Source organism: Furipterus horrens, unplaced genomic scaffold (assembly GCF_987537825.1).
Source record: "Furipterus horrens unplaced genomic scaffold, mFurHor1.1.pri manual_scaffold_13, whole genome shotgun sequence".
Lineage (NCBI taxonomy): Eukaryota > Metazoa > Chordata > Mammalia > Chiroptera > Furipteridae > Furipterus > Furipterus horrens.
The window spans coordinates 57,810,464-57,931,433 of record NW_028327183.1 but is presented as its reverse complement, the minus strand read 5'-3'; the positions used below and the strand labels follow the sequence as shown (position 1 = coordinate 57,931,433).

Below are 120,970 nucleotides of genomic sequence, written 5' to 3'. Positions count from 1 at the left end.
CAATATTATAAGAGAAAAAGTGAATTTAGTCCAGCTTGGGCTATCTTTGTCTAAACAGCAATGCAATCACAACTTTAATTTTTACTTCATTTAAAAGGAGGCCATGAAGGCACAGAGGCCCTGGAAGTGGCTGACCCCAGTGTGGCCTCAGATCTGTGCCTGCAGAACCTGAGGTGGCAGATGTTTCTGCTTTCTCCTCCATCCAAGCTTTATGACATTCCCTCTGTACTTTGTTTCTTAAGGAGAAAGAAGGATTTCCTATCCGAGGTTGGTAAGTGTGGGAGCTCAGGAATTCAGATGCCTGACAGTCGACTTGGGTGTTTCACTTAAAGTCTCTGAACCTGTTTCCCCGTCTGCATATTGAGGCCGGTGAGGGTCCCTACCTCAGTTACTGGGCGGCCTATAACGTGCCCAGAGCCATGCCCTGAGCACCCCATACACGCCCTCAACAACCCACCCCGTCAGCATGGGGCGGGGTCTCTGACCTCTTTCTCAGCCCCGCCCCTTGCGACCACCCACGCCCCCCCCCCCCACGGCCAGGTGAGGCTCTGAGGGCAGGAAGCAGGTGGGCTCGGGCCGGCAGGCGGGCAGCTCCGCCAGGCCCCCTGTGCAGGAGGGCAGCCTTCCCCACGCTCTCGGGAGGGCCCCCCACACGCACCGCACACACGGCAGCCACCCCCGCAGACAGAGGCGCAGAGGCACACGCGGGGGGAGCCTCGGACAGGACAGACGCACCCGCACGTACAGACACACTCACCCCCAGACGCGCAGACAGGCGCCGAGGAGGAGACCAGACACGGCGGACGCCTGGATGGGGCCTCAGGCTCAGTCCCCGTGGACGGACAGGACGGCGGACGCGCTCACAGAGGGACCCGGAGAGACCAGAGGAAGCGACCACACGGACAGACAGACAGACACACACACACACAGCCACGGCAGCACCTCCACGCGCACGACCCCCGGGGATTCGCAGCCTCCACTACCGCGGCCGCCTGGTGCGCAGCCGGAGTCACAGCGCGGCTCCCTCCGGGAAATGACCGGCTCCCTCAGAGCGCACGGGCCGCCCTTCGCGGCTGGAGGAGCAGGAACGCTTCCCAGAATGCCGTGCGCCGCCTCCCCTCAGAGCGAGCGCGGCCTAAGGTCCCGGAACCACAGCAGGGGCGGGAGCGGGCGCCTGTCCCAGAAGCCCCCGCGCCAAGGCTACTGGGGTTCGTTAGGGATCTCAGGGGAACGTTGCGGAGGGAAGCGGGGTGCGGACAGGAGACTACAGAGCGGGAGGGAGCCAGGCGGGAGAGGTTGGTCGGACACCTCGCACTGAGGAGAGCGGTGCAGGGAGAAGGGGAGGGGCCGTGGAGCAGAGCGAGGGGGAGGGGTCGGAGGGGAGGGGAATCCCAGAGCGGCGGGTAAAGACGCGGCAGCCCCTCAGCAGACGTCCTGCGTCGCACTCGGGACCCCTATGGTCGTGCTGCCTTGCAGGGAGTTTGTAAAGCCTGAGAGACGCTAGAAAACCGATGATCGTGACCTTAAAAGAATCAGTCCTTCCCGTTAGGTGCCAGCTCTAGCTCCGAGCGTGTTATTGTTACAGAACTAAAGTCGGGGATCCGCTGCCCACCGTCCCCAACAAGGAAGCTCTAGAGGAAGAGGCCGGTGGGAAAGGAAAGAGGGTTTTCTCTGAGATGCTCCTGCGTCGGGGATGATGGCAGACTCCTCTCAGAGCCCCCCGCTACGGAAACCCGAGGAAAAACCCAGCCAGGCCATAAGTCAGTGTGCAGATCCCCCGCTCCCGTATAAAGTGCTGTCCTCTGGGAGCCGCAGGCGGCCGCGGGGCAGTCACCCAGGCAGCTCAGCTCGCTCCCCGCAACTGGCCGCTTTCAGGCTCCCGCCTGGGACGCGCACGCTGAGGCGTCAGCCCCGCCGCTTCCAGGGCCACAAGGTCCAGCGAACTCACCGGGTAGTATGATCGCCGAGTGGGCAGGAGTGTCCCTTCCTTATTCTGGCTTTAGATTAGTTTCAGGTGTGGGATAGGCTGAATGCCCAATTAATGTAACAAACGTTGCCAGTGCCACCAGCGGCCAATCAATCTTTTTCCCAGTGAAGACTGGCAGGCCAGTATGTGACAACTCCGCACCACTCCATCCCCTTACCCTGCATTCTGACCTCTGAGGTGCAGGTGTTGGAGTGCAGGGTCCTCAAGGAGAAGACAGGAGCTTTAACCATAGAATGACGACGTAAAGCTTATGGGGTTTTTACAAGTGGCTGCATTCAGTCACCCTACCCACTGTGTCAGAGGAAGCAGTCAGGGACTGAAAAATAAGGCAGCAGGCATTTCGGGTGGAAGAGGGCCATGTGGCTTCGAAAGGGAAGGAAGAAAAGTGGTTTACAGGGAGGCTGGGAACTCCACCTGGCTCTGAATTCAGAGCTGGAGAACAGGGCCTGACACAGGAAAAACCTCCCCAATCAGGCTCGAACGATTGGGAGCTGCTGGAAAAGCTAAACTGTGGCCAGAAGTAGGAAAACTGTATCTCTGACTTTTATAAAACTACCCTGGTTTGGCAGGGGTAGGCAGAACAATGTGTTTGTGGGTGTTTTAAAGAAAATAAGACTTAATGGCAGGAATCTGCCAATAATCTAAATCTGTATAACCTTTAAATAAACAATTCTTTTTCTTTTTCACTGAACTCTCGTATTGAGGGTTATGCTTCTGGTGGCAGTCAATCGGGCCCCTCATTACTGAACAACCCGTGGGTTCTGTTACACAGGTGCCAGATTTCCTTGATCCTACCCCCTATCATATCAGGTACTATCCAATCATCTTGACAGTGCAATCCTTCCTATTAACACCATTTTGCCCAGCAGGGAAATCTGCCTGCAGGGTAGGACGCTCCACAGACAGGGCAGAGCTCAGTTACCCAGGTTATGTGGTCCTGCCCCTCTGCCTGCTTGAGTGGACCGGCCAGTAAATGATCGCACTGATCAAAGCACAGAGCTGGGGTTTGAATAAGACAGATGTGGCGACACAGCTCCTGCTCCTAACCTGTTCCTATCAGTCACCTGTTGGCTACTCATTTTGTCAGTGCCTCTGGGAGATTCCTTCCTCCCCTTAATCGCCTCTTCTTCTTTCTACACACCCTGTCTCTTTCCTCCTTGGCTTCTTCCCCTCCTGCTCTGTACCCTGCATCTGTCTCCACCCACCAGGACCAAGCAATGGGAGGTGGGTGTGGCCTCTGGCCACACAAGCACACACAACTCTCCCCAGAGAAGGCGGTTGAGCCCCTTCCACCTTGCATCCTCCAGTGAGTCCCTTCGGCTGATTCACTGTTCCCAGACATTTGCTCATGCAGAGCATGAGGGGATCTCTGCCTTGGTTTTCTCAGCAGAAATCCAGAAATAATAGGGCTCTGAGTAGTAATTAATTACCCATTTATTAACAAACACTTTAGGTATTTTGTTAACAGAGCACCATTCATATATTACTTGCTATTTAGTAGTAATAACAATTGCTTTCATCATCAATAATAAAATAGTAACTGCACCATAAGAAAGGTTGAGGGTCAGGAACAGATTGGATAATGCGTCCGCCAACTGAAGGTACTTTATTTTCAAAAGAATTCCAGGTGGCATGAGGCTGGTGAAGGATACACCTTGATTTGAGAACAAGATTGTTCTCTTGTAACTGAAAAAGCCCTGTGGGGAGGGGACCGCTGTGCAGTTTCTGCAGGGGATGCCCTTCCTCCATCTCTGAGGCTGAGGTCTGGGCCCAGCCTTGTGGTTTGACCATTCCCAAGCCAGCAATCCAGGGCTGGGAGGGGCAGGTGGCATCATACCTGGGGGAGGATTCCTGGGTTTCTGCAGTTGTGAAACCACTGCCCCAAAACATTAACAGTCATTTTTACAGGATAGTAGCTACCTGTGTCTTTTGCACTTGACAACTGTTTAACACTTTAAGTGCCCTGTCAGTCACCAATGACTGACACTATACTTTCTGAAAGACAAAACAGGCTTGGTACTTAACGTGTTAAAATATAAAATAACATGGGTGTCTATTATTAAGATTTATTTAAACAAAATATAACACTTCACTGTGAGAAACTTTGGCATGTGAAGCCATCAGTGTTACTTCCTAACAGTGAATAAAAATTTTTCCTTCATGGCCAACTTGGCAGCCATGGGCTGGATGTGGGGAAAAGAAGGAAACCAACAAATGGCCACAAACTGACCTCTTAACTAGATTTAGCCCTGTGTGAGAAAAGTAGAATGTCCCCATGGAGCCCACCTTCCCTTCTTGCTTTCTCCTCCCCCTCCTCCTATTTACTATCCAGGACGTGGAGGCCAAGAGACACCTAATGCGTTGTCCAAGCTTAGAACAGTTTACTAATGTCAGTCTGAAGTCACAGGGCTCTGGCCATGTCCCCAGACACTAGACATGTTGGGGACCTTGCTCATGCAGCCTTCCGGATGCCCTGGAAACAGCTCGTGTGCATGGTGCATGGCGTGGCCTCTCCTTAGTGCTCATGTTCCCGAGACCTGCCTGGGCAGGACTTCTTTAAAGTCCTACTTTTGGACTTCAACATCAACTCAAGCACTGGTGCACAGGCTCAGGAAAAACACCTTAGTCGTGGATTCTGTGATGGAATGAACCCACTGCTACATGTGCATCCTCCTCTAGTGCTCATAATGTTAATGTTCCGGCTGACTGTTTTCTCGCAGTTGCCAAACACGTACGGCTTTTCTCCCATGTGGATCCTGTGGTTGAGGGTATGTGAGAAGTGACTAACAAAGGTTTGCTCACGCTTGTATCTTGTTGAGGTTGTGTCACGGACAAGCGCCTCGTAAAGTGCATCACGCAGATGGAGCCGTCCTAAGACTTCTCCAGGTTGGCACGCGCCCATGGATAGTGAGGGTCAACTGCCAGATGACCTGTTTTCCGTCTATGTGCATAAGAAGAGCTTCTTCCTGGTGTGTCCTCCATTGCAGGATGAAGTGCGCCTTCTGGCTGAAGTCCTTTCCTCAGTCCCCGCACACATATGGCTTGTCCTAGGTGTGCATGCACTGGTGGGTGGATGGTGAGGCACAAAGGTCAGGTGAACTGCTCCCCGCACACAGCAGGAGGGATGAACTTCTACCTGGAGTGCATCCTTAGAGCTTCTTTAGGGACAAGTTGCATCCTTTAAGCACTCCACACAGGCACGTGACTTCTCCATATGTGCGTCCTCTGGAGGAGTATGAAGTTCGTGTTCTGACTGAAGACATTGCTGCACTCTCTGCACACCAATGATGACTCCCCCATGTGCATGTTCGTAGATGAGGAGTTTTGAAGGCAGGGCAAACTGATTACAAAACGTGTGGCACAAGTAGAGCTTCTCCACAGAGTGAGTTAGTTGGTGGTTCTTAAGGGATGAGTTACACTTGAAAGCCTTGCCACAGTTCTCGAACGTGTAAGGCTTCTCCCCTGTGTGCACGTGCTGGTCAATGGTGAGGGTGAACTGGAGGGTGAACGGTTTCCCGCACATGGTGCCCAAGAAAGGCGTCTTCCTGGTGTGCGTCCTCTGGTGCAGGACGAGGTTGCCTTTCTAGTTGAAGCCCTTTCCACATTCCCTGTACATGACGGTTTCTACCTGGTATGCAGCCTCTGGTGCAGGATAAGTCTGACTATCTGGCTGAAGCCCTTTCACAATCCCCGCACATATTCAGTTTCTCCCCAGTGTGTATCCTCTGGTGTATAATGACATACCTCTTCGGTGTAAAGCCCTTTCCACAGTTGCCACATGCATAAGGTTTCTTCCCGGTGTGTATCCTCTGGTGTGCAATGAGGTGATTATTCCGGGCAAATGCCTTGCCACAGTCCCTACACATGTACAGCTTCTTCCTGGAGTGCGTCATCTGGTGGCTGATGAGGATCTTATTCTCTGTGAATGCCTTTCCACAGTCCCCGCACACATACAGTTTCTCTCTGCTGTGTGTCCTCTTGTGTATAATTGTTACGGCTACATAGGCGAGATTGAACACTCTGAAACAGTGTATAAAGTAAGCAAAGGATTTTTAATGAGCTGACAAATCGGGCAGACCCTGAGCTGGTCTCTTAACACGCTCCAACCTACAATGGAGTCTAAACGCTGGGTTTTTATACTGGTGGAGTCCCTTTCTTTCTTCTTTGGCGGGAAACAGCCTTAGGAAGAGGAGGGACTGGGCAGGACTGTAGGAAATGTCTTGGCAGTAACAGGAACAGAAATTCGCAAGGCTATAAGGTTATCTCCTGCGGCAGCATAGCTCTCCAATCAGGGATGAATTCTTTGCGAAGCAATTTATTTTCAAAGGGCTAGATATCCTGTAAAGTGTAACTTTCACAAATGTATAAACAAGACACAAGCAAGCAAATGGAAGGTGATAGAGGCTGAGATACTTTTAGCTTGTAAATCACTGATTGCTATACCACTTCTCCCTACATTCCTCTTTCCAACGCCTTTTAGCAAGTCCTTGCTACTTCTTACAAAGAACATTTAAAGCCCTTACATAATTACATATTTAGAAAACCTCTGTGACCTTTTACGAAGAATATTTGGTGCCCAAAAAGTAAGGCTCTGTTTCTGTGTTTATCCCTTTCCACAGACCCGACACATGTATGGCATCTCGCCACTGTGTGTCCCCTGGTACAAGATGAGGGTACTGTTCTGGCTAAAGGTCTAGCCTCAGTCCTCGCATGTGAACGGCTTCTCCTCGCTGTGCGTCCTCTGGTGCAGGATGAGGTTGTTTCCTCCTAAAGACCTTTGCACAGTTCTCACATGTGTATGGCTTCTCCCTAGTGTGAGTCCTCTGGTGAACAATGAGGTTTCCATGCTGGCTGAAGGCCTTGCCACAGTCCCCGCATGTGTATGGCTTCTCACCAGTGTGAGTTCTCTGGTGAACAATTAGGTTTCCGTTCTGGCTGAAGGCCTTGCCACAGTCCCCACATGTGTATGGCTTTTCCCCAGTATGCATCCTGTGGTGCAGGATGAGACTCGCACTCTGCCGGAAGGCCTTACCACAGTCCCCACAAATGTATGGCTTTTCCCCAGTGTGCAACCTCTGGTGCACGATGAGACTCCCACTATGCCTGAAAGCCTTGCCACAGTCCCCACATGTGTACGGTTTTTCCCCGGTGTGCACGCGATGGTGGGCTGTGAGGCCCCACAGTGAGGGGAATTTCTTTGGAGAGGTGGTGCATGAAAAGGACTTCTCCCTGCTGTGTGTCCTCTGGTGCAGGATGAGATTCCCATTCCGCCGGAAGGCCTTGCCACAGTCCTCACATGTGTACGGCTTCTCCCTAGTGTGGGTCCTCAGGTGCGGGGTGAGGTTCTCCTTCCGGCTGAAGGACTTGCCACATTCCTCGCATGTGTAGGGCTTCTCCCCGGTGTGTATCCTGTGGTGCAGGATGAGTGCCTGCTTCCGGCTGAAGGCCTTGCCACAGTCCTCGCATGTGTACGGCTTCTCCCCAGTGTGCGTCATCTGGTGCCGGATGAGGTTCTGCTTCCTGCTGAAGGCCTTGCCACAGTCCTCACAAGTGTACGGCTTCTCCCCGGTGTGCATCCTCTGGTGCAGGATGAGGTTCTCCTTCTTGCGGAAGGCCTTGCCACAGTCCCCGCATGTGTACAGCTTCTCCACACTGTACCTCCGATAGTGCAGCATGAGGTTCTGCTTCTTGCTGAAGGCCATGCCACAGTCCTCACATGTGTACAGCTTCCCGCCAGTGTGAGTCCTCTGGTGAACAATGAGGTTCCCGTTCTGCCTGAAGGCCTTACCACAGTCCCCACAAGTGTATGGCTTTTCCCCAGTGTGCGTCCTCTGGTGTACGATGAGACCCCAACTATGCCGGAAGGCCTTGCCACAGTCCTCACATGTGTATGGCTTCTCCCCAGTGTGAATCATCTGGTGAACAATGAGGTTACCGTTCTGCCTGAAGGCCTTGCCACAGTCCCCGCATGTGTATGGCTTCTCACCAGTGTGAGTTCTCTGGTGAACAATTAGGTTTCCGTTCTGGCTGAAGGCCTTGCCACAGTCCCCACATGTGTATGGCTTTTCCCCAGTGTGCATCCTCTGGTGCAGGATGAGACTCGCACTATGCCTGAAGACCTTGCCACAGTCCCTGCATGTGTACGGCTTTTCCCCGGTGTGCACGCGATGGTGGGCTGTGAGTCCCCACAGTGAGGGGAATTTCTTTGAAGAGCTGGTGCATGAAAAGGACTTCTCCCTGCTTTGAAGTCTTTGGTGGATCCTCAGGAATGAGTTATAGCCAAAAGCCTTGCCGCAGTCCCCACACACAAAGGGCTTCGTCACTGTGAGGGCTTTGGAAGAGGAACTGAAGCTTGAAGCACGTTGAGTTCTTCCTAGGCATGGCGGATGGGTGCGTCCCTGCTCCTCTCCATCCGTCAGATCTAGGTGGGGTCAACAAGGGGAGTTGCTGGACAAATACTTTAAACTTACGACTTAAAGGCGCTAATGCTTGGGACATATTCAAACTCCACAGAGAGCTCCCTGGGCTCCCCTTTCGCCATCCCACCCAGTCACCCTGTGTCCCCGCTCCTTCAGAGGCACAACCTCAGGTACAATCGCTTGTGGCTCCTTCAGCCACCACTGCAACAGAGGGTCTGTCTTCCCAAACGTCGTCCTGTGGGTCCGATTCTTTCAGGTCAGGTCTAGTCTCTAAGTCTGAGGGGTTGGAGCGGGAAGATAGGATGGTATATGTGCATTTAACAACGCTGACAGATGACAAGGCACAGCCTGAGAGCAGGGAATAACCTGTCATGGGGACACAGGGAGAAGGGAAGCACTGAGCTGAAACAGTGAGGCTGAGGGAGGTGAGCAGAGAGCAAGAACGGAGCCCTTGGGAGTGGGTGCAAAGGTAGCCAGTGGAGCTCAGAGATGGGAATAGAGATATGTGGAGAGAAAGAGGAGGAAGGCGGGCTTGGAGGAGCGGATGCAAGGGTCCCGCTAACCCAGAGTGTTCACCGCACCCGGCTCCTCACTTGCACGCCTCATCCTAACTCTCCTATCTAGCTGTGCTTCTCAAACCACCCGCTTTTATTAAAAAGGATAAAATAACACCCGACTCACAAGTGGATGTGTTAATAGTCGTGTCTCCCCAACCAACATCTCCACAACCTATGCTGCTCAGGAGCGGCCTGGCCTTGGCTGCGGACTCCTCATGTTCCTCTTTGCACACTCGTCCCTCACTACTGACCACAGCAGATCCAGTCCCCTCCTGTGTGTGTCCCGTGGGGTTCTCAATTTCTGTTTCCAGTTTGGGGCTGTCCTGAGTTCTGTACATGGACCTCACAGTTCTACCCAATGTTTGAAAATTGTGAAATCTTACACAATAATCTCATTGAAACAGTGAAGGTCCTGTCATATGGAGCCCTCCTTCCTAGGAGACAGCCTAGAAAGCGGGAATGGGGAGCAGCGGTCACTTTCTCACACTGAACACCATACTAGCCCCACTACACTCGGGTTAGAGACTGTCCCCCGAGTCACGGGAGTCTGGAATTCAGTCTCATCTCTATGCTGACACCGCCTAAAAGGATTCCGAACGGGACCTCCTGTCTGAGCTCCCGTGAGGCTCCCGTCTTGGGTATCACAAAGCAAATGCATGGTATGCAAGACATGTGCATTTGGAACCTTCGCTCCCAAATAACAGAGAGGCCAACCAGAGAGCCGTAGAAAAATGAGTCAGACACCCAATGACTGACACCATATGTTTCCACTCATATGAGGTAACTGGAATCATCAAATTGATAGAGATAGAAAATAGGACCTCGGTGCAGGGATTTGCATAGGGCAATGGGGATCTGCCACTTAGAGGGGATACATTGTCAGTGGGGGAGGATTATGAGTTCTGGAAGTGTATGGCGGTGACAGTTGAACTTAATGTGAATATACTTCATGCCACAGAATTGCACTCATAGAAGTAGTTCAACCCTGAGTGGTGTGGCTCCGTGGATTAAGAGTGAGCCAGTGAATCAGAAGGTCACTCGTTTGATTCCCATTCTGTGCACATGCCTGGGTTGTCAGTCATTTCCCCATTTGGGGATGCGTGAGAGGAAACGCATCAATGTTTCTCTCCTCTATCTCCTTCCCTTCCCCTCTCTCTAAAATAAAATATTAAAAAGAAAAAAAGTTCAGTGATCAATTTTATGATAGGTATAGTTTGCTACCATTAAGAAAATGAAAAATTTAACAGGTATTTTTAAAAATTAATTTATTTGTTTGCTTATTTATTTTTATTTTTAGAGAGAGGGGAAAGGAGAAAGAGAGGGGGAAAGAAACATCACTGTGTCGTTGTCTCTCACTCATGCCCCCAACTAGGGACCTAACGTGCAAGCTAGTCATGTGCCCTGACTGGGAATCGAACAAGCAACAAACACTTGGTTCGCAGGCCAACACACTCAATCCACTGAGCCACAGCAGCCACGGCTTAAAAAAAATGAAAATTTTAGGGGACTTCCGGCCAAGATGCAGGCTTAGACTGACACTCTCAGTGTCCCTCTACAACTAAAAAGGGATACAACTACCTCAAAACAAAAGATAGCTAGAAATTCCAGAAAATAAAACTACATGGAAGCCCAATGTATGAAGTTATAAACCAGCGATGCTGGTCTGGACGGGTAGGAGGGGCGAGAAAATGCAGTGCTGTCTGTGGTAGCAGCGGGCATAGCAGCAGGACGGCAAGAAGCGCCAGGGGAGCAATCCTGAGTGCAATCGAGAACCCGCAGCTCGCAATTCAACGCTGAGAAGGGCAGCTCCCCCATTGCCTCAGATGGTGAGGCCCAGAGGGTCGGGGGACGGATCCCAGTCTCTTAGTGGAGAATAATGGCAGGAATTCATCTTGGACCACTGCCCCCTCCAAATAAAGCGCCACAGTGTGACGAAAAAGTTTGCAGATTGCTGCGGGTCAAGGGACAGTGACGAGTGCACAGGGCTCTGCCCCCTACAGCCTGCCCAGGAAGCAAAGGTAAACACAAGTCTGTTAGAATGAAGCAGACAATGATTGAAATCCTGGTGACGCAGCTTACCAGGCAGCAGATGCGAGACCTGACAGATGAACAAATAAAAAACCTTTCTGAGGCTCAGTTCAGAGCTATAGTTATAAGGAGGCTCACAGAATTAACAAAAGATTTGGAACAAGACAGGGAAGAAAAGAAAACCACTCATACTGAAACGAACGAAAACACATACGAGACAAGTGGGGAGGAAATAAAATCCAGAGATCAAATCAACAACCCGGAGCGTAGGGAAGGAACAAACAGTCAACCAATGCAGAAAGAGGAAACAAAAAGTAAGGAAAACTAGGAGAGGCTCAGAAACCTCTGGGACAGCTATAAGAGAATGAACATTCGGATTAAAGGATTGCCAGAGGGCGAAGAAGAACTAGAAATTGAAAAATTATGTGAAAAAATAATGAAGCGGAACTTCCCGAACTTGGGGAAGGAAATACACTTACAGGTCCAGGAAGCACAGAGAGTACCAGAAAAACTGGACCCAGGGAGAACCACTCCAAGATACATTATAATCAAATTGTCAAAAATTAAAGATAAAGAAAAAATCTTAAAAGCAGCAGGAGAGAAGAAAAGAATCATGTACAAAGGGGTCCCAATTAGACTATCAGCTGATTTCTCAAAGGACACTCTGCAGGCAAGAAGGGACTGGCAAGAAATATTCAAAGGAATGAAAATCAAAAACCTACAGCCACGAATACTCTATCCAGCGAAGCTGTCATTCAGAATAGAAGGGCAGAGAAAGTGCTTCCAGGACAAAGTAAAACTGAAGGAGTTCATTAGATCCAAGCCACTATTATATGAGATGTTAAAGGGACTTGTTTAGAAGAAGGAGGATCAAAACTATGAACATTAAAATGAAAACTGCATTACAAGAACCAACAACAGAAGCTAGGGAATCAAAACAATGGTAAACTAAATAGGCAACGAGAGTGGAAAAAGAACTACAGGTATGGGGAACGTATTGAGGGGAGGTCAGCAGGGAGGGGGAAGGGGGAAAGGGAGGGAGATGGTACAGGAATTAAGAAGCATAGAAGGAGGGAGTGGAGTAGACAGGAAGAGGTTGAGAAGAACTATATGCACAACCAATGGGCATGGACTAAAAGGGGGGGACAACTGGAGGGAGGGGATCACCGGGTGGAGGGGAGCAGAGGGAAGGGAAATTGGGATAACTGTAACAGCATAATCAATAAAGGATATTAAAAAAAAAAGTATGAAAAATTTAAATTAAAAAGGAAGAAAAGATTTAGTAGTCATCCTCGACTCACCCCTTCCCACTCACCATCAGACAGTTAACAAATGCCGTCTGATATGAAAACATGAACTGAACCAGACCTACCCATCACTCCTTGTGCCGAAACAGAGCGCCAGACCCACTCTTACAACGCACGGTCCGCTCCATGGGAAGAAAGTCTCAGGCGTCATATCAAACCCACCAGCACTTTCTCAGTGCATGGTGATCACAGGCAATGTCTTCCTCTCCCCTGATTGCTTTCTGCCATCAACTGCCACTGTTCTTTGTTTCCCTCTGATGTCCTTGTCCAGGCCCAGTGCTTCCAGACTCAGGGCCTTTGCACTGCTGTTCCCCTGGCCTTCCCATGAGCGCTCATCCTGAGTCCTCAGAGGGCCATTCTCCCGACAGGGAGGCCTTCTCTGTCCACCTTTGCAGTGGAAGTGAAGCTCATGCCTGCCATTCTCTCCCCTGCTACACTGTGAGCGCTCGTTAACTGTGCACTTTACTGATCTGCATACTGCCAGCTCCCCAAGTGGAAAACTGTCAGAAGAAAGCAGAGTAACTCTTCATGGCCTTCGGTTTCAGCAATGGCCCCAGCAATTTCACATCGAAAGCACAAGCAACAACGAAATAAATAAACTTGACCACATAAAACTTAAAACAATTGTGTTTCAAATGATGGCATCAAGGAAAAGTCTCCCAATAAAATGGGACAAACAATTGCTGAACATACATCTGTGAAAAGACTTGTACCAAGAATTAACAAAAATAGAATACATAAAGAATTTTCCATCTTGAAGGATATGGAAGCAACAACCCCCATAAATAAACAGGCAAAAGATTTAACCAGACACTTCACTAAAGAGAAGAGACCGATGGCAAATAACAACCTGGAAGGTCCTCAGCACCAGCTGTCATCTGGGCCTTTGCAACACCGCTCACCAACAAGAGTGGCTGCAGTGAGAAAGACTGAGTGTATTAAGTTCTGACAAGCACATGGAGCAGTGCAATGCCCAGCGCCTGCTGGTGGAAGCAAAAATGAGACAAGTGCTTTGGGAAAATGTGGGCTTTCTGAAAAAATTATATATGCACCATTGTATGACCCAACCGTGGACAACAGAAAGGACATCACGTGTCTACAGAAAAATATCCAGAACTGGAAATAACCCATATATTTACCAAGTGAATGAATAAACACATGGTTGTCTCTCCATAAAGTAGAAGCTAAGTATTGACCTCGCTGGGTGACTAAGTTGGTTGTTTGGACGGTCATCATGTGCACCAAAGGTTGTGTGTTTGATCCCCAATCAGGACTCGGATGGGAGGCAATTGATAAATGATCTCTCTCGCTCTGTCTCAAATCAATAAAAATATTCTCAGGTAAGGATTTAAAATTTTAAAAAAGGAGAGAAATGAATGTAACTATTGATACATATGGACAAAGTGTTGAACGTCAAAAAAAGTGAAGCCAAGGGTAAGAAGTGAAAGAAAGAAAAAACAAAAAGGAGTACGGGCTACATAATCCCATATATATCACCATCTAGAAGAGGCACACTAAACAGCCGTGACATAAAGCAGAGCACTGGTCACTGGGGGAGTGAAGTTGGGAAACTGAAAAGAGAAAGTCTTTGGGTTACTGGACGACTCTGCTGTATCACTATGATTACTTCCCAGGTGAACATCAACTGTGCCATGTCCGGCCAGGAATGTTCTTCTTTTTCATGTCTGTGTACCTCAGGGGTGAGAATTGTATTTCTGTGACTACATTAGTACTTCCATGATTAGTAGTGTTTTAAAAATCTTTATGAACTGTAACTGTGCACTTCTATCTATATGAATAGTATACTCATCGGCTTGGTCCACCTCTATCATTCACAAGTCTTTTTTGGAAAAAAGATGCTCTTTACATATTTACAAGCCTATGAATGTTTATGCATGCGGTAAATACTCTTCCCCACTTCCTCAGCTATGTAGTTTATTTTTAGCCTCGAGTAGCCTGGGCACTACCTACACCGATCTGTCCATCTTTTCTGTATCTGTGTCATCCTGAGTGACAGGCAGGCGGTGAGTTATGCAGCAAAGCTGCCCCTTACCCAGCGAGACCAGGTTCCAGTAGATCTCCATCATCACGTCTCTGTACAGGTCCTTCTGCGCAGGCTTCAGCTGCTGCCACTCCTCCTGGGTGAAGTCCACCAACACGTCACTGAACACCACCAAGCCCTGTGAGAGGAAGCGCAAACCACTAACCGCAGGGCCTTCCTTACAGGGGTCGGGAGGTGGGGCCAAAAGGGCTGAGAGGATCACGAAGGAACACAGGATGAATGTGACATGGTGTCTGCAAGGTGCAGAGCTCTGAAGGGTCTGACCACTCCGTGTCCTTGGTGCCTAAGTACATTGGATGGTCCTCGGACTGACAAATAAAATATGGCCTGTTCACCAGGAACAAAATGAACCCCATTAAACAATGGGCAAAGGGCCTGAATAGACACTTCTCCAAGAGGACATACACATGGACAACAGACTTATGGAAAATACTCAACATCAGTAATCATGAGATGGCTGCAAGTTGAAACTCAATGAAATATCACCTCATACTTGTCAGACAAAAACCAGTGTACAGTACTCACGACCTGCTCAATGCCGTCGTGACTAGTGCATTAACTTTGGCATCTCAAGGAGTTTCCGGGAAGTTGGAAGGTGTTGTCTGTGGCGGGGGACTTGGAGGGACATTACAGGTAGGGACAGGTGGGTCAAGACCTGAGGCTTAAACAGCAGTGACAAGCACTGAGGATGTACACACCATGACTCTGTGCCTGAAATGAAAGTGGCCCAGGATTCTGTGGACAAAGACATGACGACAATGATGTCACCACACCAGTAACGACACCTGTCACTCAATATGCAGTTGCTGTTTAGGGTTTTAGTGTAAGCCATGTTGCTGGTTGAGTGCTAACCTCTAATGTCTCAGGATGGGACCTAATTTGGAAACAAGGTCATTGCAGATGTACAGAGTGAAAATGAGGTCACATCGGAGAATTGTGGGACCTAAGGCAACAGGACTAATGTCCTTATAAAAGGGTGAAATTTGTGCACAGACACAGTCATGCAGGTATATGCCACATGAAGATGGGAGTTACGGTGCCAGCAGCCATAGAACAAGCAGAGTCTGGGTCACACGGCTGGAACAGACCCTTCCCAGGTTCCTCAGAGGTGGCAGTGCCCTGCTGACACCTTAAGTTCCAACTTCCAGATCCCAGAACTGTGGCAAATTGATTCCCGTAGTTCAGGCCTCCCCGTCTGTGGCGCCAGAACGGAGGAACATATCTGTCCTTGACCATGAACCACGCATAGCTCACCTTCCTGGAGAGGAGGCCTCACTTCCAGGCCATCCCTCTGGGTTCTGAGTACCTGCCACGGACTTGGGACTCACACTGGCCTCCTCTGTCTTAGGGCCTCCACAACATAATGATGGTGCAGTCCAGGGCAGTCAGTGATTATTATCTGTTCTTGAGAGTCTGTAATGAATGGCTGGCTCTGCTCTCAAGTCCTGGCTGTTACCTCAGACAACTGACAACCTTTCTGATCTTGTTTGATCAATCAACCTCCTAGTAACAACGTCCCCCAGGGAGCTGTTACGAGGGTGAATGAGGTCATACATGTGCAATTCCAGAGTGTTGTATGGCTCTTGGAAGCTCCCAGTAATGGCAGCTACTGCTCTTCTTATCCTATTAACTAGACATTTCATACACATTTATAGGCTTTTAATCCTTAATACTAATTTCATATTATTATTTGATGCTATGCCCACTGAACCTTTGGGAAAGCCCAGCTAATAATTTCTTTCATTTTTAATTCTGTTACAAAGATATAATAGTCCCTCTCTATATTACGGTACATTTATTGTGGCCTCACTATATCATGGGATTTTTAAAAATATTATATTTAAGGCCCTGGCTGCTGTGGCTCAGTGGATTGAGTGTCGGCCTGCAAGCCAAGTGTTGCTGGTTTGATTCCCAGCTAGAGCACATTACTAGGTTGCACGTCAGGTCCCCAGTTGGGGGCACGAGTGAGAGGCAACTACACAGAGATGTTTCTCTCCCTCTCTGTCTCCTTTCTGCTCTCTCTAAAAATAAAAAATAAGTAAACAAACAAATTACTAAAACTATATATATCCAAAGTTTAAAATATATATATATACAGTTAAAATATTATATTTAATTATTTATTATGGATTTTATGCTATATCGTACGATTTTGCAGTACTGTAGAATAAATACTAAAATAAATGTAAGGTTCCTACTTTGACGATTTTCACCTATTGCAAGGGGGTCTAGAATGTAATTCCTGTAATAAGTGAGGGAGCTCTGTATATTAATTGATTTTAGAGAGAGGAGGAAGCAGAGAAACATCAATCAACTACCTCCCAAACACACACCGAGCCGGGATTTAAACCGACAACCTTTTGTTATATAAGATAATACTGCTAAAACGACCTAGAAATCCAGAAAGGGAAGGTGTATTTTTAGAAAAATGAGAAAGTAATTACACTAAAAGAGATTAGGATAAAGAAATGGAACCTTTAAATCCCAACCACATGAAAATAACAAGCATTGGAAAATCCTAAGCAATGTTGGCAAAGCACGAAACCAAAGCAACCATTATGCAGAAGGTAAAAGTGAAGACATCATGGTGCATCCGCCTTGGAAAACAGTTGGATCCCTTTTTTTTTTTTTTAAGTATGCTTTAATTATTATGTTGTTAGAGAAGATCCAATTTTTTCCCCTTTGCTCCCCTTTGCCCAGTATTCCCCCCACCCCTCGAGGAATCCCAGCCCCCTTAATTCAGGTCCAGGGGTCATGCATAGAAGTTCTTTGGCTTCACCATTTCCTAGATTATTCTTAACTTCCCCCTATTTTGTACCAACTGATTATGCTTCCTAGTCCCTGAACCATTTCCCCATTTCTCTCCCTCCCCCCTCCAAGATGATAACCCTCTAAATGATCCCCATACCTATGATTCTGTTCCTATTCTGGTTTGCTTTGTTGGGTTTTGTTTTTATTTTTTAGATTCAGTTGTTAATAGTTGTGATTTTGTTGTCATTTTAGTGTTCATAGTTTTGACGTGTTACTTACGTAAGTTCCTTTGACATTTCATATAAGGGCTTGGTGATGATGAACTCCTTCAGCTTCACCTTCTCTGGGAAGCACTTCATCTGCCCTTACATTTCAAATGATAGCTTTGCTGGGTAGAGTAAACTTGGTTGTAGGTTGCTTTTCATCACATTGAATACTGCTTGCCAGTCTCTTCCTGCCTGCAAAATGTCCTCTGAGAAACGAGGTGATATTCCTATAGGCACCCCCCGGTAGGCAATTCTCGGCCTCTCTTTATCTTTAACCTTTGGCATCTCAATCATGATGAGTCCTGGTGTGGTCCCCTCTAGGTCCAGCTTACCCAGGAACCTCCGTGCTTCCCGGACTTGTACATCCATCTTCTTTGCAAAAATTAGTAAGTTTTCCTCAGTTTTTCCAATTCTTGCTTCATCATTCTGCACTGGTTGACTGTTTTTTTCTTCTTTATGTTCCAAATCATTGATTTGAACCCTGGTTTCCTTCCCTTCACCATTGGTTTTGTATGTATTTGCCTTTGTTTCACTTGGCATAGCCTTCACTTCTTCTCTTACACGTTTGCCGAACTCAAGCATATCTGAAAAGCCTGTGAGCATCTTTATCACCCGTGTTTTGAATTCTTCATCTGTTAGGTTGGCTATCTCTTTGTCGCTTAGCTCTCCCAATGGAACCTTGATCCGTTTCCCCTTTTGGGCCATACGTCTCTGTCTCCTCATTCTGACAGGCTCCTGTGTGTGTTTGCCTCTGTGTCCCAGGTAGAACTGTTCCTCCTGTTACGTTGTAAGGGGCGGAGCCTTAGGAATTTGTCAGTACAGGATGACCTATTTCACCACGTTGTGTTTCTCTATGTGGAGGAAGCATCCAAGAGGGAACAATGTCGCTTGCCTAGCACTCGCCCCTTTTCCAGGCACCTCGCCCACTTCCGGACCGGACTAGCGCCTCTCTAGCTGCTGCCCTGACCGTCGTTCCCCGAGTGGGTGGGTCTGGGAATGTTCTAGGACCATAGGGGCCCTTTAAACAAGCAGATTCTGCCAACCCCAGTAGTTTCTACCTCGACACCAAACCCCACTGGTCAGCACAGTGAGAAGCAATGAGGCTTGATTTTCCCCAGTGCTGGGACCATTGGCTCCAAGTTCTGGGAAGGAGCTGGGAACATTCCTCAGGTGTCCCTCCTGACTTTTTAAAACGTGTGACTGCATTTTTTGGAGGCCTGTTGCCACCGCCGCCGCTGCCAACAGCACGCCAGGTCCTCTCCGTCCCTCCTACCTGTGTGGATGAGTATATCTCCTTTATATCTTTGGTTGCTGGATTTCCAGGTAGTTTTATTTCCTGGAACTTCTGGTTGTTTCTAGTTTTGAGGTAGTTGTGTTTCTTCTTAGCTGTGGAGGGTGACCCAGCCTATCTATCTACGCCTCTATCTTGGCCGGATCTTAGTTTTGAATGGATCACTTCTTGAATGATATGATTAAATATACTGTTATCAAAGAAAACATAATTTCCTCCACTGCACTCAAGAAAAATGAGAAGATCAAACACAAAAGTGTCCATGAATGTTCATAGCAGCATTACTAATAACAAGCAAAAAGTAGTATCAACCCAAATGTACACCACATGGTTTACCTGTACAAAGGAATAGCATAGAGCCATGAAAAGGGACACCTGTTATGACATAGATGTACATCAAAAACATGAAGCTCAGTGAAAACAGCCAGACACAAAGCCAAATGTTGTGTCACTGCATTATTAAGAAATGCAGCCCTGGCCAATTTCCTCACTTTCTTGCAGCACTGTCTGTACAACCTAAGGTTGAAGGTGCAGTCCCAACTGGGGCACGTGAGGGGGGCAACAGATGGATGTTTCTCTCTCTCTCTTTCTCGCTTCCATTCGCTATCAAAAGAAATAAATAAAGTATTAAAAATAATAAAAGCCTTCAAATTACTGTAGACCAGCAAACCATATTATAAATAATTTGCTGTTCAGGACCACTTTGTATGGTTTCAGGAATTGTAGCCCAGCTGCAAGAAAGGTTCACACCTCGCCACTACCAGAGGTGCATAAGACTTGATCGGAAAACCGGGAACGTAGAGGCAGACATGACTCGAAAGCCACCTAGGAGGTTCCCATGGGAACTGGATTTGAAGAATGCATATTATGCTTTAGAGCTTGCCTTGTTTTCTTATCTCTTAGTTAACTATAAACAGTGTGTCGTAAAAATGTATGAAGCCTTGTACCTGATGTCAGTATGGCACCAGGATGTTTAACAGACCCTGACAGAGTGGTCACTGTGTTCTTTACATTGATATCTGTATCAGTAACTGTCAACTGTAACCCAAGCATCTGAAAGCTTATTGATGATTCATAAGTCTTGACCATCTATCTCCAAAATCCCCTCCCCAATCAAAGGGACCAGGAGAAAGCATTCAACGCTCTTCTCAACTACAGAAATTTGCAACCTTTCCTCCTTTCAGACAAAAGACAGTGTCCTGGGTAATTTTGTCCTCATCCATGACCCCGAAACCTTTGCTGGACAGGGAGTGTCCACCAAGCCGGGGCTTTCGAGGCAGAGAGCCTTAATTCACCAGCCTTCAGAATGGGCGAATAAACATTTCCTAAAACTCAAACCTCACAAATACCACAAATGATACTACTGACAAAGAGATCATGTGATATCAGTTTCTCCTACCACAACGTTAGTTTATTCCACTTGTTATTTATATTTGATACATAATAAGAAAGGAACAATGGCCTAAGTGAAAGAGGGGCAGCCTGTTACACAATAGTAAGGATATAAAACTGTTCTAGCCCATAAGTATACAGATTTCTGAAAGGCCTTTAAAATACCTACCCCAGCACAAGTTGGACTGGATCAGTGAAGTGAATTCCATGTGAACCGAAGGGTCACTATTCGATTCCCAGTCAGGGCACAAGCCTGAGTTGCTGGCCAGGCCCCTAGTTGAGGGCATGCAAGAGGCAACCCATTGATGTTTCTCTCATACACTGTTCTGTCTTATCATCTTCTTTCTCCCTCCCTTCCCCTCTCTAAAAAACTAGATAAATCTTTACACAGTTGCTCTGTCTCCCATGATTAAAAACATAAAAAAAAAGAAAAAGGAAAAAAAGAAACCATACAAACTGCAGGGGAAAGTTTATTCCTTCCCCTAGCCAGGAGGCTTAGTTCTTTGGAGCACTGTGCCATACACCAAAAGGTTACTGACTTGATCCAGGGTGGGGGCACACACAAAAGGGAACTGATTCATGTTTCTATTACACATGTGTTTCGCTCCCTTCCTTTCTGGGTAAAACTCAATGAACATATCCTCTGGTGAGGAAAAAAATGAGAACATTTATCCATAGAGAGATGTAATTTAGTGATTTGAGACAGATATATTCTTTCATTTATTGGTGAATTCATTGATTTCTTCTCCTATGTGCTCCGACCAGGGAATAAACCTACAACCATGCTTATCGAGATGATGCTCGAAACTACTGAGAAAGATGTATGTATTTTTATATTAATGGATTTCTTGAATATAAGGAAATTTATAGAAAAATACTACACATAGCCAGCCACTAAAAATTCATAAAACTTCAAGGTGACAGTTGTGGATGTTCACATATCCCTCCCCACATCCATCCTCTGACTGTCTCCTGGGTATTTAGTACTGTCCGCCCATTTCTCAGGGTCCCTCGTCTATCAGGTCTAGTCCAAAGCCTTTTTCACACTAGATGGAATATGCTTAAGATGCCACTTCCAGGTGCTTGCCAATGTCTCCACAGAGCCCCAGCGTAAGACAAGGTCATTTCTGAGCTAACATGTCCCATGTGGTTGAGAGAAGTCAGTTTTAGTACAATAATTGACCACCTTATTGGTGGACACAATTCCTGGAGAATGGGCCTGAGGCCTGTGACCTTGGCTCTGCGTGCGGCTCAGGAGTGGCGGGGAGTCATTCCTGCTCAGAAGACTGACGCTAGGAGTGATCTAGGAAAGGGTGACATGACTCACCTGGGCCTTCTGAGTTAGTAGCTGGATGGCCATCCTTCCAGTGCCCATTGTGACTAGGGGACGGGCAGGCTGTGTAAAGGGAAGAAAGAGTAAGGCACAGGAAGAAATCAGGTCAAAGCCTGCCCCACAATGCAACAGTACAGACAGAAATACCCTTTGAAGACAGGCATTCAGGGGGCCCTGTGGCATCCAAAGCCCTTGACAAATTATCTTATTTAATATTCATGACACTGTACAGGATGGGGGCTATTGCAACTCACCCCATTTCACAGATGAGGAAACTGAGGCCCAAAGACATAAGCCACACAGACAAGACAAAGATGACATTAGGGATGGGCTTAGTTTGTCTGGGTCAGTGGCTCGGTGCACATGTCACAATACAGTGAAACTTTCTCAACACACACACACTCACGCTGACTCTTCCATAGTCTGAAGGAACAGGACCCTGCACCAGTCAGTGGGTCTGACTATTGAACCCAGGCCCCAGAATGCACACTATCACTGCCTCCACCTTGAGTGTCTCCCCCAGATCTCATGGGGTTACTGTGAGGCTCAATCATCAGCAGGGCGCCTGGCACCATGAGGCACACAGTAAGAACTCAGTCCTCCCCTGGTCAGTGGCTCAGTTGGTTGGAGCGTTGTCTGGAACACACAAGAGTCAGGGACGATCCCTGTTTCGAGGCCGGGGCCTGGAGTGCCAGATTCATACCCTAGCCCAGGTCAGGGTGTGAGTGGGAAGGAACTGAATAATGTTTCTCTTTTTCTTCTTCTCTATCTAAAATCAATAAACATATAAACGATGTTCATCTTAGCACTGTATCGCTGAAGCAAATACCAACCAACCAACCAACCAACCAACCAACCAAAGAACAATTCCTGTATAGGACAGAAGGCCAGTCACCCAGCCTGAAATCCCAGATCACCTCCAGGAAACAGGAGCGAAGTTATGTCCCTGGGTGCAGTGAGTTCTTAAACAGAATTTAATTTTGACAAAGAGAGTCATTCTGGACATGTGGCCTCTGACTCCTATCCCTGCACTGGGAGGCTAACAACATGGGCTCCTTTTACTATAGGAGGCCACTAGAGCCGACTTACCCAGGAGGCACAGTGGTCCAAATGCCCTTGGGCCCTATAGGCACCCCTGTAATTATCACCATTAATTTCAAAATTACTAGAGAAAAATGAATTTTAGTCCATCCTGGGCTACAGTTGTCCTTATAGCAGTACAATCACAATTCTAATTTCTACTTCATTTAAAGGAGGCCATAAGTCACAGTGGCCCTGGAAGTGGCATGTGCTTGAGGCTGGTGACAGCTGACCCCAGTGTGGCCTCAGAGCCTGGGGTTCTGGCAGCTCGTGATCCTCCCCCTGTGCCCAAGGTCTCTGACATTTCCTTCCTTCCGTGGTTTCTAAGGAGAAACCAGGATTTGCCACCTGTGAGGTGGATAGTGTAGGGGCTCAGGAACCTGGATCCCTGGGTGTGGAGTTGGGGGATTCACTTAGTCTCTTCCTCAGTTTCCCCATCTGCATATTGAGGCTGGTGAGGGTCCCTACCTCACAGTTACCGGGAGGCCTGTAACATGCCCAGAGCCATGCCCTGAGCACCCCACACACGCCCTGAACAACCCACCCGGTCAGCATGGGGCGGGGTCTCTGACCTCTTTCTCAGCCCCGACCCTTGCGACCACCCACGCCCCGCCCCCCACGGCCAGGTGAGGCTCCGAGGGCAGGAAGCAGGTGGGCTCGGGCCGGCAGGCGGGCAGCTCCGCCAGGCCCCCTGTGCAGGAGGGCAGCCTTCCCCACGCTCTCGGGGGGGCCCCCCACACGCACCGCACACACGGCAGCCACCCCCGCAGACAGAGGCGCAGGTGCACACGCGGGGGGCGCCTCGGACAGGACAGACGCACCCGCACGCGCAGACACACTCACCCCCAGAGGCGCAGACAGACCCCGAGGAGGAGACCAGACACGGTGGACGCCTGGATGGGGCCTCAGGCTCAGTCCCCGCGGACGGACACGACGGCGGACACGCTCACAGACGCGGGCACAGAGGGACCGGGGAGACCAGGCAGGAGCGGAAACACGGTCGCACACACACAGCCACGGCAGCACCTCCACACACACTACCGCGGCCGCCTGGTGCGCAGCCGGAGTCACAGCGCGGCTCCCTCCGGGAAATGACCGGCTCCCTCAGAGCGCACGGGATGCCCTTCGAGGCTGGAGGAGCAGGAACGCTTCCCAGAATGCCGTGCGCCGCCTCCCCTCAGAGCGAGCGCGGCCTAAGGTCCCGGAACCACAGCAGGGGCGGGAGCGGGCGCCTGTCCCAGAAGCCCCTGCGCCATCGTGGCCAAGAAGGTGCCGGACGGAGTTTGTTGGGTATCAGGGGGAACGTTCTGCAAGGAAGCGGGGTGCGGACAGAAGACTAGAGAGCGGGATCGGGGGTCAGGCGGGTTCGCGTCCCATTGAGGAGCAGAGCAGTGCATGGAGACGTGAAGGCGGCCGCGGAACAGAGCGAGGGGAAGGGGACGGAGGGGGAGGGGAATCCCAGAGGAGGCGGGGCCTCGGTGGAGGCGCGAAATTACGCGGCAGCCCCTCAGCAGACATCCGGGCCCTCATCGCCATGCTGACTTGCAGAAAAGTTGTAAAGCGTGAGAGACGCAGGAAAACACTGTCAGCCCGTCCTGTTAGGTGCCAGCCCCTGTTCAGTGCACGTTAGTGTCACAGAACCAAAGTGGGGGATCCGCTTCCCGCGCCCACATTAGGAAGCTCCAGAGACACAGCCGGTGGGAAAGGAAAGAGGGTTTTCGCTGAGATGCTCCTGCGTCGGGGATGATGGCAGACTCCTCTCAGAGCCCCCCGCTACGGAAACCCGAGGAAAAACCCAGCCAGGCCAGAAGTCAGTGTGCAGCTCCCCCGCTCCCGTATGAAGTGTTGTCCCCTGGGAGCCGCAGGCGGCCGCGGAGCAGTCACCCAGGCAGCTCAGCTCGCTCCCCGCAACTGGCCGCTTTCAGGCTCCCGCCTGGGACGTGCAGGCCCCGTCGTCCGCCCGGCCGCTTCCAGGACCACCAGGTCCAGCGCACTCACCGGGTAGTATTTTCGATGGGTGGGCAAGAGGGCGTCGCTTCCGTTTCCTGGGTTTATATTACTTTCAGGTGTGGGCGGGCTGAATGCCCCGTTGATTTCCCAACGTTCCCGGTGCTCCGGGAGGGTCCACCGCGACCAATGGACTTCTTTCCCAGGGAAGGCTGACAGGCTGGTCACCAGCACCTCCCCGCCCCACGCCCACCCCCGCGCCTCCATTATGACTTCTGAGATGCAGATGCCTGATTTCTTTGATACTAACCTATCAGGTATCAGAAGCCCGAAGGAGGACTTTTGCCCGTTCCAATCATCTTGATAGCATAGCAAGTGCTCAGGGCAATAGTTCCTATTGCCACTGCCTTTCCCAGCAGGGAAATCCGCCTCCAGGATACGATGCTCCACCTGCAGGGCAGAGCTCCGTTACCCAGGCAACGCGGTGCCGCCCTCTGCCTCATCAAAGCCAGGAGCTTTCGAGATTTTCTTTGGTGGACCCTCTGGTTCCTCTCCTTGCTTCAGTGGTCCGGCCAGGCATCAGTATCATTAATATGCACAAACTCATTTGATCCTCACAACCAAGCCACTTCCCAGACAGCAGACATTTATATAAAAGAGGGGGTCACATGAGAGGGAAGTGCGGGAGCTGGGATGGGAAAGAGACCTCTAGGCTGGGGTCCTCTTACACCATAAACCACAACGCCAAATGCAAAACCTTTTGAATGTCTCAATGACCACAAGAATGACAACTGCTGCCGCCTTAGGCGGCAAGTAATGACTGTTTTCCTTCTTTTTTAATGCTTAGGATAGGATATGTTCATTGATTTTAGAGAGGAAGAGGAAGAGAATCGATGTGAGAAACATCTGTCGGTTGGTTGCCATAGGCACCCGTTTTGGAATTGAATCTGAAACCTAGGTTATGTGTCTGGACCTGGATTCAAAATGGTAATTTTGGAGCATAGGACGATGCTCCACCATTGAGCCAGCAGGTCAGGGCCAAACCCCTTTCAGATGGACCTGTTCCTGGGAGTGACCTGGGCCGGCTGAGCTGTCCGTGGTACTGAACCCTTTCCCCATAGTCCTGGCTTTGGTGCTGAGTCATACCATCTGTATATATCACAGGAATGTCTGACTCACATCGGCATTGTAATTATGGGAGGGGTAATGTTAACTGTGTTCATTCTATGGAGCAGAACAAGAAGTACCCCCACCACTCCCGGAATTACTGCAAAAAGGCAGGGGGTTGTGAATGGTGCCCAAGGAGACGGTGGCATAGCGTTTTTTGGATTTTTTTTTAAAGATTTTATTTTCAGACAGCAGGGAAGGGAAAAAGAAAGGGAGAGTAACATTACTGTGTTGTTGCCTCTCACACATCCCTGTGCGGGACTGGGAAACTTTCGCTGACTAAAGATGACAGTCGAAAGGTGGTAAGAGACACTGGGGCGCTCACATAAATGGTGAACACTGAGGGACCCACGGGAAAGGCTGAACACTCCCACCCGCTTCCTGAGCACCGGGGATTTTGGGAAAGCTTCTGAAAGTTAAGGCAAGCTCTCACTCGCGCTCTCTCCCTCCAGCTATGTTTGTAGGAACTTGATAAGAAGTTATTCTCTTGCCTTGCATCTTGGTGTAAGCTCTCTCTGGGCTTTGGCACATTCTGGGCCTCTTACGCAGCTCCCCATATGGATCAGAGCACTCATGGGACCAGGAGATGCCGGGACCATCAGGGGCTTAAGACTCCTCATGGATGGAAGCCCACTCCTGCAGACAGGGTTTCATGCTGGGACCTCTGCTTCCCTGGGATCCAGCATCTGGGACACCATCTCATGTAGCACAGCACTTAGTTTCTGAACTCTTATATGGAGCCTGAGAGCACGCACCCCAGATCCTGAGACCTGCTGCCAGATGATGCTGCCTACAAAACCTACAAATGAACATCCCAGACAGGATGGAGATCTATTTACGTGACGTGCTTAAGGGCAGATGAGGAAATGGTAAACTTCTGGGCATGGTTTTACCTTGTACTCCTTTGCGGAGAGCAAGAGAGGTTTGAATCTCGTGTGAGAGTCTCACACCAGGAGTGCTCCCATCCCCTTGAAGTCTGCAACCCTGTTTGTAAATAATTGTTGCCTTCAACACAAACCGTTGGGTCATGGGCATTAAAGGCACCAAGCAGCGGAAACCCAGTTTGCTCAGTTACAGCGGGTACCAGGCCCTGCTATAGGAACCGTATGTGAGTTAGCTCACTGAATCCACACACCACGATTGTATTGCCTTTATCAATCTCCTTACAGAGAAAGATATGATTGTGTGTATTTCCTTTATCAATCTCCTTACAGAGAAAGACCCTAAGGCTCAGGAAATTACCGAACTGGTCAACGCACATAGCAGGGGTTTGAATAAGGCAGATGTGATGCCAGAGTTCCTGCTCCCAACCAGTTCCCATCAGTCACTTGTTATTGATCTTGTCAGCGCATCAGGGAAGTTTCCTTCCTCCCCTTCATCCTCAGAACCCTTTTCTACCCTCCTTTGCTTCTTCCCCTCCTGCTCTGTCCCCTGCATTTGTCCCCGCCCACCAGGACCACGCAAGGGGAGGTATATGTGGCCTCTAAGCCACACAGGTACACACAGCTCTTTTCCCAATGAAGGCCAGTTGAGCCTCTCCCACCCTGCACCCTCCAGTGAGTCCCTTGGGCTGATTCACTGTCCCAGGGTCTTTCCTTATGCAGAGTATTAGGGATCTTCGCTTTTGTATCCTCAGCAGAAATCCAGAAATAATAGGGCTCTGAGTAGTAATTAATTACTCATTTATTAATAAACACTTTAATGTATTTGGTTGTTAACAGATCACCATTTTCATATTAGTTGCTATTTAGTAGTAATAACAATTGTGTTCATTATCAATAATAAAATAGTAACTACACCAAGAGTAAGGTTGAGGGTCAGGCATAGATTGGAAAATGCACCTGCTAGACAAAAGGCACTTTTTATTTTCACAGCAATTGAAGGTGGCATGGGTGAAGGATACACTGTGATCTGAGAGAGGGTTTTTCTCCTGTAACTGAAAGAGCCCTGTGGGGAGGGGGCCGCGGTGCAGTGTTTTGCAGGGGTCCCCTTTCAATATCTCTGAAACTGAGGTCTGGGCCCAGCCTTGAATCTGACCATTCCCACCAGGAATCCAGGGCAGGGAGGGGCAGGTGGCCTCATATCTGGGGCAGCCTTCCTGGGTCCTGCAGCAGTGAAACCCTCCCCCCAAAATGTTGACAGTCATTTTGACAGGACAGCTGCTATGTGTCTCTTTTGCACTTGACAACTGTTTAGAATAACATGGGTGTCTACTTTTAAAAGATGTATTTAAACAAAATATTTCACTGTGAGAAACTTTGGCATCTGAAGCCATCAGTGTTACTTCAAATAGTAAAGGAATAATGTTTTCTTCATGAACAACTTGGCAACTTCTTTTGCAGGGAAACTTAGAGTGGATTTGGGGAAAACCAGGAAACCCAGATGGCCACAATCTGACCTCTGAGAGATTTACGCCTGTGTGACAAAGGGAGAATGTCCCCATGGAGCCCACCTTCCCTTCTTCCTTTCTCCTCCCCACCTCCACTTTACTATCCAAGACTTGGGAGCCAACGGACACCTAATGCGTTGTCCAAGCTCTTAGGACAGTTTACTAATCTAATTCTAAAGCCACAGGGCCTGGACTGTGTTCCCAGACACTAGATGTGTTGGGGGCCTTGCTCTCCATGCAGCCCTGCAGATGCACTGGAAGCAGCTTGTGTGCATGGCACATGGTGTGGCCTCCCTGCACCGCTCACATTGCTGAGACCTGTCTGGGTAGGACTTCTCTACAGTCCTACCTTTGGGCCCCAATATCCAGTCTGGCACTGGCGCATGGGCTCAGGAACAAACCCTGGGCATGGATTCTCAGATGCAATACACCCACTGCTACATATCCATGCTCCTCTAGTGCTCGTAATGTTAATATTCCGGCTGGCTGGTTTTCCGCACTTGCCAAACACGTACGACTTCTCTTCTGTGTGGATCCTGTGGTGGAGGGTAAGTAAGAAGTGCCTAACAAAGGTCTGCCCACGCTTGTACAGTATCTTGTTGAGGTGGTGATGCTGGTGCACCTTCAGGGACGAGCGACTTGTAAAGTGCATTCGGCAGATGGAGCTGTCCTAAGACTTCTCCAGGTTGTGCATGCGCCCCTGGATAGGGAGGGTCAACTGCCAGATGACCTGCTTTAAACATATGTGCACAAGAGGCACTTCTTCCCGGTGTGCGTTCTCTGGCTAAAGTCCTTTTCCTCAGCCCCCACACACATATGGCTTGTCCTAGGCGTGCATGCACTCGTGAATGGATGGTGAGGCAGGGAGGTCAGGTGAACTGCTCTCCGCACACAGCGTGTGGGATGAACTTCTACCTGGAGTGCATCCTTAGAGCATCTTCAAGGACAAGTTACAGCCTTGAAGCACTCCATGTAGGCACATAGCTTCTTCCCCTGTGCTTCATCTGGTGCAGTATGAAGTTCGTGTTATGGCTAAAGACCTTGCCGCATTCTCTGCACTTGAATGGCTTCTTCCCGGTATGCACACGCTGGTGGATAGCGAGTTTCGAAGGCCGGGCAAACTGGTTCCCACACGTGTCACACAAGAAGGGCTTCTCCCCGGAGTGAATTAGTCGGTGGTTCTTAAGGGAATAGTTACAACTGAAAGCCTTGCCGCAGTCCTCACATGTTAAGGCTTTTCCCTTGTGTGCACGTGCTGGTGGATGGTTAGGCTCAACTGATGGGTGAATTGTTTCCCGCACGTGGCACACAAGAAAGGCTTCTCCCCAGTGTGCGTCCTCTGGTGCAGGAAGAGTTTGCCTTTCTGACTGAAGCTCTTTCTGCAGTCACCGCACACATATGGCTTTTCCCTCGTGTGTATTCTCTGGTGTACACCGAGGTTCTCATTCCGTGAGAAGGCCTTCCCACAGTCCCCACATGCATAAGGCTTCTCCCCAGTGTGTATCCTCTGGTGTGCGATGAGGTACTCATTCCGGACAAAGGCCTTGCTACAGGCCACACATATGAATGGCTTCTCCCCAGTGTGCGTCCTCTGATGAATAATTAAGGATCCCTTCTGGCTGAAGGCCTTTCCACAGTCCTTGCATGTGTATGGCTTCTCCCTAGTGTGCATTCTCTCGTGCTCAGTGAGGTGCTTCTTCTGTCTGAAGGCCTTGCCACAGTCCCCACATGCATAAGGTCTCTCCCCAGTGTGTATCCTCTGGTGTTCAAGGAGGTATTGGTTCCGTACGAAGGCCTTTCCACAGTCCCCACATGTGTATGGTTTCTCTCTGGTGTGTGTCCTCTGGTGCATGATGACACTCTGGTTCCGTGTGAAGGCCTTGCCACAGTCCCCACATGCATAAGGTTTCTCCCCAGTGTGTATCCTCTGGTGTTCAAGGAGGTATTGGTTCCGGACGAAAGCCTTTCCACAGTCCCCACACACATACGGCTTCTCGCCAGTGTGCTTGCGTTGGTGGATGCTGAGCCACGATGGCCAGGTGAACTTCTTCCCGCACGTAGAGCAGGAGAAGAGCTTCTCCCCAGTGCTGATTTTTTGGTGATTCTTCAGGGATGAGTTAGAAGTGAAAGCCTTGCCACATTCTTCACATGTGTAAGGCTTCTCCCCTGTGTGCACACGCTGGTGGCTGATAAGGCTCTGCCGACGGGAGAACTTCTTTCTGTACATGGCACACGAGAAAGGCTTCTCCCTGCTGTGGGTTATTCGGTGGGTCCTCAGGGATGAATTACGGCTGAAAGCCTTGCCACAGTCCCTGCATATGAAGGGCTTCTCTGCGTGCAATTTGCAGGAGGAACTGAGGCTTGAAGCACCTGAGTTCTTCCCATACATAGTAAATAGGTGCGACCCTTCTCCTCTAAACCCTTCATATCTCGGTGGGACAGGCATAGGACTTTGGTGGGCAAATGACTTCAATTCACGACATTCTGGGGTTATTACTTGGAACCTGTCCCACTTCCCCGGACAGGTCCCTGGACTTTCTTGTAGCTGCCCTACCCAGTGATTCTGTGTACCTGCTCCTTCACAGGTGTAACTCCGGGCACTGTTCTTCATGGGTCTTTCTGCTTCCACCGCAAGAGATGGTCTGCCTTTCCAAACGTCCTCCTGTGGGTCTGATTCTTTCAGATAAGGTATAGTCTCCAAGTCTGAGGGGAGGGGGAAAGAGAGGACGACACACATGTAGTTAACGCAGGGAGGGAGGATCTTCCAAAAATACAAGGCATAGCCTGTCATGGGGACACAGGGAGAAGGGAAGCAGTGAGCTGAGACATGAGGTTGAGGGAGATGAGCAGAGAGCAGAAAGGTCCCCTTGGGAGTGGGTGCAAAGGTGGGAAGCAGAGCTCAGAGCTGGGCGGAGAGATATATCCTTGGAGAGAAGGCAGAAGGCCGGGTTGGAGAAACGGATCTATGGCTCATACAAACCCAGTTAGTGTTCGCCGCACTGTGCTCCTCACTTGGAGGCCTCTTCCTATTCTCCCTCAGCCAGGTGTGTTTCTCAAACCACCGACTTTTATTACAAATTTTAAAATAACTCCTGACACACGTGGGTGTGTTCATTGTCCTCTGTCTACCCAACAGCCAAACAAGATCCCCACAACCTAAACTGCACAAAAGCGGCCCAGCATGGGTTGCTCACTCCTCACCCTTCTTTTTGCACATTTGTCCCGCCCTGCTGACCATAGCCTCTAAGTCCCCTCCTGTGTGTGTCTTGTGGGTTTCGCAAACTCTGTTTCCAGTCTGGGGGGACGTCCAGAATTTTGAAGTCTGCACATGAACCTCACGGTTCAACCCAACATTTGAAAACTGTGAACTCTTTAACAATAATCGCATTAAAACTAAGGACCCTGCCATATGGAGCCCTCCTTCCTAGGAGGCAGCCGAAAAAGCGGGAATGGGGAGCAGCTCTAGCCCTTCCCCCTTTGAACGCCACACTAGCCCCACAACACCCAAGTTTGAGACCTGTCTCCCAAGTCATGGGAGCCTGGAATTCAGTTTCTTCTCTATGCTGACACCACCTAAATGGATTCCCCATGAGGACCTCCTGTCTGTCCTTTGCTGAGGAATAATCCAAGGACCGTGAGGCTCCCGTCTTGGATATCGCAAAGCTAATGCACTGGATGCAAGACATGTGCATTTGAAACCTTCGCTCCCAAATAACACAGAGGCCCATCAGAGACTTAGAAAAGTAAATCAGCCACACAATGACCAACACCATATGATTCCATTCATACGAGGCAAGTAGAATCATCAAACTGATAAGAGACTGAAACTAGGACCTGGGTCCTGGGGCTCAAGGGAGGGGGATGGGGAGCTGCTGTTTAGAGGGGAAAAGACAGTTTGTCCTTGGGGGGAGAATTATGAGTTCTGGAGGTGTATGGCGGTGATGTGAATGTACTTCATGCCACAGAATTGTACTCATAAAAATAGTTCAATGGTCAATTTTATGTTATGTGCATTTTGTGACCATTAAGAAAATGAAAAAAAATTTTTTTTAAATGTTTTATTGATTACGCTGTTAGAGTTGTCACAATTTCCCTTCCCTTTGCTCCCCTCCACCCGGTGGCCCCACTCCCTCCAGTTGTCCCCCCCTCCTTTTAGTTCATGTCCATTGGTTGTGCATATAGTTCTTCTCAACCTCTTCCTGTCTATTCCATTCCCTCCTACTATGCTTCTTAATTCCTGTACCATCTCCTTCCCTTTCCCCCTTCCTCCTCCCTGCTGACTTCCCCCCAGTATGTTCCCCATACCTATAGTTCTTTTTCCATTCTCGTTGCCTAGTTTGCCTTTATTTTGATTCCCTAGCTTCCATTGTTGGTTCTTGTGATGAAGTTTTCATTTTAATGTTCATAGTTTTGATTCTCCTCCTTCTAAACCAGTTCCTTTAACATCTCATATAACAGTGGTTTGGATCTGATGAACTCCTTCAGTTTTATTTTGTCCTGGAAGCACTTTCTCTGCCCTTCTATTCTGAATGACAGCTTCGCTGGATAGAGTATTCGTGGCTGTAGGTTTTTGATTTTCATTCCTTTGAATATTTCTTGCCAGTCCCTTCTTGCCTGCAGAGTGTCCTTTGAGAAATCAGCTGATAGTCTAATTGGGACCCCTTTGTACATGATTCTTTTCTTCTCTCCTGCTGCTTTTAAGATTTTTTCTTTATCTTTAATTTTTGACAATTTGATTACAATGTATGTTGGAGTGGTTCTCCCTGGGTCCAGTTTTTCTGGAACTCTCTGTGCTTCCTGGACCTGTAAGTGTATTTCCTTCCCCAAGTTCGGGAAGTTCCGCTTCATTATTTTTTCACATAATTTTTCAATTTCTAGTTCTTCTTCGCCCTCTGGCAATCCTTTAATCCGAATGTTCATTCTCTTATAGCTGTCCCAGAGGTTTCTGAGCCTCTCCTAGTTTTCCTTACTTTTTGTTTCCTCTTTCTGCATTGGTTGACTGTTTGTTCCTTCCCTACGCCCCGGGTTGTTGTTTTGATCTCTGGATTTTATTTCCTCCCCACTTGTCTCTTATGTGTTTTCGTTCGTTTCAGTATGAGTGGTTTTCTTTCCTTCCCTGTCTTGTTCCAAATCTTTTGTTAATTCTGTGAGCCACCTTATAACAGTAGCTCTGAACTGAGCCTCTGAGAGCTTTCCTATTTGTTCGTCTGTCAGGTTTCTCATCTGCTGCCTGGTGAGCGGTGTCACCGGGATTTCAATCGTTGTCTGCTTCATTTTGACAGATTTGTGTTTTGCTTTGCTTCCTGGGCATGCTGTAGGGGGCGGAGCCCCACGTACTCATCACTACCCACTGACTGGATGCCACCAGCAACCTTTTTCGCCACACTGAGGCACTTTATATGGAGGCGGGGGATCCAAGATGGATTCCTGATGTTATTCTCCGCTGGGAGACCAGGATCCATCCTCCCGCCCTCTGGGCCTCACTGTCTGAGGCAATTGGGGTCTGCCTTTCCCAGCGTTGGGGTCGTGAGCTGCCAGGGCTCGAATGCAGCCAGGATTTCTCTCCCTGCCGCTATCCCTACTGCTACTGCAAACAGCACCGCCTGACCATTCCGGTTCCAATTACGAACCTCCTACCCGTCCGGACAAGCACCGCTGGTTTATAACTTCATACGTTGGGCTTCTATGTAGTTTTATTTTCTGGAATTTCTAGTTATCTTTTGTTTTGAGGTAGTTGTATTCCTTTCTAGTTGTAGAGGGAGACCGAGCATATCAGTCTAAGCCTCCATCTTGGCCAGAAGTCGAAATTTTTTAATTAAGAAGAAGTAGAAGATTTAGCAGTCATCCTTGACTCACCCTTCTCCTCCCACCATCCAGACAGTTAATAAATGCCAATGCACATGAGAACAGCTGGAACCACACCTGACTGACACATCACCACTGTTGCTGATGCAGCCTGCCACCTCCACTCTGCACAACCCAATGTCCACTCCGTGGAAAGAGGACCTCTAGAGTGAGACCAAACCCTCAAGCACCTTCCCAGTACATGGGGGTCAGAGGCAACGTCTTCCCACTCCCCAACTCCTCTGCACCATCCAGCCCCTCTCATCTTTGATTCCCTTTCATTTCCTTGTCCAGACCCAGTGCTTCTAGCCTCAGGATCTCTGCACCTGCCCACAGCCTCCCCATGGGCATTCACCATAGAGCCTCAGTGAGCCTTTTTCCCCCATGGGGAGGCCTTCTTTGTACGTCACTGTGAATGCTCATTACAATGCTCTTTCCCAATTTGCACACTGCCAGCTCCGGCAGTGGCAGATGAGCTCTGTGAAGGCAAGGGCTTAACTAGTCCCAGCTCCCGCACAGTGTCTGGCACACAGAAGGCAACTTTGATAAACCTTCACCAAGCATTGTCCACAAACTGACCACAGAGTAAGTGCTGGAAAGATTACAGCCATTTTACAGATGGAGGAACTGAGGCTCTGAGAATGAAGCCACACCCTCAAAGTTACACAGCAATTCCATCATGAGATCCTACTGAAGTCACTATCTGGCTTGTGTCAATGTCTCATCCCCAAAGAATGGATCTGACAAGTACATTCCGTAGTAGAATAATCCTGATATTGTGACCTTGAGGTGAGGAGTTGATGTCAGATGTCAGGGCAATTGTGGCCAGGAACATGAATGTTGAGGGAATCTTTCCATTAGGAAAAGGTAAGGAGGGTGAGAGTGGGTTTAGATTGAGGCCCATGGGTCTGAGACCCGCTGGGGACATAACAAGCCCCAGGCTGCAGGGATTGAAGAGAAGGGTCTGGGTTGTGCATATGGTCCGAAACTGGACTTCATCAAGTTGCAAACTTCTGCTCATCAATAATTGTGCCTGGACACCTTGATATGCACATTCAAAACAGTGACAATATATGGTGATTGAAGGAGATGTGACTTTGGGTAGCAGGCACACAATGTAATATACAGATCATTTATCATAGAAATGTGCACTTGAAATGTAAATGATCCTATTAACCAATGTAACACAAATGTATTTAATTATACATTTTTAAAAATTCAGACCTGGATGATGTGGCTCAGTGGATTGAGTACTGGCCTGAGAACCAAAGGGTTGCTGGTTTGATCGCTAGTCAGGGCACATGCCTAGGGTGCAGGCTGGGTCCCCATTTGGGACAACCACACATCGAGGCTTCTCTCTCTCACTCTCATTTTACCTTTCTTCCACTCTAAAAATAAATTTAAAAAAATTTTAAAACAAAAAAATTTATGTTAGACCCATTTTATATCATTCCCAACAATAAACTCAAAATGGACCAAAGACCTAAACAAAGAACTAAAACTGGCTCTGGCTGGTGTGGCTCAGTGGATTAGGTGCCAGTCTGTCAACCAAAAGGTCGCTGGTCGATTCCCAGTCAGGGCACATGCCTGAATGGCAGGACATGCCCCCAGTTGGTGGTGTATAAAGGACTGATTGATGGATCTCTCGCACATCCATGTTTCTCCGACTCTCTATAAAAATAAGTATATATAACATTTTAAGAAAAAACTAAAGCTGTAACTGTGAGAAAAAACAAGAATATATCTGTTCATGCCTTTGGTTAGACAATGGTCCCTCAGATATGACACTGAAGGCACAAGCAAAAAGAAAATAAATAAACTGGACCCCATCAAAATTAAAAACACTTTTGTGCCAAATGATGCTCTCAAGGAAGTCTCCGAACAGAATGGGGCAAATAGCTGCCACACACAAATCTGTTCATAAAGTTGTGCCAAGAATTAATGAAAACAGAATACATAAAAAACTTTCCAAATTCAATAATAAGGAAGCCAACAAACCAACTAAATAAACAGGAGAAAGACTTGAACCAGACACTTCACTGAAGAGAACAGACTGACAACAAATAACAACCTGGAAGGTCCTCGGCACCAGCTGCCAGCTGGGCCGTGGTAAGACCGCTCACCGACCAGAGTGGCTGCAGTGAGAAAGGCTGAGCATATTCAGTTCTGACAAGCACACGGAGCAATGCAATGCCCAGCGCCTGCTGGTGGAAGCAAAAATGAGACAAGTGCTTTGGAAAAATTTGTCATCTCTGAAAAAGTGAAATATGCACCATTGTATGACCCAACTATGCTCAACAGAAAGGACATCTTGTGTCTACAGAAAAATGTCCATAACTGGAAACAACCCATATGTTTATCATCACATCAAGTGAATGGATAAACAAATGTTGTCTCTCCATAAAGTAGATCATTACTCAGAAATAAAAAGAAGTTAACTATTGACCTGGCTGGGTAGCTAAGTTGGTTGGAGCATTGTCCTATGCAACAAAAGGTTGTGGGTTTGATCCCTAATCAGGACTCATATGGGAGGCAAATGATCAATGATCTCTCTCGCTCTCTCTCATATCAGAAAAATATCCTCAGGTGAGGATTTTAAAAATTTTTTTAAAAAGAGAAAAAAATGAAGGAAACTATTGTTACATATGGACAATGTGTTTAACCTCACAAAAAGGATGCCAACTATAAGAAGTAAAATTAAAAAAATTTTAAAAATAATAAAAAAGTACAGGCTACATTATTCCATATATATAAAATCCAGAATAGGCAAACTAAACAACAGTGACATAATGCAGACCACTGATTGTTGGGGAAATGAAGCTGGATGAAAGGAAAGTTTTGGGGTTATGTATTTGCTGCATCTCATGGGTGAAGAGAAATGTCAAAATGTACCAAACTGTTCAAACTAGCCCTGGCTGGTGTGGCTCAGTGGATTGACTGCCGGCCTTCCAACTAAAAGGTCACTGGTTCAATTCCCAGTTAAGGAACATGCATGGATTGTGGGCCAGATCCCCAGTTGGGGGAGTGGGAGAGGCAACAGATTGATGTTTGTCTAGCACATGGATGTTCTCTCCCTCTCTTTTGTCCTCCCTTCTCCTCTCTAAAATTAAATAAAATCTTCAAAAAAAATTGTTCAAATTAACTATGTGCAGTTAACTACAGGTCATTTAAATCTCCTGAAGCACTGTCAAAGAAATGGGCCCATACTCTTACTTCTGAAAGTTAAGTGTTTTTCCTGAAAAATCTTGTTCAGGGACATCCTTTTGTGTCGGTGACCACAAAGAGTGCTCATCTTTGAAGAGCTTCGTGATTTCCACCATATTGATATACCCTGATATGTTTGGTCAGTCTGGTAGGTGAGCATTTAGGACATATCTCTTGATTTTTCTTCCTATGAAAAAGTCTGCATACTTATAGAAAAAATTTTCATGGACAAATTCCAGAAATGGAATCATTTATATGTGGTTGATAACACCAAACTCTCTTCCTAAAGAGTTGCCCAACTTCATGCTCATATAATGAAGACTCGCTTTCCCTACAACATCATGCTACAGAAGGCTGTTCCTTTTTTTTTTTTTAATTTTAATGCTTCACCAAAAACATGCTTAGAGATGGAGGAAAGGGATGAGGAGGGAGGGCGGGAGAGGGAGAGAGGGACAGAGAGAAACATTGATTGATTGCCTCCCATATGTGCCCTGCATGAGGATCAAACTCACAACCTGGGTATGTGCCCTGAAAGGGAATTTAACCCACAACATCTTGGTGTACAAGATGGAGCTACAACCAGCTGAGCCACATACGGCCAGGGACGTTGTTCTTTTTCATCTCTGTACCTCATGGGCAAGAACTGTATTTCTGTTACTCAGTTGGTACCTCTTTGATTGTTAGTATGGTTTAAAAATCTTTTGTAAAGTGTAACTCCATACATTTCTCATCTATGAACTGCATACTCATAACCTTGGTCCATCTTTCTATTATTCATTCGGTCTTTTCCTCATTTATTCCTAGGAGCTCTTTACATATCTACAACCCTCTGACTGTTATACATGTGGTAAATATAAATACTCTTACCTACTTCATCACCTATCCAGTTTATTTTCAGCTTCAACTAACTGGAACACTCTACCTAAACAAATCTGCATATATTTTTTCTCTCCATGTCATCCTAAAGTGACAGGCAGGTGGTGAGTAACATGGCGAAGCTGCCCCTTACCCAGTGAGACCAGGTTCCAGTAGATCTCCATCATCACATCTCTGTACAGGTCCTTCTGCGCAGGCTTCAGCTGCTGCCACTCGTCCTGAGTGAAGTCCACCATCACATCCCTGAACGTCACTGAGCCCTAGGAGAGAAAGCACACACCACTAACTGCAGAGCCCTCCTCACAGGGGTCAGGAGACAGGGTCACAGGCCTGAAACAATCAGGAAGGCACATAGGATGCATGTGATGTGGTGTCAACAAGGTGCAGAGCTCTGAAGGAGCTGACCAATCCGTGTCCTTGGTGCCTAAGTACAGTGGATGGTCCTTGGGTGGACAAATAAACTATGGGGCCATTCACCAGGAACACAAACAACCCACTTAAAAATGGGCAAAGGGCCTCAATAGATACTTCTCCAAAGAGGACATACACATGGCCAATAGACATTTAAAAATTACTCAATGTCACTAATCATGAGAAAGCTACAGTTTAAAATCACGAGATATCACCTCATGCCTGTCAGATGGAAACACTGTAATGGACTCAAAATCTAGTCAATGTCATCGTTACAGGTGCCTGAGAAGTCGCAGCTTAAGGGGGTGAACAGGAAGCTGAAAGATGCCGTCTATGGAGGAGTCCTTGTGGAGAGATTTCAGATGGGGGTAGGTGGGTCAAGACCTGAGGCTTAGTCCCAGCTGGTCTGGTTCAGTGGATTGAGTGCCAGCCTGTGAACCAAAGCTTCACTGGTTTGATTCCCAATCAGGGCACATGCCTGGGTTGTAGGCCAGATCCCCAGTTAGGGGCTTGCGGGAGACAGCCAATATTTCTCTCACAGATCTGTTTCTTTTCCTCCATTCCTTTCTCTTTAAAATAAATACATACAGTATTTTTTAAAAATTAAATAAAAGCAAGGACGCCACTTCCAAGTGCCAGCCAGTATCTCTAGAGCCCCCAGGGTAGGACAGGTCACTCTTGAGCTATCCTTTATGATGCAGTTGGCAAAAGCCATGATCAGTACAGTACTCTCTCTCCTTATGGTGGACACAATCCCAGTAGAATGGGCTGGGGGCTTGGGCCCTGAGTGGGGTCATGTGGGCAGAGGGTCATTCCTGCCTGGAAGACTGACCCTAGGAAGGAGGTGCATGAGGGTGGCATGACTTACCAGTGCCTTCCTGGTCAGCTGGTCGGTGGCCATCCTTCCAGTGCCCATGGTGACTGGGGGACAGGCAGGCTCTGAGCAGGGTGAATAAGAGAAAGGCACAGTGAGAGACCAGGTTGAGGCCCACTCCACAATGCACAATACAGACAGACACACCCACTAGGAGAGAGGCAGACACATACACACTTTAATAGTGATCGCATGGCCCTGGCTGCTGTGGCCCAGTGGATTGAGCGTCAGCCTGCGAGCAAAGTGTCGCTGGTTCGATTCCCAGTCAGGGCACATAACTAGGTTGCACATCAGGTCCCCAGTTGGGGGCACGAGTGAGAGGCAACCACACAGTGATGTAGCTCGCTCTCTTTCTCCTTTCCCCTCTCTCTAAAAAATAAAATTAACAGACAAATGAATGAATAAATTATTTTTTAAAAAGTGATCGCATGTAGCAGGGGGCCTATGGCACCTCTGATTTACTACTCATGACACCCTACAGGATGGGGGGCTATTTCTACTCACCCCATTTCACTGATAAGGAAACTGAGGCCCAAAGACAAAAGCCACACACACAAGACAGAGCTGGGATTAGGGCTGGGCTGAGTACATTTGCGTCCCATTGCTTGGTGCACACATCACACTCACATAGTGACACTTCCCCAACACACACACACATGCGCACACTGCCAGTCCCATTACCTGAAGGAACAGGACCATATGCCAGACCCTAGCCCCAGAAGACACCCTAGTACCACCTCTACCTTGAGGGTCTACCCCAGATCTCATGGGGTTACTGTGAGGCTCAATCATCAGCAGTGCGCCTGGCACCATGAGGCACACAGTAAGAACTCAGTCCACCCCTGGTCAGTGGATCAGTTGGTAGGAGCGTCGTCTGGAACACAAGAGTCAGGGACAATCCCTGGTTCATGACCAGGGCCTAGGCTGCCAGATTCATACCCCAAGCCCAGGTAGGGGTGCGAATAGGAAGCAACTGATTAATGTTTCTCTTTTTCTTCTTCTCTATCTAAAATCAATTAACACATAAACCATGTTTATCTTAGCACTGTATCGCTGAAACAGGTAACAACCAACAAAACACAAATCCTGGACAGGATAGAGAGCTGGGCGTCCAATGTGAAAACGCAGGTCGTCTCCTGGAAACAAGACTAATTTCCCTGGGTGCAGTGAGGTCATGATTTTTTAAACAGAATTTAATTTTTACAAAGGTAGATCATTCCAGACCCACGGTTTCTGACTCCTATTCCTGCACCATGATGTCAACAACATGCGCTCCTTTTACCAGACAAGGGGCCATGAGAGCAAACATAACCAGGAAGCACAGTGCACCGCGGGCGCATGACACCTGTAGGGGCCCTAAAAAACATAGCCTTTCTTACGTATTATAAGAGAAAAAACGGAATCTAACCCATCCTGGACTACGTTTGTCGTTACAGCAATGCAGGCACAACTTTAATTTTTACTCTATTATATAAAGGAGGCCATGAAGGCACAGTGGCCCTGGAAGTCGCGTGTGCACGGGGTTGGTGACGGCTGACCCCAGTGTGGTCGTAGGTCTGTGGCTGCCAGGCACACAGACGCGGACACACACACACACGAGCAAAGGGAGACCCAGCAGGCCCCCGGGACACGCGTGGGGTCAAGCACCGAGACACAGCCACAGGCCGCACTTTCACCCACAGGACCCTCCCAGGACGGAACCCCCTCCCGAGTCCTCACAGCCGTTCCCCGGACTCGCAATGTCTGCACTACCGCCGCCCGGCTCCCTCAGAGCGCACTCGCCGCGCTTGGCGGCTGGAGGAGCAGGCACGCTTCCCAGAATGCCGTGCGCCGCCTGCCCTCAGAGCGCGCGCGCCGCCCACGGCACATGAAGCAGAGAGCGGGGCGGGAGCGGCTGCTGTCCCAGAAGCCCCCGCGTCCAAGGAGGCGGGCGGGGCTCGCTGGGGATGCGCGGGACGGTCGCGCAGGGAATTGGGGTACGGGAGGACGAGTGAAGAGTGGCGTGGGGGCCAGGAGGGAGCGCGCGGGCCGCAGGTGTGCGGCGCAGTGAGGGGAAGAGGTGCAGGCTTGAAGGGGAGGGGCCGGGGGCAGAGCGAGGGGGAGGGGCACTCCCGAGGAGGCGGGGAAAGACGCGGCAGACGTCCCCGTGCAGCCTTGCAGGGCGTTTGTGAAGCGTGAGGGACGCAAGAGAGCCGGTGGTCGTGACCAGAAAAGGAGTGTCAGCCGACCCGTTAGGTGCCGCCCCTGTTCTGGGCGTGTTATCCTTACAGAACCAAAGTGGGGGTGCCGCTGCCCGCCGCCCCCTACAGGGCAGCTCCAGAGACAGGCCGGTGGGAAAGTTAAAGAGGTTTTTCACTGGACTGCTGCTGCGTCGGGGAGAATGGCAGACTCTTCTCCAAGCCCATTCCCTACAGAAACCCGAAGAAAAAGCCAGCGTCCTCAGCCAGTCCGGGATAGAAGGCGGTGTCCAGAGCAGTGTCCCATATAAAATACTGTCCTCTGGGAGCCGCAGGTGGCCGCCGAGCATCACCCAGGCAGCTCGGCTCCGCCCCGGAACCCACAGGCGCCGCCCTCCGCCAGGCCGCATCCAGGCCCACAAGGTCCGCGGAACTCACCGGGTAATGCGGTCGCCAGGTGGGAAAGAGAGCTTCCTTCCCTTCCCTTGGCTTTATATTAGTTTCAGGTGTGGGGCGGGCGGAATGCCCAATTGATTTCCCAAAATTCCCGGTGCTGCAGGAGGGTCCACCGCGACCAATCGCGTCCTTTCCCAGGCAAGACTGACAGGCTGGTCACCAGCACCTTCCCCCATCCCCCCGCCTCCATTCTGACCTCTGAGATGCAGGTACCTGATTTCCCTGATCCTACCCCCTATCATTTCCCTGGCTGGTTTGGCTCAGTGGATTGAGCGTCGGCCTGCGAGCTAAGTGTCGCTGGTTCGATCTTCCAGTCAGGGCACATCAGAGAAGGAAAACTCTGACTCCAAAAAACCTCCGCTGCCTTGCGGCATACCTCTTCAGGGGAAACGCTGAGGGAGTAAACCGCGACAGAAAATCCGGAGCCGGAGTCCCTAAGGCGGTTTGACGTTGTAGTCGACACCGGCAACTCCTGCGGCGCACCTGAAGCCAAGCTGTATTGACTCCGTCTTTCCCTTGGACCCTTCAGCTGCGAAGAGAGGGGGGGTCTGCTTCATGGGCAACAGCAGACCCTCCATATCACCCTGCCCAGGCTCTGTAGCTTCAGCTTCACTGGAGAGGACACTCCAGCATCATCGCAAGATGTCGATTCAACATGGGAGGAGACAGATACCGTGTCACTCCCGAGTCGGACTGCACAGCCATTCTCGGCGGTGCAGATAGACTCTTAAGAAGCTACACCATCGTCTCTCGAGACGGACGGCTGCCGCCGCCGCCGCCGCCGCCCTATCAGGTACCAGAAGCCGGTAGGAAGGATTTTCCCCCTCTCCAATCACCTTGATAGGGTAGCACGTGCTCAGGGCAATAGTTCCTATTGCCACTTCCTTTCCCAGCAGGGAAGTCCGCCTCCAGGATACGATGCTCCACCTGCGGCAGAGCTCCGTTACCCAGGCAACTCGGTGCCGCCCTCTGCCTCATCAAAGCCAGGACCATTAGAGATTTCCTCTGGTGGCCCCTCTGGTTCCCGCACTCTGCCAGCTTCAGTGGTCCAGTCACACTATCAGTATCATTAAGATGTACAAACTCATTTGATCCTCACAATCAAGCCACTTCCCAGATGGCAGACAGTGACACAAACGAGTGAAGTCACAGGAGAGCAAGGTGGGGGAGCTGGGGTGGGAAAGAGGCCTCCAGGCTGGGGTCTTCTTGTACCATAAACCACAATGCCAAGCACAAAAGCATTTAGTGAATGTCTCAGTGACCACGAGAATGCCAACTGCAGCTACCTTAGGTGACGATTAATGACCTCTTTCTTTTTTAATCCTCAGCATAGGATATGTTCATTGATTTTAGAGACAGAGGGAGAGAGAGAACATTGGCATGAGAGAGAAATACACATCAGTGGCTTCCCATAGTTAGCCTGCCTTGGATCAAACCTGACACCTAGATATGTGCCTGGACCTGGAATGGAAACCACAATCTTTTGGTGCATATGACGATGCTCCAACCAACTGAGTCACCTGGCCAGGACTGAAGCCCCTTTCAGATAGACCTGTTCCTGGCTTTGACCAGGCTGGTCCATGGTATTGAATCCTTTCTGCATATTCAGACTAGCTGGTGATGTCTGTGATTGAATCTGTAGGCAGATCACACATCTCTGTCCACCTCTGACTTCTTCAAAGAACTGATCTGCCTGGGAAAGAGCCCTGCTGTTGTCTGGAAACACAACTGTCTGGGCTGTGGGGAGTGGGGGATGAAAGCAGATGTGGGTAAAAACTGCACAGTCATTTTTAAGAGGAAACTTTGGCTTTTAGAGTGGTATGGTCTGCCTACAACATGACTGACATTAGTAATGCAGTTTCTAAGACATTTCTATGGCAAAAAAAAAAAAAAAGTACCCCTAGAAAATGAAAAACAAGATAGATGTGGCAGGATTCTGGGTCTTGGTTACCTTGGCTTGCAGAAATTAGGGGAGTGCTATGTAGTTATATGTGAGTTATGGGCAAGGTTCTAGTTTTCACATTGCAAGGTGGAGTCATAGGATATTACTGTGTATTTATAGTACAGCATGGCTAGAGCTGTCTGGTGTGCCTCAATGGACTGAGTGAGAGCCTGCAAACCAAAGGGTTGCCGGTTCAATTCCCAGTAAGGGCATGTGCCTAGGTTGCAGGCCAAGTCCCCAGTTTGGGGCATCCAAGAGGCAACCACAGACTGATGTTTCTCTCCCTCTCTTTCTCCCACCCTTCCCCTCTTTCTAAAGTCTTTGGAATTTCCTAAAAACCCTTACTTTGTAATATAATCAATTATGTATATAGTAAGCCGTGTTTCCTATTTTAATATCACATTACTTGGTGAAGAGACATGCCAATCATCTTGTCTTAGAACAGCCTTGAATTATGCAGGTTTTGAATGGTGCAAGGCCTTTAGAATGAGCTCCAGGCATAAAAATAAAACCACTCTGTAATTGATGAATGAATGGATGGATATGTTTGTTCTTCCCAAAGATCTGGTCGCCAGGGAAGCCATAGCTGCTTCTGTCACTCAGGAGACAGACATTCATAAAATATCCACTATGTGCTGAATATTGCAAGACACCTCATGTGTGTCCCCTTCCCCTAAGACGATAATAATTTCCACACATCTTTTTTTAAAGAGTGGGAAGCTTTCAAACTCATTTGAGCTTTTGACCAGCTAGACCCACTCAACTCTGGCTCTCCCCTACTTTTCTAACATTTCATGGAGTTTTGGCCCAGTGGGTTTTGATATTCCAAATTCTCTAAAGAACCTGGAACTCATTACTTTAAAAGTGCTTACTCTTTATTAGTGTGTAATTTCGTCTCCATGATGGTGGGCACTGTATGTTTCCAATACACCGCTGAATCTGCATCTATTAGGTGATGTTAGCTACATATGAAATATTCCAATGTTTTAATGTGGACAACTCATTAAACTGAAAATAAGGTGAGTTAGCTGAATCAAGTCCATCAGTTGGCTGGGTGCAGCCCATGGTCTGCCCAGCTGAGTCACAACGATCATGGTCTCTGTTGGATAAGACTGTCAGGAGACCACACCATGGGCAGAGATCTGTTGTTCCCTCCTCTAGGCCATCAGCGGTGGCCCAGAATGCAGGGCTGTGTGGCCCCAAGTAAAGACTCCTGTAAGGATCACCCACAAGGAGGAGAATCGGCTTCACTTTTTCATATTTTATTCATTTACCTGACAGTTTTGCTGTTCTGCTTATTTACGCGTTCATTGCGTGATCAAACAAACCAATGAACATGAAAAGACTTAACAATTTAAAAATAAATGGGAATAGCCCTGGCTGGTATGTTCAGTGGATTGAGGGGTTGGGGCGCATGAGAGGCGACTAGTGAATGTTTCTCTCCCTCTCTTTCTCCCTCCCTCCCTTCTCTCTAAAAACAAATTTTTTAAAAATCTTTAAGAAAAAAAGGTCTATACAGATGACCATTTGCAATTCATGTTAGGGAACACACACGCACACACGAATAAATGGGCATTCAGTCTCAATTATGCAACGTGAGCAAGTCCTAGATCCTCTGCTGTGCCACACTGTCCTCTAATTTAGATTCTCTTACTGTACGCCTGGCTCATTTGGTTGGAATGGCTTCCTGTAAACCAAAGGACTGCGGGACGGAATCACAGTCAGGGCATATACCTAGGTTGTGGGTTTGATCCTGAGTCGGGGCATGTGCAACAGGCAAGCGATCAGTGTGTCTCACATCGATTTCTCTCATTCTATCTTCTCTCTCCCTACCTACCTTTCTCTGGTGTCAATAAACATACTGGGTGAGGATGTGATAAAAAACAAAAGGGCAGGGGTAGATCTCATGTTGTGTTTTTGTCCACAAGAAATTAAAATGCATTTTAAAGACAAAACAGTACTTAAAATTTAAGCTTCCTATTTTTCAGTGTTCTGCATCTCTTATGCTTTCGTCTGCTACCATATCACAAATTCTTCTGACGTTTTATTTCTTCCTAAAAATAAAAATACAAATGAGAGTGCATAGTAGATACTGTAGTCCGTTGTTTTTCCATTTCATGCTGTCACTCAGAGCATCTTCTGTTACCGCTGTCTGCAGCTGTTTCTCAGCATTTCTTACCCAGGCGGATCCTAATGGATTTAGCCAACCCGCTAAGGACGGACCCTCGGGTATTACCAATGTCTCCTCTCTTCCACGTACGTCTCCGCTGAGCCCTGGATTGAGAGGACACTATCCTGTCCCCGATATCCATATAGCTGTCTTCTCTTTGCTGACTGGGGCTGTGCTCCAATGTCACCTTTGGAGAGAGGTGCTCCTTCACTGCCAATGCTGAAACAGTCCCTCCCTTCACTTCCTACCCCGTCACCTGTGATCTCACTCAGAAATGAGCAGTGGGGGCTTCGTGAGACAAAGGGCTGTGGTTCCCTCACTGCTGGACTCCCAGCGCCTGGATCAGGGCCTGGCACAGAGGAGGCGCTCAGGTACTTGTTCACTAAGTGACTCACTGTTCGCCTGAAGCCTCTCGTCTCTTGAGATTCCTGTTATCAGAGGACGCAGAAATTCTAGGTGTCCATGGATTAGGCATCCACTGTCTCATGTCTTCAAACAGCCTCTCGGCCACCACTGAGCGGGAAAGAGAACTCAGACTCCTTCTTAACCCAATGCCCTCCCCTGCCTGGCCTCACTCCCCTGTCACATGAACCTCCCTCTAACACACAAATTCAGCAGTGAAAAAATGTCAACTTCACACTTGCCTCTCCTCCCTATCCACTTTTCACCACCTCTCAGCCCTTCTGGGAAGCGGGTGATCACCTGTAAGGAAACATTCCTTCTAGGCAGCTCTTTAAGAAACTTGGACCAAAGGAAAATTCCCCTGATGACATTTCATGCCACGGGGAGTGTTTATTGGGTAAATGAATGTCTATGATAAAGGAGACGGGAAATCTAACAAACCTCCTGGTGCTGCTGGGTGAGTGTGTGTGTGTGTGGTGGGGAGATGGTCAGATTTAAGGGGTGTGGGCACAATAGAATATGCACGTGGTGGTCTGCCTCCTGGGAGCTATGACCTGACTATCCCCATCTTCACGACCCTGTGCCCTTTCCCAGTTTATGATACCCATACCCAAGCCTGTCCTCCTACAGTTAAAAATAGCATGTATGCAAATCAAGAGTCTGCCAGGGTTTAGGCACACAGTTCATGCTCAGTAAACGACAGTGGCCAGAGCTGTTGTGTTCAGTGACAGGGCTTAGTTCACAGATACGTGGCCAGGATTCTAAGGACTAATCCACTCCAAGTACATAGTGGTATTGTTGTTGCTGTGCCTTTTAAGAGGACCCATCAAATTTACAAAACGCAACAACAGAAGCTTTGGGCTATATAGTAAAAGTAGCTAAGGCTTTATTTAAAAAATTTTTTTCCTTCTATTATTTATAGAGAGGGGAAAGAGGGGAGCAAGCAAGGGAGAGAATCATCAATACGAAAAACATTGATCAGTTGCCTATTTACACACACCCCGACTGGGAACCAAATCTGCAGCCTAGGCATGAGCTCTAAATGGGAATTGAACTGGTGACCTTTTATTTTCTGGGAAGACACCCAATCCACTGAGCCACATGGGCCAGGGCAAAAATAGCTAAGGCTTTAGAGCTGCAGGGTCAAATGCAGTAGCCACTAGACAGATATAACTATGCAAACAAATTAATTAAAATTAGACACAGGTCAGGGCACATATAAGAATCAACCAAGGAATGCGTACTTAAGTGAAACAATACATCCCTGTTTCTCCCTCTTTCTAAATAAATTTAAAAAAATTAAACACAGGTAAAATTCATTGCCACGGCCACACTGGCCACATGGTAAGTTCGACTCTCCCATGTAGCCAGTGGCCCCCACGCGGACACCAGACACACAGCTTTCCGTCCCAGCAGTAAATGATGGGGGTAGCACTGCTTAGCGGGCCCCAGCAGCCATCACAGGAACCTTAAATGAATTAGCTCAGAAAACGCACTCAACCCCACAGGGCAGGTCTCCTTACTCAATCTCCTTGGAAAGGAGAAAACCGAGGCTCAGAGAATGACCTCACTTGTCAGAGCAGAGAGCTGCTGTTTGAACCCAGGCAAACCTGGCACCCGTGTTGCTGCTCCGTCACCTGCTTCTCACTGACCTTGTCCGCGTTGCTGGGGAGATTTCCCTTTCTTCTCTTCCCCACCTCCACAGCTTCCTCCTCCTTCCCCTCCTCCTCTCCCCTCTCCAAGCCCCTGCTCCTCCAATTGTTCTGTCCCTGACATCTGAGGTGGGGAGGTAGGCGTGGCCTCCGGGCCACACAAGGAGACAGTGCCCTCCCCAGACAGAACCGAACCAATGGTGGCTTCAGCCCCTCGCCCCACCCCCAGCACAGCCTGATTTGAGTCTGCCCACCTGCCCCTGGGTTCTCTGGCCTGTGCAGGTTTTTGTTTTTTGTTTCTGTTTTTTTACATGCAGAGAATTACAGCTCTAAGCCTTGGTTTCTTCAGAAGAAAACCCAGCATAATAATAGGGCTTGGAGGCATAATTATTTGTAACAGATTCTTATCATCATCAACAATGAAGTAGTAACTACACCATGACTAAGGCTGAGGGCCAGGCAGATTGGATTATGCGCCTGCCAGACTGAAGGCACTCTTCATTTTCACAAGAATTCCAGGAGGCACACGGTAGGTGAAGGATACACTGTGATATGAGAGAGGATTATTCTCCTGCAACTGAAATAGCCCTGAAAGAAGGGGGTCTGCTGTGCAGGGTTCCTGCAGGGGGTGCCCTTCCCCCATCTCTGAGGCTGAGGTCTGGGCCCAGCCTTGTGGTCTGACCATTCCTGCCAGGAATCCAGGGCTGGGAGGGGCAGGATTCCTGGGTCCTGGGGTTCAGGTCGGGTATTCCTACCTCCTACACCCAAGCGTTGACACACAAATGGACTGGAAAGCCGATAACTGTATCTTTTGCACCTAACAACTGTTTAAAATGACATTGGTCTCCCTTAATTAAACATTTCATTTAAACATGTAACAGACAACTATGAGAAACTTTGGCATCTGAAGTTATTACTGCTACTCTGTGACAGTGAAAAGTATTCTCCCCCTCTTGAGCCACTTGGCAACTTCTACTTTTACAGGGAACCTAGGGGCTGGGTGTGGGGAAAACAAGGAAATCTACAGATGGTTAACAACCTGACCTCTGGACTAGATCCAGGCATGTGTGACAGTGTCGATGCTCCCATACAGCCCCCCTCCCCCTCCTCCACTTTACTATCCAGGAGATGGAGACCCAGAGACACTGTGTTGTCCGAGCTCTTAAGACTATTTACTCCAGCTCGGTCTGGAGCCATGGTGCCCTGGCCACGTTCCCACATACTAGACCTGTGGTGGGGCTTGCCTCCACACAGCCCTGCGGAGGCCCCGGAAGCAGCTCGCGTGCACAGCATGGCCTCTACGCAGTGCCCACATTCTGGAGATCCATCTGGGCAGGACTTCTCTCCAGTCCTACCTGTGGGCTCCAATGTCACTTCTAGCACTGGCCCATGAGCTCAGGACCAGGCTGTCACAGTGGATTCAGAGACTCCGGAGCCCCTTGCTACGTGTGCATCCTTCTTCAGTGTCATGTAAGGTGGATGTTATGCCTGAAGGTTTTCCCACACTTGGCACCCTCAAAGGACTTCTCTTCCATGTGGATCCCCTGGTGGAGGGCTGGCGAGAAGTTCCTGACAAAAACTTTGCCGCACTGGCCACACGTGCAGGGTTTCTCATCCATGTGGATGTGCTGGTGCTTGATGAGCGAGGCACCCTGGCTTCTCGATGGTGTGGCTGACTAGGTGCATTGCCAGAGATGAGCACCTTGTAAAATGCATCTGGCACATGGAGCAATCGTGGGCCTTCTCCCTGGTGTGTGTCATCTGGTGCACAATGAGGTGCTTGTTCTGGCTGAAGGCCCTGCTGTAGTCCCCACATGCATATGGCTTTTCCCGGTGTGCGTCCTCTGATGAAGGATGAGGGTCCATTTCTGGCTGAAGGCCTTGCCACAGTCCCCGCACATGAATGGCTTCTCCCCGGTGTGTGTCCTCTGGTGCAGGATGAGGTTCCATTTCTTGCTGAAGGCCTTACCACAGTCCTCACACGTGAATGGCTTCTCCCCAGTGTGTGTCCTCTGGTGTGCTCTAAGGTACTTATTCCGGCTGAAAGCTTTGCCACAGTCCCCGCACGTGAATGGCTTCTCCCCGGTGTGCGTCCTCTGGTGTGCTCTAAGGTACTTATTCCGGCTGAAAGCTTTGCCGCAGTCCCCGCACGTGAATGGCTTCTCTCCGGTGTGCGTCCTCTGGTGTGCTCTAAGGTACTTATTCCGGCTGAAAGCTTTGCCGCAGTCCCCGTACGTGAATGGCTTCTCCCCAGTGTGTGTCCTCTGGTGTGCTCTAAGGTACTTATTCCGGCTGAAAGCTTTGCCGCAGTCCCCGCACGTGAATGGCTTCTCCCCGGTGTGCATCCTCTGGTGTGCTCTAAGGTACTTATTCCAGCTGAAAGCTTTGCCGCAGTCCCCGCACGTGAATGGCTTCTCCCCGGTGTGCGTCCTCTGATGCAGGGTGAGGCTCCTGTTCTGGCTGAAGGCCCTGCCACAGGCACCGCACACATATGGCCTCTCCCCGGTGTGCGTCCTCTGGTGCAGGGTGAGGCTCCTGTTCTGACTGAAGGCCTTGCCACAATCCCTGCAAATGAAAGGCTTCTCCCCAGTATGTGTCCTTTGGTGTGCGCTGAGGTACTCGTTCCGGCTGAAGTCCTTGCCACAGTCCCCACACACGTAAAGCTTCTTCCCAGTGTGTGTCCGCTGATGTATTAAGAGGCTCCTATTCTGGCTGAAGGCCTTGCCACAGTCACTGCACACATACGGCTTCTCCCCGGTGTGTGTCCGCTGGTGCAAAATAAGGTTCCATTTCTGGGTGAAGGCCTTGCCACAGTCCCCACAGGCATATGGCTTCTCCCCAGTGTGCGTCCTCTGGTGCAAAATAAGGTTCCATTTCTGGGTGAAGGTCTTTCCGCAGTCCCAGCACACGTATGGCCTCTCCCCGGTGTGCATCCTCTGGTGCAGGATGAGGTGCTTCTTCTGCCTGAAGGCCTTGCCACAGTCCCTGCATGTGTAGGGCTTCTCCCCGCTGTGCACACGCTGGTGGGTGGTGAGGCACCACTGGAGGGTAAACTGCTTCCCACATGTGGCGCAGGAGAAGGGCTTCTGCCCGGTGTGGATTCGTTGGTGTTTCCACAGAGAGGAGTTATAGCTGAAAGCCTTGCCGCAGTCCCCGCACTCGTAGGGCTTCTTCTCTGCACGGAGTTTGGAAGGAGGCCTGAGGCTTGAAGTACCTGAGATCTTCTCATGCATGGTGAACGGGTGTGACCCCGCTGCTCCTGGCCCTTTGGATCTCTGAGGGGCGGGCATGGGGCTTTGCTGGACGAGAGCCTTAAATTCATGACATTCAGGAACTAATGTTTGGGACATATTCAAGTGCTCCAGACACATCTCTGGGCTCCTCTGTTGCCATCCCACCCAGTCACCCTCTGTTTCTGCTCTTTCACAGGCACAAGCCCGGGAACTATTCTTCGTGGGTCCTTCTGCTACCACAGCAACAGAGGGTCTGTCTTCCCAAACGTCCTCCCGTGGGTCCGATTCTTTCAGGTCAGGTCTGGTCTCCAAGTCTGAGGGGAGGGGGAAGAGATGACGACACACATGTAGTTAACAATGCGGAGAGGGAGGAGCTTCCCAGGACACACGGCACAGCTGAGAGCAGGGCACAGCCACACAATGACTGATATCATATGATTCCACTCATCTGAGGCAACTAGAATTGTCAAGTCGATAGACAGAAAGTAGAACCTAGGTGTTGGGGCTTTGGGAGGCGGATGGGGAGCTGCTGTTTAGAGGGGACAGGTTGTCAGTGGGGGAGGATTATGAGTTCTGGAGGTGGATGGTGGTGATAGTTGAACTTAATGTGAATGTACTTCATGGAACTGTCCTCGTAAAAATAGTTCAATGGTCAATTTTATGTTATGTATATTTTACGACCATTAAGAAAACAAATTTTTTAAATTACAATGACAAAAAAGATTTAGTGGTCCTTCTTGACTCACCCCTTCCCTCCCACCGTCCAGGGAGTGAACAAATGCCACAGCACTGAGAACTGGGGGAACTGGACCAGACTGACGCACCTCCGCTGCTGCTGGTGCAGCCAGCCACCCCCACTCTCTACCGCCCACCATCCACTCCGCGGGAGGAGAATGTCAGGAGTCAGATCATATCCTCCAGCACCTTCCCAGTGCCCTGGGGATTACAAGCAACACGCTCCCACTCTGCTGACACTTCCGCACCATTCAGCACAACTCATCCTCGCTTCCCTTTGATTTCCTTGTCCAGGCCCAGTGCTCCCAGCCTCGGAGCCTCTGCACCTGCCATTCCCACAGCCTCCCCATGGGCACTCATCCTTGAGCCTCAGGGAGCCTTTGTCCCCCACGGGAAGGCCTTCTCTGTCCACCCTCCGGTGGAAAGGAAGCTCCCACCTGCCATTCTCTCGCCTGCCTCATTGTGAGCGCTCGTTACACTGCTCCTCCCCGATCTGCATCCTGGCAGCTCCCGCAGCGGGAGGTGAGCTCCGAGGAGGCAAGGGCCTCGCCCGTCCCAGCACCCACACCGTGTTCAGAACACGGAAGGCACCTGATAAACCTTCACTGATCATTGGCCATGAGCTGGCATGGTACCAAGCAGCCCTCACTGCACGTGAGCAGGTGCTGGACAGATTACTCCCATTTTACAGACAAGGAAAAAGGCTCTGAGAATGGAGCCACACACTCAAGGGCACCCAGCACATTGCATCATGCGGTCCAATCCATAAGTCACTAACTGGCCTGTGTCACTGTCCCATTCCAGAGGAAAAATTTTGACAACACGTAAGGTAGGAAAATGATACTGGTTTTGTGACTCTGAAGACTGGGGGTGATGCCGGATGTCAGAGCAGCTGGATCCTGGGACATGGAGGCTGAGGGTAACTTTCCAGAGGGAAGAGGGAAGAAAGGTAATGGTGGGTGTCTTTGGGGCCCATGGCTGTGAGACACACTGGGGACATAACTGGCCTGTAGCTGTACAGATGGGACAGAGAAGAGCCTGGTTTGTGAATATGGTCTCAAGTGCAATCCCCACAGAAAGTAAAAGAAAAACATTTTGGGTTAATGGACATGTCTGCATCACGACCATGATTTCCCAGGTGAATGCAACTGTCAAAATGCATGAAACTGTTCACTTTAACTATGTGCAGTTAATTGTAGGTAAATTAAACCTCCATCAAAGCTGTTAATGAAATGAGACCATTCACTAATTCTGAGAATTAAAGAGTTTTTCCTGAACAATATTGTCCAGGGACATCTTTTTATGTTGGTACCTACAAAGAGTGCTCATCTCTGAAGTGTTGTGACTTCTACCATATTGATACACCCTGACATGATGGGACAGTCTGGTAGGTGAGCGTGTACGGCATTTCTCCTGATTTTTCTTCCTATGAAAATCTCTGCTCACTTATAGGAAAATTTTTCAAGGACTTATTCTACAAATGGAATCGTTTGAAATTTGATTGATAACACCAAACTGTCTTCTAAAAGACTTATCCCAATATTATGCTCCTAAAATAGAGTCCCTTTCCCTACAACTTCATATAGGATGAATTTCTTTTTTTAAATTAATGTCTCACCAGAGGATATACTTAGAGTGGGAAGAAGGGGGTGGAGAGGGGACAAGATAAAGAGAAAAAATTGATGAGAAAAAAACATTGATTGATTCCCATATGTGCCCTGACAGGGAATCAAACTCACAACCTTTTGGTGTACAGGCAATGCTCCAATCAGCTGAGCCACACCTGTCCAGGCCTGGTATTCCTTTTCATCTCTGTGGACCTCATGGGCGAGAATTATATTTATGTGACTCAACTGGTACTTCTTTGACTATTAGTATGGTTTATAATTTTTATAAGACGCCCAAGAAAGGCGTCTTCCTGGTGTGTGTCCTCTGGTGCAGGACGAAGTTGCCTTTCTAGTTGAAGCCCTTTCCACATTCCCTGTACATGACGGTTTCTACCTGGTATGCAGCCTCTGGTGCAGGATAAGTCTGACTATCTGGCTGAAGCCCTTTCACAATCCCCGCACAAATTCAATTTCTCCCCAGTGTGTATCCTCTGGTGTATAATGACATACCTCTTCCGTGTAAAGCCCTTTCCACAGTTGCCACATGCATAAGGTTTCTTCCCGGTGTGTATCCTCTGGTGTGCAATGAGGTGATTATTCCGGGCAAATGCCTTGCCACAGTCCCTACACATGTACAGCTTCTTCCTGGAGTGCGTCATCTGGTGGCTGATGAGGATCTTATTCTCTGTGAATGCCTTTCCACAGTCCCCGCACACACACAGTTTCTCTCTGCTGTGTGTCCTCTTGTGTATAATTGTTACGGCTACATAGGCGAGATTGAACACTCTGAAACAGTGTATAAAGTAAGCAAAGGATTTTTAATGAGCTGACAAATCAGGCAGACCCTGAGCTGGTCTCTTAACATGCTGCAACCTACAATGGAGTCTAAACGCTGGGTTTTTATACTGGTGGAGTCCCTTTCTTTCTTCTTTGGCAGGAAACAGCCTTAGGAAGAGGAGGGACTGGGCAGGACTGTAGGAAAAGTCTTGACAGTAACAGGAACAGAAATTCGCAAGGCTATAAGGTTATCTCCTGCGGCAGCATAGCTCTCCAATCAGGGATGAATTCTTTGCGAAGCAATTTATTTTCAAAGGGCTAGATATCCTGTAAAGTGTAACTTTCACAAATGTATAAACAAGACACAAGCAAGCAAATGGAAGGTGATAGAGGCTGAGATACTTTTAGCTTGTAAATCACCGATTGCTATACCACTTCTCCCTACATTCCTCTTTCCAACTCCTTTTAGCAAGTCCTTGCTACTTCTTACAAAGAACATTTAAAGCCCTTACATAATTACATATTTAGAAAACCTCTGTGACCTTTTACAAAGAATATTTGGTGCCCAAAAAGTAAGGCTCTGTTTCTGTGTTTATGCCTTTCCACAGACCCGACACATGTATGGCATCTCGCCACTGTGTGTCCCCTGGTACAAGATGAGGGTACTGTTCTGGCTAAAGGCCTAGCCTCAGTCCTCGCATGTGAACGGCTTCTCCTCGCTGTGCATCCTCTGGTGCAGGATGAGGTTGTTTCCTCCTAAAGACCTTTGCACAGTTCTCACATGTGTATGGCTTCTCCCTAGTGTGAGTCCTCTGGTGAACAATGAGGTTTCCATGCTGTCTGAAGGCCTTGCCACAGTCCCCGCATGTGTACGGCTTTTCCCCGGTGTGCACGCGATGGTGGGCTGTGAGGCCCCACACTGAGGGGAATTTCTTTGGAGAGGTGGTGCATGAAAAGGACTTCTCCCCGCTGTGTGTCCTCTGGTGCAGGATGAGATTCCCATTCCGACGGAAGGCCTTGCCACAGTCTTCGCATGTGTACGGCTTCTCCCTAGTGTGGGTCCTCTGGTGCGGGGTGAGGTTCTCCTTCCGGCTGAAGGACTTGCCACATTCCTCGCATGTGTAGGGCTTCTCCCCAGTGTGCATCCTGTGGTGCAGGATGAGGTTCTGCTTCCTGCTGAAGGCCTTGCCATAGTCCTCACAAGTGTACGGCTTCTCCCCGGTGTGCGTCCTCTGGTGTAGGATGAGGTTCTCCTTCTTGCGGAAGGCCTTGCCACAGTCCCCGCATGTGTACAGCTTCTCCACACTGTACCTCCGATGGTGAACAATGAGGTTCCCGTTCTGCCTGAAGGCCTTGCCACAGTCCTCACATGTGTATGGCTTCTCCCCAGTGTGAATCATCTGGTGAACAATGAGGTTCCTGTTCTGCCTGAAGGCCTTGCCACAGTCCCCGCATGTGTATGGCTTCTCACCAGTGTGAGTTCTCTGGTGAACAATTAGGTTTCCGTTCTGGCTGAAGGCCTTGCCACAGTCCCCACATGTGTATGGCTTTTCCCCGGTGTGCACGCGATGGTGGGCTGTGAGGCCCCACAGTGAGGGGAATTTCTTTGGAGAGCTGGTGCATGAAAAGGACTTCTCCCTGCTTTGAAGTCTTTGGTGGATCCTCAGGAATGAGTTATAGCCAAAAGCCTTGCCGCAGTCCCCACACACAAAGGGCTTCGTCACTGTGAGGGCTTTGGAAGAGGAACTGAAGCTTGAAGCACGTTGAGTTCTTCCTAGGCATGGCGGATGGGTGCGTCCCTGCTCCTCTCCATCCGACAGATCTAGGTGGGGTCAACAAGGGGATTTGCTGGACAAATACTTTAAACTTACGACTTAAAGGCGCTAATGCTTGGGACATATTCAAACTCCACAGAGAGCTCCCTGGGCTCCCCTTTCGCCATTCCACCCAGTCACCCTGTGTCCCCGCTCCTTCAGAGGCACAACCTCAGGTACAATCGCTTGTGGCTCCTTCAGCCACCACTGCAACAGAGGGTCTGTCTTCCCAAACGTCGTCCTGTGGGTCCGATTCTTTCAGGTCAGGTCTAGCCTCTAAGTCTGAGGGGTTGGAGCGGGAAGATAGGATGGTATATGTGCATTTAACAACGCTGACAGATGACAAGGCACAGCCTGAGAGCAGGGAATAACCTGTCATGGGGACACAGGGAGAAGGGAAGCACTGAGCTGAAACAGTGAGGCTGAGGGAGGTGAGCAGAGAGCAAGAACGGAGCCCTTGGGAGTGGGTGCAAAGGTAGCCAGTGGAGCTCAGAGATGGGAATAGAGATATGTGGAGAGAAAGAGGAGGAAGGCGGGCTTGGAGGAGCGGATGCAAGGGTCCCGCTAACCCAGAGTGTTCACCGCACCCGGCTCCTCACTTGCACGCCTCATCCTAACTCTCCAGCTACCTTTGCTTCTCAAACCACCCGCTTTTATTAAAAAGGATAAAATAACACCCGACTCACAAGTGGATGTGTTAATAGTCGTGTCTCCCCAACCAACATCTCCACAACCTATGCTGCTCAGGAGCGGCCTGGCCTTGGCTGCGGACTCCTCATGTTCCTCTTTGCACACGCGTCCCTCACTACTGACCACAGCAGCTCCAGTCCCCTCCTGTGTGTGTCCCGTGGGGTTCTCAATTTCTGTTTCCAGTTTGGGGCTGTCCTGAGTTCTGGACATGGACCTCACAGTTCTACCCAATGTTTGAAAATTGTGAAATCTTACACAATAATCTCATTGAAACAGTGAAGGTCCTGCCATATGGAGCCCTCCTTCCTAGGAGACACCCTAGAAAGCGGGAATGGGGAGCAGCAGTCACTTTTCCCCACTGAACGCCACACTAGCCCCACAACACGCCAAGTTTCAGACTATTCCCTGAGTTATGGGAGCCTGGAATTCAGTCTCATCTCTATGCTGACACCGCATAAATATATTCACAACAGGACCTCCTGTCTGAGCTCCCAGAGGCACCCGTCTTGGGTATCACAAAGCAAATGCACGGTATGCAAGACATGTGAATTTGGAACCTTCGCTCCCAAATAACAGAGAGGCCCACCAGAGAGCCGTAGAAAAATGAGTCAGACACCCAATGACTGACACCGTATGTTTCCACTCATATGAGGTAACTGGAATCATCAAATTGATAGAGATAGAAAATAGGACCTGGGTGCAGGGATTTGCGTAGGGCAATGGGGATCTGCCACTTAGAGGGGACAGATTGTCAGTGGGGGAGGATTATGAGTTCTGGAGGTGTATGGCGGTGACACTTGAACTTAATGTGAATGTACTACATGCCACAGAATTGCACTCATAGAAGTAGTTCAACCCTGAGTGGTGTGGCTCCGTGGATTAAGAGCGAGCCAGTGAATCAGAAGGTCACTCGTTTGATTCCCATTCTGTGCACATGCCTGGGTTGTCAGTCATTTCCCCATCTGGGGATGCGTGAGAGGAAACGCATCAATGTTTCTCTCCTCTATCTCCTTCCCTTCCCCTCTCTCAAAAATAAAATATTAAAAAGAAAAAAAGTTCAGTGATCAATTTTATGATAGGTATAGTTTGCTACCATTAAGAAAATGAAAAATTTAACAGGTATTTTTAAAAATTAATTAATTTATTTGTTTGCTTATTTATTTTCATTTTTAGAGAGAGGGGAAAGGAGAAAGAGAGAGAGAAAGAAACATCACTGTGTCGTTGCCTCTCACTCATGCCCCCAACTGGGGACCTAACGTGCAAGTTAGTCATGTGCCCTGACTGGGAATCGAACTAGCAACAAACACTTGATTCGCAGGCCAACACTCAATCCACTGAGCCACAGCAGCCACGGCTTAAAAAAAATGAAAATTTTAGGGGACTTCCGGCCAAGATGCAGGCTTAGACTGACACACTCAGTGTCCCTCTACAACTAAAAAAAGGAATACAACTACCTGAAAACAAAAGATAACTAGAAATTCCAGAAAATAAAACTACATGGAAGCCCAATGTATGAAGTTATAAACCAGCGATGCTGGTCTGGACGGGTAGGAGGGGCGAGAAAATGCAGTGCTGTCTGTGGTAGCGGCGGGCATAGCAGCAGGACGGCAAGAAGCGCCAGGGGAGCAATCCTGAGTGCAATCGAGAACCCGCAGCTCGCAATTCAACGCTGAGAAGGGCAGCCCCCTCACTGCCTCAGATGGTGAGGCCCAGAGGGTCGGGGGACAGATCCCAGTCTCTTAATGGAGAATAATGGCAGGAATTCATCTTGGACCACCGCCCCCAAATAAAGCGCCACAGTGTGGCGAAAAAGTTTGCGGATTGCTGCGGGTCAAGGGACAGTGACGAGTGCACAGGGCTCTACCCCTACAGCCTGCCCAGGAAGCAAAGGTAAACACAAGTCTGTTAGAATGAAGCAGACAATGATTGAAATCCTGGTGACGCAGCTTACCAGGCAGCAGATGCGAGACCTGACAGATGAACAAATAAAAAACCTTTCTGAGGCTCAGTTCAGAGCTATAGTTATAAGGTGGCTCACAGAATTAACAAAAGATTTGGAAAAAGACAGGGAAGAAAAGAAAACCACTCATACTGAAACGAACGAAAACACATACGAGACAAGTGGGGAGGAAATAAAATCCAGAGATCAAATCAACAACCCGGGGCGTAGGGAAGGAACAAACAGTCAACCAATGCAGAAAGAGGAAACAAAAAGTAAGGAAAACTAGGAGAGGCTCAGAAACCTCTGGGACAGCTATAAGAGAATGAACATTCGGATTATAGGATTGCCAGAGGGCGAAGAAGAACTAGAAATTGAAAAATTATGTGAAAAAATAATGAAGCGGAACTTCCCGAACTTGGGGAAGGAAATACACTTACAGGTCCAGGAAGCACAGAGAGTACCAGAAAAACTGGACCCAGGGAGAACCACTCCAAGATACATTATAATCAAATTGTCAAAAATTAAAGATAAAGAAAAAATCTTAAAAGCAGCAGGAGAGAAGAAAAGAATCATGTACAAAGGGGTCCCAATTAGACTATCAGCTGATTTCTCAAAGGACACTCTGCAGGCAAGAAGGGACTGGCAAGAAATATTCAAAGTAATGAAAATCAAAAACCTACAGCCACGAATACTCTATCCAGCGAAGCTGTCACTCATAATAGAAGGGCAGAGAAAGTGCTTCCAGGACAAAGTAAAACTGAAGGAGTTCATCAGATCCAAGCCACTATTATATGAGATGTTAAAGGGACTGGTTTAGAAGAAGGAGGATCAAACTATGAACATTAAAATGAAAACTGCATTACAAGAACCAACAACAGAAGCTAGGGAATCAAAACAATGGTAAACTACATAGGCACCGAGAGTGGAAAAAGAACTACAGGTATGGGGAACGTATTGAGGGGAGGTCAGCAGGGAGGGGGAAGGGGGAAAGGGAGGGAGATGGTACAGGAATTAAGAAGCATAGTAGGAGGGAATGAAATAGACAGAGAGAGGTTCAGAAGAACTATATGCACAACCAATGGACATGAACTAAAAGGGGGGGACAACTGGAGGGAGGGGATCCCCGGGTGGAGGGGAGCACAGGGAAGGAAAATTGGGATAACTGTAACAGCATAATCAATAAAGGATATTAAAAAAAAAGAATATGAAAAATTTAAATTAAAAAGAAAGAAAACATTTAGTAGTCATCCTCGACTCACCCCTTCCCACTCACCATCAGACAGTTAACAAATGCCATCTGGTATGAAACATGAACTGAATCAGACCTACTCATCACCCCTTGTGCCAACACAGAGCGCCAGACCCACTCTTACAACGCACGGTCCGCTCCATGGGAAGAAAGTCTCAGGCGTCAGATCAAACCCACCAGCACCTTCTCAGCGCATGGTGATCACAGGCAATGTCTTCCTCTCCCCTGATTGCTTTCTGCCATCCACTGCCACTCTTCTTTGTTTCTCTCTGATGTCCTTGTCCAGGCCCAGTGTTTCCAGACTCAGGGCCTTTGCACTGCTGTTCCCCCCGGCCTTTCCATGAGCGCTCATCCTGAGGCCTCAGAGGGCCCTTCTCCCCACAGGGAGGCCTTCTCTGTCCACCCTGCAGTGCAAGGGAAGCTCCTGCCTGCCATTCTCTCCCCTGCTACACTGTGAGCGCTTCTTAACTGTGCACTTTACTGATCTGTGTACTGCCAGCTCCCAAAGTGGAAAACTGTCAGAAGAAACCAGAGTAACTCTTCATGACCTTTGGTTCGGCAATGTCCCCAGCAATATGACATCGAAAGCACAAGCAACAACAAAATAAATAAACTTGACCACATAAAACTTAAAACAATTGTGTTTCAAATGATGCCATCAAAAAAAAGTCTCCCAACAGAATGGGACAAACCGTTGCTAAATAGACATTGGTTAAAAGACTTGTACCAAGAATTAACAAAAATAGAATTTGTAACTTTCCATCTTGAAGGATATGGAAGCAACAACCCCCCTGAATAAACAGGCAAAAGACTGAACCATACACTTCACTGAAGAGAACAGACCGCTGACAAATGAGTACCTCGAAGGCCCTCAGAACCAGCTGCCAGCTGGGCCGTTGCAACACCGCTCACCAACAAGAGTGGCTGCAGTGAGAAAGGCTGAGTATATTCAGTTCTGACAAGCACACGGAGCAGTGCAATGCCCAGCGCTGCTGGTGGAAGCAAAAGTGAGACAACTGCTTTGGGAAAATGTGCGCTTTCTGAAAAAATTATATATGCACCATTGTATGACCCAACCGTGGACAACAGAAAGGACATCACGTGTCTACAGAAAAATATCCAGAACTGGAAATAACCCATATATTTACCAAGTGAATGAATAAACACATGGTTGTCTCTCCATAAAGTGGAAGCTAACTATTGACCTCGCTGGGTGACTAAGTTGGTTGTTTGGACCGTCATCATGTGCACCAAAGGTTGTGTGTTTGATCCCCAATCAGGACTCGGATGGGAGGCAATTGATCAATGATCTCTCTCACTCTGTCTCAAATCAATAAAAATATTCTCAGGTAAGGATTTAAAATTTTAAAAAAGGAGAGAAATGAATGTAACTATTGGTACATATGGACAAGGTGTTGAACGTCAAAAAAAGTGAAGCCAAGGGTAAGAAGTGAAAGAAAGAAAAAACGAAAAGGAGTACGGGCTACATAATCCCATATATATCACCATCTAGAAGAGGCACACTAAACAGCAGTGACATAAAGCAGAGCACTGGTCACTGGGGGAGTGAAGTTAGGAAACTGAAAAGAGAAAGTCTTTGGGTTACTGGACGACTCTGCTGTATCACTATGATTACTTCCCAGGTGAACATCAACTGTGCCATGTCCGGCCAGGAATGTTCTTCTTTTTCATGTCTGTGTACCTCAGGGGTGAGAATTGTATTTCTGTGACTACATTAGTACTTCCATGATTAGTGTTTTAAAAATCTTTATGAACTGTAACTGTGCACTTCTATCTATATGAATAGTATACTCATCGGCTTGGTCCACCTCTATCATTCACAAGTCTTTTTTGGAAAAAAGATGCTCTTTACATATTTACAAGCCTATGAATGTTTATGCATGCGGTAAATACTGTTCCCCACTTCCTCAGGTATGTGGTTTATTTTTAGCCTCGAGTAGCCTGGGCACTACCTACACCGATCTGTCCATCTTTTCTGTATCTGTGTCATCCTGAGTGACAGGCAGGCGGTGAGTTATGCAGCAAAGCTGCCCCTTACCCAGCAAGACCAGGTTCCAGTAGATCTCCATCATCACGTCTCTGTACAGGTCCTTCTGCGCAGGCTTCAGCTGCTGCCACTCCTCCTGGGTGAAGTCCACCAACACGTCACTGAACACCACCAAGCCCTGTGAGAGGAAGCGCAAACCACTAACCGCAGGGCCCTCCTTACAGGGGTCGGGAGGTGGGGCCAAAAGGGCTAAGAGGATCATGAAGGAACACAAGATGAATGTGACATTGTGTCTGCAAGGTGCAGAGCTCTGAAGGGTCTGACCACTCCGTGTCCTCGGTGCCTAAGTACATTGGATGGTCCTCGGACTGACAAATAAAATATGGCCTGTTCACCAGGAACAAAATGAACCCCATTAAACAATGGGCAAAGGGCCTGAATAGACACTTCTCCAAGAGGACATACACATGGCCAACAGACTTACGGAAAATACTCAACATCAGTAATCATGAGATGGCTGCAAGTTGAAACTCAATGAAATATCACCTCATACTTCTCAGACAGAAACCAGTGTACGGTACTCACGACCTGCTCAATGCCATCGTGACTAGTGCATTAACTCTGGCATCTCAAGGAGTTTCCGGGAAGTTGGAAGGTGTTGTCTGTGGCGGGGGACTTGGAGGGACATTACAGGTAGGGACAGGTGGGTCAAGACCTGAGGCTTAAACAGCAGTGACAAGCACTGAGGATGTACACACCATGACCCTGTGCCTGAAATGAAAGTGGCCCAGGATTCTGTGGACAAAGACATGATGACAATGATGTCACCACACCAGTAACGACACCTGTCACTCAATATGCAGTTGCTCTGTTCAGGGTTTTAGTGTAAGCCATGTTGCTGGTTGAGACTTGTGTTGACTTCCTGTGTTGAGTGCTAACCTCTAATGTCTCAGGATGGGACCTAATTTGGAAACAAGGTCATTGCAGATGTACAGAGTGAAAATGAGGTCACACCGGAGAATTGTGGGACCTAAGGCAACAGGACTAATGTCCTTATAAAAGGGCGAAATTTGTGCACAGACACAGTCATGCAGGTATATGCCACATGAGGATGGGAGTTACGGTGCCAGCAGCCATAGAACAAGCAGAGTCTGGGTCACACGGCTGGAACAGACCCTTCCCAGGTTCCTCAGAGGTGGCAGTGCCCTGCTGACACCTTAAGTTCCAACTTCCAGATCCCAGAACTGTGGCAAATTGATTCCCGTAGTTCAGGCCTCCCCGTCTGTGGCGCCAGAACGGAGGAACATATCTGTCCTTGACCATGAACCACGCACAGCTCACCTTCCTGGAGAGGAGGCCTCACTTCCTGGCCATCCCTCTGGGTTCTGAGTACCTGCCAGGGACTTAGGACTCACACTGGCCTCCTCTGTCTTAGGGCCTCCACAACATAATGATGGTGCAGTCCAGGGCAGTCAGTGATTATTATCTGTTCTTGAGAGTCTGTAATGAATGGCTGGCTCTGCTCTCCAGTCCTGGCTGTTACCTCAGACAACTGACAACCTTTCTGACCTTGTTTGATCAATCAACCTCCTAGTAACAACGTCCCCCAGGTAGCTGTTACGAGGGTGAATGAGGTCACACATGTGCGATTCCACAGTGTTGTATGGCTCTTGGAAGCTCCCAATAATGGCAGCTACTGCTCTTCTTATCCTATTAACTAGACATTTCATACACATTTATAGGCTTTTAATCCTTAATACTAATTTCATATTATTATTTGATGCTATGCCCACTGAACCTTTGGGAAAGCCCAGCTAATAATTTCTTTCATTTTTAATTCTGTTACAAAGATATAATAGTCCCTCTCTATATTATGGTACATTTATTGCGGCCTCACTATATCATGGGATTTTTAAAAATATTATATTTAAGGCCCTGGCTGCTGTGGCTCAGTGGATTGAGTGTCGGCCTGCAAGCCAAGTGTTGCTGGTTTGATTCCCAGCTAGGGCACATTACTAGGTTGCACGTCAGGTCCCCAGCTGGGGGCACAAATGAGAGGCAACTACACAGAGATGTTTCTCTCCCTCTCTGTCTCCTTTCTGCTCTCTCTAAAAATAAAAAATAAGTAAACAAACAAATTACTAAAACTATATATATCCAAAGTTAAAAAAAAAAAATATATATATATAGTTAAAATATTATATTTAATTATTTATTATGGATTTTATGCTATATCGTGGGATTTTGCAGTACTGTAGAATAAATACTAAAATAAATGTAAGGTTCCTACTTTGACGATTTTCACCTATTGCAAGGGGGTCTAGAATGTAATTCCTGTAATAAGTGAGGGAGCTCTGTATATTAATTGAATTTAGAGAGAGGAGGAAGCAAAGAAACATCAATCAACTACCTCCCAAACACACACCGAGCCGGGATTTGAACCCACAACCTTTTGGTATATAAGACAATACTGCTAAAACGACCTAGAAATCCAGAAAGGGAAGGTGTATTTTTAGAAAAATGAGAAAGTAATTACACTAAAAGAGATTAAGATAAAGAAATGGAACCTGTAAATCCCAACCACATGAAAATAACAAGCATTGGAAAATCCTAAGCAATGTTGGCAAAGCACGAAACCAAAGCAACCATTATGCAGAAGGTAGAAGTGAAGACATCATGGTGCATCCGCCTTGGAAAACAGTTGGATCCCTTTTTTTTTTTAAGTATGTTTTATTTATTATGTTGTTACAGAAGATCCAATTTTTTCCCCTTTGCCCAGTATTCCTCCCATCCCCTGAGGAATCCCAGCCCCCTTAATTCAGGTCCAGGGGTCATGCATAGAAGTTCTTTGGCTTCACCATTTCCTAGATTATTCTTAACTTCCCCCTATTTTGTACCAACTGATTATGCTTCCTAGTCCCTGAACCATTTCCCCATTTCTCCCCCTCCCTCTTCCAAGATGATAACCCTCTAAATGATCCCCATACCTATGATTCTGTTCCTATTCTGGTTTGCTTAGTTGGGTTTTGTTTTTATTTTTTAGATTCAGTTGTTAATAGTTGTGATTTTGTTGTCGTTTTAGTGTTCATAGTTTTGACGTGTTACTTACGTAAGTCCCTTTGACATTTCATATAAGGGCTTGGTGATGATGAACTCCTTCAGCTTCACCTTCTCTGGGAAGCACTTCATCTGCCCTTCCATTTCAAATGATAGCTTTGCTGGGTAGAGTAAACTTGGTTGTAGGTTGCTTTTCATCACATTGCATACTGCTTGCCAGTCTCTTCCTGCCTGCAAAATGTCCTCTGAGAAACGAGGTGATATTCCTATAGGCACCCCCCTGTAGGCAATTCTCGGCCTCTCTTTATCTTTAACCTTTGGCATCTCAATCATGATGTGTCCTGGTGTGGTCCCCTCTGGGTCCAGCTTACCCAGGGCCCTCCGTGCTTCCCGGACTTGTACGTCCATCTTCTTTGCAAAAATTAGTAAGTTTTCCTCAGTTTTTCCAATTCTTGCTTCATCATTCTGCACTGGTTGACTGTTTTTTTCTTCTTTATGTTCCAAATCATTGATTTGAACCCTGGTTTCCTTCCCTTCACCATTGGTTTTGTATGTATTTGCCTTTGTTTCACTTGGCATAGCCTTCACTTCTTCTCTTACACGTTTGCCGAACTCAAGCATATCTGAAAAGCCTGTGAGCATCTTTATCACCCGTGTTTTGAATTCTTCATCTGTTAGGTTGGCTATCTCTTTGTCGCTTAGCTCTCCCAATGGAACCTTGATCCGTTTCCCCTTTTGGGCCATACGTCTCTGTCTCCTCATTCTGACAGGCTCCTGTGTGTGTTTGCCTCCGTGTCCCAGGTAGAACTGTTCCTCCTGTTACGTTGTAAGGGGCGGAGCCTTAGGAATTTGTCAGTACAGGATGACCTATTTCACCACGTTGTGTTTCTCTATGTGGGGGAAGCATCCAAGAGGGAACAATGTCACTTGCCTAGCACTCGCCCCTTTCCCAGGCACCTCGCCCACTTCCGGACAGGACTAGCACCTCTCTAGCTGCTGCCCTGACCGTCGTTCCCCGAGTGGTTGGGTCTGGGAATGTTCTAGGACCATAGGGGCCCTTTAAACAAGCAGACTCTGCCAACCCCGGTAGTTTCTACCTCGACACCAAACCCCACTGGTCAGCACAGTGAGAAGCAATGAGGCTTGATTTTCCCCAGTGCTGGGACCATTGGCTCCGAGTTCTGGGAAGGAGCTGGGAACATTCCTCAGGTGTCCCTCCTGACCTTTTAAAACGTGTGACTGCATTTTTTGGAGGCCTGTTGCCACCGCCGCTGCTGCCAACACCACGCCAGGTCCTCTCCGTCCCTCCTACCTGTGTGGATGAGTATCTCTCCTTTATATCTTTGGTTGCTGGATTTCCAGATAATTTTATTTACTGGGACTTCTGGTTGTTTCTAGTTTTGAGGTAGTTGTGTTCCTTCTTAGCTGTGGAGGGTGACCCAGCCTATCTGTCTATGCCTCTATCTTGGCCGGATCTTAGTTTTGAATGGATCACTTCTTGAATGATTAAATATACTGTTATCAAAGAAAACATAATTTCCTCCACTGCACTCAAGAAAAATGAGAAGATCAAACACAAAAGTGTCCATGAATGTTCATAGCAGCATTACTAATAACAAGCAAAAAGTAGTAACAACCCAAATGTACACCACATGGTTTACCTGTACAAAGGAATAGCATAGAGCCATGAAAAGGGACACCTGTTATGACATAGATGTACATCAAAAACATGAAGCTCAGTGAAAACAGCCAGACACAAAGCCAAATGTTGTGTCACTGCATTATTAAGAAATGCAGCCCTGGCCAATTTCCTCACTTTCTTGCAGCACTGTCTGTACAACCTAAGGTTGAAGGTGCAGTCCCAACTGGGGCACGTGAGGGGGGCAACAGGTGGATGTTTCTCTCTCTGTCTTTCTCGTTTTCATTCGCTATCAAAAGAAATAAATAAAGTATTAAAAATAATAAAAGCCTTCAAATTACTGTAGACCAGCAAACCATATTATAAATAATTTGCTGTTCAGGACCACTTTGTATGGTTTCAGGAATTGTAGCCCAGCTGCAAGAAAGGTTCACACCTCGCCACTCCCAGAGGTGCATAAGACTTGATCGGAAAACCGGGAACGTAGAGGCAGACATGACTCGAAAGCCACCTAGGAGGTTCCCATGGGAACTGGATTTGAAGAATGCATATTATGCTTTAGAGCTTGCCTTGTTTTCTTATCTCTTAGTTAACTATAAACAGTGTGTCGTAAAAATGTATGAAGCCTTGTACCTGATGTCAGTATGGCACCAGGATGTTTAACAGACCCTGACAGAGTGGTCACTGTGTTCTTTACATTGATATCTGTATCAGTAACTGTCAACTGTAACCCAAGCATCTGAAAGCTTATTGATGATTCATAAGTCTTGACCATCTATCTCCAAAATCCCCTCCCCAATCAAAGGGACCAGGAGAAAGCATTCAACGCTCTTCTCAACTACAGAAATTTGCAACCTTTCCTCCTTTCAGACAAAAGACAGTGTCCTGGGTAATTTTGTCCTCATCCATGACCCCGAAACCTTTGCTGGACAGGGAGTGTCCACCAAGCCGGGGCTTTCGAGGCAGAGAGCCTTAATTCACCAGCCTTCAGAATGGGCGAATAAACATTTCCTAAAACTCAAACCTCACAAATACCACAAATGATACTACTGACAAAGAGATCATGTGATATCAGTTTCTCCTACCACAACGTTAGTTTATTCCACTTGTAATTTATATTTGATACATAATAAGAAAGGAACAATGGCCTAAGTGAAAGAGGGGCAGTCCGTTACACAATAGTAAGGAAATAAAACTGTTCCAGCCCATAAGTATACGGATTTCTGAAAGGCCTTTAAAATACCTACCCCAGCACAAGTTGGACTGGATCAGTGAAGTGAATTCCATGTGAACCGAAGGGTCACTATTCGATTCCCAGTCAGGGCACAAGCCTGAGTTGCTGGCCAGGCCCCTAGTTGAGGGCATGCAAGAGGCAACCCATTGATGTTTCTCTCATACATTGTTCTGTCTTATCATCTTCTTTCTCCCTCCCTTCCCCTCTCTAAAAAACTAGATAAATCTTTACACAGTTGCTCTGTCTCCCATGATTAAAAACATAAAAAAAGAAAAAGGAAAAAAAGAAACCATACAAACTGCAGGGGAAAGTTTATTCCTTCCCCTAGCCAGGAGGCTTAGTTCTTTGGAGCACTGTGCCATACACCAAAAGGTTACTGATTTGATCCAGGGTGGGGGCACACACAAAAGGGAACTGATTCATGTTTCTATTACACATGTGTTTCGCTCCCTTCCTTTCTGGGTAAAACTCAATGAACATATCCTCTGGTGAGGAAAAAAATGAGAACATTTATCCATAGAGAGATATAATTTAGTGATTTGAGACAGATATATTCTTTCATTAATTGGTGAATTCATTGATTTCTTCTCCTATGTGCTCCGACCAGGGAATAAACCTACAACCATGCTTATCGAGATGATGCTCGAAACTACTGAGAAAGATGTATGTATTTTTATATTAATGGATTTCTTGAATATAAGGAAATTTATAGAAAAATACTACACATAGCCAGCCACTAAAAATTCATAAAACTTCAAGGTGACAGTTGTGGATGTTCACATATCCCTCCCCACATCCATCCTCTGATTGTCTCCTGGGTATTTAGTACTGTCCGCCCATTTCTCAGGGTCCCTCGTCTATCAGGTCTAGTCCAAAGCCTTTTTCACACTAGATGGAATATGCTTAAGATGCCACTTCCAGGTGCTTGCCAATGTCTCCACAGAGCCCCAGCGTAAGACAAGGTCACTTCTGAGCTAACATGTCCCATGTGGTTGAGAGAAGTCAGTTTCAGTACAATAATCGACCACCTTATGGTGGACACAATTCATGGAGAATGGGCCTGAGGCCTGTGACCTTGGCTCTGCGTGCGGCTCAGGAGTGGCGGGGAGTCATTCCTGCTCAGAAGACTGACGCTAGGAGTGATCTAGGAAAGGGTGACATGACTCACCTGGGCCTTCTGAGTTAGTAGCTGGATGGCCATCCTTCCAGTGCCCATTGTGACTAGGGGACGGGCAGGCTGTGTAAAGGGAAGAAAGAGTAAGGCACAGGAAGAAATCAGGTCAAAGCCTGCCCCACAATGCAACAGTACAGACAGAAATACCCTTTGAAGACAGGCATTCAGGGAAATGTACACAGGTTAACTGTGGACGAATGCAGGGGGCCCTGTGGCATCCAAAGCCCTTGACAAATTATCTTATTTAATATTCATGACACTGTATAGGATGGGGGCTATTGCAACTCACCCCATTTCACAGATGAGGAAACTGAGGCCCAAAGACATAAGCCACACAGACAAGACAAAGATGACATTAGGGATGGGCTTAGTTTGTCTGGGTCAGTGGCTCGGTGCACATGTCACAATACAGTGAAACTTTCTCAACACACACACACTCACGCTGACTCTTCCATAGCCTGAAGGAATAGGACCCTGCGCCAGTCAGTGGGTCTGACTATTGAACCCAGGCCCCAGAATGCACATTATCACTGCCTCCACCTTGAGTGTCTCCCCCAGATCTCATGGGGTTACTGTGAGGCTCAATCATCAGCAGGGCGCCTGGCACCATGAGGCACACAGTAAGAACTCAGTCCTCCCCTGGTCAGTGGCTCAGTTGGTTGGAGCGTTGTCTGGAACACACAAGAGTCAGGGACGATCCCTGTTTCGAGGCCGGGTCCTGGAGTGCCAGATTCATACCCTAGCCCAGGTCAGGGTGTGAGTGGGAAGGAACTGAATAATGTTTCTCTTTCTCTCTTCTTCTCTATCTAAAATCAATAAACATATAAACGATGTTCATCTTAGCACTGTATCGCTGAAGCAAATACCAACCAACCAACCAACCAACCAACCAAAGAACAATTCCTGTATAGGACAGAAGGCCAGTCACCCAGCCTGAAATCCCAGATCACCTCCAGGAAACAGGAGCGAAGTTATGTCCCTGGGTGCAGTGAGTTCTTAAACAGAATTTAATTTTGACAAAGAGAGTCATTCTGGACATGTGGCCTCTGACTCCTATCCCTGCACTGGGAGGCTAACAACATGGGCTCCTTTTACTGTAAGAGGCCACTAGAGCCCACTTACCCAGGAGGCACAGTGGTCCAAATGCCCTTGGGCCCTATAGGCACCCCTGTAATTATCACCATTAATTTCAAAATTACTAGAGAAAAATGAAATTTAGTCCATCCTGGGCTACAGTTGTCCTTATAGCAGTACAATCACAATTCTAATTTCTACTTCATTTAAAGGAGGCCATAAGTCACAGTGGCCCTGGAAGTGGCATGTGCTTGAGGCTGGTGACAGCTGACCCCAGTGTGGTCTCAGAGCCTCGGGTTCTGGCAGCTCGTGATCCTCCTCCTCTGCCCAAGCTCTCTGACATTTCCTTCCTTCCGTGGTTTCTAAGGAGAAACCAGGATTTGCCACCTGTGAGGTGGTTAGTGTAGAGGCTCAGGAACCTGGATGCCTGGGTGAGGAGTTGGGGGATTCACTTAGTCTCTTCCTCAGTTTCCCCACCTGCATATTGAGGCTGGTGAGGGTCCCGACCTCACAGTTACCGGGAGGCCTGTAACATGCCCAGAGCCATGCCCTGAGCACCCCACACACCCCTGAACAACCCACCCCGGCAGCATGGGGCGGGGTCTCTGACCTCTTTCTCAGCCCCGACCCTTGCGACCACCCACGCCCCGCCCCCCCAGGGCCAGGTGAGGCTCTGAGGGCAGGAAGCTCGTGGGCTCCGGCCGGCAGGCGGGCAGCCTTCCCCACGCTCTCGGGAGGGCACCCACACGCACCGCACACACGGCAGCCACCCCCGCAGACAAGAGTCGCAGGTGCACACGCGGGGGGCGCCTCGGACAGGACAGACGCACCCGCACGCGCAGACACACTCACCCCCAGACGCGCAGCCAGGACCCGAGGATCAGACCAGACACGGCGGATGCCTGGATGGGGCCTCAGGCTCAGTCCCCGCGGACGGACACGACGGCGGACGCGCTCACAGACGCGGGCACAGAGGGACCCGGAGAGACCAGACAGGAGCGAACACACGGACAGAGAAAGACAGACAGACAGACACACACACACACACAGCCACGGTAGCACCTCCACTCGCACGACCCCCGAGGATTCGCAGCCTCCACTACCGCGTCTGCGTTGTGCGCAGCCGGAGTCACAGCGCGGCTCCCTCCGGGAAATGACCGGCTCCCTCAGAGCGCACGGGCTGCCCTTCGCGGCTGGAGGAGCAGGAACGCTTCCCAGAATGCCGTGCGCCCCCTCCCCTCAGAGCGAGCGCGGCCTAAGGTCCCGGAAGCAGAGGGGGGGGGGGCGGGAGCGGGCGCCTGTCCCAGAAGCCCCTGCGCCATCATGGCCAAGAAGGTGCCGGACGGAGTTTGTTGGATATCAGGGGGAACGTTGTGCAAGGAAGCGGGGTGCGGACAGAAGACTAGAGAGCGGGATCGGGGGTCAGGCGGATTCGCGTCCCATTGAGGAGCAGAGCGGTGTATGGAGACGTGAAGGCGGCCGCGGAACAGAGCGAGGGGAAGGGGACGGAGGGGGAGGGGAATCCCAGAGGAGGCGGGGCCTCGGTGGATGCGCGAAATGACGCGGCAGCCCCTCATCGCCATGCTGACTTGTAGAAAAGTTGTAAAGCGTGAGAGACGCAGGAAAATACTGTCAGCCCGTCCTGTTAGGTGCCAGCCCCTGTTCAGTGCACGTTATCGTTACAGAACCAAAGTGGGGGATCCGCTTCCCGCGCCCACATTAGGAAGCTCCAGAGACACAGCCGGTGGGAAAGGAAAGAGGGTTTTCGCTGAGATGCTCCTGCGTCGGGGATGATGGCAGACTCCTCTCAGAGCCCTCCGCTACGGAAACCCGAGGAAAAACCCAGCCAGGCCATAAGTCAGTGTGCAGATCCCCCGCTCCCGTGTAAAGTGCTGACCTCTGGGAGCCGCAGGCGGCCGCGGAGCAGTCACCCAGGCAGCTCAGCTCGCTCCCCGCAACTGGCCGCTTTCAGGCTCCCGCCTGGGACGTGCAGGCCCCGTTGTCCGCCCGGCCGCTTCCAGGACCACCAGGTCCAGCGCCCTCACCGGGTAGTATTTTCGATGGGTGGGCAAGAGGGCGTCGCTTCCGTTTCCTGGGTTTATATTTCAGGTGTGGGCGGGCTGAATGCCCCGTTGATTTCCCAACGTTCCCGGTGTTCCGAAAGGGTCCACCGCGACCAATGGACTTCTTTCCCAGGGAAGGCTGACAGGCTGGTCACCAGCACCTCCCCGCCCCACGCCCACCCCCGCGCCTCCATTATGACTTCTGAGATGCAGATGCCTGATTTCTTTGATACTAACCTATCAGGTATCAGAAGCCCGAAGGAGGACTTTTGCCCGTTCCAATCATCTTGATAGCATAGCAAGTGCTCAGGGCAATAGTTCCTATTGCCACTGCCTTTCCCAGCAGGGAAATCCGCCTCCAGGATACGATGCTCCACCTGCAGGGCAGAGCTCCGTTACCCAGGCAACGCGGTGCCGCCCTCTGCCTCATCAAAGCCAGGAGCTTTCGAGATTTTCTTTGGTGGACCCTCTGGTTCCTCTCCTTGCTTCAGTGGTCCGGCCAGGCATCAGTATCATTAATATGCACAAACTCATTTGATCCTCACAACCAAGCCACTTCCCAGACAGCAGACATTTATATAAAAGAGGGGGTCACATGAGAGGGAAGTGCGGGAGCTGGGATGGGAAAGAGACCTCTAGGCTGGGGTCCTCTTACACCATAAACCACAACGCCAAATGCAAAACCTTTTGAATGTCTCAATGACCACAAGAATGACAACTGCTGCCGCCTTAGGCGGCAAGTAATGACTGTTTTCCTTCTTTTTTAATGCTCAGGATAGGATATGTTCATTGATTTTAGAGAGGAAGAGGAAGAGAATCGATGTGAGAAACATCTGTCGGTTGGTTGCCATAGGCACCCGTTTTGGAATTGAATCTGAAACCTAGGTTATGTGCCTGGACCTGGATTCAAAATGGTAATTTTGGAGCATAGGACGATGCTCCACCATTGAGCCAGCAGGTCAGGGCCAAACCCCTTTCAGATGGACCTGTTCCTGGGAGTGACCTGGGCCGGCTGAGCTGTCCGTGGTACTGAACCCTTTCCCCATAGTCCTGGCTTTGGTGCTGAGTCATACCATCTGTATATATCACAGGAATGTCTGACTCACATCGGCATTGTAATTATGGGAGGGGTAGTGTTAACTGTGTTCATTCTATGGAGCAGAACAAGAAGTACCCCCACCACTCCCGGAATTACTGCAAAAAGGCAGGGGGTTGTGAATGGTGCCCAAGGAGACGGTGGCATAGCGTTTTTTGGATTTTTTTTTAAAGATTTTATTTTCAGACAGCAGGGAAGGGAAAAAGAAAGGGAGAGTAACATTACTGTGTTGTTGCCTCTCACACATCCCTGTGCGGGACTGGGAAACTTTCGCTGACTAAAGATGACAGTCGAAAGGTGGTAAGAGACACTGGGGCGCTCACATAAATGGTGAACACTGAGGGACCCGCGGGAAAAGCTGGACACTCCCACCCGCTTCCTGAGCACCGGGGATTTTGGGAAAGCTTCTGAAAGTTAAGGCAAGCTCTCACTCGCGCTCTCTCCCTCCAGCTATGTTTGTAGGAACTTGATAAGAAGTTATTCTCTTGCCTTGCATCTTGGTGTAAGCTCTCTCTGGGCTTTGGCACATTCTGGGCCTCTTACGCAGCTCCCCATATGGATCAGAGCACTCATGGGATCAGGAGATGCCGGGACCATCAGGGGCTTAAGACTCCTCATGGATGGAAGCCCACTCCTGCAGACAGGGTTTCATGCTGGGACCTCTGCTTCCCTGGGATCCAGCATCTGGGACACCATCTCATGTAGCACAGCACTTAGTTTCTGAACTCTTATATGGAGCCTGAGAGCACGCACCCCAGATCCTGAGACCTGCTGCGAGATGATGCTGACTACAAAACCTACAAATAAACATTCCAGACAGGATGGAGATCTATTTACGTGACGTGCTTAAGGGCAGATGAGGAAATGGTAAACTTCTGGGCATGGTTTTACCTTGTACTCCTTTGCGGAGAGCAAGAGAGGTTTGAATCTCGTGTGAGAGAGTCTCACACCAGGAGTGCTCCCATCCCCTTGAAGTCTGCAACCCTGTTTGTAAATAATTGTTGCCTTCAACACAAACCGTTGGGTCATGGGCATTAAAGGCACCAAGCAGCGGAAACCCAGTTTGCTCAGTTACAGCGGGTACCAGGCCCTGCTATAGGAACCGTATGTGAGTTAGCTCACTGAATCCACACACCACATATATCAATCTCCTTACAGAGAAAGATACGATTGTGTGTATTTCCTTTATCAATCTCCTTACAGAGAAAGACCCTAAGGCTCAGGAAATTACCGAACTGGTCAACGCACATAGCAGGGGTTTGAATAAGGCAGATGTGATGCCAGAGTTCCTGCTCCCAACCAGTTCCCATCAGTCACTTGTTATTGATCTTGTCAGCGCATCAGGGAAGTTTCCTTCCTCCCCTTCATCCTCAGAACCCTTTTCTACCCTCCTTTGCTTCTTCCCCTCCTGCTCTGTCCCCTGCATTTGTCCCCGCCCACCAGGACCACGCAAGGGGAGGTATATGTGGCCTCTAAGCCACACAGGTACACACAGCTCTTTTCCCAATGAAGGCCAGTTGAGCCTCTCCCACCCTGCACCCTCCAGTGAGTCCCTTGGGCTGATTCACTGTCCCAGGGTCTTTCCTTATGCAGAGTATTAGGAATCTTCGCTTTTGTATCCTCAGCAGAAATCCAGAAATAATAGGGCTCTGAGTAGTAATTAATTACTCATTTATTAATAAACACTTTAATGTATTTGGTTGTTAACAGATCACCATTTTCATATTAGTTGCTATTTAGTAGTAATAACAATTGTGTTCATTATCAATAATAAAATAGTAACTACACCAAGAGTAAGGTTGAGGGTCAGGCATAGATTGGAAAATGCACCTGCCAGACAAAAGGCACTTTTTATTTTCACAGCAATTGAAGGTGGCATGGGTGAAGGATACACTGTGATCTGAGAGAGGGTTTTTCTCCTGTAACTGAAAGAGCCCTGTGGGGAGGGGGCCGCGGTGCAGTGTTTTGCAGGGGTCCCCTTTCAGTATCTCTGAAACTGAGGTCTGGGCCCAGCCTTGAATCTGACCATTCCCACCAGGAATCCAGGGCAGGGAGGGGCAGGTGGCCTCATATCTGGGGCAGCCTTCCTGGGTCCTGCAGCAGTGAAACCCTCCCCCCAAAATGTTGACAGTCATTTTGACAGGACAGCTGCTATGTGTCTCTTTTGCACTTGACAACTGTTTAGAATAACATGGGTGTCTACTTTTAAAAGATGTATTTAAACAAAATATTTCACTGTGAGAAACTTTGGCATCTGAAGCCATCAGTGTTACTTCAAATAGTAAAGGAATAATGTTTTCTTCATGAACAACTTGGCAACTTCTTTTGCAGGGAAACTTAGAGTGGATTTGGGGAAAACCAGGAAACCCAGATGGCCACAATCTGACCTCTGAGAGATTTACGCCTGTGTGACAAAGGGAGAATGTCCCCATGGAGCCCACCTTCCCTTCTTCCTTTCTCCTCCCCACCTCCACTTTACTATCCAAGACTTGGGAGCCAACGGACACCTAATGCGTTGTCCAAGCTCTTAGGACAGTTTACTAATCTAATTCTAAAGCCACAGGGCCTGGACTGTGTTCCCAGACACTAGATGTGTTGGGGGCCTTGCTCTCCATGCAGCCCTGCAGATGCACTGGAAGCAGCTTGTGTGCATGGCACATGGTGTGGCCTCCCTGCACCGCTCACATTGCTGAGACCTGTCTGGGTAGGACTTCTCTACAGTCCTACCTTTGGGCCCCAATATCCAGTCTGGCACTGGCGCATGGGCTCAGGAACAAACCCTGGGCATGGATTCTCAGATGCAATACACCCACTGCTACATATCCATGCTCCTCTAGTGCTCGTAATGTTAATATTCCGGCTGGCTGGTTTTCCGCACTTGCCAAACACGTACGACTTCTCTTCTGTGTGGATCCTGTGGTGGAGGGTAAGTAAGAAGTGCCTAACAAAGGTCTGCCCACGCTTGTACAGTATCTTGTTGAGGTGGTGATGCTGGTGCACCTTCAGGGACGAGCGACTTGTAAAGTGCATTCGGCAGATGGAGCTGTCCTAAGACTTCTCCAGGTTGTGCATGCGCCCCTGGATAGGGAGGGTCAACTGCCAGATGACCTGCTTTAAACATATGTGCACAAGAGGCACTTCTTCCCGGTGTGCGTTCTCTGGCTAAAGTCCTTTTCCTCAGCCCCCACACACATATGGCTTGTCCTAGGCGTGCATGCACTCGTGAATGGATGGTGAGGCAGGGAGGTCAGGTGAACTGCTCCCCGCACACAGCGTGTGGGATGAACTTCTACCTGGAGTGCATCCTTAGAGCTTCTTCAAGGACAAGTTACAGCCTTGAAGCACTCCATGTAGGCACATAGCTTCTTCCCCTGTGCTTCATCTGGTGCAGTATGAAGTTCGTGTTATGGCTAAAGACCTTGCCGCATTCTCTGCACTTGAATGGCTTCTTCCCGGTATGCACACGCTGGTGGATAGCGAGTTTCGAAGGCCGGGCAAACTGGTTCCCACACGTGTCACACAAGAAGGGCTTCTCCCCGGAGTGAATTAGTCGGTGGTTCTTAAGGGAATAGTTACAACTGAAAGCCTTGCCGCAGTCCTCACATGTTAAGGCTTTTCCCTTGTGTGCACGTGCTGGTGGATGGTTAGGCTCAACTGATGGGTGAATTGTTTCCCGCACGTGGCACACAAGAAAGGCTTCTCCCCAGTGTGCGTCCTCTGGTGTGCGATGAGGTACTCATTCCGGACAAAGGCCTTGCTACAGGCCACACATATGAATGGCTTCTCCCCAGTGTGCGTCCTCTGATGAATAATTAAGGATCTCTTCTGGCTGAAGGCCTTTCCACAGTCCTTGCATGTGTATGGCTTCTCCCTAGTGTGCATTCTCTGGTGCTCAGTGAGGTGCTTCTTCTGTCTGAAGGCCTTGCCACAGTCCCCACATGCATAAGGTCTCTCCCCAGTGTGTATCCTCTGGTGTTCAAGGAGGTATTGGTTCCGGACGAAGGCCTTTCCACAGTCCCCACATGTGTATGGTTTCTCTCTGCTGTGTGTCCTCTGGTGCATGATGACACTCTGGTTCCGTGTGAAGGCCTTGCCACAGTCACCACATGCATAAGGTTTCTCCCCAGTGTGTATCCTCTGGTGTTCAAGGAGGTATTGGTTCCGGACGAAGGCCTTTCCACAGTCCCCACACACATACGGCTTCTCGCCAGTGTGCTTGCGTTGGTGGATGCTGAGCCACGATGGCCAGGTGAACTTCTTCCCGCACGTAGTGCAGGAGAAGAGCTTCTCCCCATTGCCGATTTTTTGGTGATTCTTCAGGGATGAGTTAGAAGTGAAAGCCTTGCCACATTCTTCACATGTGTAAGGCTTCTCCCCTGTGTGCACACGCTGGTGGCTGATAAGGCTCTGCCGACGGGAGAACTTCTTTCTGCACATGGCACACGAGAAAGGCTTCTCCCTGCTGTGGGTTATTTGGTGGGTCCTCAGGGATGAATTACGGCTGAAAGCCTTGCCACAGTCCCTGCATATGAAGGGCTTCTCTGCGTGCAATTTGCAGGAGGAACTGAGGCTTGAAGCACCTGAGTTCTTCCCATACATAGTAAATAGGTGCGACCCTTCTCCTCTAAGCCCTTCATATCTCGGTGGGACAGGCATAGGACTTTGGTGGGCAAATGACTTCAATTCACGACATTCTGGGGTTATTACTTGGAACCTGTCCCACTTCCCCGGACAGGTCCCTGGACTTTCTTGTAGCTGCCCTACCCAGTGATTCTGTGTACCTGCTCCTTCACAGGTGTAACTCCGGGCACTGTTCTTCATGGGTCTTTCTGCTTCCACCGCAAGAGATGGTCTGCCTTTCCAAACGTCCTCCTGTGGGTCTGATTCTTTCAGATAAGGTATAGTCTCCAAGTCTGAGGGGAGGGGGAAAGAGAGGACGACACACATGTAGTTAACGCAGGGAGGGAGGATCTTCCAAAAATACAAGGCATAGCCTGTCATGGGGACACAGGGATAGGGGAAGCAGTGAGCTGAGACATGAGGTTGAGGGAGATGAGCAGAGAGCAGAAAGGTCCCCTTGGGAGTGGGTGCAAAGGTGGGAAGCAGAGCTCAGAGCTGGGCGGAGAGATATATCCTTGGAGAGAAGGCAGAAGGCCGGGTTGGAGAAACGGATCGATGGCTCATACAAACCCAGTTAGTGTTCGCCGCACTGTGCTCCTCACTTGGAGGCCTCTTCCTATTCTCCCTCAGCCAGGTGTGTTTCTCAAACCACCGACTTTTATTACAAATTTTAAAATAACTCCTGACACACGTGGGTGTGTTCATTGTCCTCTGTCTACCCAACAGCCAAACAAGAGCCCCACAACCTAAACTGCACAAAAGCGGCCCAGCATGGGTTGCTTACTCCTCACCCTTCTTTTTGCGCATTTGTCCCGCCCTGCTGACCATAGCCGCTAAGTCCCCTCCTGTGTGTGTCTTGTGGGTTTCGCAAACTCTGTTTCCAGTCTGGGGGGACGTCCAGAATTTTGAAGTCTGCACATGAACCTCACGGTTCTACCCAACATTTGAAAACTGTGAACTCTAAACAATAATCGCATTAAAACTAAGGACCCTGCCATATGGAGCCCTCCTTCCTAGGAGGCAGCCGAAAAAGCGGGAATGGGGAGCAGCTCTAGCCCTTCCCCCTTTGAACGCCACACTAGCCCCACAACACCCAAGTTTGAGACCTGTCTCCCAAGTCATGGGAGCCTGGAATTCAGTTTCTTCTCTATGCTGACACCACCTAAATGGATTCCCCATGAGGACCTCCTGTCTGTCCTTTGCTGAGGAATAATCCAAGGACCGTGAGGCTCCCGTCTTGGATATCGCAAAGCTAATGCACTGGATGCAAGACATGTGCATTTGAAACCTTCGCTCCCAAATAACACAGAGGCCCATCAGAGACTTAGAAAAGTAAATCAGCCACACAATGACCAACACCATATGATTCCATTCATACGAGGCAAGTAGAATCATCAAACTGCTAAGAGACTGAAACTAGGACCTGGGTCCTGGGGCTCAAGGGAGGGGGATGGGGAGCTGCTGTTTAGAGGGGAAAAGACAGTTTGTCCTTGGGGGGAGAATTATGAGTTCTGGAGGTGTATGGCGGTGATGTGAATGTACTTCATGCCACAGAATTGTACTCATAAAAATAGTTCAATGGTCAATTTTATGTTATGTGCATTTTGTGACCATTAAGAAAATGAAAAAAAATTTTTTAAATGTTTTATTGATTACGCTGTTAGAGTTGTCACAATTTCCCTTCCCTTTGCTCCCCTCCACCCGGTGGCCCCACTCCCTCCAGTTGTTCCCCCCTCCTTTTAGTTCATGTCCATTGGTTGTGCATATAGTTCTTCTCAACCTCTTCCTGTCTATTCCATTCCCTCCTACTATGCTTCTTAATTCCTGTACCATCTCCTTCCCTTTCCCCCTTCCTCCTCCCTGCTGACTTCCCCCCAGTATGTTCCCCATACCTATAGTTCTTTTTCCATTCTCGTTGCCTAGTTTGCCTTTATTTTGATTCCCTAGCTTCCATTGTTGGTTCTTGTGATGAAGTTTTCATTTTAATGTTCATAGTTTTGATTCTCCTTCTTCTAAACCAGTTCCTTTAACATCTCATATAATAGTGGTTTGGATCTGATGAGCTCCTTCAGTTTTATTTTGTCCTGGAAGCACTTTCTCTGCCCTTCTATTCTGAATGACAGCTTCGCTGGATAGAGTATTCGTGGCTGTAGGTTTTTGATTTTCATTCCTTTGAATATTTCTTGCCAGTCCCTTCTTGCCTGCAGAGTGTCCTTTGAGAAATCAGCTGATATTCTAATTGGGACCCCTTTGTACATGATTCTTTTCTTCTGCTGCTTTTAAGATTTTTTCTTTATCTTTAATTTTTGACAATTTGATTACAATGTATGTTGGAGTGGTTCTCCCTGGGTCCAGTTTTTCTGGAACTCTCTGTGCTTCCTGGACCTTTAAGTGTATTTCCTTCCCCAAGTTCGGGAAGTTCCGCTTCAATATTTTTTCACATAATTTTTCAATTTCTAGTTCTTCTTCGCCCTCTGGCAATCCTTTAATCCGAATGTTCATTCTCTTATAGCTGTCCCAGAGGTTTCTGAGCCTCCCCTAGTTTTCCTTACTTTTTGTTTCCTCTTTCTGCATTGGTTGACTGTTTGTTCCTTCTCTACGCTCCGGGTTGTTGATTTGATCTCTGGATTTTATTTCCTCCCCACTTGTCTCGTATGTGTTTTCGTTCGTTTCAGTATGAGTGGTTTTCTTTCCTTCCCTGTCTTGTTACAAATCTTTTGTTAATTCTGTGAGCCACCTTATAACAGTAGCTCTGAACTGAGCCTCTGAGAGCTTTCCTATTTGTTCGTCTGTCAGGTTTCTCATCTGCTGCCTGGTGAGCGGTGTCACCGGGATTTCAATCGTTGTCTGCTTCATTTTGACAGATTTGTGCTTTGCTTTGCTTCCTGGGCATGCTGTAGGGGGCGGAGCCCCACGTACTCATCACTACCCACTGACTGGATGCCACCAGCAACCTTTTTCGCCACACTGAGGCACTTTATGTGGAGGTGGGGGATCCAAGATGGATTCCTGATGTTATTCTCCGCTGGGAGACCAGGATCCATCCTCCCGCCCTCTGGGCCTCAGTGTCTGAGGCAATTGGGGTCTGCCTTTCCCAGCGTTGGGGTCGTGAGCTGCCAGGGCTCGAATGCAGCCAGGATTTCTCTCCCTGCCGCTATCCCTACTGCTCCTGCAAACAGCACCGCCTGACCATTCTGGTTCCAATTGCGACCCTCCTACCCGTCCAGACAAGCACCGCTGGTTTATAACTTCATACGTTGGGCTTCTATGTAGTTTTATTTTCTGGAATTTCTAGTTATCTTTTGTTTTGAGGTAGTTGTATTCCTTTCTAGTTGTAGAGGGAGACCGAGCATATCAGTCTAAGCCTCCATCTTGGCCAGAAGTCGAAATTTTTTAATTAAGAAGAAGTAGAAGATTTAGCAGTCATCCTTGACTCACCCTTCTCCTCCCACCATCCAGACAGTTAATAAATGCCAATGCACATGAGAACAGCTGGAACCACACCTGACTGACACATCACCACTGTTGCTGATGCAGCCTGCCACCTCCACTCTGCACAACCCAATGTCCACTCTGTGGAAAGAGGACCTCAAGAGTGAGACCGAACCCTCAAGCACCTTCCCAGTACATGGGGGTCAGAGGCAACGTCTTCCCACTCCCCAACTCCTCTGCACCATCCAGCCCCTCTCATCCTTGATTCCCTTTCATTTCCTTGTCCAGACCCAGTGCTTCTAGCCTCAGGATCTCTGCACCTGCCCACAGCCTCCCCATGGGCATTCACCATAGAGCCTCAGTGAGCCTTTGTCCCCCACGGGGAGGCCTTCTCTGTACGTCACTGTGAATGCTCATTACAATGCTCTTTCCCAATTTGCACACTGCCAGCTCCGGCAGTGGCAGATGAGCTCTGTGAAGGCAAGGGCTTAACTAGTCCCAGCTCCCGCACAGTGTCTGGCACACAGAAGGCACCTTTGATAAACCTTCACCAAGCATTGTCCACAAACTGACCACAGAGTAAGTGCTGGAAAGATTACAGCCATTTTACAGATGGAGGAACTGAGGCTCTGAGAATGAAGCCACACCCTCAAAGTTACACAGCAATTCCATCATGAGATCCTACTGAAGTCACTATCTGGCTTGTGTCAATGTCTCATCCCCAAAGAATGGATCTGACAAATACATTCCGTAGTAGAATAATCCTGATATTGTGACCTTGAGGTGAGGAGTTGATGTCAGATGTCAGGGCAATTGTGGCCAGGAACATGAATGTTGAGGGAATCTTTCCATTAGGAAAAGGTAAGGAGGGTGAGAGTGGGTTTAGATTGAGGCCCATGGGTCTGAGACCCGCTGGGGACATAACAAGCCCCAGGCTGCAGGGATTGAAGAGAAGGGTCTGGGTTGTGCATATGGTCCGAAACTGGACTTCATCAAGTTGCAAACTTCTGCTCATCAATAATTGTGCCTGGACACCTTGATATGCACATTCAAAACAGTGACAATATATGGTGATTGAAGGAGATGTGACTTTGGGTAGCAGGCACACAATGTAATATACAGATCATTTATCATAGAAATGTGCACTTGAAATGTAAATGATCCTATTAACCAATGTAACACAAATGTATTTAATTATACATTTTTAAAAATTCAGACCTGGATGATGTGGCTCAGTGGATTGAGTACTGGCCTCAGAACCAAAGGGTTGCTGGTTTGATCGCTAGTCAGGGCACATGCCTAGGGTGCAGGCTGGGTCCCCAGTTGGGACAACCACACATCGAGGCTTCTCTCTCTCACTCTCATTTTACCTTTGTTCCACTCTAAAAATAAATTTAAAAAAATTTTAAAACAAAAAAATTTATGTTAGACCCATTTTATATCATTCCCAACAATAAACTCAAAATGGACCAAAGACCTAAACAAAGAACTAAAACTGGCTCTGGCTGGTGTGGCTCAGTGGATTAGGTGCCAGTCTGTCAACCAAAAGGTCGCTGGTCGATTCCCAGTCAGGGCACATGCCTGAATGGCAGGACATGCCCCCAGTTGGTGGTGTATAAAGGACTGATTGATGGATCTCTCGCACATCCATGTTTCTCCGACTCTCTATAAAAATAAGTATATATAACATTTTAAGAAAAAACTAAAGCTGTAACTGTGAGAAAAAACAGGAATATATCTGTTCATGCCTTTGGTTAGACAATGGTCCCTCAGATATGACACTGAAGGCACAAGCAAAAAGAAAATAAACAAACTGGACCCCATCAAAATTAAAAACGCTTTTGTGCCAAATGATGCTCTCAAGGAAGTCTCCGAACAGAATGGGGCAAATAGCTGCCACACACAAATCTGTTCATAAAGTTGTGCCAAGAATTAATGAAAACAGAATACATAAAAAACTTTCCAAATTCAATAATAAGGAAGCCAACAAACCAACTAAATAAACAGGAGAAAGACTTGAACCAGACACTTCACTGAAGAGAACAGACTGACAACAAATAACAACCTGGAAGGTCCTCGGCACCAGCTGCCAGCTGGGCCGTGGTAAGACTGCTGACCAACCAGAGTGGCTGCAGTGAGAAAGGCTGAGCATATTCAGTTCTGACAAGCACACGGAGCAATGCAATGCCCAGCGCCTGCTGGTGGAAGCAAAAATGAGACAAGTGCTTTGGAAAAATTTGTCATCTCTGAAAAAGTGAAATATGCACCATTGTATGACCCAACTATGCTCAACAGAAAGGACATCTTGTGTCTACAGAAAAATGTCCATAACTGGAAACAACCCATATGTTTATCATCACATCAAGTGAATGGATAAACAAATGTTGTCTCTCCATAAAGTAGATCATTACTCAGAAATAAAAAGAAGTTAACTATTGACCTGGCTGGGTAGCTAAGTTGGTTGGAGCATTGTCCTATGCAACAAAAGGTTGTGGGTTTGATCCCTAATCAGGACTCATATGGGAGGCAAATGATCAATGATCTCTCTCGCTCTCTCTCAAATCAGAAAAATATCCTCAGGTGAGGATTTTAAAAATTTTTTTAAAAAGAGAAAAATGAAGGAAACTATTGTTACATATGGACAATGTGTTTAACCTCACAAAAAGGATGCCAACTATAAGAAGTAAAATTAAAAATTTTTTAAAAATAATAAAAAAGTACAGGCTACATTATTCCATATATATAAAATCCAGAATAGGCAAACTAAACAACAGTGACATAATGCAGACCACTGATTGTTGGGGAAATGAAGCTGGATGAAAGGAAAGTTTTGGGGTTATGTATTTGCTGCATCTCATGGGTGAAGAGAAATGTCAAAATGTACCAAACTGTTCAAACTAGCCCTGGCTGGCGTGGCTCAGTGGATTGACTGCCGGCCTTCCAACTAAAAGGTCACTGGTTCAATTCCCAGTTAAGGAACATGCATGGATTGTGGGCCAGATCCCCAGTTGGGGGAGTGGGAGAGGCAACAGATTGATGTTTGTCTAGCACATGGATGTTCTCTCCCTCTCTTTCGTCCTCCCTTCTCCTCTCTAAAATTAAATAAAATCTTCAAAAAAAATTGTTCAAATTAACTATGTGCAGTTAACTACAGGTCATTTAAATCTCCTGAAGCACTGTCAAAGAAATGGGCCCATACTCTTACTTCTGAAAGTTAAGTGTTTTTCCTGAAAAATCTTGTTCAGGGACATCGTTTTGTGTCGGTGACCACAAAGAGTGCTCATCTTTGAAGAGCTTCGTGATTTCCACCATACTGATATACCCTGATATGTTTGGTCAGTCTGGTAGGTGAGCATTTAGGACATATCTCTTGATTTTTCTTCCTATGAAAAAGTCTGCATACTTATAGAAAAAATTTTCATGGACAAATTCCAGAAATGGAATCATTTAAATGTGGTTGATAACACCAAACTCTCTTCCTAAAGAGTTGCCCAACTTCATGCTCATATAATGAAGACTCGCTTTCCCTACAACATCATGCTACAGAAGGCTGTTCCTTTTTTTTTTTTTTAATTTTAATGCTTCACCAAAAACATGCTTAGAGATGGAGGAAAGGGATGAGGAGGGAGAGCGGGAGAGGGAGAGAGGGACAGAGAGAAACATTGATTGATTGCCTCCCATATATGCCCTGCATGAGGATCAAACTCACAACCTAGGTATGTGCCCTGAAAGGGAATTTAACCCACAACATCTTGGTGTACAAGATGGAGCTACAACCAGCTGAGCCACATACGGCCAGGGACGTTGTTCTTTTTCATCTCTGTACCTCATGGGCAAGAACTGTATTTCTGTTACTCAGTTGGTACCTCTTTGATTGTTAGTATGGTTTAAAAATCTTTTGTAAAGTGTAACTCCATACATTTCTCATCTATGAACTGCATACTCATAACCTTGGTCCATCTTTCTATTATTCATTCGGTCTTTTCCTCATTTATTCCTAGGAGCTCTTTACATATCTACAACCCTCTGACTGTTATACATGTGGTAAATATAAATACTCTTACCTACTTCATCACCTATCCAGTTTATTTTCAGCTTCAACTAACTGGAACACTCTACCTAAACAAATCTGCATATCTTTTTTCTCTCCATGTCATCCTAAAGTGACAGGCAGGTGGTGAGTAACATGGCGAAGCTGCCCCTTACCCAGTGAGACCAGGTTCCAGTAGATCTCCATCATCACATCTCTGTACAGGTCCTTCTGCGCAGGCTTCAGCTGCTGCCACTCGTCCTGAGTGAAGTCCACCATCACATCCCTGAACGTCACTGAGCCCTAGGAGAGAAAGCACACACCACTAACTGCAGAGCCCTCCTCACAGGGGTCAGGAGACAGGGCCACAGGCCTGAAACAATCAGGAAGGCACACAGGATGCATGTGATGTGGTGTCAACAAGGTGCAGAGCTCTGAAGGGGCTGACCAATCCGTGTCCTTGGTGCCTAAGTACAGTGGATGGTCCTTGGATGGACAAATAAACTATGGGGCCATTCACCAGGAACACAAACAACCCACTTAAAAATGGGCAAAGGGCCTCAATAGATACTTCTCCAAAGAGGACATACACATGGCCAATAGACATTTAAAAATTACTCAATGTCACTAATCATGAGAAAGCTACAGTTTAAAATCACGAGATATCACCTCATGCCTGTCAGATGGAAACACTGTAATGGACTCAAAATCTAGTCAATGTCATCGTTACAGGTGCCTGAGAAGTCGCAGCTTAAGGGGGTGAACAGGAAGCTGAAAGATGCCGTCTATGGAGGAGTCCTTGTGGAGAGATTTCAGATGGGGGTAGGTGGGTCAAGACCTGAGGCTTAGTCCCAGCTGGTCTGGTTCAGTGGATTGAGTGCCAGCCTGTGAACCAAAGGTTCACTGGTTTGATTCCCAATCAGGGCACATGCCTGGGTTGTAGGCCAGATCCCCAGTTAGGGGCTTGCGGGAGACAGCCAATATTTCTCTCACAGATCTGTTTCTTTTCCTCCATTCCTTTCTCTTTAAAATAAATACATACAGTATTTTTTAAAAATTAAATAAAAGCAAGGACGCCACTTCCAGGTGCCAGCCAGTATCTCTAGAGCCCCCAGGGTAGGACAGGTCACTCTTGAGCTATCCTTTATGATGCAGTTGGCAAAAGCCATGATCAGTACAGTACTCTCTCTCCTTATGGTGGACACAATCCCAGTAGAATGGGCTGGGGGCTTGGGCCCTGAGTGGGGTCATGTGGGCAGAGGGTCATTCCTGCCTGGAAGACTGACCCTAGGAAGGAGGTGCATGAGGGTGGCATGACTTACCAGTGCCTTCCTGGTCAGCTGGTCGGTGGCCATCCTTCCAGTGCCCATGGTGACTGGGGGACAAGCAGGCTCTGAGCAGGGTGAATAAGAGAAAGGCACAGTGAGAGACCAGGTTGAGGCCCACTCCACAATGCACAATACAGACAGACACACCCACTAGGAGAGAGGCAGACACATACACACTTTAATAGTGATCGCATGGCCCTGGCTGCTGTGGCCCAGTGGATTGAGCGTCAGCCTGCGAGCAAAGTGTCGCTGGTTCGATTCCCAGTCAGGGCACATAACTAGGTTGCACATCAGGTCCCCAGTTGGGGGCACGAGTGAGAGGCAACCACACAGTGATGTAGCTCACTCTCTTTCTCCTTTCCCATCTCTCTAAAAAATAAAATAAATAAACAGACAAATGAATGAATAAATTATTTTTTTAAAAAGTGATCGCATGTAGCAGGGGGCCTATGGCACCTCTGATTTACTACTCATGACACCCTACAGGATGGGGGGCTATTTCTACTCACCCCATTTCACTGATAAGGAAACTGAGGCCCAAAGACAAAAGCCACACACACAAGACAGAGCTGGGATTAGGGCTGGGCTGAGTACATTTGCGTCCCATTGCTTGGTGCACACATCACACTCACATAGTGACACTTCCCCAACACACACACACATGCGCACACTGCCAGTCCCATTACCTGAAGGAACAGGACCATATGCCAGACCCTAGCCCCAGAAGACACCCTAGTACCACCTCTACCAACCCTGGCTGGTTTGGCTCAGTGGATTGAGCGTCGGCCTGCGATCTAAGTGTCGCTGGTTCGATCTTCCAGTCAGGGCACATCAGAGAAGGAAAACTCTGACTCCAAAAAACCTCCGCTGCCTTGCGGCATACCTCTTCAGGGGAAAGGCTAAGGGAGTAAACCCCGACAGAAAATCCGGAGCCGGAGTCCCTAAGGCGGTTCGACGTTGTAGTCAACACCGGCAACTCCTGCGGCGCACCTGAAGCCAAGCTGTATAGACTCCGTCTTTCCCTTGGATCCTTCAGCTGCGAAGAGAGGGGGGGTCTGCTGCATGGGCAACAGCAGACCCTCCATATCACCCTGCCCAGGCTCTGTAGCTTCAGCTTCACTGCAGAGGACACTCCAGCGTCATCGCAAGATGTCGATTCAACACGGGAGGAGACAGATACCGTGTCACTCCCGAGTCGGACTGCACAGCCATTCTCGGCGGTGCAGATAGACTCTTAAGAAGCTACACCATCGTCTCTCGAGACGGACGGCTGCCGACGACCACCTCTACCTTGAGGGTCTACCCCAGATCTCATGGGGTTACTGTGAGGCTCAATCATCAGCAGGGTGCCTGGCGCCATGAGGCACACAGTAAGAACTCAGTCCACCCCTGGTCAGTGGATCAGTTGGTAGGAGCGTCGTCTGGAACACAAGAGTCAGGGACAATCCCTGGTTCATGACCAGGGCCTAGGCTGCCAGATTCATACCCCAAGCCCAGGTAGGAGTGCGAATAGGAAGCAACTGATTAATGTTTCTCTTTTTCTTCTTCTCTACCTAAAATCAATTGTTGCAGGAAGACAGATCTCTGGGTAGGGGCATTCTCGTGCCCCACCACCCAGGTCGCATCCCGTGACTCAGGAGACGATGAGCAACTCTCGTCTCCGCCTTCGGCTTTAGGCTGTCGAGGCCACTGAGTCATGGAATCCTGGGTAAAACAGGTTCTGTTGGGTACTCCATCTGCTTCCTTGAATGAAGTCTTGAAATGGTGCTGGCCTTGAGGATTAGTGGATCTGCCTTGCTTCCTTGATAGGTGCTAGATAAAACAGGAGTTACCCTGGCCGTATTTTACATATTAATGCTACTGTAAGAATTCTTTCACTTGTAAAATTCTCCTGTTGTTGGCTGGAATGTCACACCCTATTCTATTTTTAGTAACTTTTGAAACCCTAATAAAAAGAGGATGAGGCTTCTCGCTCTCCGCTGATGGTCTGAGCGAGCCACAGCCCTCCGTTCGTTACTGGCCAATCATCCTGCCTGCCGGATTTATTTCAGCGTCCGAAATCACAACCAATGCAACAATCAATTAACACATAAACCATGTTTATCTTAGCACTGTATCGCTGAAACAGGTAACAACCAACAAAACACAAATCCTGGACAGGATAGAGAGCTGGGTGTCCAATGTGAAAACGCAGGTCGTCTCCTGGAAACAAGACTAATTTCCCTGGGTGCAGTGACGTCATGATTTTTTAAACAGAATTTAATTTTTACAAAGGTAGATCATTCCAGACCCACGGTTTCTGACTCCTATTCCTGCACCATGAGGTCAACAACATGCGCTCCTTTTACCAGACAAGGGGCCATGAGAGCAAACATAACCAGGAAGCACAGTGCACCCCGGGCGCATGACACCTGTAGGGGCCCTTAACAACATAGCATTTCTTAAGTATTATAAGAGAAAAAACGGAATCTAACCCATCCTGGACTACGTTTGTCGTTACAGCAATGCAGGCACAACTTTAATTTTTACTCTATTATATAAAGGAGGCCATGAAGGCACAGTGGCCCTGGAAGTCGCGTGTGCACGGGGTTGGTGACGGCTGACCCCAGTGTGGTCGTAGGTCTGTGGCTGCCAGGCACACAGACGCGGACACACACACGAGCAAAGGGAGACCCAGCAGGCCCCCGGGGCACGCGCGGGGACAAACACTGAGACACAGCCACAGGCAGCACTTTCACCCACAGCACCCTCCCAGGACGGAACCCCCTCCCGAGTCCTCACACCCCTTCCCCGGACTCGCAATGTCTGCACTACCGCCGCCCGGCTCCCTCAGAGCGCACTCGCCGCGCTTGGCGGCTGCAGGAGCAGGCACGCTTCCCAGAATGCCGTGCGCCGCCTGCCCTCAGAGCGCGCGCGCCGCCCACGGCCCTTGAAGCAGAGAGCGGGGCGGGAGCGGCTGGTGTCCCAGAAGCCCCCGCGTCCAAGGAGGCGGGCGGGGCTCGCTGGGGATGCGCGGGACGGTCGCGCAGGGAATTGGGGTACGGGAGGACGAGTGAAGAGAGGCGTGGGGGCCAGGAGGGAGCGCGCGGGCCGCAGGTGTGCGGCGCAGTGAGGGGAAGAGGTGCAGGCTTGAAGGGGAGGGGCCGGGGGCAGAGCGAGGGGGAGGGGCACTCCCGAGGAGGCGGGGAAAGACGCGGCAGACGTCCCCGTGCAGCCTTGCAGGGCGTTTGTGAAGCGTGAGGGACGCAAGAGAGCCGGTGGTCGTGACCAGAAAAGGAGTGTCAGCCGTCCCGTTAGGTGCCGCCCCTGTTCTGGGCGTGTTATCCTTACAGAACCGAAGTGGGGGTGCCGCTGCCCGCCGCCCCCTACAGGGCAGCTCCAGAGACAGGCCGGTGGGAAAGTTAGAGGTTTTTCACTGGACTGCTGCTGCGTCGGGGAGAATGGCAGACTCTTCTCCAAGCGCATTCTCTACAGAAACCCGAAGAAAAAGCCAGCGTCCTCAGCCAGTCCGGGGTGGAAGGCGGTGTCCAGAGCAGTGTCCCATATAAAATACTGTCCTCTGGGAGCCGCAGGTGGCCGCTGAGCATCACCCAGGCAGCTCGGCTCCGCCCCGGAACCCACAGGCGCCGCCCTCCGCCAGGCCGCATCCAGGCCCACAAGGTCCGCGGAACTCACCGGGTAATGCGGTCGCCAGGTGGCAAAGAGAGCTTCCTTCCCTTCCCTTGGCTTTATATTAGTTTCAGGTGTGGGGCGGGCGGAATGCCCAAATGATTTCCCAAAATTCCCGGTGCTGCAGGAGGGTCCACCGCGACCAATCGCGTCCTTTCCCAGGCAAGACTGACAGGCTGGTCACCAGCACCTTCCCCCATCCCCCCGCCTCCATTCTGACCTCTGAGATGCAGGTACCTGATTTCCCTGATCCTACCCCCCATCAGGTACCAGAAGCCGGTAGGAAGGATTTCTCCCTCTCCAATCACCTTGATAGGGTAGCACGTGCTCAGGGCAATAGTTCCTATTGCCACTGCCTTTCCCAGCAGGGAAGTCCGCCTCCAGGATACGATGCTCCACCTGCGGCAGAGCTCCGTTACCCAGGCAACGCGGTTCCGCCCTCTGCCTCATCAAAGCCAGGACAAAAAGAGATTTCCTCTGGTGGCCCCTCTGGTTCCCGCACTCTGCCAGCTTCAGTGGTCCAGTCACACTATCAGTATCATTAAGATGTACAAACTCATTTGATCCTCACAATCAAGCCACTTCCCAGATGGCAGACAGTGACACAAACGAGTGAAGTCACAGGAGAGCAAGGTGGGGGAGCTGGGGTGGGAAAGAGGCCTCCAGGCTGGGGTCTTCTTGTACCATAAACCACAATGCCAAGCACAAAAGCATTTAGTGAATGTCTCAGTGACCACGAGAATGCCAACTGCAGCCACCTTAGGTGACGATTAATCACCTCTTTCTTTTTTAATCCTCAGCATAGGATATGTTCATTGATTTTAGAGACAGAGGGAGAGAGAGAACATTGGCATGAGAGAGAAATACACATCAGTGGCTTCCCATAGTTAGCCTGCCTTGGATCAAACCTGACACCTAGATATGTGCCTGGACCTGGAATGGAAACCACCATCTTTTGGTGCATAAGACGATGCTCCAACCGAGTCACCTGGCCAGGACTGAAGCCCCTTTCAGATAGACCTGTTCCTGGCTTTGACCAGGCTGGTCCATGGTATTGAATCCTTTCTGCATATTCAGACTAGCTGGTGATGTCTGTGATTGAATCTGTAGGCAGATCACACATCTCTGTCCACCTCTGACTTCTTCAAAGAACTGATCTGCCTGGGAAAGAACCCTGCTGTTGTCTGGAAACACAACTGTCTGGGCTGTGGGGAGTGGGGGATGAAAGCAGATGTGGGTAAAAACTGCACATTTCTAAGAGGAAACTTTGGCTTTTAGAGTGGTATGGTCTGCCTACAACATGACTGACATTAGTAATGCAGAGTTTCTAAGACATTTCTATGGCAAAAAATAAAAAAAGTACCCCTAGAAAATGAAAAACAAGATAGACAGATGTGGCAGGATTCTGGATCTTGGTTACCTTGGCTTGCAGAAATTAGGGGAGTGCTATGTAGTTGTATGTGAGTTATGGGCAAGGTTCTAGTTTTCACATTGCAAGGTGGAGTCATAGGATATTACTGTGTATTTATAATACAGCATGGCTAGAGCTGTCTGGTGTGCCTCAATGGACTGAGTGAGAGCCTGCAAACCAAAGGGTTGCCGGTTCAATTCCCAGTAAGGGCATGTGCCTGGGTTGCAGGCCAAGTCCCCAGTTTGGGGCATCCAAGAGGCAACCACAGACTGTTTCTCTCCCTCTCTTTCTCCCACCCTTCCCCTCTTTCTAAAGTCTTTAGAATTTCCTAAAAACCCTTACTTTGTAATATAATCAATTATGTATATAGTAAGCCGTGTTTCCTATTTTAATACCACATTACTTGGTGAAGAGACATGCCAATCATCTTGTCTTAGAACAGCCTTGAATTATGCAGGTTTTGAATGGTGCAAGGCCTTTAGAATGAGCTCCAGGCATAAAAATAAAACCACTCTGTAATTGATGAATGAATGGATGGATATGTTTGTTCTTCCCAAAGATCTGGTCACCAGGGAAGCCATAGCTGCTTCTGTCACTCAGGAGACAGACATTCATAAAATATCCACTATGTGCTGAATATTGCAAGACACCTCATGTGTGTCCCCTTCCCCTAAGACGATAATTTCCACACATCTTTTTTTAAAGAGTGGGAAGCTTTCAAACTCATTTGAGCTTTTGACCAGCTAGACCCACTCAACTCTGGCTCTCCCCTACTTTTCTAACATTTCATGGAGTTTTGGCCCAGTGGGTTTTGATATTCCAAATTCTCTAAAGAAACTGGAACTCATTACTTTAAAAATGCTTACTCTTTATTAGTGTGTAATTTCATCTCCATGATGGTGGGCACTGTATGTTTCCAATACACCGCTGAATCTGCATCTATTAGGTGATGTTAGCTACATATGAAATATTCCAATGTTTTAATGTGGACAACTCATTAAACTGAAAATAAGGTGAGTTAGCTGAATCAAGTCCATCAGTTGGCTGGGTGCAGCCCATGGTCTGCCCGGCTGAGTCACAACGATCATGGTCTCTGTTGGATAAGACTGTCAGGAGACCACACCATGGGCAGACATCTGTTGTTCCCTCCTCTAGGCCATCAGCGGTGGCCCAGAATGCAGGGCTGTGTGGCCCCAAGTAAAGACTCCTGTAAGGATCACCCACAAGGAGGAGAATCGGCTTCACTTTTTCATATTTTATTCACTTACCTGACAGTTTTGCTGTTCTGCTTATTTACGCGTTCATTGCTTGATCAAACAAACCAATGAACATGAAAAGACTTAACAATTTAAAAATAAATGGGAATAGCCCTGGCTGGTACGTTCAGTGGATTGAGGGGTTGGGGCGCATGAGAGGCGACTAGTGAATGTTTCTCTCCCTCTCTTTCTCCCTCCCTCCCTTCTCTCTAAAAACAAATTTTTAAAAAATCTTTAAGAAAAAAAGGTCTATACAGATGACCATTTGCAATTCATGTTAGGGAGCACACACGCGCACACGAATAAATGGGCATTCAGTCTCAATTATGCAACGTGAGCAAGTCCTAGATCCTCTGCTGTGCCACACTGTCCTCTAATTTAGATTCTCTTACTGTACGCCTGGCTCATTTGGTTGGAATGGCTTCCTGTAAACCAAAGGACTGCGGGACGGAATCACAGTCAGGGCATATACCTAGGCTGTGGGTTTGATCCTGAGTCGGGGCATGTGCAACAGGCAAGCGATCAGTGTGTCTCACATCGATTTCTCTCATTCTATCTTCTCTCTCCCTACCTACCTTTCTCTGGTGTCAATAAACATACTGGGTGAGGATGTGATAAAAAACAAAAGGGTAGGGGTAGATCTCATGTTGTGTTTTTGTCCACAAGAAATTAAAATGCATTTTAAAGACAAAACAGTACTTAAAATTTAAGCTTCCTATTTTTCAGTGTTCTGCATCTCTTATGCTTTCGTCTGCTACCATATCACAAATTCTTCTGACGTTTTATTTCTTCCTAAAAATAAAAATACAAATGAGAGTGCATAGTAGATACTGTAGTCCGTTGTTTTTCCATTTCATGCTGTCACTCAGAGCATCTTCTGTTACCGCTGTCTGCAGCTGTTTCTCAGCATTTCTTACCCAGGCGGATCCTAATGGATTTAGCCAACCCGCTAAGGACGGACCCTCGGGTATTACCAATGTCTCCTCTCTTCCACGTACGTCTCCGCTGAGCCCTGGATTGAGAGGACACTATCCTGTCCCCGATATCCATATAGCTGTCTTCTCTTTGCTGACTGGGGCTGTGCTCCAATGTCACCTTTGGAGAGAGGTCCTCCTTCACTGCCAATGCTGAAACAGTCCCTCCCTTCACTTCCTACCCCGTCACCTGTGATCTCACTCAGAAATGAGCAGTGGGGGCTTTGTGAGACAAAGGGCTGTGGTTCCCTCACTGTTGGACTCCCAGCGCCTGGATCAGCGCCTGGCACAGAGGAGGCGCTCAGGTACTTGTTCACTAAGTGACTCACTGTTCGCCTGAAGCCTCTCGTCTCTTGAGATTCCTGCTATCAGAGGACGCAGAAATTCTAGGTGTCCATGGATTAGGCATCCACTGTCTCATGTCTTCAAACAGCCTCTCGCCCACCACTGAGCGGGAAAGAGAACAACTCAGACTCCTTCTTAACACAATGCCCTCCCCTGCCTGGCCTCACTCCCCTGTCACGTGAACCTCCCTCTAACACACAAATTCAGCAGTGAAAAAATGTCAACTTCACACTTGCCTCTCCTCCCTCTCCACTTTTCACCACCTCTCAGCCCTTCTGGGAAGCGGGTGATCACCTGTAAGGAAACATTCCTTCTAGGCAGCTCTTTAAGAAACTTGGACCAAAGGAAAATTCCCCTGATGACATTTCATGCCACGGGGAGTGTTTATTGGGTAAATGAATGTCTATGATAAAGGAGACGGGAAATCTAACAAACCTCCTGGTGCTGCTGGGTGAGTGTGTGTGTGTGTGGTGGGGAGATGGTCAGATTTAAGGGGTGTGGGCACAATAGAATATGCACGTGGTGGTCTGCCTCCTGGGAGCTATGACCTGACTATCCCCATCTTCACGACCCTGTGCCCTTTCCCAGTTTATGATACCCAAGCCTGTCCTCCTACAGTTAAAAATAGCATGTATGCAAATCAAGAGTCTGCCAGGGTTTAGGCACACAGTTCATGCTCAGTAAACGACAGTGGCCAGAGCTGTTGTGTTCAGTGACAGGGCTTAGTTCACAGATACGTGGCCAGGATTCTAAGGACTAATCCACTCCAAGTACATAGTGGTATTGTTGTTGCTGTGCCTTTTAAGAGGACCCATCAAATTTACAAAACGCAACAACAGAAGCTTTGGGCTATATAGTAAAAGTAGCTAAGGCTTTATTTAAAAAAATTTTTTCCTTCTATTATTTATAGAGAGGGGAAAGAGGGGAGCAAGCAAGGGAGAGAATCATCAATACGAAAAACATTGATCAGTTGCCTATTTACACACACCCCGACTGGGAACCAAATCTGCAGCCTAGGCATGAGCTCTAAATGGGAATTGAACTGGTGACCTTTTATTTTCTGGGAAGACACCCAATCCACTGAGCCACATGGGCCAGGGCAAAAATAGCTAAGGCTTTAGAGCTGCAGGGTCAAATGCAGTAGCCACTAGACAGATATAACTATGCAAACAAATTAATTAAAATTAGACACAGGTCAGGGCACATATAAGAATCAACCAAGGAATGCGTACTTAAGTGAAACAATACATCCCTGTTTCTCCCTCTTTCTAAATAAATTTAAAATAATTAAACACAGGTAAAATTCATTGCCACGGCCACACTGGCCACATGGTAAGTTCGACTCTCCCATGTAGCCAGTGGCCCCCACGCGGACACCAGACACACAGCTTTCCGTCCCAGCAGTAAATGATGGGGGTAGCACTGCTTAGCGGGCCCCAGCAGCCATCACAGGAACCTTAAATGACTTAGCTCAGAAAACGCACTCAACCCCACAGGGCAGGTCTCCTTACTCAATCTCCTTGGAAAGGAGAAAACCGAGGCTCAGAGAATGACCTCACTTGTCAGAGCAGAGAGTTGCTGTTTGAACCCAGGCAAACCTGGCACCCGTGTTGCTGCTCCGTCACCTGCTTCTCACTGACCTTGTCAGCGTCGCTGGGGAGATGTCCCTTTCTTCTCTTCCCCACCTCCACAGCTTCCTCCTCCTTCCCCTCCTCCTCTCCCCTCTCCAAGCCCCTGCTCCTCCAATTGTTCTGTCCCTGACCTCTGAGGTGGGGAGGTAGGCGTGGCCTCCGGGCCACACAAGGAGACAGTGCCCTCCCCAGACAGAACCGAACCAATGGTGGCTTCAGCCCCTCGCCCCACCCCCAGCACAGCCTGATTTGAGTCTGCCCACCTGCCCCTGGGTTCTCTGGCCTGTGCAGGTTTTTGTTTTTTGTTTCTGTTTTTTACATGCAGAGAATTACAGCTCTAAGCCTTGGTTTCTTCAGAAGAAAACCCAGCATAATAATAGGGCTTGGAGGCATAATTATTTGTAACAGATTCCTATCATCATCAACAATGAAATAGTAACTACACCATGACTAAGGCTGAGGGCCAGGCAGATTGGATAATGCGCCTGCCAGACTGAAGGCACTCTTCATTTTCACAAGAATTCCAGGAGGCACAGGGTAGGTGAAGGATACACTGTGATATGAGAGAGGATTATTCTCCTGTAACTGAAATAGCCCTGAAAGAAGGGGGTCTGCTGTGCAGGGTTTCTGCAGGGGGTGCCCTTCCCCCATCTCTGAGGCTGAGGTCTGGGCCCAGCCTTGTGGTCTGACCATTCCTGCCAGGAATCCAGGGCTGGGAGGGGCAGGATTCCTGGGTCCTGGGGTTCAGGTCGGGTATTCCTACCTCCTACACCCAAGCGTTGGCACACAAATGGACTGGAAAGCCGATAACTGTATCTTTTGCACCTAACAACTGTTTAAAATGACATTGGTCTCCCTTAATTAAACATTTCATTTAAACATGTAACAGACAACTATGAGAAACTTTGGCATCTGAAGTTATTACTGCTACTCTGTGACAGTGAAAAGTATTCTGCCCCTCTTGTGCCACTTGGCAACTTCTACTTTTACAGGGAACCTAGGGGCTGGGTGTGGGGAAAACAAGGAAATCTACAGATGGTGACAACCTGATCTCTGGACTAGATCCAGGCATGTGTGACAGTGTCGATGCTCCCATACAGCCCCCCTCCCCCTCCTCCACTTTACTATCCAGGAGATGGAGACCCAGAGACACTGTGTTGTCCGAGCTCTTAAGACTATTTACTCCAGCTCGGTCTGGAGCCATGGTGCCCTGGCCACGTTCCCACATACTAGACCTGTGGTGGGGCTTGCTTCCACACAGCCCTGCGGAGGCCCCGGAAGCAGCTCGCGTGCACAGCATGGCCTCTCCGCAGCGCCCACATTCTGGAGATCCACCTGGGCAGGACTTCTCTCCAGTCCTACCTGTGGGCTCCAATGTCACTTCTAGCACTGGCCCATGAGCTCAGGACCAGGCTGTCACAGTGGATTCAGAGACTCCGGAGCCCCTTGCTACGTGTGCATCCTTCTTCAGTGTCATGTAAGGTGGATGTTATGCCTGAAGGTTTTCCCACACTTGGCACCCTCAAAGGACTTCTCTTCCATGTGGATCCCCTGGTGGAGGGCTGGCGAGAAGTTCCTGACAAAAACTTTGCCGCACTGGCCACACGTGCAGGGTTTCTCATCCATGTGGATGTGCTGGTGCTTGATGAGCGGGGCACCCTGGCTTCTCGATGGTGTGGCTGACTAGGTGCATTGCCAGAGATGAGCGCCTTGTAAAATGCATCTGGCACATGGAGCAATCGTGGGCCTTCTCCCTGGTGTGTGTCGTCTGGTGCACAATGAGGTGCTTGTTCTGGCTGAAGGCCCTGCTGTAGTCCCCACATGCATATGGCTTTTCCCGGTGTGCGTCCTCTGATGAAGGATGAGGGTCCATTTCTGGCTGAAGGCCTTGCCACAGTCCCCGCACATGAATGGCTTCTCCCCGGTGTGTGTCCTCTGGTGCAGGATGAGGTTCCAGTTCTTGCTGAAGGCCTTACCACAGTCCTCACACGTGAATGGCTTCTCCCCAGTGTGTGTCCTCTGGTGTGCGCTAAGGTACTCATTCCGGCTGAAAGCTTTGCCACAGTCCCCGCACGTGAATGGCTTCTCCCCGGTGTGCGTCCTCTGGTGTGCTCTAAGGTACTTATTCCGGCTGAAAGCTTTGCCGCAGTCCCCGCACGTGAATGGCTTCTCCCCGGTGTGCGTCCTCTGGTGTGCTCTAAGGTACTTATTCCGGCTGAAAGCTTTGCCGCAGTCCCCGCACGTGAATGGCTTCTCCCCGGTGTGCATCCTCTGGTGTGCTCTAAGGTACTTATTCCGGCTAAAAGCTTTGCCGCAGTCCCCGCACGTGAATGGCTTCTCCCCGGTGTGCGTCCTCTGATGCAGGGTGAGGCTCCTGTTCTGGCTGAAGGCCCTGCCACAGGCACCGCACACATATGGCCTCTCCCCGGTGTGCGTCCTCTGGTGCAGGGTGAGGCTCCTGTTCTGACTGAAGGCCTTGCCACAATCCCTGCAAATGAAAGGCTTCTCCCCAGTATGTGTCCTTTGGTGTGCGCTGAGGTACTCGTTCCGGCTGAAGTCCTTGCCACAGTCCCCACACACGTAAAGCTTCTTCCCAGTGTGTGTCTGCTGATGTATTAAGAGGCTCCTATTCTGGCTGAAGGCCTTGCCACAGTCACTGCACACATACGGCTTCTCCCCGGTGTGTGTCCGCTGGTGCAAAATAAGGTTCCATTTCTGGGTGAAGGCCTTGCCACAGTTCCCACAGGCATATGGCTTCTCCCCAGTGTGCGTCCTCTGGTGCAAAATAAGGTTCCATTTCTGGGTGAAGGTCTTTCCGCAGTCCCAGCACACGTATGGCCTCTCCCCGGTGTGCGTCCTCTGGTGCAGGATGAGGTCCTTCTTCTGCCTGAAGGCCTTGCCACAGTCCCTGCATGTGTAGGGCTTCTCCCCGCTGTGCACACGCTGGTGGGTGGTGAGGCACCACTGGAGGGTAAACTGCTTCCCACATGTGGCGCAGGAGAAGGGCTTCTGCCCGGTGTGGATTCGTTGGTGTTTCCACAGAGAGGAGTTATAGCTGAAAGCCTTGCCGCAGTCCCCGCACTCGAAGGGCTTCTTCTCTGCACGGAGTTTGGAAGGAGGCCTGAGGCTTGAAGTACCTGAGATCTTCTCATGCATGGTGAACGGGTGTGACCCCGCTGCTCCTGGCCCTTTGGATCTCTGAGGGGCGGGCATGGGGCTTTGCTGGACGAGAGCCTTAAATTCATGACATTCAGGAACTAATGTTTGGGACATATTCAAGTGCTCCAGACACATCCCTGGGCTCCTCTGTTGCCATCCCACCCAGTCACCCTCTGTTTCTGCTCTTTCACAGGCACAAGCCCGGGAACTATTCTTCGTGGGTCCTTCTGCTACCACAGCAACAGAGGGTCTGTCTTCCCAAACGTCCTCCCGTGGGTCCGATTCTTTCAGGTCAGGTCTGGTCTCCAAGTCTGAGGGGAGGGGGAAGAGATGACGACACACATGTAGTTAACAATGCGGAGAGGGAGGAGCTTCCCAGGACACACGGCACAGCTGAGAGCAGGGCACAGCCACACAATGACTGATATCATATGATTCCACTCATCTGAGGCAACTAGAATTGTCAAGTCGATAGACAGAAAGTAGAACCTGGGTGTTGGGGCTTTGGGAGGCGGATGGGGAGCTGCTGTTTAGAGGGGACAGGTTGTCAGTGGGGGAGGATTATGAGTTCTGGAGGTGGATGGTGGTGATAGTTGAACTTAATGTGAATGTACTTCATGGAACTGTCCTCGTAAAAATAGTTCAATGGTCAATTTTATGTTATGTATATTTTACGACCATTAAGAAAATAAATTTTTTAAATTACAATGACAAAAAAGATTTAGTGGTCCTTCTTGACTCACCCCTTCCCTCCCACCATCCAGGGAGTGAACAAATGCCACAGCACTGAGAACTGGGGGAACTGGACCAGACTGACGCATCTCCGCTGCTGCTGGTGCAGCCAGCCACCCCCACTCTCTACCGCCCACCATCCACTCCGCGGGAGGAGAATGTCAGGAGTCAGATCATATCCTCCAGCACCTTCCCAGTGCCCTGGGGATTACAAGCAACACGCTCCCACTCTGCTGACACTTCCGCACCATTCAGCACAACTCATCCTCGCTTCCCTTTGATTTCCTTGTCCAGGCCCAGTGCTCCCAGCCTCGGAGCCTCTGCACCTGCCATTCCCACAGCCTCCCCATGGGCACTCATCCTTGAGCCTCAGGGAGCCTTTGTCCCCCACGGGAAGGCCTTCTCTGTCCACCCTCCGGTGGAAAGGAAGCTCCCACCTGCCATTCTCTCGCCTGCCTCATTGTGAGCGCTTGTTACACTGCTCCTCCCCGATCTGCATCCTGGCAGCTCCCGCAGCGGGAGGTGAGCTCCGAGGAGGCAAGAGCCTCGCCTGTCCCAGCACCCACACCGTGTTCAGAACACGGAAGGCACCTGATAAACCTTCACTGATCATTGGCCATGAGCTGGCATGGTACCAAGCAGCCCTCACTGCACGTGAGCAGGTGCTGGACAGATTACTCCCATTTTACAGACGAGGAAAAAGGCTCTGAGAATGGAGCCACACACTCAAGGGCACCCAGCACATTGCATCATGCGGTCCAATCCATAAGTCACTAACTGGCCTGTGTCACTGTCCCATTCCAGAGGAAAAATTTTGACAACACGTAAGGTAGGAGAATGATACTGGTTTTGTGACTCTGAAGACTGGGGGTGATGCCGGATGTCAGAGCAGCTGGATCCTGGGACATGGAGGCTGAGGGTAACTTTCCAGAGGGAAGAGGGAAGAAAGGTAATGGTGAGTGTCTTTGGGGCCCATGGGTGTGAGACACGCTGGGGACATAACTGGCCTGTAGCTGTACAGATGGGACAGAGAAGATCCTGGTTTGTGAATATGGTCTCAAGTGCAATCCCCACAGAAAGTAAAAGAAAAACATTTTGGGTTAATGGACATGTCTGCATCACGACCATGATTTCCCAGGTGAATGCAACTGTCAAAATGCATGAAACTGTTCACTTTAACTATGTGCAGTTAATTGTAGGTAAATTAAACCTCCATCAAAGCTGTTAATGAAATGAGACCATTCACTAATTCTGAGAATTAAAGAGTTTTTCCTGAACAATATTGTCCAGGGACATCTTTTTATGTTGGTACCTACAAAGAGTGCTCATCTCTGAAGTGTTGTGACTTCTACCATATTGATACACCCTGACATGATGGGACAGTCTGGTAGGTGAGCGTGTACGGCATTTCTCCTGATTTTTCTTCCTATGAAAATCTCTGCTCACTTATAGGAAAAATTTTCAAGGACTTATTCTACAAATGGAATCGTTTGAAATTTGATTGATAACACCAAACTGTCTTCTAAAAGACTTATCCCAATATTATGCTCCTAAAATAGAGTCCCTTTCCCTACAACTTCATATAGGATGAATTTCTTTTTTTAAATTAATGTCTCACCAGAGGATATACTTAGAGTGGGAAGAAGGGGGTGGAGAGGGGACAAGATAAAGAGAAAAAATTGATGAGAAAAAAACATTGATTGATTCCCATATGTGCCCTGAGAGGGAATCAAACTCACAACCTTTTGGTGTACAGGCAATGCTCCAACCAGCTGAGCCACACCTGTCCAGGCCTGGTATTCCTTTTCATCTCTGTGGACCTCATGGGCGAGAATTATATTTATGTGACTCAACTGGTATTCTTTGACTATTAGTATGGTTTATAATTTTTATAAGACGCCCAAGAAAGGCGTCTTCCTGGTGTGTGTCCTCTGGTGCAGGACGAGGTTGCCTTTCTAGTTGAAGCCCTTTCCACATTCCCTGTACATGACGGTTTCTACCTGGTATGCAGCCTCTGGTGCAGGATAAGTCTGACTATCTGGCTGAAGCCCTTTCACAATCCCCGCACAAATTCAATTTCTCCCCAGTGTGTATCCTCTGGTGTATAATGACATACCTCTTCCGTGTAAAGCCCTTTCCACAGTTGCCACATGCATAAGGTTTCTTCCCGGTGTGTATCCTCTGGTGTGCAATGAGGTGATTATTCCGGGCAAATGCCTTGCCACAGTCCCTACACATGTACAGCTTCTTCCTGGAGTGCGTCATCTGGTGGCTGATGAGGATCTTATTCTCTGTGAATGCCTTTCCACAGTCCCCGCACACATACAGTTTCTCTCTGCTGTGTGTCCTCTTGTGTATAATTGTTACGGCTACATAGGCGAGATTGAACACTCTGAAACAGTGTATAAAGTAAGCAAAGGATTTTTAATGAGCTGACAAATCGGGCAGACCCTGAGCTGGTCTCTTAACACGCTCCAACCTACAATGGAGTCTAAACGCTGGGTTTTTATACTGGTGGAATCCCTTTCTTTCTTCTTTGGCGGGAAACAGCCTTAGGAAGAGGAGGGACTGGGCAGGACTGCAGGAATGTCTTGGCAGTAACAGGAACAGAAATTCGCAAGGCTATAAGGTTATCTCCTGCGGCAGCATAGCTCTCCAATCAGGGACGAATACTTTGCGAAGCAATTTATTTTCAAAGGGCTAGATATCCTGTAAAGTGTAACTTTCACAAATGTATAAACAAGACACAAGCAAGCAAATGGAAGGTGATAGAGGCTGAGATACTTTTAGCTTGTAAATCACCGATTGCTATACCACTTCTCCCTACATTCCTCTTTCCAACGCCTTTTAGCAAGTCCTTGCTACTTCTTACAAAGAACATTTAAAGCCCTTACATAATTACATATTTAGAAAACCTCTGTGACCTTTGACGAAGAATATTTGGTGCCCAAAAAGTAAGGCTCTGTTTCTGTGTTTATCCCTTTCCACAGACCCGACACATGTATGGCATCTCGCCACTGTGTGACCCCTGGTACAAGATGAGGATACTGTTCTGGCTAAAGGCCTAGCCTCAGTCCTCGCATGTGAACGGCTTCTCCTCACTGTGCATCCTCTGGTGCAGGATGAGGTTGTTTCCTCCTAAAGACCTTTGCACAGTTCTCACATGTGTATGGCTTCTCCCTAGTGTGAGTCCTCCGGTGAACAATGAGGTTTCCATGCTGGCTGAAGGCCTTGCCACAGTCCCCACATGTGTATGGCTTTTCCCCAGTGTGCAACCTCTGGTGCACGATGGGACTCCCACTATGCCTGAAAGCCTTGCCACAGTCCCCGCATGTGTACGGCTTTTCCCCGGTGTGCACACGATGGTGGGCTGTGAGGCCCCACAGTGAGGGGAATTTCTTTGGAGAGGTGGTGCATGAAAAGGACTTCTCCCCGCTGTGTGTCCTCTGGTGCAGGATGAGATTCCCATTCCGCCGGAAGGCCTTGCCACAGTCCTCACATGTGTACGGCTTCTCCCTAGTGTGGGTCCTCTGGTGCGGGGTGAGGTTCTCCTTCCGGCTGAAGGACTTGCCACATTCCTCGCATGTGTAGGGCTTCTCCCCAGTGTGCATCCTGTGGTGCAGGATGAGTGTCTGCTTCCAGCTAAAGGCCTTGCCACAGTCCCCGCATGTGTACAGCTTCTCCACACTGTACCTCCGATGGTGAACAATGAGGTTCCCGTTCTGCCTGAAGGCCTTGCCACAGTCCCCACATGTGTATGGCTTCTCACCAGTGTGAGTTCTCTGGTGAACAATTAGGTTTCCGTTCTGGCTGAAGGCCTTGCCACAGTCCCCACATGTGTATGGCTTTTCCCCGGTGTGCACGCGATGGTGGGCTGTGAGGCCCCACAGTGAGGGGAATTTCTTTGGAGAGCTGGTGCATGAAAAGGACTTCTCCCTGCTTTGAAGTCTTTGGTGGATCCTCAGGAATGAGTTATAGCCAAAAGCCTTGCCACAGTCCCCACACACAAAGGGCTTCGTCACTGTGAGGGCTTTGGAAGAGGAACTGAAGCTTGAAGCACGTTGAGTTCTTCCTAGGCATGAAGCACGTTGAGTTCTTCCTAGGCATGGCGGATGGGTGCGTCCTTGCTCCTCTCCACCCGTCAGATCTAGGTGGGGTCAACAAGGGGAGTTGCTGGACAAATACTTTAAACTTACGACTTAAAGGCGCTAATGCTTGGGACATATTCAAACTACACAGAGAGCTCCCTGGGCTCCCCTTTCGCCATCCCACCCAGTCACCCTGTGTCCCCGCTCCTTCAGAGGCACAACCTCAGGTACAATCGCTTGTGGCTCCTTCAGCCACCACTGCAACAGAGGGTCTGTCTTCCCAAACGTCGTCCTGTGGGTCCGATTCTTTCAGGTCAGGTCTAGTCTCTAAGTCTGAGGGGTTGGAGCGGGAAGATAGGATGGTATATGTGCATTTAACAATGCTGACAGATGACAAGGCACAGCCTGAGAGCAGGGAATAACCTGTCATGGGGACACAGGGAGAAGGGAAACACTGAGCTGAAACAGTGAGGCTGAGGGAGGTGAGCAGAGAGCAAGAACGGAGCCCTTGGGAGTGGGTGCAAAGGTAGCCAGTGGAGCTCAGAGATGGGCATAGAGATATGTGGAGAGAAAGAGGAGGAAGGCGGGCTTGGAGGAGCGGATGCAAGGGTCCCGCTAACCCAGAGTGTTCACCGCACCCGGCTCCTCACTTGCATGCCTCATCCTAACTCTCCCAGCTAGCTTTGCTTCTCAAACCACCCGCTTTTATTAAAAAGGATAAAATAACACCTGACTCACAAGTGGATGTGTTAATAGTCATGTCTCCCCAACCAACATCTCCACAACCTATGCTGCTCAGGAGCGGCCTGGCCTTGGCTGCGGACTCCTCATGTTCCTCTTTGCACACTCGTCCCTCACTACTGACCACAGCAGATCCAGTCCCCTCCTGTGTGTGTCCCGTGGGGTTCTCAATTTCCGTTTCCAGTTTGGGGCTGTCCTGAGTTCTGGACATGCACCTCACAGGCCTACCCAATGCTAGAAAATTTTGAAATCTTACACAATAATCTCATTGAAACAGTGAAGGTCCTGTCATATGGAGCCCTCCTTCCTAGGAGACAGCCTAGAAAGCGGGAATGGGGAGCAGCGGTCACTTTCTCACACTGAACACCATACTAGCCCCACTACACTCGGGTTAGAGACTGTCCCCCGAGTCACGGGAGTCTGGAATTCAGTCTCATCTCTATGCTGACACCGCCTAAAAGGATTCCGAACGGGACCTCCTGTCTGAGCTCCCGTGAGGCTCCCGTCTTGGGTATCACAAAGCAAATGCATGGTATGCAAGACATGTGCATTTGGAACCTTCGCTACCAAATAACAGAGAGGCCCACCAGAGAGCTGTAGAAAAATGAGTCATACACCCAATGACTTACACCATATGTTTCCACTCATATGAGGTAACTGGAATCATCAAATTGATAGAGATAGAAAATAGGACCTGTGTGCAGGGATGTGCGTAGGGCTATGGGGATCTGCCACTTAGAGGGGATACATTGTCAGTAGGGGAGGATTGAGTTCTGGAGGTGTATGGCGGTGACAGTTGAACTTAATGTGAATGTACTTCATGCCACAGAATTGCACTCATAGAAGTAGTTCAACCCTGAGTGGTGTGGCTCCGTGGATTAAGAGCGAGCCAGTGAATCAGAAGGTCACTCGTTTGATTCCCATTCTGTGCACATGCCTGGGTTGTCAGTCATTTCCCCATTTGGGGATGCGTGAGGGAAAACGCATTAATGTTTCTCTCCTCTATCTCCTTCCCTTCCCCTCTCTCTAAAATAAAATATTAAAAAGAAAAAAAGTTCAGTGATCAATTTTATGATAGGTATAGTTTGCTACCATTAAGAAAATGAAAAATTTAACACGTATTTTTAAAAATTAATTAATTTATTTGTTTGCTTATTTATTTTTATTTTTAGAGAGAGGGGAAAGGAGAGAGGAAGAGAAACATCACTGTGTGGTTGCCTCTCACTCGCGCCCCCAACTGGGGACCTAACGTGCAACCTAGTCATGTGCCCTGACTGGGAATCGAACCAGCAACAAACACTTGGTTCGCAGGCCAACACTCAATCCACTGAGCCACAGCAGCCATGGCTTAAAAAAAATGAAAAATTTAGGGGACTTCCGGACAAGATGCAGGCTTAGACTGACACACTCAGTGTCCCTCTACAACTAAAAAGGAATACAACTACCTGAAAACAAAAGATAACTAGAAATTCCAGAAAATAAAACTACATGGAAGCCCAATGTATGAAGTTATAAACCAGCGATGCTGGTCTGGACGGGTAGGAGGGGCGAGAAAATGCAGTGCTGTCTGTGGTAGCGGCGGGCATAGCAGCAGGACGGCAAGAAGCGCCAGGGGAGCAATCCTGAGTGCAATCGAGAACCCGCAGCTCGCAATTCAACGCTGAGAAGGGCATCCCCCCCACTGCCTCAGATGGTGAGGCCCAGAGGGTCGGGGGACGGATCCCAGTCTCTTAATGGAGAATAATGGCAGGAATTCATCTTGGACCACCGCCCCCAAATAAAGCGCCACAGTGTGGCGAAAAAGTTTGCGGATTGCTGCGGGTCAAGGGACAGTGACGAGTGCACAGGGCTCTGCTCCCTACAGCCTGCGCAGGAAGCAAAGGTAAACACAAGTCTGTTAGAATGAAGCAGACAATGATTGAAATCCTGGTGACGCAGCTTACCAGGCAGCAGATGCGAGACCTGACAGATGAACAAATAAAAAACCTTTCTGAGGCTCAGTTCAGAGCTATAGTTATAAGGTGGCTCACAGAATTAACAAAAGATTTGGAACAAGACAGGGAAGAAAAGAAAACCACTCATACTGAAACGAACGAAAACACATACGAGACAAGTGGGGAGGAAATAAAATCCAGAGATCAAATCAACAACCCGGAGCGTACGGAAGGAACAAACAGTCAACCAATGCAGAAAAAGGAAACAAAAAGTAAGGAAAACTAGGAGAGGCTCAGAAACCTCTGGGACAGCTATAAGAGAATGAACATTCGGATTATAGGATTGCCAGAGGGTGAAGAAGAACTAGAAATTGAAAAATTATGTGAAAAAATAATGAAGCGGAACTTCCCGAACTTGGGGAAGGAAATACACTTACAGGTCCAGGAAGCACAGAGAGTTCCAGAAAAACTGGACCCAGGGAGAACCACTCCAACATACATTGTAATCAAATTGTCAAAAATTAAAGATAAAGAAAAAATCTTAAAAGCAGCAGGAGAGAAGAAAAGAATCATGTACAAAGGGGTCCCAATTAGACTATCAGCTGATTTCTCAAAGGACACTCTGCAGGCAAGAAGGGACTGGCAAGAAATATTCAAAGGAATGAAAATCAAAAACCTACAGCCACGAATACTCTATCCAGCGAAGCTGACATTCAGAATAGAAGGGCAGAGAAAGTGCTTCCAGGACAAAGTAAAACTGAAGGAGTTCATTAGATCCAAACCACTGTTATATGAGATGTTAAAGGGACTGGTTTAGAAGAAGGAGGATCAAAACTATGAACATTAAAATGAAAACTGCATTACAAGAACCAACAACAGAAGCTAGGGAATCAAAACAATGGTAAACTAAATAGGCAACGAGAGTGGAAAAAGAACTACAGGTATGGGGAACGTATTCAGGGGAGGTCAGCAGGGAGGGGGAAGGGGGAGAGGGAGGGAGATGGCACAGGAATTAAGAAGCATAGTAGGAGGGAATGGAGTAGACAGGAAGAGGTTAAGAAGAACTATATGCACAACCAATGCTCATGAACTAAGGGGGGGGGCAACTGGAGGGAGGGGATCGCCGGGTGGAGGGGAGCAAAGGGAAGGAAAATTGGGACAACTGTAACAGCATAATCAATAAAGGATATTAAAAAAAAAAGAATATGAAAAATTTAAATTAAAAAGGAAGAAAAGATTTAGTAGTCATCCTCGACTCACCCCCTCCCATTCACCATCAGACAGTTAACAAATGCCACCTGATATGAAAACATGAACTGAACCAGACCTACCCATCACTCCTTGTGCCGAAACAGAGCGCCAGACCCACTCTTACAACGCACGGTCCGCTCCATGGGAAGAAAGTCTCAGGCGTCAGATCAAACCCACCAGCACCTTCTCAGCGCATGGTGATCACAGGCAATGTCTTCCTCTCCCCTGATTGCTTTCTGCCATCCACTGCCCCTCTTCTTTGTTTCTCTCTGATGTCCTTGTCCAGGCCCAGTGCTTCCAGACTCAGGGCCTTTGCACTGCTGTTCCCCCCGGTCTTCCCATGAGCGCTCATCCTGAGGCCTCAGAGGGCCCTTCTCCCCACAGGGAGGCCTTCTCTGTCCACCCTGCAGTGGAAGGGAAGCTCCTGCCTGCCATTCTCTCCCCTGCTACACTGTGAGCGCTCGTTAACTGTGCACTTTACTGATCTGTGCACTGCCAGCTCCCCAAGTGGAAAACTGTCAGAAGAAACCAGAGTAACTCTTCATGACCTTTGGTTCGGCAATGTCCCCAGCAATATGACATTGAAAGCACAAGCAACAACAAAATAAATAAACTTGACCACATAAAACTTAAAACAATTGTGTTTCAAATGATGCCATCAAAAAAGTCTCCCAACAGAATGGGACAAACCGTTGCTAAATAGACATTGGTTAAAAGACTTGTACCAAGAATTAACAAAAATAGAATTTGTAACTTTCCATCTTGAAGGATATGGAAGCAACAACCCCCCTGAATAAACAGGCAAAAGACTGAACCATACACTTCACTGAAGAGAACAGACCGCTGACAAATGAGTACCTCGAAGGCCCTCAGAACCAGCTGCCAGCTGGGCCGTTGCAACACCGCTCACCAACCAGAGTGGCTGCAGTGAGAAAGGCTGAGCATATTCAGTTCTGACAAGCACACGGAGCAGTGCAATGCCCAGCGCTGCTGGTGGAAGCAAAAGTGAGACAACTGCTTTGGGAAAATGTGCGCTTTCTGAAAAAATTATATATGCACCATTGTATGACCCAACCGTGGACAACAGAAAGGACATCACGTGTCTACAGAAAAATATCCAGAACTGGAAATAACCCATATATTTACCAAGTGAATGAATAAACACATGGTTGTTTCTCCATAAAGTAGAAGCTAACTATTGACCTCGCTGGGTGACTAAGTTGGTTGTTTGGACCGTCATCATGTGCACCAAAGGTTGTGTGTTTGATCCCCAATCAGGACTCGGATGGGAGGCAATTGATCAATGATCTCTCTCGCTCTGTCTCAAATCAATAAAAATATTCTCAGGTAAGGATTTAAAATTTTAAAAAAGGAGAGAAATGAATGTAACTATTGATACATATGGACAAGGTGTTGAACGTCAAAAAAAGTGAAGCCAAGGGTAAGAAGTGAAAGAAAGAAAAAACAAAAAGGAGTACGGGCTACATAATCCCATATATATCACCATCTAGAAGAGGCACACTAAACAGCAGTGACATAAAGCAGAGCACTGGTCACTGGGGGAGTGAAGTTGGGAAACTGAAAAGAGAAAGTCTTTGGGTTACTGGACGACTCTGCTGTATCACTATGATTACTTCCCAGGTGAACATCAACTGTGCCATGTCCAGCCAAGAATGTTCTTCTTTTTCATGTCTGTGTACCTCAGGGGTGAGAATTGTATTTCTGTGACTACATTAGTACTTCCATGATTAGTGTTTTAAAAATCTTTATGAACTGTAACTGTGCACTTCTATCTATATGAATAGTATACTCATCGGCTTGGTCCACCTCTACCATTCACAAGTCTTTTTTGGAAAAAAGATGCTCTTTACATATTTACAAGCCTATGAATGTTTATGCATGTGGTAAATACTGTTTCCCACTTCCTCAGGTATGTGGTTTATGTTTAGCCTCGAGTAGCCTGGGCACTACCTACACCGATCTGTCCATCTTTTCTATATCTGTGTCATCCTGAGTGACAGGCATGCGGTAAGTTATGCAACAAAGCTGCCCCTTACCCAGCAACACCAGGTTCCAGTAGATCTCCATCATCACGTCTCTGTACAGGTCCTTCTGCGCAGGCTTCAGCTGCTGCCACTCCTCCTGGGTGAAGTCCACCAACACGTCACTGAACACCACCAAGCCCTGTGAGAGGAAGCGCAAACCACTAACCGCAGGGCCCTCCTTACAGGGGTCGGGAGGTGGGGCCAAAAGGGCTAAGAGGATCATGAAGGAACACAGGATGAATGTGACATTGTGTCTGCAAGGTGCAGAGCTCTGAAGGGTCTGACCACTCCGTGTCCTCGGTGCCTAAGTACATTGGATGGTCCTCGGACTGACAAATAAAATATGGCCTGTTCACCAGGAACAAAATGAACCCCATTAAACAATGGGCAAAGGGCCTGAATAGACACTTCTCCAAGAGGACATACACATGGCCAACAGACTTACGGAAAATACTCAACATCAGTAATCATGAGATGGCTGCAAGTTGAAACTCAATGAAATATCACCTCATACTTCTCAGACAGAAACCAGTGTACGGTACTCACGACCTGCTCAATGCCATCGTGACTAGTGCATTAACTTTGGCATCTGAAGGAGTTTCCGGAAGTTGGAAGGTGTTGTCTGTGGCGGGGGACTTGGAGGGACATTACAGGTAGGGACAGGTGGGTCAAGACCTGAGGCTTAAACAGCAGTGACAAGCACTGAGGATGTACACACCATGACCCTGTGCCTGAAATGAAAGTGGCCCAGGATTCTGTGGACAAAGACATGATGACAATGATGTCACCACACCAGTAACGACACCTGTCACTCAATATGCAGTTGCTCTGTTCAGGGTTTTAGTGTAAGCCATGTTGCTGGTTGAGACTTGTGTTGACTTCCTGTGTTGAGTGCTAACCTCTAATGTCTCAGGATGGGACCTAATTTGGAAACAAGGTCATTGCAGATGTACAGAGTGAAAATGAGGTCACACCGGAGAACTGTGGGACCTAAGGCAACAGGACTAATGTCCTTATAAAAGGGCGAAATTTGTGCACAGACACAGTCATGCAGGTATATGCCACATGAAGATGGGAGTTACGGTGCCAGCAGCCATAGAACAAGCAGAGTCTGGGTCACACGGCTGGAACAGACCCTTCCCAGGTTCCTCAGAGGTGGCAGTGCCCTGCTGACACCTTAAGTTCCAACTTCCAGATCCCAGAACTGTGGCAAATTGATTCCCGTAGTTGAAAGTCTGTAATTGAGAGTCTGTAATGAATGGCTGGCTCTGCTCTCCAGTCCTGGCTGTTACCTCAGACAACTGACAACCTTTCTGACCTTGTTTGATCAATCAACCTCCTAGTAACAACGTCCCCCAGGTAGCTGTTACGAGGGTGAATGAGGTCACACATGTGCGATTCCACAGTGTTGTATGGCTCTTGGAAGCTCCCAGTAATGGCAGCTACTGCTCTTCTTATCCTATTAACTAGACATTTCATACACATTTATAGGATTTTAATCCTTAATACTAATTTCATATTATTATTTGATGCTATGCCCACTGAACCTTTGGGAAAGCCCAGCTAATAATTTCTTTCATTTTTAATTCTGTTACAAAGATATAATACTCCCTCTCTATATTACGGTACATTTATTGTGGCCTCACTATATCATGGGATTTTTAAAAATATTATATTTAAGGCCCTGGCTGCTGTGGCTCAGTGGATTGAGTGTCGGCCTGCAAGCCAAGTGTTGCTGGTTTGATTCCCAGCTAGGGCACATTACTAGGTTGCACGTCAGGTCCCCAGTTGGGGGCACGAGTGAGAGGCAACTACACAGAGATGTTTCTCTCTCTCTCTTTCTCCTTTCTGCTCTCTCTAAAAATAAAAAATAAGTAAACAAACAAATTACTAAAACTATATATATCCAAAGTTTAAAATATATATATATACAGTTAAAATATTATATTTAATTATTTATTATGGATTTTATGCTATATAGTGGGATTTTGCAGTACTGTAGAATAAATACTAAAATAAATGTAAGGTTCCTACTTTGACGATTTTCACCTATTGCAAGGGGGTCTAGAATGTAATTCCTGTAATAAGTGAGGGAGCTCTGTATATTAATTGATTTTAGAGAGAGGAGGAAGCAGAGAAACATCAATCAACTACCTCCCAAACACACACCGAGCCGGGATTTGAACTGACAACCTTTTGGTATATAAGATAATACTGCTAAAACGACTTTGAAATCCAGAAAGGGAAGGTGTATTTTTAGAAAAATGAGAAAGTAATTACACTAAAAGAGATTAAGATAAAGAAATGGAACCTTTAAATCCCAACCACATGAAAATAACAAGCATTGGAAAATCCTAAGCAATGTTTGCAAAGCACGAAACCAAAGCAACCATTATGCAGAAGGTAAAAGTGAAGACATCATGGTGCATCCGCCTTGGAAAACAGTTGGATCCCTTTTTTTTTTTTTTTAAGTATGTTTTAATTATTATGTTGTTACAGAAGATCCAATTTTTTCCCCTTTGCTCCCCTTTGCCCAGTATTCCCCCCACCCCCGGAGGAATCCCAGCCCCCTTAATTCAGGTCCAGGGGTCATGCATAGAAGTTCTTTGGCTTCACCATTTCCTAGATTATTCTTAACTTCCCCCTATTTTGTACCAACTGATTATGCTTCCTAGTCCCTGAACCATTTCCCCATTTCTCCCCCTCCCCCTTCCAAGATGATAACCCTCTAAATGATCCCCATACCTATGATTCTGTTCCTATTCTGGTTTGCTTAGTTGGGTTTTGTTTTTATTTTTTAGATTCAGTTGTTAATAGTTGTGATTTTGTTGTCGTTTTAGTGTTCATAGTTTTGACGTGTTACTTACGTAAGTCCCTTTGACATTTCATATAAGGGCTTGGTGATGATGAACTCCTTCAGCTTCACCTTCTCTGGGAAGCACTTCATCTGCCCTTACATTTCAAATGATAGCTTTGCTGGGTAGAGTAAACTTGGTTGTAGGTTGCTTTTCATCACATTGAATACTGCTTGCCAGTCTCTTCCTGCCTGCAAAATGTCCTCTGAGAAACGAGGTGATATTCCTATAGGCACCCCCCTGTAGGTAATTCTCGGCCTCTCTTTATCTTTAACCTTTGGCATCTCAATCATGATGCGTCCTGGTGTGGTCCCCTCTGGGTCCAGCTTACCCAGGGCCCTCCGTGCTTCCCGGACTTGTACGTCCATCTTCTTTGCAAAAATTAGTAAGTTTTCCTCAGTTTTTCCAATTCTTGCTTCATCATTCTGCACTGGTTGACTGTTTTTTTCTTCTTTATGTTCCAAATCATTGATTTGAACCCTGGTTTCCTTCCCTTCACCATTGGTTTTGTATGTATTTTTCTTTGTTTCACTTTGCATAGCCTTCACTTCTTCTCTTACACGTTTGCCGAACTCAAGCATATCTGAAAAGCCTGTGAGCATCTTTATCACCCGTGTTTTGAATTCTTCATCTGTTAGGTTGGCTATCTCTTTGTCGCTTAGCTCTCCCAATGGAACCTTGATCCGTTTCCCCTTTTGGGCCATACGTCTCTGTCTCCTCATTCTGACAGGCTCTTGTGTGTGTTTGCCTCTGTGTCCCAGGTAGAACTGTTCCTCCTGTTACGTTGTAAGGGGCGGAGCCTTAGGAATTTGTCAGTACAGGATGACCTATTTCACCACGTTGTGTTTCTCTATGTGGGGGAAGCATCCAAGAGGGAACAATGTCGCTTGCCTAGCACTCGCCCCTTTTCCAGGCACCTCGCCCACTTCCGGACCGGACTAGCGCCTCTCTAGCTGCTGCCCTGACCGTCGTTCCCCGAGTGGGTGGGTCTGGGAATGTTCTAGGACCATAGGGGCCCTTTAAACAAGCAGACTCTGCCAACCCCGGTAGTTTCTACCTCGACACCAAACCCCACTGGTCAGCACAGTGAGAAGCAATGAGGCTTGATTTTCCCCAGTGCTGGGACCATTGGCTCCGAGTTCTGGGAAGGAGCTGGGAACATTCCTCAGGTGTCCCTCCTGACCTTTTAAAACGTGTGACTGCATTTTTTGGAGGCCTGTTGCCACCGCCGCCGCTGCCAACACCACGCCAGGTCCTCTCCGTCCCTCCTACCTGTGTGGATGAGTATCTCTCCTTTATATCTTTGGTTTCTGGATTTCCAGATAGTTTTATTTACTGGGACTTCTGGTTGTTTCTAGTTTTGAGATAGTTGTGTTCCTTCTTAGCTGTGGAGGGTGACCCAGCCTATCTGTCTATGCCTCTATCTTGGCCGGATCTTAGTTTTGAATGGATCACTTCTTGAATGATTAAATATAATATACTGTTATCAAAGAAAACATAATTTCCTCCACTGCACTCAAGAAAAATGAGAAGATCAAACACAAAAGTGTCCATGAATGTTCATAGCAGCATTACTAATAAGCAAAAAGTAGTAACAACCCAAATGTACACCACATGGTTTACCTGTACAAAGGAATAGCATAGAGCCATGAAAAGGGACACCTGTTATGACATAGATGTACATCAAAAACATGAAGCTCAGTGAAAACAGCCAGACACAAAGCCAAATGTTGTGTCACTGCATTATTAAGAAATGCAGCCCTGGCCAATTTCCTCACTTTCTTGCAGCACTGTCTGTACAACCTAAGGTTGAAGGTGCAGTCCCAACTGGGGCACGTGAGGGGGGCAACAGATGGATGTTTCTCTCTCTCTCTTTCTCGTTTCCATTCGCTATCAAAAGAAATAAATAAAGTATTAAAAATAATAAAAGCCTTCAAATTACTGTAGACCAGCAAACCATATTATAAATAATTTGCTGTTCAGAACCACTTTGTATGGTTTCAGGAATTGTAGCCCAGCTGCAAGAAAGGTTTACACCTCGCCACTCCCAGAGGTGCATAAGACTTGATTGGAAAACCGGGAACGTAGAGGCAGACATGACTCGAAAGCCACCTAGGAGGTTCCCATGGGAACTGGATTTGAAGAATGAATATTATGCTTTAGAGCTTGCCTTGTTTTCTTATCTCTTAGTTAACTATAAACAGTGTGTCGTAAAAATGTATGAAGCCTTGTACCTGATGTCAGTATGGCACCAGGATGTTTAACAGACCCTGACAGAGTGGTCACTGTGTTCTTTACATTGATATCTGTATCAGTAACTGTCAACTGTAACCCAAGCATCTGAAAGCTTATTGATGATTCATAAGTCTTGACCATCTATCTCCAAAATCCCCTCCCCAATCAAAGGGACCAGGAGAAAGCATTCAACGCTCTTCTCAACTACAGAAATTTGCAACCTTTCCTCCTTTCAGACGAAAGACAGTGTCCTGGGTAATTTTGTCCTCATCCATGACCCCGAAACCTTTGCTGGACAGGGAGTGTCCACCAAGCCGGGGCTTTCGAGGCAGAGAGCCTTAATTCACCAGCCTTCAGAATGGGCGAATAAACATTTCCTAAAACTCAAACCTCACAAATACCACAAATGATACTACTGACAAAGAGATCATGTGATATCAGTTTCTCCTACCACAACGTTAGTTTATTCCACTTGTAATTTATATTTGATACATAATAAGAAAGGAACAATGGCCTAAGTGAAAGAGGGGCAGTCCGTTACACAATAGTAAGGAAATAAAACTGTTCCAGCCCATAAGTATACGGATTTCTGAAAGGCCTTTAAAATACCTACCCCAGCACAAGTTGGACTGGATCAGTGAAGTGAATTCCATGTGAACCGAAGGGTCACTATTCGATTCCCAGTCAGGGCACAAGCCTGAGTTGCTGGCCAGGCCCCTAGTTGAGGGCATGCAAGAGGCAACCCATTGATGTTTCTCTCATACATTGTTCTGTCTTATCATCTTCTTTCTCCCTCCCTTCCCCTCTCTAAAAAACTAGATAAATCTTTACACAGTTGTTCTGTCTCCCATGATTAAAAACATAAAAAAAGAAAAAGGAAAAAAAAAAAACCATACAAACTGCAGGGGAAAGTTTATTCCTTCCCCTAGCCAGGAGGCTTAGTTCTTTGGAGCACTGTGCCATACACCAAAAGGTTACTGACTTGATCCAGGGTGGGGGCACACACAAAAGGGAACTGATTCATGTTTCTATTACACATGTGTTTCGCTCCCTTCCTTTCTGGGTAAAACTCAATGAACATATCCTCTGGTGAGGAAAAAAATGAGAACATTTATCCATAGAGAGATATAATTTAGTGATTTGAGACAGATATATTCTTTCATTTATTGGTGAATTCATTGATTTCTTCTCCTATGTGCTCCGACCAGGGAATAAACCTACAACCATGCTTATCGAGATGATGCTCGAAACTACTGAGAAAGATGTATGTATTTTTATATTAATGGATTTCTTGAATATAAGGAAATTTATAGAAAAATACTACACATAGCCAGCCACTAAAAATTCATAAAACTTCAAGGTGACAGTTGTGGATGTTCACATATCCCTCCCCACATCCATCCTCTGATTGTCTCTTGGGTATTTAGTACTGTCCGCCCATTTCTCAGGGTCCCTCGTCTATCAGGTCTAGTCCATAGCCTTTTTCACACTAGATGGAATATGCTTAACATGCCACTTCCAGGTGCTTGCCAATGTCTCCACAGAGCCCCAGCGTAAGACAAGGTCACTTCTGAGCTAACATGTCCCATGTGGTTGAGAGAAGTCAGTTTCAGTACAATAATCGACCACCTTATGGTGGACACAATTCCTGGAGAATGGGCCTGAGGCCTGTGACCTTGGCTCTGCGTGCGGCTCAGGAGTGGCGGGGAGTCATTCCTGCTCAGAAGACTGACGCTAGGAGTGATCTAGGAAAGGGTGACATGACTCACCTGGGCCTTCTGAGTTAGTAGCTGGATGGTCATCCTTCCAGTGCCCATTGTGACTAGGGGACGGGCAGGCTGTGTAAAGGGAAGAAAGAGTAAGGCACAGGAAGAAATCAGGTCAAAGCCTGCCCCACAATGCAACAGTACAGACAGAAATACCCTTTGAAGACAGGCATTCAGGGAAATGTACACAGGTTAACTGTGGACGAATGCAGGGGGCCCTGTGGCATCCAAAGCCCTTGACAAATTATCTTATTTAATATTCATGACACTGTATAGGATGGGGGCTATTGCAACTCACCCCATTTCACAGATGAGGAAACTGAGGCCCAAAGACATAAGCCACACAGACAAGACAAAGATGACATTAGGGATGGGCTTAGTTTGTCTGGGTCAGTGGCTCGGTGCACATGTCACAATACAGTGAAACTTTCTCAACACACACACACTCACGCTGACTCTTCCATAGCCTGAAGGAATAGGACCCTGCGCCAGTCAGTGGGTCTGACTATTGAACCCAGGCCCCAGAATGCACATTATCACTGCCTCCACCTTGAGTGTCTCCCCCAGATCTCATGGGGTTACTGTGAGGCTCAATCATCAGCAGGGCGCCTGGCACCATGAGGCACACAGTAAGAACTCAGTCCTCCCCTGGTCAGTGGCTCAGTTGGTTGGAGCGTTGTCTGGAACACACAAGAGTCAGGGACAATCCCTGTTTCGAGGCCGGGTCCTGGAGTGCCAGATTCATACCCTAGCCCAGGTCAGGGTGTGAGTGGGAAGGAACTGAATAATGTTTCTCTTTTCCTTCTTCTCTATCTAAAATCAATAAACATATAAACGATGTTCATCTTAGCACTGTATCGCTGAAGCAAATACCAACCAACCAACCAACCAAAGAACAATTCCTGTATAGGACAGAAGGCCAGGCACCCAGCCTGAAATCCCAGATCACCTCCAGGAAACAGGGGCGAAGTTATGTCCCTGGGTGCAGTGAGTTCTTAAACAGAATTTAATTTTGACAAAGAGAGTCATTCTGGACATGTGGCCTCTGACTCCTATCCCTGCACTGGGAGGCTAACAACATGGGCTCCTTTTACTGTAAGAGGCCACTAGAGCCCACTTACCCAGGAGGCACAGTGGTCCAAATGCCCTTGGGCCCTATAGGCACCCCTGTAATTATCACCATTAATTTCAAAATTACTAGAGAAAAATGAAATTTAGTCCATCCTGGGCTACAGTTGTCCTTATAGCAGTACAATCACAATTCTAATTTCTACTTCATTTAAAGGAGGCCATAAGTCACAGTGGCCCTGGAAGTGGCATGTGCTTGAGGCTGGTGACAGCTGACCCCAGTGTGGCCTCAGAGTCTGGGGTGGTGGCAGCTCGTGATCCTCCTCCTGTGCCCAAGCTCTCTGACATTTCCTTCCTTCCGTGGTTTCTAAGGAGAAACCAGGATTTGCCACCTGTGAGGTGGTTAGTGTGGGGGCTCAGGAACCTGGATCCCTGGGTGAGGAGTTGGGGGATTCACTTAGTCTCTTCCTCAGTTTCCCCATCTGCATATTGAGGCTGGTGAGGGTCCCTACCTCACAGTTACCGGGAGGCCTGTAACATGCCCAGAGCCATGCCCTGAGCACCCCATACACGCCCTCAACAACCCACCCCGTCAGCATGGGGCGGGGTCTCTGACCTCTTTCTCAGCCCCGCCCCCTGCGACCACCCACGCCCCGCCCCCCAGGGCCAGGTGAAGCTCTGAGGGCAGGAAGCAGGTGGGCTCGGGCAGGCAGGCGGGCAGCCCCGCCAGGCCCCCTGTGCAGGGCAGCCTTCCCCACGCTCTCGGGGGGGCCCCCCACACGCACCGCACATACGGCAGTCACCCCCGTAGAGGCGCAGGGGCACACGCGGGGGGAGCCTCGGACAGGACAGACGCACCCGCACGCGCAGACACACTCACCCCCAGACGCGCAGCCAGGACCCGAGGATCAGACCAGACACGGCGGATGCCTGGATGGGGCCTCAGGCTCAGTCCCCGCGGACGGACACGACGGCGGACGCGCTCACAGACGCGGGCACAGAGGGACCCGGGGAGGCCAGACAGGAGCGAACAGACGGACAGAGAAAGACAGACATACACACACACAGCCACGGCAGCACCTCCACGCGCACGACCCGCGGGGATCCGCAGCCTCCACTACCGCGGCCGCCTGGTGCGCAGCCGGAGTCACAGCGCGGCTCCCTCCGGGAAATGACCGGCTCCCTCAGAGCGCACGGGCCGCCCTTCGCGGCTGGAGGAGCAGGAACGCTTCCCAGAATGCCGTGCGCCGCCTCCCCTCAGAGCGAGCGCGGCCTACGGTACCGGAAGCAGACGGGGAGGGGGGGGGGCGGGAGCGGGCGCCTGTCCCAGAAGCCCCTGCGCCATCATGGCCAAGAAGGTGCCGGACGGAGTTTGTTGGGTATCAGGGGGAACGTTGTGCAAGGAAGCGGGGTGCGGACAGAAGACTAGAGAGCGGGATCGGGCGTCAGGCGGGTTCGCGTCCCCTTGAGGAGCAGAGCGGTGTATGGAGACGTGAAGGCGGCCGCGGAACAGAGCGAGGGGAAGGGGACGGAGGGGGAGGGGAATCCCAGAGGAGGCGGGGCCTCGGTGGAGGCTCGAAATGACGCGGCAGCCCCTCATCACCATGCTGACTTGCAGAAAAGTTGTAAAGCGTGAGAGATGCAGGAAAACACTGTCAGCCCGTCCTGTTAGGTGCCAGCCCCTGTTCAGTGCACGTTATCCTCACAGAACCAAAGTGGGGGATCCGCTTCCCGCGCGCACATTAGGAAGCTCCAGAGACACAGCCGGTGGGAAAAGAAAGAGGGTTTTCGCTGAGATGCTCCTGCGTCGGGGATGATGGCAGACTCCTCTCAGAGCCCCCCGCTACGGAAACCCGAGGAAAAACCCAGCCAGGCCAGAAGTCGGTGTGCAGCTCCCCCGCTCCCGTATAAAGTGCTGACCTCTGGGAGCCGCAGGCGGCCGCGGAGCAGTCACCCAGGCAGCTCAGCTCGCTCCCCGCAGCTGGCCGCTTTCAGGCTCCCGCCTGGGACGTGCAGGCCCCGTTGTCCGCCCGGCCGCTTCCAGGGCCACAAGGTCATGCGCACTCACCGGGTAGTATTTTCGATGGGTGGGCAAGAGGGCGTCGCTTCCGTTTCCTGGGTTTATATTACTTTCAGGTGTGGGGCGGGCTGAATGCCCCGTTGATTTCCCAACGTTCCCGGTGCTCCGGGAGGGTCCACCGCGACCAATGGACTTCTTTCCCAGGGAAGGCTGACAGGCTGGTCACCAGCACCTCCCCGCCCCACGCCCACCCCCGCGCCTCCATTATGACTTCTGAGATGCAGATGCCTGATTTCTTTGATACTAACCTATCAGGTATCAGAAGCCCGAAGGAGGACTTTTGCCCGTTCCAATCATCTTGACAGCATAGCAAGTGCTCAGGGCAATAGTTCCTATTGCCACTGCCTTTCCCAGCAGGGAAATCCGCCTCCAGGATACGATGCTCCTCCACCTGCAGGGCAGAGCTCCGTTACCCAGGCAACGCGGTGCCGCCCTCTGCCTCATCAAAGCCAGGACCTTTCGAGATTTTCTTTGGTGGACCCTCTGGTTCCTCTCCTTGCTTCAGTGGTCCGGCCAGGCATCAGTATCATTAATATGCACAAATTCATTTGATCCTCACAACCAAGCCACTTCCCAGACAGCAGACATTTATATAAAAGAGGGGGTCACATGAGAGGGAAGTGCGGGAGCTGGGATGGGAAAGAGACCTCTAGGCTGGGGTCCTCTTACACCATAAACCACAACGCCAAATGCAAAACCTTTTGAATGTCTCAATGACCACAAGAATGACAACTGCTGCCGCCTTAGGCGGCAAGTAGTGACTGTTTTCCTTCTTTTTTAATGCTCAGGATAGGATATGTTCATTGATTTTAGAGAGGAAGAGGAAGAGAATCGATGTGAGAAACATCTGTCGGTTGGTTGCCATAGGCACCCGTTTTGGAATTGAATCTGAAACCTAGGTTATGTGCCAGGACCTGGATTCAAAATGGTAATTTTGGAGCATA

General features: G+C 48.5%; 7 protein-coding genes and 2 long non-coding RNA genes across 11 annotated transcripts; all 9 read right to left on the bottom strand.

The window, feature by feature from the left end:
- Window positions 1-6,536: 6,536 nt before the first annotated feature.
- LOC149995610 (uncharacterized) lies at window positions 6,537-8,418 on the bottom strand (the record flags this gene model as incomplete). Its single annotated transcript, XM_090259427.1, is given in 2 exon segments — window positions 6,537-6,747; window positions 6,749-8,418. Coding segments are annotated over 2 exon segments (1,731 nt in total), but the record flags the coding sequence as incomplete, so codon positions are not given.
- Window positions 8,419-14,259: 5,841 nt separating this feature from the next.
- Window positions 14,260-21,525, bottom strand: LOC149995609 (zinc finger protein 527-like). Its single transcript, XM_090259429.1, has 2 exons — window positions 21,388-21,525; window positions 14,260-14,478 (listed from the first exon to the last, which is right to left on the bottom strand). The coding sequence occupies exons 1-2, from the start codon at window positions 21,433-21,435 to the stop codon at window positions 14,266-14,268; spliced, it is 261 nt and encodes an 86-aa protein (XP_090115555.1). The 5' UTR covers window positions 21,436-21,525; the 3' UTR covers window positions 14,260-14,265.
- A 7,401-nt stretch (window positions 21,526-28,926) lies between these two features.
- LOC149995607 (uncharacterized) lies at window positions 28,927-72,203 on the bottom strand. The gene is given in 9 exon segments (XM_090259273.1): window positions 28,927-29,207; window positions 29,210-30,679; window positions 38,034-38,160; window positions 39,180-39,250; window positions 49,610-49,813; window positions 49,816-51,531; window positions 62,091-62,217; window positions 69,138-69,206; window positions 72,115-72,203. Coding segments are annotated over 8 exon segments (4,044 nt in total). The 5' UTR covers window positions 69,186-69,206; window positions 72,115-72,203.
- LOC149995608 (uncharacterized) lies at window positions 54,275-56,168 on the bottom strand (the record flags this gene model as incomplete). Its single annotated transcript, XM_090259428.1, has 1 exon — window positions 54,275-56,168. A coding segment is annotated over one exon (1,158 nt), but the record flags the coding sequence as incomplete, so codon positions are not given.
- Window positions 72,204-76,512: 4,309 nt separating the features above from the next.
- Window positions 76,513-87,137, bottom strand: LOC149995606 (uncharacterized). The gene is given in 5 exon segments (XM_090259426.1): window positions 76,513-76,985; window positions 76,988-78,289; window positions 85,635-85,761; window positions 86,781-86,851; window positions 86,960-87,137. Coding segments are annotated over 4 exon segments (1,758 nt in total). The 5' UTR covers window positions 86,829-86,851; window positions 86,960-87,137; the 3' UTR covers window positions 76,513-76,704.
- Window positions 87,138-93,423: 6,286 nt separating this feature from the next.
- LOC149995605 (uncharacterized) lies at window positions 93,424-97,579 on the bottom strand. 2 transcript variants are annotated; one of them, XR_016507890.1, is made up of 3 exons: window positions 97,435-97,579; window positions 94,426-94,543; window positions 93,424-93,914 (listed from the first exon to the last, which is right to left on the bottom strand). It is a non-coding gene; the product is annotated as an uncharacterized LOC149995605 (long non-coding RNA). The 2 variants fall into 2 exon arrangements; XR_016507889.1 differs by lacking the exon at window positions 97,435-97,579 and adding an exon at window positions 95,953-97,397.
- A 34-nt stretch (window positions 97,580-97,613) lies between these two features.
- On the bottom strand, window positions 97,614-99,884 carry LOC149995604 (uncharacterized). Its single transcript, XM_090261261.1, is given in 3 exon segments — window positions 97,614-97,908; window positions 97,911-99,560; window positions 99,563-99,884. Coding segments are annotated over 3 exon segments (1,968 nt in total). The 5' UTR covers window positions 99,663-99,884; the 3' UTR covers window positions 97,614-97,690.
- A 3,141-nt stretch (window positions 99,885-103,025) lies between these two features.
- On the bottom strand, window positions 103,026-104,714 carry LOC149995603 (uncharacterized). The gene is made up of 2 exons (XM_090259272.1): window positions 104,702-104,714; window positions 103,026-103,984 (listed from the first exon to the last, which is right to left on the bottom strand). Exons 1-2 carry the CDS (start codon window positions 104,712-104,714, stop codon window positions 103,062-103,064), a joined length of 936 nt encoding a protein of 311 aa, XP_090115398.1. The 3' UTR covers window positions 103,026-103,061.
- A 5,326-nt stretch (window positions 104,715-110,040) lies between these two features.
- Window positions 110,041-119,926, bottom strand: LOC149995602 (uncharacterized). Of its 2 annotated transcripts, none has more exons than XR_016507893.1 (3): window positions 119,867-119,926; window positions 116,882-116,950; window positions 110,041-110,161 (listed from the first exon to the last, which is right to left on the bottom strand). It is a non-coding gene; the product is annotated as an uncharacterized LOC149995602 (long non-coding RNA). The 2 variants fall into 2 exon arrangements; XR_016507892.1 differs by lacking the exon at window positions 119,867-119,926 and adding an exon at window positions 119,027-119,205.
- Window positions 119,927-120,970: the final 1,044 nt, after the last annotated feature.

Excerpts from the sequence above, each read along its gene's own strand:
- LOC149995609 (XM_090259429.1), bottom strand. The coding sequence starts at position 21,435 with ATGGGCACTGGAAGGATGGCCATCCAGCTACTAACTCAGAAGGCCCAG. Across the intron at positions 14,479-21,387 it reads TACTAACTCAGAAGGCCCAG|GGCTTGGTGGTGTTCAGTGA; the intron begins GTGAGTCATGTC and ends TTCCTCTCACAG.